The sequence below is a fragment of the Antechinus flavipes genome, chromosome 3 (genome assembly GCF_016432865.1).
Source record: "Antechinus flavipes isolate AdamAnt ecotype Samford, QLD, Australia chromosome 3, AdamAnt_v2, whole genome shotgun sequence".
In the NCBI taxonomy this organism is placed as follows: Eukaryota; Metazoa; Chordata; class Mammalia; order Dasyuromorphia; family Dasyuridae; genus Antechinus; species Antechinus flavipes.
In genome coordinates, this window is record NC_067400.1 from 518,786,600 (window position 1) to 518,930,778 (window position 144,179).

At 38.1% G+C, this 144,179-nt stretch overlaps 3 protein-coding genes across 6 annotated transcripts in view; 1 reads left to right on the plus strand and 2 right to left on the minus strand.

The window, feature by feature from the left end:
* The first annotated feature begins 4,145 nt into the window (after positions 1-4,145).
* MAP6 (microtubule associated protein 6) lies at positions 4,146-90,151 on the plus strand. 3 transcript variants are annotated; one of them, XM_051987081.1, is made up of 4 exons: positions 4,146-5,801; positions 64,072-64,285; positions 71,315-71,480; positions 89,832-90,029. In XM_051987081.1, the coding sequence occupies exons 1-4, from the start codon at positions 4,891-4,893 to the stop codon at positions 89,939-89,941; spliced, it is 1,401 nt and encodes a 466-aa protein (XP_051843041.1). In that variant the 5' UTR covers positions 4,146-4,890; the 3' UTR covers positions 89,942-90,029. The 3 variants fall into 3 exon arrangements, with proteins under 3 accessions (XP_051843041.1, XP_051843040.1, XP_051843042.1); XM_051987080.1 differs by having other exon boundaries at positions 4,147-5,801; positions 71,315-71,517; positions 89,832-90,151; XM_051987082.1 differs by lacking the exon at positions 89,832-90,029 and having other exon boundaries at positions 4,147-5,801; positions 71,315-71,522.
* An 11,457-nt stretch (positions 90,152-101,608) lies between these two features.
* On the minus strand, positions 101,609-108,322 carry LOC127555065 (pyrin-like). The gene is made up of 3 exons (XM_051987085.1): positions 108,195-108,322; positions 104,590-104,877; positions 101,609-101,801 (listed from the first exon to the last, which is right to left on the minus strand). Exons 2-3 carry the CDS (start codon positions 104,852-104,854, stop codon positions 101,674-101,676), a joined length of 393 nt encoding a protein of 130 aa, XP_051843045.1. The 5' UTR covers positions 104,855-104,877; positions 108,195-108,322; the 3' UTR covers positions 101,609-101,673.
* A 22,547-nt stretch (positions 108,323-130,869) lies between these two features.
* Positions 130,870-144,179, minus strand: part of SERPINH1 (serpin family H member 1) — a 14,503-nt gene continuing 1,193 nt past the window's right edge. The window contains exons 2-6 of one of the 2 annotated variants that reach the window (XM_051987087.1): positions 143,044-143,087; positions 138,025-138,680; positions 137,288-137,386; positions 136,936-137,168; positions 130,870-132,515 (exon numbers count right to left, since the gene is read on the minus strand). In XM_051987087.1, the coding sequence (XP_051843047.1) occupies positions 132,213-132,515; positions 136,936-137,168; positions 137,288-137,386; positions 138,025-138,640 (1,251 nt within the window). In that variant the 5' untranslated portion in view covers positions 138,641-138,680; positions 143,044-143,087 and the 3' untranslated portion in view covers positions 130,870-132,212. The remainder of the gene's footprint in view (positions 132,516-136,935; positions 137,169-137,287; positions 137,387-138,024; positions 138,681-143,043; positions 143,088-144,179) is intronic. The other variant, XM_051987086.1, reaches the window with a different exon arrangement.

Below are 144,179 nucleotides of genomic sequence, written 5' to 3' on the forward strand. Positions count from 1 at the left end.
GGACATCCTTTCTCCCCTCCTCAATGACCTATGCTAAGTATTGACAAAATATGGGATAAATATAGAGAATATGCAGCATAGGGAGGGACATTTGCAGACTGTAGTTTTTATTGCAACTAAGTGATCTGGAGGGCCTGATCTTGTCTTCCTTGACATTTCTTTGGGGAGACAAAAAATACTTTATAGTTAATAATAACAATTGTATTTATGTTATCTTATTTAGTTCTGACAACAACCCAATGAGATTATTATTATTATTCCTATTTTATAGATGAGAAAACTGAGACAGAGAGTGGTCAAGTCACTTAGGGTCAAGTAAATTTCTGGGGCAGATGCAAATTCAGGTCTATCCAACTTCAAGTCCAGCATGCTCTCACCATCACACTATCTAGCTACCAGATGAGGAATATGAAATTCGAAGAGGTGATAACCAAGGTCTTGGAACAGAAGCATTTTCTAAAGACTTGGAAGGACTTTATATAGATATAACAGCACCTGAGAAAAAGATAGGGAAGTTTTGCATAGAATGTAAATTCATAATGATCAGACCCATCCAGAATTCTATGTTCAGTTAGACCCATTCAGAGTCCTACCACCTTGGGAAGGACAGAAGAACATTTTGAAATCTGTCTAGGATGGTAAAGAGACTGGAGAACATGCTATATGAGGATATCTTAGAGAAGAGAAAGCTTAGAAGATAATGATGAATATCTTTAAGTACTTAAAAATATTATGGAAGAGAGATTGGATGTATTCTAATTGCCTCCAGATGGAACAATGAATGGAAAATGAAGATAGATCTCTGTTTGGTATAAGGGAATATATTTAAACAATTAGAACTATCTAAAAGTGTCATGACCCACTGGATGTTTACTTGAGGACAAACTATTATAGAGAAGAAGCTTAGATTGGTATTGGTTGATGATTTCCGAGAAACTTCCAATTTGAAGATTCTTTATATGTTATCATCTACACACACAGCATTTCACACTATTTTTTTACTTAAATACCTTTAGTGTCTTATTATTGCCTCCCAAGTAAACTTCAAATTCTCTGACCTGGCATTCAAAGCTTTCTATAATCAGAAAACTATAACCTGCCCTTTCAGCCTTATCTTATAGTCACCTCTTCAATATATGCTCCAGATAAAGTGGAAAAGTGTTGCCCCAAATACATTCTGTGCTTTCTGCCTGTTATCCAGCCTGGAATGTCCTCCCCCCTCATCTTTGCCCACTGACTTCTGTAATAAGATACATGGAACTTATTCTGTTAGCCCACAAAAGGCAGAACAAGAACAATAGGGCTGAGACATTTAACATTAAGAAAGATTTCAGCTTAAGGTGAAGAAATATTTTCTAAAAATTAGAATTTATTCTAATTTGGAATAGGTAACCTCAAAAGTTATTGTGATAGATTCTCCTTGTATAAAAGATGTCTCTGGGAAGTTGCCAAAGTTCTGAGGATTATGCTTAGAACTTCCCCAGAAGCCCTATAAATCAGACACAGGAGGGAAAGTTTCTTTGAAATGCATTTATTCCCATTTCCTTCTGAGCTGAAAGTTGTTTCCCCAGATACTCTCTCCCTTCACTCTCCCTCTTGACTTGAAGGGATCTGTCCCTAAACCTGGTCCTGAATAGTTATTTTTATATTGAAATCACAGAACAACGAAGTAGCAAGGTAATGTTAGAGCTAGTGGAGACGTTAGGAATTAGAATATTAGAGCTCAAAGAGATCTTAAAGACCAGTTAGTTCAACCTCTCCATCTTAGTGGTTGGGAATTGTAATTTAGCAGGAAAAATGACTTGCCCAAAGTCATATATCAAATCACTGACAGTAACAGGAAACAATCTCTCCCCCCACTACCACCTCCCACTCCCAGAATCCATTAATTTGCCTTCTCCATACACTAATATGCAGTCAACTCATTTTACATTCATTGTGTGGATACCTGGATTCTATGCCATTTGCCTTTTTTTAATGATGTTAGTCATTATTTTTCTTCTCTAGGCCTGTTTTTTCCTCTGTAAAAAGAGACCATTAGATTTGTATTATCTCAAAGGAATCTTTTAAGTGTATCATTTAATAATTTTGATTGTTACTTTTAAGTTCATTAAATCATTTTCAGGTGTGTTTAGGTGTGTAATGTGCCTAAAGGCTAAGATAACAGATTTAGAATGGGGAGCAACCCCCTCATTTTATAGATGAGGAAACTGAGGATCACAAAGTCCAAATGACTTCTCATGGTCACACAAGCAATTAGTGGAGAGCTACAGTTCAAGTCAAACTTCAATGACAAAAAAAACTCGGCATTCTTTCAGTTATACCATGCTGCTTCTGATCTTGTGGCTTTCTCCCTTTGTGACCTCCTCTAGGCTGTTGTGGTTAAGGACAACAGGGAAGGGGGAGGGGAGGAAAAAGAGATCAGAAAAATCAGGAAGGGGTCTAACCCACTAATTTGCTAATTTCAGTCTGAAGAAACTCAGAGAATTTTACTTTGAGAGGTAAGATAAAGTGCAGAAGTGCCTAAATTGGGAAAATCTAAATTCAAGTCCCAGCACTGGCACTTACTAGTTGTAGGACTTCTGGGACAAGTCATTTCTGAGCTTCAATCCACTTTATAGGTCTGGGTAGTGATGATTAAAAGAAAAAAATATATAAAGTGATATGAAAGTATGGGTCACTAATGCTTTGCTGGTGGAGTTGTAAACTGATCCAACTATTCTGGAGAACAGTTTGAAACTATAAACTTTTGGGCTATAAACCTGTGTAAATCCTTTGATCCAGCAAAACCATTACTAGTGAAGTATCCTAAAGACATCCAAAAAAAGAAAAAGAACCTATCTGTACAAAAAATACTTATAGTAACTTTTTTTTGTGGTGGCTAAAAATTGGAAATAAAAGGGATGCCCATGAAATGAAGAATGGCTAAACAAACTGTGGTGTACAGACTTGAGTTCAAATGTGACTTCAGACATGTAATACTTTCTGGCTGTGATCTTGGGCAAGTCAATTAACCCCAATTGCCTCAGCCAAAAAGAAAAAAGAAAAAGAAATGACAAGCAAGATGATTTTAGAAAAATCTGAAAAGAACTGGCATATCAGGCATGAACTGATGCAAAGGGAAATGAATAGAACTAGTTCAACGTTATAAATAGTAACAGCAATATTGCTTGATGAAGAACTATGAATGATTTAGCAATATAATGATCCCAGAAAAATCGAAAGAACTGAAGATGAAGCATACTCACTCCAGAGAAAGAACCGATATTGATTGAATACACACTACTTTATTTTTTTGCATTTTTCTTTGTTTATCTTCTTGTACAAATTGTACAAAAACTAATAGGGAAATGTTTTACATAATTGCATATGTATAATCCATATTTGATTGCTTATCCTTCTCAGAAAGGGAGGAAAAAAGGAGGGATAGAATTTGGAACTCAAAACTGTAAATAAAAAGATTAAAAAATTGAAGGGAGGGAGGAAGAATATGTTATTTGTCCAGTCACTGACATTATCCTCTAGTCCTTTGGTTGTAGGGTGTGAGATTCTGGATTCTGAGGCTGTCCTTTCTTTGGTGTTGAATAGCTGGAGTCTGTACACTCCATAGCATTACAATTTGCTGAGGTGGGGGGATTGAAAAGCAGACCCCCGTAAGATCAGAATCAGGGAAAATACTCTCTCCTAGGGCTCCCCTCAAATAAATCAGCCTTGAAGTTGACTAAAATACGTTCCCTACCAAACAGGAGAAATTTCTCTTCTCCCTAGCTCTAATAAAAACAGGCAGTCATCTTCCGCGCCCCACAATTGTGTTCACCTTGTCAGGCCTACTGTGTGTATCTCACCGAACTGGACACACAGATGGTAATAAACATTTATGGTTTGCATCAAATTGAATTCCCAAGAGGGGCTTTAGTGTTTTCAGGGCGCGGCTGAACTGCCTGGGATGGGTTGGGGAGGGGGAAGACCTTTGAAAGGGGTCAGCCGCCTTAACCGTTTCTTTCCCTTCTGCATCCTTTCAGAGAAGAGCAGCTGCTCCAAGGCCTGGTTCCCAGCTGAGAAGGAAGGAGTTACAAAGGGGAGGGAGGGAGGGGAGGGGGAGACGAGCTCACAGACGCTGCGCGCTGACGAAAGCAGGTGATTTCTCCGCAAAGCTCTCTCCCTCAGCATCTTTCGTGGTGTGGACTTTTTTCCTCCTTGCTGATAGTGGGTGGGGTCGCTTCCCCTGCAGCACTAGCAGCGGCGGCGGCGGCAGCGGCAGTGACAGCAGCAGTTTCAGCGATGCTCCGGATTCCCAGCAGATGATCGCCTCTGGGCAGGTCACGCTATCCTCTCTCCTGGCCTTACCAGCCGGGAAGAGCTAAGTAGCCCAAGCGGGGAGCGGGGAGCGGAGAGTGGGGAGCAGGAACTGGGGAACCGCACCGCATAGGGCGGGAAAACCGAGAAGTCCGGAGTCAGTCACCCCTCCCTGAACCCTGCAGGCTGACAGACAGCCCCGCCCGTCTCTGCAGCATGGCTTAAGGCTGCAGTATCCTCTATGGGTTCTACTCAGGGCTGACGGGCGAGGCGAGCCCGGGAGAAGATCTTGCACCTTTGTACTGCAATTGCAGCCTTTTTTGCAAAGCAGAATTTGCACCCTTGCAGGGCAGGTTGCACACTTGCAGACTTTTTCATCCCAAAGAACAGCACTGACCCCGAACTTTGGGTCTGGTTAAATAGGGTGGGTGCTTTTTAATAAAATAAAAACTTAGCGGTCGTGAGGTGAGCAAGGGGCAGCACAGGCAGGAGCAGGAGGCTAGCTCCTTCAAAGGAGCAAGATCGTGCAACCTAGCTCGCTTAGGTGGGAAGAGAAAAGGCAGGCACGAGGAAGGGTCCTTGAATACAAGCATCATGGCTTGGCCGTGCATCACCCGTGCCTGCTGCATCGCCCGTTTCTGGAACCAGCTGGATAAGGCGGACATCGCGGTACCTCTGGTCTTCACCAAGTACTCGGAGGCCACAGACCACCCGGGTGCCCCGCCGCAACCGCAGCAGCCCCCGGCGGCGCAGCCGCAGCATGCTCCCCCCTCGGCGCGCTCTGTTGCCATAGAAACACAGCCGGCCCCGGGCGACCTGGATGCTGTTGCCCGGGCAACAGGGCCCAGCGGGGAGCGGGAGCCTGGGCCTCCCAGTGCCCAGGCCCAGGCCCAGGCCAAGGCAGCCGCCGGCCCGGGTCCGAGCCTTGGCCTGGGCCCGGCGGACTCCGTGATGCGGCAGGACTACCGGGCGTGGAAGGTTCAACGACCCGAGCCTAGCTGCAAGCCACGGAGCGAGTACCAACCCTCCGACACGCCCTTCGAGAAGGAAACCCAGTACCAGAAGGATTTCCGGGCGTGGCCGTTGCCCCGGCGCGGCGATCACCCCTGGATCCCCAAGGCGGCCCCGCCGCCCCCGCCGCAGTCGCTGCCTGCCTCGGCCTCCCAGGGCCAGCCCAAGGCTGAGGAGCGTCGGCGGCGGCGGCAGCAGAGCCAGGAGCGGAAGTCCGCCGAGATTTCTGCCCAGGCTCAAGCTCCAGGAGATGAGGAGGGGGGCGGAGGAGGAGGAAGAGACCCCCCAGCTGGGAAGGCGTCCGGACCAGACTGGTGGGAGGTGCGCAAGAAGGCGGGGCCCGCGTGGATGCTGCGGCGGGCAGAGGGCCAGGGGCTGCAGGGGTCCGAGCAGCAGGCCCCCGAGGCTGGAGGCGGCAAAGGGAGGGCGGCGGCCGACGCCCTCAATCGGCAGATCCGCGAGGAGGTGGCGAGCGCTGTGAGCAGCTCGTACAGGTGAGGCAGAGCTAGGGAAGATGAGGGAAGAGGGAGGGAGAGGCGCCGCTGGTGCCACAGCATCCGGTGCCCTATTTCATCTCCGCCTCTTACTCTTTCCATGACCTTGCACCAATTACTCCAACTCCCGGGACCTTAGTTTCCCCAGATGTAAAATGGAGGGGTGGGACTAGGTAACCTCTAACACCTCTTCCAGTTCTAGATGTGGAGTTAGACTCCGCCCTGTGGCTTTGACTCCTTCTTCTTCGGGGGCTACTTTCAGAGATCGTCCTGGTCTCCACCCCATCCCACCCCCTTCTGTCCGCAGCGCTTAGCACTGTGTTTGAAACTTAGAAGAAGCTTAATAAATGGTACTTGGCTGTCTACTTGCTGCCCATGACCCCACCCAAATCTGTGCTCTGCCCCTCCTCCCCCCCCCCCCCAAAAAAAAAGCCACAATACCCTTCCTCTCTAAGAACCTGCTCTTCTCTCCTTCCATGTTTGGCTTCTTTCGTCCTACCCCGGACACTCATATGTTTCCCCTCCACCTTTACTGCCTTTTCAAGGTCCACTTAGTCTTACCGTTGTCTATTCTCATTAGTCCTTCCTTCTCTATCCTGATGGTCTTTTGCCAACCTACCAGCCTTCTTATCCCCTCTCATCCTTCTTCCTAGGGCCTCATTTCAATAACATTTTCCTATACTTTTGACAACCTTTATGTCCCATACTGTTGTCATCCTCTTGTTCACTATTCACATTCTCCTTTTGTTCCGTCCTTCATCCTTTCATTATAAGGAAAAAAAAAATTTGCCAAGGGCTCCCATTGCATCCAGGGTCATCTCCAGTCATCCTGATCTATATCTTTCCTCTGGAGCCAGATGACTCTGGAGGACAGAGTGAGGTTGATGACTTTGCACAGGCCTCTCATAAATCCAATTCACTTGAATGTTGTGACATCTTCCCAGAGCTTTGAAACCTGCAAGTAGTAGTAGCTGCCCCACTGGGGACACAACTGACCAGTTCCAATTGGCAAAACAGTTCCTTCCTTCCTCCCTTCTTCCTTTCCTTCCTCCTTCCTTCCTCCCTTCTTCCTTTCCTTCCTTCCTTCTTCCTTCCTCCCTCCTTCCTTCCCTTTCTCTGTCTGTCCCATTCCTTCCCTCTCCTTTCCCTTCCCTCCTTTTCTTCCTTCCTCCCCTCTCTCCCTTCATCCTTTTCTCCCCTTCCTCCCTTCCCCCTTCTCCTCCTCCTTCCCTTCATTCCTTTCTTCCTTTCTTTCTTTCCCTTTCCTCCCTCCTTCCCTTCTTTCCTTTCCTTCCTCCCTCTTTCTCTTCTTTCCTTTCCTTCCTCCCTCCTTTTCTCTCTCTTCCTTTCTTCTTTCCTTCCTTCCTCCCTCCCTCCCTTTCTCTCTTCCTACCTTCCTTTCGTCCCTCCTTCCTTCCCTCCCTTCTTCCTTTCCTTCCTTCCTTCCTTCCTTCCTTCCTTCCTTCCTTCCTTCCTTCCTTCCTTCCTTCCTTCCTTCCTTCTTTCCTTCTTTCCTTCCTCCTTCCTTCCTTCCTTCCTTCCCTTGTCCTCCTCTATTTGCCCAGTGAATCATACCTTTATGGGGAGGGAGGTGCTTTGCCCAAATGAATTTAAATTTTAATTATTTAAACTTAGCAAGATATATTAGGGTTTTCAAACTAGATTTCTTTTTTTTAATCGATCATGCCTTAAACCCATTCACTATGCCTCTCATTTATTGACCAATACTTGGTCCTAGCACTTGGTCATTGTTTGGATTCTAATGGATCAGAGTGAGTGTAAATAGCAAGTATTTCTGTTTTGGCCAGAAACCCTAAGGATCTTGCCCTCTCAGATTAATTTTTTTGACTAGGTAAAAGAGACTATTCTTTGCCTCATTTTTATTTAGACTTAATCATTGAATGAGCATTGTCTCTGGGACCTGGGAAAGATCTATGTTCAAAAAGACCCAGGATTCCCACTGCATCTAAAGCCATTTCCAGCTATCCTGATCTATATCTTGTCACTGGACCAAGATGACTCTGAAAGGAGAAAGTGAGGCGGGTGACTTTGCAGAGTTCTCCCTCACTTAAATCCACTTCACTCGAATGTCATGAAATCTTCCTGATGTCATAGTTCTCTTGGAGGATGAAAGACAAACAACAAATAATGTAATTTCTTCTTGTTAAACATCATCACATTTCTTTTCTAAGCGCCTTTGCTTTTTCTCTCCAAGCTGCCTCAACTACTCCTTCCCTCATTTCCACCTCAAACCTATAGCTTTCTTTCTCTATTTCTCGTTTCACCTTCCCTTTCCTTCATGTTCTCTTCCATTTCTTTATCACCCAGACTGGCACCTTTCTGTCCTGGGAGAAAAGGGAGTCATTGAATTCTTCCTAAGTTACCTATTTCTACCAAAAGTTCTCACCCAAGAGTCATCCTTCTTTCACCATTTCACCATTTCATTATTTCCATCCTCTTCTCTGGCCACCACAACTCCTATTAGAACATAAATTCATTGAAGATAGGGATAATCTTAATTTTGCATTTGCATTTTTCTGTACATAGCACAGGATTTGGTACATAGCAAACATTTAATAAATGCTCTTCATTTATCTTCTTATTACTTAACTGCTATTTATTTGAACACATCAGAATAACCCTGTTCTCATTACATTAACATTTTCAACTAAATGCTCTGTTCCCCACATTTTTAACAGCCCCTTTCTCTGGCTATTCCATGCTCTCACCTTCCTTCTGGCCTATTCTGCCATCAGCACATGCTTTTTCCACTCCTACTTTGAAGTTTAATTCCAAACTAATGAGTAAATAGATTGTGCTATAGGTTATTCTGGAGAAACTGAATATGAAATACTAGGCTTAAGGTCTCTGGAGAATCCAAATGTGTATAATGAATAATTAGACAAGGTGTCTAGTATATGGCCCTAACTCCTACATTGAGGGCCATAGCCACCTGCCTCTTTCTTGTGGCAATTCAATGAGGAAGACCACAGGTTTGTTATGTGTTGCCAAAAGTCTACAATCATTTAGAAATTTAACTTCATATATTTGAATGTATTGGATTATCTTGTTATATATGTGTTTATGTACATAGGAAAATGTTTTACAAATATTCTTGCATATAGTAATGAGGTACTATATTAATCACTTATTATATTAATCACTATATTAATCACTATATTAATCACTTCTGATGAGAAGTGATTTTAGAGCTATCAACATCCGTATTATTCATTATTTTAAAATATCTTTTTATATGCAAATTTATTACACAGATGATTGGTTTCTAGCAAGTTAATGAATTGACCATTTAAATAAGGAGGAAGTTTTTAATGACCTTGATGATCCAAGAAGCATATTGGATAGCATTTCATTTCTTTAATGGACAATTAAAGGATATAACAGTTGATATGAAACTTAACATTTTTTTTGATTCAGAGGGAAGGTTGACCAACAATAGAGCTATACACTTTGGAATAAAACAGTTATGAAGAAATTGGATACATTATAGAGGGAAAAAACAACTGGAAATGATCTACCCTGAAACACTGATTTCTCAGTGCCCCGAGCTTGTCTCATATTCTTTGCCCTCTTGTGTTTTCTAGGCATTTTTCTGATTCAAATATATCCCTCATCTGTTTCAAATGGATTTGAGAGGCCATATTGGTCCCACTTCAATGACAATTTGATTTATTATTCCTCATCCCTTTCAGAGTAAATCACAATGTGTTCAGGGCACAATGACTAATTAGTTAATCTCATGGGCTTTAAAGATGGCATCTGCTGCATGATATTAATGTTAATAGTTCACTTACAAGGAAAAGCTCACATAATTTACCATTTTGATACATCTGTATTTTCACATCCAGATTAAAGTCATAAATGACAATAAGGTATCTTTACTAGGGAAATGTAATTATTCTAGAAATAGAAATACATTATTAATAACATGAAGATTTTGAGAGACCCCTATTTAGCAAACTTCTCACATCATCATAGGATCTAGCTATCAAGTGCTATCTGAAGTGTGATTTTGAGTTGACACACAATGTTGAATTAATGCAATGAACTGTGACACTGTCAAGTCTGTCATTGTTTATAATCTTAAAAGTTGCATTTCACTGGGCAGACTTTTGTAACAGATTTAGCAGACACACTTGTTTAGGAGATCAATTTGTCATTGGGTGAAGGAACAATGCTCTGTCAAGGGAGGTAGGGAAGGGAGAAGTAAAATTACCCTTCCAATCAACCTCTCTGCCCTTGCAGTAAGTTAATAGGGATAGATGAGGGTAGCAGGTGCTTCCCATAGGAATGCTAATGGGAGAGACCTTTCATGGCAGAAGGCAGCTGATGCTCTGGGAGACAGACTCTGTCAACCAAGGAGAGAGAATTTCAGGAAGAAAGAAAGTGACATGGATATCCGGAAAAAGGAATGTTGAGTATAATACTCGAGAGCCATTCCAGGAAGGCTGGGGAAAGGGAAAAAGTCCCTTTTTAGTTTTAGTCAGGTAAAAGTTTAGTTTAGTGTCAGGTAAAAGTGGCACAGGACACTTTGAACAACAGTAAAGAAAATAGTTATTTTCCTCTTTTCATAGAATTAGAGAATCATTATTAAGTTGAAACAAATATAATTCAACTTCTACCCAAACAGGAGACCTTTTGATAATACAGGTGCAGTCGAAAGAACATTGGCTTGGGTTCAAAGCCATGTTCTGATTCTAGTTTGGACCTCACGTTAGTTTTCTTCTATTCTATTCTGTAGTTTCTTAATTTGTAAAATAAGGAGTTTTAGACTAGATGTTCTCTAAGGTCCTTTTCAAGCTAACATCTTGTGAAGTGGTTATGTAGGCTCCACTTCAAGACTTCCAGAAATCAGGAACCTATTATTTCTGAGATGACCCAATACACTTGGATCTATTAGGAAGTTTTTTCTTATATTGAATTGGAATCATTCTCTGAAACTTCTATTCATTACTCCTAATTCTGTCCAATGAGAATAAACAAAACAAGTGTAATACCAGCTATAATCACTAGCCCTTTAAATGTTTGAAAAATGCTATTAGAACCTAAGCACTTTTCAGGACGTTATTGTGTATATGTGTATATGTATATACACATACCCACAAGCACATATACCTAGATCCAGCATGGTTAATTGTTGATGGTAGGGAGTTAAATGATGGTTGTATTGAATCATGTGCTCCCCCTAAAATTTCTTTTTCCTAGGCTGAATAATCAAGGTATACTTGAATGGTGTGTTTCAGATTCCCTTCATCATCTAATTCTATCTCATTTTCCTTCTAATACATAGTAGCTATCAATGTCCTTTTAAAATGTGATTCTAGAAGTCAAGACAATGCTCCAGATATGGTCTAAGACAGATGACATTGAAGCTATTATTTCCTTCATTCTGGACATGATGCTTCTATTCATGTCACCTAATGATACATTAGCATTTTTTTAACTGCCATGTCAAACAGTTGATTTATATTGAGTTTGTAGTTGGCACAAAGACAGAGATCCTCAGGGTACCTCATTAGGAACTATTTTAGAAACTCTGCTTCTTTCTGGGTTTTTACCAATCAATCAATGTTCTTTGGTTTCAATCTTTCAGACAGATCTAGATCTATATAATTGTGCTGTGAATTAGATTGCCTCTTTTAATTTGGCCCATAACGCTATCAGAAGACACTTTAGAAAACACCTGCCTGAATTCCAGATGTCGGTAGCATCCCTTCACAATCATTCATTCACACACTATTCCTTTAATGATTTATTTTAGAATTTTGTTAAAAACTGAAGTCATACACCCTGGCCTATTGAAGAACCCATCTTCTTTGAGAACTAAGGACTTTTGGCATCTCCCATTCTCTATGAAGTTTCAAAGATCACTGTCAGTGGCTCAGTAATCATAACTACCTGTTCTTTTTAGAACCTATTTGTCTAGACCTGGTCCCTTGAGAGTGATTAGTTGAACTCTTACCAATTCTTCATCTACTTTAGGTTTTGAATTCCTTTTAAATCATTTTTGTTCTATAATTTTCAAGTCTGTAGGTCATCTTTGATAGAGAAAACATAGAAGTAAGATAAGAAACACAAATTTCCTCCAAGATAAGAAACACAAAGATCTCTTGGATCTCATTTTTTGGTATTTATCACTAATAGCTTATTAAAACTACAAACGTCTTTTCAGGATTTCATTTTCAACTCACTTACAGTTAATCTATCCTTGCTTTCATATTTAGAATATATCTTTGCTCTCCTTTTTCTTTCTCAATAGAAGCATTTGTATTTGGATCATTGGTATTTCCTTCTTGAGAACTCTTGGTACCTCTTTGTCCAATTTTACAGTGGGATTTTTTGTTCATGGCCAATTTTCCCATCTGTCCTTGCTCTGATCTCTTTGAAATACTCCCTTTCAAAATTTAGAAGGTTTAACCTGAGACTATTGGATATGTCAGTAGGAAAGACAATGGAGATGATCTCATCTAATACTTTCCTTTTGTGAATGAGAAAACTGAAGCTTCGAGGTTATATGATTTGCCAAGTCCTACAGGTAGGAGATTAGGATTCAAACCCAACTTGACTCCAAATCTAATCATCCTTCTGCCTAGACTTCCCTTCTTTTTTTGTCTGCAGTCCTGAGATAGTTCTGGTGTTTCTCCCAAATTTCCACTTTTAATTAAGTGTTTGGCTGGGAGGGAAAGCATTGGAGGATCAGCTAGCTAGCTCTGTGGTTTTGCATTGAGTTGTGTGGAAATATTGATAAAACTTAATATTTTTCTCCTTCCCTTGATATCCCTCCTACTAATAATTTTAATGTTAAGTAAAAAGTAGTTATCTTAATAGATTCAATTTTTATAGAAATTCTACTCTTTCACTTTCAAAAGCATTCAGCACTCATGTTTTAAGTGTCCACTTTTATATATAAGACACTGTGCTCAGTACTCAGGTAGATAGGAATATATTTTTATAAAGAACAGAGCCTCTGCTATCGATTTTATAATCAGCTAAAGGGTGATAAACCGTGTAGATCAAGAAATACAATGAAATTTAAACAAAAATAAAGATATAGGAAAAGTAAAGTGTGATGTATTCAGTTGAAAGAAAGATCACAATTAACTTCCAGGATCATTAAAGGCTTTACATAGAAATTAACATTTGAACTTATTTTCAAAAGATAGAAAGGTTGTGACAAGATGATGTAGTGAAATGATTTTAGGTCTTCAGTCAGTAGAAGAAAAAGAAACAGAAGAAGTAAAAGTTCAAGCAGCTCAAGGGAAATGGGGGGGGGAGGGGAAGAAGTGGGAAAGAAGGGAATTAGCAGTACCAAATTTCAAACTAGGTAACAAATCAGTGCTCATCAAAACTACTTGGTATTGGTTAAAAAGCAGTTGGTATTAATTAAAATCAATGAAACAAATTAAGTAAGACTGAAAAGCAATTGAACACAATAATACTATGTTCAGTAAATCTAAGAATACTTACTACTGGGGGCATCTAGGTAGCACCAGCCCTGAATTCAGGAGGACCTGAGAGTTCAAATCTAGTCTCAAATACTTAACACTTCCTAGCTATGTGACCCTGGGCAAGTCACCTAACCCCAATTGCCTCAGGGGAAAAAAAAGAATACCTACTACTGAATTGAATACTTCCAATCTGACAAAAATGGAGAAAAGTAGAAAATAGTTTGGCAGAAAATGAGCTTTAGAGTAAGATACATCCCAATAAACAATAAACAAATTAGCATATGATCTAAATTTAAAAGGTAAATAAAATTAAAATTAGGGAAAGTAGTTACCTTTCACAACTGTGATGGGGGAGAATTCCCTTCTAAACAAGGGATAAGGATGATTATAAAAAATGCATCTGTTCATAAAATTTCAATTATATAAAATCAGGTTTCTGCACAAACAAAACAAATGCAGTTAGAATGATAAGGAAAACAAATAATGGGGTAGGGAATCTTCACAACCAATTTCTATAATAAAGATTTAATATCCTATATAAATATATATATATGTATGCATATATATATGAAGAATTGCTGTAACGATATAAGAGTAAGATTCATTTGTAAAAAGATATGTAATTAAATATAAATAGGGAAGTCTCAAATGAAAAAATATGAACTACCAACAGGAGGCAGCTAGGTATTCAGTGGATAGAGTTCTGGGCCTGGAATAGGAAGATCTGAGTTCAAATGTGATCTCACACACAAATAGATGTGCTACTGTGATAAGTCATTTAATCTTTATTTATCTCAATCTAAGCTTCTAGAGAAGGAAATGCAAACCACTTTGGTATCTTTGCCAAGAAAATCCCATGGACAGTAAGTATAGTACAAGGAGTTGGACATGGCTAAATTGATTGAAAACAATAAGCTATCAACATGTAAACTATATAAAATGCTTCAAGTTACTAAGAATAAAATAAATGCAAATTAAAATAACTCTGAGATTCTACCTCCCATCTATCATATTGGCATAGATGACCAAAGGGGAAAATGAAAAAATTTGGAAGTATAATGGAAAGATGAGCATAGCAACAAACAGTCAATTGAGCTGTGAATGATTCAGCCTTTCTGGAAAATATTTTGGAGCTACACCCCCAAATTTTCCTAAACCGTACATTTATCCAGTGATACTGCTTTTGGGTATATGCCCCAAGAATGAGAAGGATAGATCTAAGGATCCATAACATAAGCATATTTATTACAGAACTTTTTTTCATAAAAAAATCTCCCAAACTGGAAACAAAATAGATGTCCATCAATTAAGGAATAGCTGAATTCATTGTGGTATATAAATGTAATGGAGTTTCATGGTCCGAAATAGAGAATATGACAATTTTACAAAAATGTGGAAAGACTTATATGAACTGGTACAGAATACTTTTGAGAAAAATGAGAATGATTTATATCATGACCACAATAAAAATATTAAGGAAACAACTTTTGAAGGACCTCAGAATTCTGACCAAAGCAATCTTGATTTTAAAAGACTGATGATAATGCATAACCTCCCTACGTCCTGATAGAGAAGTGATCAACTGGAGATAGAGAATGAGATATGTATTCTTAGGCATATCCAATGTGTTAATATGTCTTGATTGTCTGTATAGAAGAATTTTAGCTTTGTGATCATATGTGAATCACTTCAGTTTCGGGGGCTTATTATCTGATGCATAAGACAGAGAGAATGATTTTTTAAAAAGGCTAAAAATAGCCCTTTCGAAAAACTCACATTTTAATTTGGGATGAGAGATGTAGGAGAGGGGTGCAGAGAGAACATGCAAGCAAATATATATAGGAAAAATTAGGGGTAATCTCAGGAAGAAAGGAGAAAAGACTTCTGCAAGAAGTTGGGACTTCAGTTGAGTTTGGGGAAGCCTGGAGATGATAATGAGAATAATAATCACTCTCCTTCTTCCCTATAGGTTTTGTGGGAGTCAGTCAATAAACATTAAGCACCCTCTGAGGCTTGCTATTTTCTCCATGTCTCTGTATTGACTGTGCTCTTTAAATTATTTTAGTGCCATTATTTTTATTTTGTGGATGAGCCTAAAGGATGTAAATGATGTACAATTAGGTGTTGGACCAAATGTTTTATGTGTCTAATGACTTGTTCTTTGTGATCCCAGAGGTTAGATATAGATTTAGTGGGATTGGTGAGAAGATCACTTATTGTCCTCAAATAAGATCTATTGTGTGTTCATTCTCATAAAAGACCATGACATCAGGGAGGTGATGCCATGACATGCAGGTGAATTGGATTTAAGTAAAGGAGGGCTGTGCAAGGTTACCTGCCTCCAGAGCTATCTGGGTCCATATAGAAAATCAGGATGATTGGAGATGGCTCTCAGTGAGAAAGGTAGAGGGAGGCATGGTGGAAAGGGTAATTTAGGTAGATAGCCACAGAAGCAGATTTAAATACAGCAATATTATCATAGAATATACTAAAGACCATCTTAATAGAAAGGGGGAATAGATGAAGAATCTGAGAAAAGTCTTGGATTCCTATCACCCCCAGAATTAAGTCTTTTTTACATCCAAAATCCTTCAGAATCCAACCCTTTCTACCTTTCCAAACTTCTTATATCTCATTCCCTATTACATATACTCTTTGATCCAATGACAATGACCCCCTTACTGGTCTATTAAAAAGACCCTCCATATCTCAGCTCAGCATTTGTCTACTGGCTTCCCTGGTTTTCTTTTAAGTGCCAACTAAAATCCCACCTTCTGCTGCAAGCCTTTCCCAACCCCTCTTAATTCTAATGCTTTCTCTCTGTTATGTATTTCCTACTTATCCCTAATATGGCTTGTTCATGCATATTGGCTTGTTGTCGTCCCCATTAAATTGTGAGCTTTTCAAAGTCAGGGACTGGTTTTTTGCTGCTTTTTTTGTGTGCTTGGCACTTAGCACAGTTCTTGGCACATAGGAGGTACTTAAATGTTGATCAATTGATTGAAATGCTACAATTCAACAAATGTCTATTAAATATATTGGTGTGCCCTGTGTATGCTAGGGCTGAAGGAGATACAAAGGCTAGATAGGACACATTTCCTGCACTCACAGTCTGGAGTGCATTTCCCATTATTTTTGTCTGGGATTTCAAAGTACATGGTCTCTTCCATCTTAAGGTTTTTACTGATAGCATTCAGACCATCTGTAGAACACTCAATCACACAAAAAGAATACAAGAACTTAAGTTTCTGTTCCACCACCTTCTTTGGTTTCCAAGATCTTATTTGGGCTCTAAAAAAGGGAGCCAGCTATACCTGTTAACTGCTCACATATAACACAAAACTCTATCCAGGCCAAGGAGGACTTGTGTCAGAATAGGGATGTTAGGGGCTATTCAATTTAATAGAAAAGTAGATAAAAGGATGATGGGCCTTTTACAAATGCAGAAGTCCAGGGTATCTCTGGTAGCTTGAATATACCAAGTATCAGGAGGTCAATTAAAGTTAGATCTTGGAGTTGATAGAATTCCTTTGGTGTCTGGGATAATATTCGTTGCTATTAGTCCATTTATTTTGGGTATTAGCTATCAATATTTAGTGTTCCTTCCTCTTCCAATGCCCTTAAAAAGAGCTTGGTCTGTTTTTCTTCCCGGGTTATTTTTACTTTCTGAATCCAATTCTTGTGCAACAAGAGAACTTTTCAGTTCTGCACACATATATTGTATCTAGGAAATACTATAACATATTTAACATGTATAAGACGGCCTGCCATCTGGTGGAGGGGGTGGAGGGAGGGAGGGGAAAAGTCAGAACAGAAGTGAGTGCAAGGGATAATGTAAAAAAAAAATAACAGGCATGGGCTCTGTCAATAAAAAGTTATAATTATTTTAAAAAATAGAAAAAAAAAGAACTTTGTCTAACCAGCTTGCATGAGTGAATATGACCCATGTTATATTACATGTTAAGTGTATAAGAACAGTGAAAACAAAGTGGTTTGAGAGACCAGACGGGAGAGATCACCACTGTCCAGGGGGTCAGGGAAGGTTTGTGAAGGAAGAAGGAATTTGAATTGAATTTCAAGGATGAGTAGGAATATAACAGACAGAGGAAGAGAATAGATATTCCAAGCACTGGGTGCATGAAATCAGGCCCAAAGAGGAAGAATACCAAGGGTGTGTTTCAGAGGCAGAGAGAATTGTCCTATTGGGATGAAGTGTAAAATGCATGGATTTACATGAGGCTGATGAGGCTGAAAAAATCAGTTAGTATCAGGTTGTGAAGTATTTTGAACGGCAAGCAAACAGGTTATGAGCACATGGCAACAAGGAATAACCATGTTATAGGTGAAGGAACACTGAACTTGGAATCAGAAAGCTGGAGTTTGAGTTCTGGCTCTGCTACTTAACTAGTACATGACTTTGAATACATTTCTTCACCTTTCTCAGCCTCATCTATAAAATGATTTATAAGGTCTTTTAGATTTCTAACATTCTGCAGTAGGGAGCCACTGGATATTTTAGAGCCATGTAATTAATGATATGCCTACCTCCATCCATAAAGAAAATGAATTTGTCAGGGGTAAAAGGAAGTGACTGAAGGTAGGATGGCCACATGTTATGGATCTTTTTGCAACCCTGAGGTCGCATCCACCTTTTGAGACCTTTAAGATTCTGTGATGCCTTATGAATTTCAGAAAAAGTCCATTAAAATAACATAGCAGGTACACAAATATTATAGAAACATAATAATGAATATGAAGAATACAGAGAAGTATGGGAAGACATATATATATATATATATATATATATATATATATATATATATATATATATATATATACACTTATATGTTTAAGATACAAAGATAGGCAAAAACATGTTCCTGTTCTTGATAACCTCACATTTTTAATAGCTTTTTATTTTCAAAATATGTAAAAATAATTTTCAATATTCACCCTTGCAAAACATTGTGTTCCAAATTTTACTCCCTTCCTTCTCTCCCATCCCCCTCCTAGACAGCAAGTAGTCCAATATACGTTAAACATATGCAATTCTTTTAAACATATTTCCACATTTATCATGCTGCACAAGAAAAATCAAATCAAAAAGGGAAAAAAGAGAAAGGAAAAAAAGCAAGCAAACAACACAAAAAGTGATCCACATCCAATCCCCATAGTCCTCTTTCTGGATGCAGATGGATCTCTCCTCGAGTCTATTGGAACTGACCTGAATTACCTCATTGTTGAAAAGAGCTACATCCATCAGCATTGATCATCATGTAATCTTATCATTGCTGTGTACAATGTTTTCTTGAAGTCAACATTCTAATGGGGAAGACAACATGCAAACAACTATGTAAAATACAAGATATATGAGCAAATGGAAGGTAATATTAGAAGGAAGAGAGAAGCCAGTGGCTCAGATATTGGGGTAAGGGATAGGTGAGTAGGGATCAGACAGGTAGCAAGAGAACCAGAAAAAAAAGAGCAGTATCCCAAAGACTTGAAGAGGGAGAGAATTCTGGAGAAGAGAATAATAGAAGGTGTCAAAAAGATAAGAACAAAGGCAGAAATAGGGGAGAAAGTACTCATATTAACTACAGCAAGGTAAATAGAAAGGATCAAACTGCTGACGAAACTGAATCCTGTATGATTTTAATGACTAAATGTGAGGAAAATGTGAGAAGATAAAAATGTACCTCCTCCCTGCTTTGCAAAGCTCATGTTCTTTGGATGTGGAAAATGGTATCTACTATTAGCATAGTGCCTGGCACAGAGTAGGTACTTGATACATGCTTATTGATTGTCATTTGATTAATTAATTGATTAAACTCATTTGGTTAATTTTGCTGATTCTTTCTCTCATTCTTTGTTATAAAAATTACTCTAGGTAAAAGAAGAGATGGGCTATACATAGGTAGATAGATTTACATATATATATATTTAGGCATGTTGTTATTCAGTCATCCAGTCATGTCCAACTGTTGATGACTCCATTGAGCGTACTGTCTGTAGGGTTTTCTTGGCAAGGATATTGGAAGGTTTTGCCATTTCCTTCTTTGGTGGATACACACACACACACACACACACACACACACACACACACACACATGCATATACATATATGCATACATACTATATATATAATATATATATATAGAGAAGAAAGTGAGCTACCTTTTCACTATGTGTGTGATTGGAAATTAAGGCAATATAAAAAGAAGAGAGAGAAACACACATTTGGATTTTGATGATTTTGGAAGAGAATAAAACAGAGGACTTTGCCCAGTTCTGTCTCACTTAGATGCAATTTATGTGTGAATCAAAAGACATTACCCATACCATTTTGCCACTTTTACCTACCTCATAGTCCTGTGGCAATGGGCAAATGACCAAGCAGCAGGTGAGGATACACTAGGAGCTGTGGCCACAACTTTGCACACAGGTGACTCAGACCGTAGGGTCATCTTCTCACTGGATTAAACAGCAGTGAGATGTAGCAACCCTTGGGTATCCGAGCAATCTTTTAAGGATTATTCTGCTCACCTCCTATTGTGAGGAAGGGGCTAGACAAGATCCCCTAAAAATAGTCTGCTCATCCAACCCTGGCTTTATTACCGTGGGGATCCTACCCTGTGGTCAAAACATAAAAAAATGTGTGAAAACTTCTGCAAAGTTGATTCCACTCACCATCGATACATGCTGCTAAGCAAAAGCTAAGCTTATGTTGCATGCTTATGGACAACATGAAATCCAGTAGATCTGAAAGATGAACAGCTCTTGTTGCAAGAGAACTCAGCAGATATCTCATCCAAATAGCAATGCTGAGTGAAACAAGGCAGGAAAATGAAGTCCAGCTTGCCAAATTTGGAGTTGGATATACATTTTTCTGTAGTGGTTTACAGGAAGGGGAATGCCATGCAGCTGGCATAGGTCTTGCAATCAAAACTAATCTAGTCAATGGGTTTGTATACCTACGAAAAGGAGTGACTGACAGGCTCATGACAAGGTGACTGACATTTGTAGGAAAACACGCCACCATCATCAGTGCCTATGTTCCCACCATAACAAACCCTCGTGAGGTCAAAGAAAAATTTTATGAAAATCTGGAGACCCTCATCATCAGTGTGCCAAAAGGGGACAAGATTATAATTCTGAGTGACTTTAATGCTAGAGTAGGCTCTGATAGCCAAACATGGCAGGGCGTTCTCAGGAGGAATGGAACTGGACAGTGTTCACTTGACCTTCTCATGATCATCACTGTCTTCCACTTACCTAAGCGCAATAAAACTTCATGACTCTACCTTCACAGCAAAAGTTGATATTTTAGGAGGAAGAAAGACACCATAGGAAAGTAAGGAAAGAAATGTATGGCAGAATGCTGAACTGGTCCTAGACTTATCCTCTCCAATCTAAATAGTCAAATTTACAAGAGAGATGGCCCCCCAAGGCAAAATGACTACCTGAGTACTTAACTTCAACAAATTACAGTTGTTTGTGTACAAACAATTCACTATTAATTTAGAGGCAAATATCAGCCTACATAGGGTTGGCAGTAGGGAAGCAGAAAAGGAGTGGGCAGATTTGTTGTAAAGCACTGCATTTGCTTATCTGGGCCAGAACATTCAAATTATCAAGATTGGTTTGATAAAAATGATGAGGAAATTCAGAAGCTGATAAGCAAAAACCAAGACCTCCACAGAATTTGGCAGCAGGATAGTTTATTTGTCTCTAAGAAGGCAGCATTTAAATCTATCAAAAGCAAAGTACAAGCAAATCTTAGACAGGTACAAGATTCTTGGCTCAGTAAGAAGATAGATGAAAGTCAGTTTTACTCTGATAGTAATAATGCAGAGTGCTTTTATTATGCCCTGAAGACATATGGTGCATCTCAAATACTAAGTGCTTTGAAGACACATTGATGTTATGATAAAGGCATGAACCAGAAGAGATGGGCTGAACGTTTTCAAGTGTTCTCAACAGATCATCATCAATCAATACTGAAACCATTGACCATCTACCTCAGATTGAAGTCAGTTTCTCTCTAGTTGAATTTCCAATGAAGTTTCAAATACCATTCAGTTCCTTTCCTGGGGCAAAGTCCCTGGTGCTGATTCTACTCCAGCAGATTTTACAAGGTCCGCTGTTCATACAAAAGCTGACTAAAATTTTAGCAAGAGGAAGTTATCCAGGATGCCTCCATTTCTGTAAAAGTAAAGGAAATAGATTACCCTGAGACAATCACGGGGGTAAGATTGGAGGGGAATTTCTCTCTAGTCAGTGTTGCTAAGATTCTTATCACAGAGTCCTCTATAATAGGCTGAAGACGGTCATTTATCTGAGAACCAGTGTGGCTTTAGAAAGGACCAAAGAATTGTTGATATGGTGTTTGCTGCCTGACAACTCAAAGGAAAATACCAGGAGTAGAAGAGAGGCCTGCAAACAATATTCATCAATCTGACCAAGACCTTTATTTCCATCAGTTGCAAGGATTTATGAAAGATTGTGGCAAAATTTGGTGGCCTGGAAAAGTTCATCAGTATTGTAAGTCAGTTTCATTATGGCATGATTGTATTGGGATCTGGGTAACAAATGATGCTCTCACACTTTCCCAGTCACCAACAGAGTGAAGCAGCACTTTGTGCTTGCACCGGTGTTTTTTTACCATGATGTTTTCATGTCAGACGCCTTTAATGAGGACAAAATGGCATTAAATCAGCTAATGCATTGATGGTAAATTATTAAACTTGAAAAGGCTACGGGCAGAGACTAAAGTGGAGGGGAAATAGGTGTGTGACTGTTTGTAGATGATTATATACTCAATGCAGCCTCTGGGGCAAAGCTGCAACAGAGTATGGATTGGTTCTCTTCTGCTTGTGCTAATTTTGTCCCAACAATCCAGGAAACAGAGGTGGTCCATGAGCTAGCACCTGCCATCCATGGCATTGGTTTTAGAAATGGAGAGATTTTGAATGCTGTTGATAAGTTCACTTACCTTAGTAGTGTACTCTCCAGGGATATACACATAAATGATGAGGTGGATGTATACATTGCCAGAGTTAGCTTGTTGTTGAGAGGATCCAAAGGCAAGTGTGGAAGAGAAGAGGTATTAAACTGCCTACCAGACTGAAGATCCACAGAGCCATTGTGCTGACTCCCTTGTTACGTGCCTGTGAAATCTAGCCAGGAAACTGAATCGCTTCCATCTTGGGAAGATTCTGAAGATCACCTTACAAGATAAAGCACCGGGTATGTTTTGGAACCGAGATGCTAAGTGTTCCAACTTTACTGCAGAGAGCACAATTCTGATGGACTGACCATGCTGTTTGAGTGCCAGAATACATTCACCTTTAAAACTTTTAGAGAAAACTCAGCCAAAGCAAGCATTCCCTTGGAGCTCAGAAGAAGCAACATAAGGACACTCTCAAGGTCTCTCTGAAGAATTTTGGAATGATTGTGTGACATGGAAGATGCTGGCAAAGGACCTTCAAGAATGGTATGCCCACGTTAAAGCAGATGCTTTTTCTGTGAGCAAAGCAGAGTTGCAGTAGCTCAAAGGAAATGCGAGATGTGCATGTTTAGAGACATCTCCACTCCAAATGTTCATGTGGACCATGTGTGCCCGGCCTGTGGCCTTCCAAGCTCTTACTGGTTTCATCAACCACAGTCGGACACACTGTACCTTGACTCCAACATAGTGATACCATTTTGGTCTTAAAGAATGACAACAACCAACCAATTGGTTGAGAAAGTTATGTTTATAATTAGAAATCATGTTTTTTTAATGAAAAAAATTTAATACAGGATTAAACTTTAATATAAATGATGTTCACTAATTGGAACAACTACTACATCATTCATGAAAAGCTCTTTGATTCCTACACTTCTACCCTTCTTTCCCTCCACAAAGCCCAACACTGACCTCTATTTCATTAGTCTCACAGTATTTTGCATACCTCATGTTCTCATATTTTATCAACCAGTATATATGTATTATCTCAAATAAATTGTAAATCCCGAGAGCAAGGGCTGTATTTCTGTATACCTCTTTTGCTCCCAGTTTTTGCATGGTGTTCAGTATATATAATAAATGCTTAAATGCATTTTGTTAAGCAACCATTTCTTTCATTTAGAGTTCTGAGCAAAATGGTTAGCCTGCCTTACTTAGTGCTGTTGCATTCTCATTTAAGAGAGGCAGTATAGTCTAATGAAAAGAGATCTGGATTTGGAAGAAGATCTGAGTTCAAATCCTATTTCAAGCACTTATTCTATGACCCTAGACAAATTACTCATTTACACTAAGAAACAATTTCTTCATTTGTAAAATGAGGAGCAGGACTTGATTACTTTCTTTTAAAAAATTTTTTTTATTAAAGCTTTTTATTTACAAAGCATATGCATGGGTAATTTTTCCAGCACTGACCCTTGTATAACCTTATGCTGCAGATTTTCCCCTCCTTCCCCTATCCCCTCCCCTAGCTGGCAGGTAGTCCAATACATGTTAAATATGTTGAAATACATGTTAGATCCTATATATATATATATAAATTTATATATATATATGTGTATATATATACACATATATATATATACACAGTTATCTTGTTGCACAAGAAAAATCAGATCAAGAAGGAAGAAAAGGAAAAACTGAGAAAGAAAACAAAATGCAAGCAAATAACAACAGAGAGTGAGAATGCTATGTTGTGTTACACACTTTTTCCCATGGTTCTCTCTCTGGGTGTAGATGGCTCTTTTCATCACTGCACAAATGGAACTGGTTTGAATCAGACTTGATTACTTTCTTTTATTTTCTTTGATTATTTTTTAATTGTAGCTTTTTATTGACAGAACATATGCATGGGTAATTTTTACAACATTGTCCCTTGCACTCACTTCTGTCCTGACTTTTCCCTTCCCTCTGTCCACCCCCTCCCCTACATGGCAGGGAGTCTTATACATGTTAAACATGTTATAATATATCCTAGATACAATATATGTGTGCGGATCCGTACAGTTCTCTTGTTGCACAAGAAAAATTGGATTCAGAAGGTAAAACTAACCTGGGGGAAAAAAAATACAAGTAGTCCACATTCATTTCCCAGTGTTCTTTCTCTGGATGTAGCTGATTCCATCCATCATTGATCAATTGGAACTGAATTAAATCTTCTCTTTGTCGAAGAAATCCACTTCCATCAGAATACATCCTTATACAGTATTGTTGTTGAAGTGATTAATGATCTCCTGGTTCTGCTCATTTCACTTAGCATCAGTTCATGTAAGACTTGATGATGTTCCATAAACCCTTTCAGCTCAAAGTCCATGATTCTATGGTTCTAGGAGCATATCTACAGCTTTATGTTTTAGGAAGCACTTTCCTTACACAGGGCTGTGTTAGGCCTCTCAAGTACTGGTCAGTGGAAATTGTTTTCTATTTGGAGTCATGTCCAAATCCCAATTCTGTTTCCTAGTGTCTGTAGTACTTTGGGTGAAGTCATTAAATCTCTCCAGGTTTTGGTTTCTAATCTTTAACTTGAAGGGACTGAACTAAATGACTTCAGAGGTCCTCTATTCTCTTTAATACTCGGCTATTCAGAGATTCTTAGATATTTGAAAGTATTTGGCCAAGACTATTATTCTCCTCAGTAGCCAGGAGCTTTGGCACTAGCAATCAATATGACCAAAGTTTTCCATACTAAATAGCACATATTTGGTTTTGCCAGTAAAGAATGGCCAGGTTTTTGGAAATGTAGAAAGTTGTGTCTGATCATATGTGTCAAAGGTGATTTAATTTTAGTTTGTTTCAATATGGTTATAGAATTGAGAGAAACATAGAAGTTTAAAATATAATTTTTTAAAAAATCAGATAGCTACTAGGATGAAAGCAAACTACAAACTTTCCAACTAAGAATAGAGGGTCATCATCAAAATATCATTATTCTTTTCCTATATATAGAACTAAGATTTGCAGAGTTGATTAGCTTTACACTATTGCTGTTAATGTATAAAATATCCTTCTGTTCTACTTACTTTACTTCATATCTGCATCAACTTCCCAGATTTTCTTAAAACCATTCCCTTCATTCTATTCAGTCCAAAAAACAAAATAAAAAACCACACACACATTTATTAAGCACCTACAATGTACCAGGCACTGTTAAACCTTGAGGAGGCAAAAAACAGTCTTTGCCTTCAGAGACCTGATAACCTAATAAAGGAGGTAATATGCAAACTAATATTTATAAAGCAAGCTATAGACATGATAAATAGGAAATAATTAAAAAAGGAAAACAACTGGAATTTAGAGGAGTTAGAAAAAGCTTTTTGTAGAAGGTGGAATTTTACTTGGGACTTAAAGGAAGTCAGGGAGATCAGTAGTTGTAGCGGAGTAAAGAGAGTGCTCCAGGTATGGGGGATAATTAAAGAAAATCCCCAGAGCCAAGAAATGGAATGTTTTGTTTGTGGAATATCCAGAAGGCCAGGATCACTGAATGGAAGTATGCATACTGGGACTAGGACATAAGAAAACTGGAAAGGTCAGAAAGATCTAGGTTATGAAGAGCTCTGAATACAATCATGCAGCTGTTCCCTCTAAATTAAACAGATATTTATTGGGCACTCATTATATGCCTAGCAACACACCATATTCTGTGAGTAATATTAAAGATATGGACACTGAAGTCAAGAAGCTGATCTTTTAAGATAAGCTAATCTGTAGCTCTAACATTCTGTTCTTCTGCAACTTTACATCAAGGCTTCTGACTCCAGATTTATTTCTTTACCTACTATACGATATATACCAGACTTAGTATTCACAAATCTTAAATTTGTATTTATATATATATGTATAAAATGTATGTATATTTACATGCATATATTTGTGTATATATATTATGTTTAACAAATTCAAGAATTAGAATACCTTGTTACATATACATATATAATACAGTACATAATGGGCATTCTGGTATAAATTTAAGATTTTGAATAACAAGTCTGGTATAGGGGAAAGAACATTGGACTTGGAGACATGTGTGTATACATATATATATATATATATATATGTATGTGTATATATATGTATATGTATATATTTGCATATGTTGATTATTTTTTGTCCTCAAAGAGAACCAAAAAATGACCACTATTTTAGAGGCAAGTTATGGTGTGTCTGACCGTGGCAAATGAGACCAATTTGAACTTGGAATTCTCTACACAGGTCAGGCAAAAATTGTCTATGCGAACATTTGGGGTGGATTTCCCAAATTTGCACATCTCATATTTCTTTTGAACTATTTCAGTTCTGCTTTACTTATAGAGCACATCACCTTCTCTGATGAAAGCACAGTCCTGCTGGGTCAGTATCTCCCATGTCACACAATAAATTCCAAAATTCTTGAGACCTTGAGAGTGTTGTTGTATCATTTTTTCTGTCTACCATATACACACAAATAGATAAAAACCCAAGAATTATTGTTTATATTATACACACACATATACACAAATCATGGTGCCTATGTGTTATATTAACCATGGGATCCAAGTCCCTCAGGAACAAGCATTTTCACCCTGGAGAAAAAACATAAAAATGTACATATAATTTTTGTTTCTGATTTGCATTTTTAGATTAGCAGCCATCTGGGAAGTCTAAGCTCTATTGGCAATATGCCAACTTTTATTGTATATAGAATTTGGATTTTCTGCCTATCAGCTCCTATCTATAAAAGCATAGCATTCCTGCCTGAAGTGACTCTTGAAAGATTAAAATTTTTGTTGAAACTTAGACTTGCTTTTTATTAATAATAATAACTAATATTTACATAGTGTCTTGTGATTGTATCATATTGTATATACATTGTTTTGTTTGAGCTTCACAATAACACTTCGGAGAGTAGCATCATCCTAAATGCCAGGAGATTTAGAGTTGTTGTTCTTGTTGTTGGTCCTTTGTATTTGAAGAGTACCAATGATAGTAGCAGAGTGATGTTTTGATTTGCAAGTTAATGGCATTTAAGATTGTACAAAGTTGAGAACATGAGCAAACCCTGCTTCCCTCTTTGGACCTAGTTTTCTTCTCTAAAAAATCATGAAGTTAGACTAGAATGACTTGTTAGATTTCTTATAGCTCTAAGAATCTATGTGTCTGTGGGATGAGCAATATCAATACCATTTTACAAAAGCAATAAAAAGTCTCGGAGAGCAATGGCAGTTTACACATTCAGCTGATAAACAGCCAAGCTGGCATAAGACCTAGGCTGGAATTAGGAATGACCTTTTAAGTGAATATTAAGTAATTCATCCAAATTCATTGAAACACTGTTGTTGTTGTTTTTTTCATTTTGATGCCACCTGCTAGAGAGTAGATTGGCTATTTGCAAAATATAGATGTTTCTACCCCAGAATCTACAGAACTTGAGCCAGATTTTTGGGCTGAATTGGCAGCAGTTTCGTTACTTTTTTGCTGAAAGATTCCATAGCCTCTAAAGAATTGGTTATGTTTGCTATGACTTTTCTGAGCTTTCATATTGCTGCAGAGAAAAGCATCTCTAGAACTTCATGTTCTATAGCTATATCAATAGAAATAGAAATAGCAAATATAAATCTATTTCTAATAGAAAGAACAATAACAACTTATATTTTTAACTGAACACTTTGTAACCACTGTGCATTTTTGAGTTCCACAGTGGGCTGAGGTACATCACTAAATTCACTATCCAAGCTTTATCATTTCCAATACATTTTTTCATTACAACCCTCTGAAATATGAGAGATACATATTAACTATTCCTGTTTTTTTTTTTTGAAGGAAACCTTAAGAAGCTTAAGGAGCTTCCCCTTAAGTTGTTACAGATGTAGAATAGGGCAGAGACTAGGATTGTAAACTATACAGCTAGAGGGAACCTTTGTCTAAACCCTACATTTAATAGAAAAAGAAACTTCAATCTGGAAACATTAACCCAACAGCAAAGGTCTGAGCATGTTTTTCTTGACTCAGAAATCTTTATTGCCCAAGATTATTATACAAATTCTTCCCGGCATCCAAGGCCTCCTACAGCCTGGCTCCAATCTACTTTTCCAATCATATTATGATCATTCACATTTACTTAATGCTTCAAAATATAAAACACTTTCTTCATAACATTCCTGTGAGATAGAGGGCATAAGTAATTCTCCCCACATTTTCCCAAGGAGACAGCAGGACCGTTTTAGCAGAAGCTAATTTGCCCAGCCACACACAGCTAGTAATTCTTCTGGGAGCTGGCATTGCACAGGGAGTATCATCAAGACAAGATGATGGTCATTTGTTAGGTCAGTTTTTAAGATGCTCTGAAGAATGCTTTGTACTTAGAATTTAATGTCATGGAATAGCTCAGCTGGAAGAGACCATAGAGATCTGCTAATCCAATTCATTGTTTTTTATTGAAGAGAAAATTACAGTCCAGACTGAGGAGACGACTTGCCTGAGAAGTGTTATGGCCAAGGACACAGTAGAAAAATTGTAATTAGAATTTAGATTGGTTACAGAATTCCCATCTTTTCCCATTGAGTGTCCATAGTAAGGAAATGCTGCACTAGGTGGCGCCATTGTGCACAGCGTGCCCCTTTGGAGTTAGGAATTCTCATCTTCTTGAGTTCAAATTTGACCCCAGATATTTAGTAGCTGTGTGATTTGGGGCAAATCTCATAATCTTGTTTGCTTCCGTTCCCTCATCTGTAAAATAAGCTGGAGAAGGAAATGGCAAATAATCTAGTGCCTTTGCCAGGAAAACCCCAAACTCATGAAAAGTTAGACATGACTGAAATGACTAAACAACAAAACAGTAATTAAGGAAATAGGCAAATAGCCTAGAAAGCATAACTCTAAAATAATACTGTTCTGATTCTTCCGAGAGACAAATTAGCTTGTCTGCTTGATCAGCCAGCACCTATTTGACTAAACACCAGAGGACCCCTAGCTTGTCATCTGCCTAATTCTGCACAATATTGATTCTCCCCCTCAGACCACAATAGGACCAAAGAATTTAGAACTGAAAGGGATCTCAGAGACCATCTAGTAGGCCACTTGTTTCTTTACATCTGAAATGGGGGGATGGAAGCTAATTCCAGTGTGAGAACCTTCTTTGTATTCACAGATAATGGGTTATAAACTGGTGTCTGATGGCAAGGAAGATTATGCCGGCACTGGAAGCCCCATTGTGTAGTATTAGTTGTTAACAGATCCTGACAATCAATGAAGGAAAATTGTTATAAGTAGCAATAATAACAATAACTCATATTTCTATATTATTTTAAGGTTTGCAAATTACAATTGATGCAAATATTTGTAGAAGGAAGAGAAGGAGCAAGATTAAATGGAGATAAAAATTCTTTCTCTGGGCTCAGTGATGGACAGTGGGTCTGTTTTCCAAGAGCCAGTAGAGTGAAGTTTGGAAAGGCTCAGATTGGTTCTAAGTGTTGATTTTTCAGTCATAATCAGTTTTTTAAATAGCACTTTATTTTTTCTAAATATATGTAGATAGTTTTCAACATTCAGTTTATAAAACTTTGTGTTCTAATTTTTTCTCCCTTTTCCCCTTACCTTCCTTGTCTCCAAGACAGTAAGCAATCTGATATATGTTAAATATGTGCAATCCTTTTAACATATTTCCATATTTGACATGTTGTGCAAGAAAAATCAGACCAAAAGGGACAAAAAAGCATGAGAAAGAAAAAACAAACAAACAAAAAGGTGAAAATATTAAGCTTTGACCCATATTCAACAGTTGCCCTAGTTCTCTCTCTGGATATGATTGGCATCTTCCATCCCAAGTCTGTTGGAATTGTCTTAACTCACCGCATTGTTGAGAAGAGCCAAATCCATCACAATTGATCATTTAATCTTGTTGTAACTATGTACATGTTCTTCTGAGATCATTTAATCTTGTTGTAACTATGTACATGTTCTTCTGATTCTGTTCACTTAGTCATAACCAATCTTGAAGACTGCTTAGCAATTTCATGAGTCCATGGCAGAGAGCAGTCATGCTGATGAAACCCCAGATTATTGAATTACAGTATTATGAAGTGATAGTACTTACACATCTTATCTCACAAATGTGTGATGAAGAAAGTGCTCTTATCATCTTTCAAATGCTAAAGTAATACAAGTATTATGAATAATAGAGAAGATTTATGTAATGCTTCTCTCACAACAACTCTGGGAGATTAGCTAATATAAATATTATAATTGACATTTTACAGAAGAAACAGGTTGCCGGATAGAGAAATTTGTCAGATGTCAACATTCAGATTCTAACTTATGTCTCCTGGTCTTCAGTTGATTATCTTCACCACACTAGCATTAGGAACTACACAGGAGGTAACCTCAAAAGTAATTGTAATCCTGAAGGATTTTCTTAAAGCAAAATTAAAGACCTCAGTGATCCTCACTCATCCAAAAAAAGAATCTCCACTATAAATAACATATGTGGTCACAAGTAGTTTTCCAGGAACAACTACTTGTGATTTCATCCTCTCCAGTACTATCCAGGGACAAGCATTTCTATAAAAGAAAACAAACTTAAAGGAGGCAATGCACTAGTATGGCAAAAAACACAGGTTTGCAATCAGTCACAGTTCTACCTCTTGCTAACTGTGAGACTTTTCCCTTTCTGTGTCTCAGTTTCTTGTTCTGTACAATTAAGGAATAATTAATTATTTCTAATATAATTTCTAAGTAAATTATTTCTAAGGTCTCTTCAAACCCTAATATGCTATGACTAGGGTTCATCCCCATGCCTCCTACCATCCATTCTGCCACTAAGTGAACTTGAATTAACATCATTTATTTATTTACTTATTTCTCTTTTTAATATTGGACCACCTAATCAGAAAGTCTCTGTGTGTGTTGGAGCCATGTGGGTTGTTTACAGTTAAAATTAAAATTTTTTGATCTATGACCTCGTGGACATCATTTACACAATTATAGCAGAGGGTTAGTCATGTTCATGTGTACTAATAAGGCAAAAAAAAAATACTAAATATTTCATTTAGTAGAGACCCTTTGGACCTCTGGTTGGACATTTGAGGACCAAATCATCTCTGACCTTTTGTGTCCCTTTTAGTTGTGACTTTTTATGTCTTAGAACACTCCTGTAAGAGGAAAACAAGAAGGCGACCATCAAAAAGAAAAAAAGCTAGATCTGAATTTGGTCAGGAAATGTTATCTTGGAGTTGAAACGAGGCTTGGGAAGTCCTTCTGTCCCCTGTTTTTAGGCAAACATATAGGTAGAAGCACAGATTTCCCTGTAGTCTGAGGAAAAGCAAGAAAAGATCCGGGCTGAGAATCTGACTGCAAATATGATCAGGGCACGACCACAGCAGCCGATTCTGTTCAATGCCCAGTGAATAAACGTGACAGTCTTTGACCATCTGCACTGAGTGATGGAGACTGTCTGGGAGAGAGGCAAGTATCCATGGGAATACTGCAGTTGGAGAGCTCTTTGGCTGCCTGCCAGAGCGGAGAATTGAAAGAAAGTAAAAGTGAAACCGTGCTCTGTGACTGCTGGGGAGTGCATAAAGCAGACCCAGCACCTGGTGCTCCAGATTGGAGCAGCCGGCAAACTGGTGCTGAGGTCAGGCAGAGGAGGGCAGCCATGCTTGTTTGCCAGGGCGCTCACTGGCACTGGGAATTTGCACTGCAGAAGAGATATATTTTGGGGTTTGGAATGAAAACTAATCCCCAGGCGGGGGCATTGCAGTAAACAAGAGTACTGGATTTGGAATCAGAATCTGGATTCAAATCCTAGTTTTGCCCCTTTAAAATTGATTCAGCCTTTCCTTTCATGTTGTCTCCCCCAGTCCCAAGAAACTCTCAATAAAGTGTTTTGGGTCTAAAAGTGATAGACAAAAAAAGTTAATAACTTATTGGCCTTGTTAATAAAATAATTAAATTGTGTCCATCTCCAAAATAGATGCAACTTCCATTTAAGAAATACCTTTTTTGTACAAAGCGCAAATTTAAATGAGGAGCTTTGTTCTGAGGAGAGATCTGATACAGGAGATGTTATTAATCTCAACTGAGCCTTTCTAACAGCCAGGCAGTCCTCGTCCTTCACATTAATTTGAATGCCAAATGTACACTTCCAAAAAAAAATATTTATGGAGAATCCACATAGGGCAAGTGCCTACAAGGTGGTCAGAAAAAGCGATACAAGGACACTCTCAAGGAATCTCTCAAGAACTTAAGAATCGATTGTATGACATGAGAGACATTGGCACAGGATCATCCAAGCACAGGGTGCTCTAATCAGAGAAACAGAATTGAATCAACCCAAAAGAAAAATGAAATGCGCATAATTAAGGAAGCTACCCTAAATGTTCATAGGGACTATTTGTGCCCGATCTATGGCAGAGCACTCCGAGCTCGTATTGATCTGATCAGCCATAGCTGGATACACTGTAATTTGACTCTGAGTTAGTGTTGTCATTTTAGTCCTCTTCGAGAACGAAAGACAACAGCCAAACATTACCTCTTCCTCCCCCAAATGATTCTCAACTCCACTCAATAGGGCAGCTGCTCCAAATGCTCCCTTCTCCCCTTAAGCCTTCCAGAGCATGCCTTGCACAACCCGCAACCTGCCGAGGACTGTACTTTATATTTTACTGAGAGATTCAAGCTTATGAACGCTTCTTCCTTCTCGTCCCAACATCTTCATCCTCACTATCTTTTTTTTAAATTCAAATTCAGATTCTAACTTATCTCCTGACCTCGAGTTAATTGTTTTCTCTACTACATTAGTAATAAGAGCTACATAGGAGGTAAGCCAATAACCTCAAAACAATCAAATAATTGTAATCCTGAAGGATTTTCTTAAAGCAAAATTAAAGACCTCAGTGGTCCTCACTCATCCAAAAAAAAAAAAAAAAAAAAAAAAAAAAAAAAATCATCTCCACAGTCTCTTGAGGAAGAGGAGAGAGACTCTTTTCTCTGACAAAGTCAACCAGTCTGCTTATACTCGATCTGCGTCCTCTCCAGAAAATTACTTCAGTTGATATCTCCACTCTAATTTTCTTTCTCTGTCTACTAGTTCCTCCTCTACTTCCCACAAATAAACCAAGTCTCCCTCATCCTTAAAAAAAAAAAAAACCCTCACTAGATCCTACCATTCCTGCTACTATTATTCTACATCTCTCTACCTCTTTTTGGTTAAAATCCTTGAAAAAAAAAAATGCTACCTACATTCAGTGTCTCCATTTTTCTCCTTTTTGTCTCTGCATTCTGATTTCTTAGCTCATCCCTCAATTTCAACTGCTCTCTAAAAAATTACTAATGATCTTTCAGTGTCTATACCTAATGTTTTTTTTAAAGCCCCATCTTTATTGACTTCTCTGCAGCATTTGACATTATATTCCACACTCCATGGCACGGCACAGCTCTCTCCTGTCTGATCATTTCAGTCTTTTCTGGATCTTTATGTCATTCCCTCTAACTGTGGGTATCCCCTAAGGCCCTGTTATAGACACACTTTTCTCTCTATACCCTCTCGTTCAGTGACCTCATTAGCTCCCAAAGTGCATAATAAATACCAACTTACTGTCTCAATGTAGTCCATATCTCATTCAGCCACTAAAATAATCCTCAAGATCTGTTCCTGTCTCCCTTCTACTCAATGAGCTTCAATAGCTCCCTATTACTTTTAAGAGAAAATAGAAAGTCCTTTATTTGTCATTTGAAGTTCTTCACAGTATAGTCCCTTCCTTCTTTTCCAATCTCTCTATGCATTCCTCCTTCTCCTAGATTCTACACACCAATCATGCTGACCCATTGCTGTTCCTTACATCTCCTTGCCCTTTTAGCTGGGCCCAGAATGTTCTTTCTTTTCAGCCCTATGTCTTAGAACTCCTGATTTCTTTCTTTCAAGACTCAGCTCAAGAACAACCTTCTGCAAGAGGTGTTTGCTAGTCCTCCTTCTGCCAGCTGCTAATGTTTTCCTCCCCAAAGTAGATAATAAAAATAACTATAATAGAAGCTAATATTTATAGCTCACTTACTATATATGAAGACTTTCCAAATAATATCTCACAACAATCCTGGCAGGCAGGTATCCCCATTTTATAGACAAGTAACCTGAGAGAAGTTAAGTAATTTACCTGGGTCACACAGCTTTGTATCTGAGGTGACATTTGAACTTAGATCTTCCTAACTCCAAACCCAGTGCTCTATCCTCAGCACCACCTAGCAATTCTTCATAGGTACCTCATCTCTACTTTGTAGATATCTATATGTTGTCTCCCATATTAGAATGTAATGTGTTTAAAAAAAGAAAAAGAAAAAGAATGTAAGGTGCTTGAGAGCAAGGACTGCCTTGCTTTGAAATACCTGTATATTAATACAAATAGCTTTAATTAATATTTGCTGATTAATTGATCTTGAGAAAATAAGTCAAGACTATCCTAAAAGTCTTTATTCAACTTTAAGCTATTAAATCTTCAGGCTCTCCAAGGTTTAGTTTGCTTATCTGTAAAAATAAAGGGAAATGGGTGGACTAGATTCAGATTTTTTCACTAGCGGACTACATGATCAGAAATTAAGCTAGATTTAAGCTATAACATTATGTTTAATTTATTTATATTAAATTAAGTTTACAGTTATAAATTGATCCTTGCTTGTTAGCATATCATCCCCCAATTGACAGTTAGTCAAGAGTAGAGGCAGACAGGGAGGAGTAGATTATTATCTTCTTTCTGATCACATTTACATAGCACTTTTAAGGTTTGCAAAATGTTATCTCATTTGAGGCTCAAGACAACCCTGTGAGATAACCACTACAAATATTTTTATCTCCATTTTAAAAATTAAAAGAGAAAAAAGAATCATAGCTCTTTAAAGAATTGCCTACTAATTCTTCACAATACCTTATTCAATTGATAACTAAATCATCTTTTAATCCGAGGCTAGGCACTGTGCAAGATCCAAGTGAAATTATAATAGGCAATCAGTATGGGTGACAGAAATACAAAAGATAAGACATAACCACCCTTCAGGAATTTATATTCTCCTGGGTAGAATGTGATCCAGTTATAGATGAGAAAAGGTAAGAGATATGCAAAAATAAATACTCAATGACTAGAATGGGGAAGTGGGAGATAGAGAGCATTGCAGACAATCACAAAAGACCTGAAAAAGTTCCCATCTTATTGCTTGAATTTTCGTTGTTGCTCAGTCATTTTTCAGTGGTGTCCAACTCTTCATGATCTCATTTGGGGTTTTCTTGACAAAGATACTAGAATAATTATCCTTCTCCCAGGTCCCATTTCTACCTATCCAATTACTACCACATCCTTCAAAGCCTAGTTCTATTGCTCCATTCATTCCCCCCCCCCCTTTTCATCCCACATCTCTCTACACTGCTCTCTGCCTCTTATGAGCTACCCTAGTGCTTTACCTATATTTTTTTTATTGCTACTATCCAATCCTACTTGGTATAAAACCATTGTTATTCTTCATTTTACAGTTGGGGAAACTAAGGAAGATTTTGTATAGGAGACCTTTACCAGAGAAATTTGTTTCAAGGATTTTTTTTCCTCATTTACCTGTATCTCTCCTAATTTAAAATGGACTTAAAAGTCCATTAAACTTGTTTGTGTCAGAATCACACAACAAATTAGTGTTTGAGATCAAATTTGAAATTAGATCTACCATCCACTGCACTCACCACCTGGCTAGCTGCAAAATTCTGAGCAATACCTAGTGCTTAATTCCTGAATTCTGAGCTGCTTGTTCTCAGCGCACACTCCCATTCTGCTAGTAATTTACTATACTGTAATTAGTATGCTGGTAATTACACCATTAGTAACTTGGCATGGAAAGCCCAATAGGAGATAGATAAAAAGGAATGTTTATGACTGTGAGTTTATAAATGAAAAGTTTTCAAAGCTCTAACCATTCATTAAAAATGTTTTTGGTACTCTGAAAAAAAAGCCAGCATATATTAATTATTTTGCTTTTCTTTAAGAGGTCAAGCATTTTCTAACTTAAAAAAACCTTGAGTATAAGTCAAGGAGGCTATTCAGAGTGTCTCAGAATATTAGAATTTCCTTTTAGAATTAGTTAGGGACACTATCTAGCTTTCAGCTCTGTGGAGGCAGCAGTTTCCTTAACTATCATTTGAGATGGTAGAGTTATTTCTAAGGGCAGTCAGGTGGCACGGTAGATAGAGCACTGGGCTTGGACTCAGAAAGACTCATTTGTATGAATTTAAATCTGGCCTTGCTAGCTGTGTGATCCTGGACAAGTCACTTAATTCTGTTTGCTTCAGTTTCCTCTTCTGTAAAATGAGCTGGAGAAAGAAATAACAAACCACTTTGGTATCTTTGCCAAGAAAATCCTGAATGGGGTCAGGAAGATTCAGTTATGATGGAAACAATTGAACAACAATAACACAAATAAAATCTTTATATACTAGTAGTTTTTAAATTCTAGATACAAAATGAGAAGTGACCCTTTTGTGAGATTACTACTCACTTTATTATTGATTTAAAAAAAAAAATCTGTCCCTAAGAGAAGATCCAATTCGGTTCCAATTGATCAATGATGGACAGAATCAACTACATACAGAGAAGGACACAGGGAAATGAATGTGGACTACTTGCATTTTTGTTTTTCTTCCAAGGTTATTTTTACCATCTGAATCCAATTTTTCTTGTGCAACAAGAGAACTGTACGGATCTGTACACATGTATCTAGGATATATTTTAACATATTTAACATGTATAAGACTGCCTGCCATCTAGGGGAGAGGGTGGAGGGAGGGAAGGGAAAAGTTGGAACAGAAGTGAGTGCAAGGGACAATGTTGAAAAATTACCATGCATATGTTCTATCAATAAAAAACTATAATAAAAAATAAATTATGGTATGTGAGCATAATAAAATATTTTATGCTACAAGATATGATGAAAAGGATAGATTTAGAGAAGATGCAGTGATAAACTGATTCCAGACTACAAAAATGAAACTGTCACTCCCTTCCTGCCAGAGAAATGATGAACTTAAAAATGCAGTGGCATGCTAGTCTACATATGCTTATGATAAGGATTTTGTTTTGCATTTTGTTGTTGTTATTGTTGTTGTTCAATGGAAAGGGCAGTGTGAGGGACAGATTTTTTTAATAATAGCCTTTTATTGACAGAACATATGCATGGGTAATTTTTACAATATTGTCCCTTGCAAACACTTCTGTTCCAACTTTTCCCTTCCTTCCCTCCACTCCCTCCCCTAGATGGCAGGCAGTCTTATACATGTTAAACATGTTGAAGTATATCTTAAATACAGTATATGTGTACATATTTGTAAAGTTGTTGTTGCACGAGAAAAATTAGATTCTGAAGGTAAAAATAACCTGGGAAGAAAAACAAAAATGCAAGTAGTCCACATTCATTTTTCCAGTGTTCCTTCTCTGGATGTAGCTGGTTCTGTTTATCACCAATTAATTGGAACTGAATTGGATCTTCTCATTGACAAAGATATACACTTCCATCAGAATATATCCTCATACAGTATTGTTGTTGAAGTATATAATGGTCTCCTAGTTCTGTTCATTTCACTCACCATCAATTCATGTAAGTCTCTCCAAGCGTCTCTGAAATCATCCTGCTGGTCATTTCTTACGGAACAATAATATTCCATAACGTTCATATACCACAATTTACTCAGCCATTCTCCAATTGATGGGCATCCATTCATTTTCCAGTTTCTAGCCATTACAAAAAGGGCTGCCACAAACATTTTTGTGCATACAAGTCTCTTTCCCTTCTTTAATATCTCTGGGATATAAGTCCAGTAGTAACCCTGTTAGATCAAAGGGACATACCATAATTTGTTTAGTCATTACCCATTCATCCCCTTCAATTTCCAATTTTTGGCTACCATGAAAAGAACTGCTGCAAGCATTTTTGTAAGTAAAATTTTGTAAAAATTATTTCTTTTATCTCTTTGAATATAGGCCTAGTAGTAATATAGCTGGATCAAAGAGAATAAATAGTTTAGTAACTTTTGGAGTATAGTTCTAGATTGCTTTCCAGAATGGCTGGAGCAATTCATAATTTCATTGCTGCTGAGCCATTCAATCACATCCAACTCTTCATGATCCCATTTAGAATTTTCTTGCCAAGGGTACTGAAATAGATCCTTCGCCAACCTGTTTTACAGATGAAGAACTATGACAGATAAAGTTTAGTGACTTGCCTAGGGTCACACAACCAGGAAATTTCTGAAGCTTGATTTGAACTCAGGAAAAAGAATCTCCTTGATTCCAAGATCAGTGTTCTATCCACTGAGCCACCCAGCTGCCATTAATTCATAGCTCACCAACAATTTATTAATGTGTCCTTTTTCTTGCAGCCTTGTCAATATCCATCATCATCATCTTTTGTTTTCTTTACCTTTTTTTTATGAGTGTGAGATGGAATGCTTTAATTTATACTCCTCTGGTTAATAGTGATTTAAATTATTTCCCCATATTATTGTTGGTGGTTTATGTCTTTTATGGCTAATTATCTGTGAGGAAATGGTTCTTGCAGCTAAATAGCACTGGAAAATCTTAATATAAATTTTAACTTATTCCTTGGATAGGAGACTTTTATCAGACAAATTTGCTTAAAGAAATTTTTTTCTCATTTATTTTATCCCTCCTAATTTAAACTATTGTCCATTAGCTTTGTTTGTGCAAAATCTTTTTAATTTTATATAATCAGAGTTGTCCATTTTATCCCCTTTATTAAATGTTTGTTATGATCTCTTACCCTATCCATTTATCTGAAAGTTATTTTCTTCTAATTTCCTACTCCTTTAATTTGTTGATGATTTGATCTTTTATATCTATGTCAGGTATCCTTTGGAACATAGCTTGATATATGATGCGAGGTATTAATCTAAACTTAATTTCTTTAGCCAGACTGCTTTCTAGCTTTCAGAACAATTTTTGTCAAACAATGGGTCTTTCTGGGATATATTTGGGTTTAACAAACACTATGCTATTTTGTTCACTTCTGTATGTTGTGTACACAATTTGTTCCACTGTTAAACTCACTATATTTTAACCAGCCTTAATGACTAATGTTTTGTAGTACAGTTTGTGATCTGGCATTGATAGAACTGTCTCCTTCCCACATTTTTCATTGTTCTTAACATTTGTCACCTTTTTGTATCTTCATATGAATTTCATTATGATTTTTACTCTCTCTATAAAATATTGCCTTGCTAATTTGATTATGATACTGAACATAATAAATTAATGTAGGTAGTATTCTAATTTTTATTATATTGGGATTGACCTATTCTTGAGCGCTTAATGTTTCTCTAATTATTAAATGTGTCTTTATTTCTGCAAAGAGTTTTTCATAGTTAGAGTCATATAACTCCTAAAGAAATCTTGATAGATAAACTTCCAAACTTTTATATAGTTATTGTAATTATTTTGATTGGAATTGCTCGGTCTAGCTCTTCCTCCTGGGTTTTTGGATAACATATAGGAATGCTGGTGATTTACTTAATTTTGTATCTTGCAATTTTGCTCAATATCTTAATTTGTTTAATAAATTTTATTTAACTCTTGGGTTTTTTGAAATAAGCTATTATATTATCTGAAAAAAGTGATCATTTTATTCTTCTTGGCCTTTATTTTTCTTTTTTCTCTTATCACTACAGCTAGTATCAGTAGCACTAATTTAACTGTGTTAAATAATAATGATATTAATGGACATCCTTGCTATGCTCTTATTGGAAAGGACTCTTTAATTTTCTCCAGTACACATAAAGCTTGCTCTTGGATTTAGATAGATATTATTGTATTAGAAAAAGGTTCCTTTATTCTATGCCTTCAAGAGAAAGAAATAGCTTTATCAGAATAACAGTACACAAAATAAAATCACAAAAATTGGTAGCTTATCTACAGAGCACAATAAAATCCCAGAGAAAATAACAGGGATTTCTTTCAAAATATCTAAAAAATGCATAAAATTTGTGGGAGTAACTCTACCATGGCATAACTTGATGCCTACACAGATAAAATAAAAACAACGTCCCCTAAAGAAATAAAGAAATGAAGGGTCATTTAGTGCTCATGATTGGGCTACACCAACATAATAAGAACGACAACTCTACTAAAATTCATTTGATACTGTGTCAATGAAACTACATAGGGGATACTTTATAGAGTTAAGCAAAATAATAGCAAGATTCTTTTTAAGAAACAAATTTTGAAGAAAATATTAAGGGAAAAAGTTATCATGAAAGGGGAATGAGACTTCTAGATATCAAATGATATAATAAAGCAGTAATTTTCAAAACTATTTGCTATCAGCTAAAAAGCATTAAAAAGTAGATCAGTAGAAAGACTAGATTAAGAAGAAACAACTGAAGTCAGTAACCCAGTATCCATTAAAATTTTAGTCAATACAGTTTAATCACACACCACAGTAGTCCCAATCCATGATCTTAACATCTCTCCCACATGTATTCCATTACTATGATCAAAAGTTCTTGAAATTCCTTAACCATTATCTGTCATAATTTCTTATCTTTCTATGCTGTAGGTTTCTTAAACATTATTTTTCATCCTTTCTGTTACCTCAAATCTCACCAGTCCACAAAACTATCCTAGGCCATCTTCCCTGTTTGAGCTTCATTTTTTTCTGCTTCGCAATGTTAGGATCCATGGTTAAACCAATTCAACTGAACACTATTCTTTACTCTTTTTTTTGCCTACTAGTCTTATCCATTAATCCCAACATTCTTCTCTTGCACTCCTAACCATGTACTGCAAAGCAAAAGAGAAAAATCACAAAACTATGCTGATTGGTTCACTACTAATGTATATTATTTAGTCTTAATTGCGTCTACACTGTCCCTAACTATTCCTTTTATCTCACTCAAGACTGGTTCTTTATTCTACTTCCCATGGCAGATATCTTCAGTTATCTTTTATATGGTCAGACTTCTCATTGCCTTTCCATTTCCCCAACTTTTAACAGAGGAAGTAATCTCATACTTTATTGGAAAAAAAAAAGAGGCTATTCCCCGTGAACTCCCCTTTTCTCTCCTACTTACACCTCAAAACTCCTTTGTATCATCATCATTCTCTCCTCCTTTCCTCCAGTCTTTGGGGAAGAAGTGGTCCTTTTTCTGGCCAAGGTTGTGTCCTACATGTAGCTAGATCCAATCACTTTTCTAGTTTATGGCCTTCATAATCATCTCATCTTTCTCTCTTACTTCAATTTTCCTCTATGTATTAGTGCCTTGTCTCCAACCTACATACATGTACAAGTCTTTCCTGTCCTTAAAATCCCCTCACTTGATCCTACCATCTCCTCGAGATTTTGTCCTATATATTTCCCCATCTCTCTCTACTCATTTAACCACTTACTCTAGATCTCACCCTGCTCACCTTCCATAGAGACGATTGCAGCAGTATTTCTATATCCAATACCTAGTATAATGCCAGTCACCTTAATAGGCACTTAAAAAATGTTTGTTTGTTGATTAAACTCAAGACTTAAGTAGCACTTTAAATTTTCTCCCCCCAATTAGTCAACAAGCATTTTTTTAAGGGCTGTGCCCCATATTGTGCCAAATTTGGGGAATACAAATACAAGGAAGAAAAAAATAACCCCTCCCCTCAGGGAACTTACATTCTAATGGGGAAGACAATGACAAAAAAATGAAACTGAAAAGCAGTAAAGAGGAATAGGGTGGGAGCAACTAAAGTGTCTAGAACTGGGATATAGTAAGAAAACTCAGAGTTAAATTTGCAAAATGCTTTATTATCCCCAGGGTCATAGAGCTAGTTTACAAAGCAAGGAAGGCTGGCCCTGTTTTCACTACATAATGCTATAATGAATTCTTTGATGGAAGGTTAGCGATAGCAACTAAGAAATAAGCTCTTTTCATTTCAATCCCTTTGGTGTCAGAATAAATGGTACATTTTGCACGGCTCAGTATTTATAGTAAAGCCTGTTATCCTTTGTCAGTAAATCGCTATTGAAAAGCTGAGAGCAAAATTAATTCAAAGCTCACCATCCTTTGAAGCAAGGTTTCAACAGTGCCAGCAACTGGAGGCTTTTCATTCTAAGATAGGATTTTTTTCCTTAAGTTTTATTGAGGGTTTTTGATTTAATACTATAGTAAGGATTTCTAGATACAACTCCTCTGCTCTCCCCATTCCACATACACCTAGTTAAGCAAAACCAGTTGACACATGAAGCCCATCTCACTTTGTATGAAGCATTCATCACCCATAGTGTCTCACTTTTCTCAACAAAAGAATTTCTTCATCTCTGGAGCTAAGCCTGGCCATTATAATTGCATAATATTCAACTTCAGTTTATTGTCATTTTTTGTTTACATCGTTGTAGTCATTGTATAAATTGTTTTCCTGGTGCTACTTATTTCACTTTGCATCATTTCATACAGTTTTCTCAGGTTTCTTTAACTTCCTCATATTTGTTTTTTTTCTCTTGTAGTTTAATAGTGTTCCCTTATATTTGTGTACCACAGTTGTTTAGCTATTTCTCAAATATAAGATCATAGTCAGGAACTATACTAAGTCATGGGATACAACAAAAGGCAAAAAAAAAAAAATGCAAACATGTTGAGCCATTTCAGTTGTATCTAACTCTTTGTGACCCCATTTGGGATTTTCTTAGAAAAGATACTGGGGTCCTTTGCCATTTCCTTCTCCAGCTCATTTTACAAATGAGAAAACTGAGACAAGTGGGATCAAGTGATTTGTCACACAGCTAATAAGGAGTAGAGATGGAATTTGAATTCAGGTCTTCCTGACCACAGATCCAGTATTCTCTTTACTGTGCCATCTAGCGTCCAACCTTACTCTCAAAGAGAATCCATTCAAATGAGGGAGACACGTAGAAAAAGGTATTTGTCAGGAAAAGACACAAACAGTTATGGAGGGAAGAGAAAGGGGAGAAGAAATGGACCAAGAAAGGCTCCTTGCTTGATGTAGTATTTCAGCTGTATCTTGAAGGAAACCAAGGTGAAGAAACAGAGTATTTCAAGCTAAGAAACCACAAAGAAGAAAGATGGATTGTAGAACCATACAATTCAATCAATCAACAAGCATTTATTAAATGTTTACTATGTTCAAGCCTTGGGGATATAAACAAAAAGCAAAAACAGCTTACCTTCAAGAAATTTTCATTCTAACAGTGGAAACAACATATAGAAACCAGAACATACAGGATAAACACCAAATAGGTGGACTGTAACTTTGAAGTATGTCACTAACAGGAGGAATAAGAAAATGCTCCTGGGGAACTTGAAGAAGGAAGAAGAAAACAGGCATTTATTAAGTACTACTATGTGCTAGATACTATGATAAGCACTTTGAAAATATTATCTTTTTTGATCCACATAACAATCTTGAGAAGCAGAGTCTATTTTTATCATTGCTCTATTCCCCCTTCCTTTTGCAGATGAAGGAACTGAGGTGAAGGGAGATTAAGTGACTTGCATACAGCAAGTAAATGATCATATCTGAACTCTGTTCTACTTGACTCAAGCTGAGTTTTAATGGAAACTAGGGATTCTAAGAGCTAGAGTTTAGAAGGGAGAACATTCCAGTCATGGGAAACAATTCGTACAAGGTAATTCGAGGGAACAGAGACAGGAAACGAAGCGTCTTGTTTGAAGAACAATAAATTGGTCAAGGTGCTTGGGTTATAAAGTATGTGGAAAGAAGCAGAATATAAGGAAGAAGGGACCAAATTATCAAGAATTTTAATTGGCAAACAAGAGATTGCATATTTGATCCTGAAATTAATAGGAAAACAGGAGTTCATTGAATTGGGAAGAGAAAATGGAGAATATGATCAGATACATTTACAGATAGAAATCCATTTGGTGCAAGGCTCTTATTTTACAGATAGAAAAACTGAAATTGAGAGAGATTAAATAACTACCCTCAACTGACACAGAGGTATAATTGTCACCTAGGTCCTGTTGATTCCAAAGCCAGTGCTCTTTTTACTGTACCTCCTATGTCTCACATTTTATTTATAAAACTTAAAATTCTTTATGTTAGATATATTATTATGCTATAATAAAACTATAATATAAACAATAAAATAGAACAATAATAAAATATAACAAATTGTTTTCTAGAATGATTAGACCAATTTACAGTTCTACCAACAATGTATTAGTATACTTATCTTCCTACTTGCTACAGTTCTTCTGACATGGACCATTTCTATATTTTTTTCATCTTTGTCCATTTGCTGAGTATGAGGTAAGAGCTTAGAATTATTTTGATTTGCATTTCTCATATTATTTATGATTTGGTGCAGTCCTTCACTTGGTTACTCATAGTTTGCAACTCTTTTGAGAACTGTTTCCAAGCAAGACTTTTTGTAGTCCCTTTCCTTGGCATAGACCCCTGTAATAAAATCTTTGAATAAGCTCCTCTGTTTGCCTATTCCTCCTATCCTCTCATCATCCTGGAGAAGAAAATACTTGGGGAGGGGTGGTGAAAGTTGTGCTCACACATGTAAGAGAATGTCATGTGAAAGAGGGATTATACTTGTTCTACTTGGCCCCAAAAGACAGAACTAACTGCAATGCATGGGAGCTACAGAGAAAAAATCTAAAACATGGTGGAAAGATTTCCAGCCATTAGAGTGGTCCAGAAATGGAATGAGCTGCCCTCTCAGATCCTGATATCTTTTCATTGATGTTGTCATATGGAATCTGGAATTCCTGATAGTGGAAGATGTTAAAAAGATATTTTTTTCAGATATAGGTGGGATTAAATAGTGTCTGAGGTTTCTCTCAGCTTTGAGTTTCTTTTTCCCAACCTTACCTAGCTTTTAAAAGAAAATATGCCTAAAACAAACCCAAAACTTCATCAAATTTTTCAAATGCAAAGAGAGGGATTTTTCCATTCCTCATAAAGATAATTGCTTATGATTGGATTGCTTGATTTTGTGTCCAAGGACCCTAGAGAGCCAGGAAAATTAGAAGAAAAATTTAAGACGGTAGGAATGAAAAAGAGAAGAAAATTCTTACATAAGCATCAAATCTCAGAATTTTAGAGGTGGAAGAAACTCTCAATAGCTAATTGGAATAATTGGCACCTGATCTTCAGTTACATATATACATTCCTTGTTGAGGTTGTTGAATAGTTGATTCCTGTTTAGAACCAAGTTGAACTAAATAACTTCAGAGATTCTTTTTAACTGAAATTCTATATCTGGGGTGACTTGCTCCAAATACCACCAATAATTTGTCAATATAGTTATATTGTTCTTTGTTGCTACCTGATTAGGAAGTGGTTGTATACAATGCCCATCTGCAGATGGATTTTCAACTGTCTTTTTTCAAGGTTCCCCAAGAGATTTTGCTGATATCTCCAATGTTCAGTGATGCAGAATGACGGTGCTAATTCTGTTGTTTAGAAAGCAATTACAAGGAGGGTCTTTATGAAATAATTATGAGCAAGCAAATTATTTTTCAGCCTCATACTGTTCTATAATTATTGCTTCTGCTGTCACTCTTTCCCGGTTAATTAGTGCTGAGATATAGCTTTGTATATTTATTTATAATAATGTATATAAAGATATACATATCTTTTAATATTTTTATTAAGGAACCATTTTTTAAAACATCTATGTCTTTTAACTTAGTTGTTGGTCTTTTACTGACATAATTGTTTTGTATTGAATTGGATTAAAAGGTAACTAGAGTCATGAAGTCAAAAGATGAGTGATACAAATAAAAAAGTGAGAAATGCTTACTATACAGAGCTGGCAAAAATATATATCTTTCATTAATAAAGATCCATTTTAAGCTTGTATTTCTCTAAATCATGATAATCCTCCATCAGCCTACCTGAGAGAGTCAGGGTAGGAGTTGGTAGTGGTAAAGATGGAGGTAGGAGGGGTAGCATCCTGATTCAGTGGCAGTAGCAAGAGTCTAGTAGTCAAGATCAGAGTGAAAAGGATGCAGGAACATTCAATGAGAGATAATAGGACTTTTCTCTAGAGTTACTGCCTATTGTACTCACTCCACTCACTGATGGGTTAGTATCAAGTCACAGGTAGCTAAAACTGAAAATGAGTCAACACTATGGAGTTCCAACTTGCACCAGATCTCATGTTCTACTCTTCTAAGCCAATTGTACCATTGCTCTCCATCTATGCTCACTCCATTGTTGATATTTATTTAAAATACTGAATAACAGTAAGAGCTAGATACAGAATCATGAAACATGCCATCAAAGATCTCCCTTCCTCCTGACACTGATCCATTTATTGTTTTTTATTTGTAAGGAGTTATTAAACAGCCACGAATCCACTTGATTCTCCTGTCCTTAAACTTATGTTTCTCCATTTTGTCTAAAAAACAATGTGTTATTTTGTCTTGTAGTCTATAAGAATTAGTGTGTTTTTAGTATAATCCAGCTTAATCAATCTACTAGCCATGAAAAATCGGAACAGAAATGAATGCAAGGGATAATGCTGTAAAAAATTACCCTGGCATGCGTTCTATCAATAAAAGGATAATAAAATTTTAAAAAATCTACTAGCCATGTAAAAAAAGGAAATAAAATTAATTTGACATGACCTGATCCTAACAAACATTTGTTAACTTTTAGTGAGCATTGCTTTTTCCTTTCTGCTCATAAACTGTTTAATACCCCTTTCTAGAATTTTGCCTGATTGACTTCACATTTAACAATTTGTAGTTTCTAATATCTAACTTTTTTCAGTTTTGAAAATCAAGACATGTGCTTGTATCCTGTCTTCTGACATTTATGTTTACTATAATTTTTCATTAATTAATTAAAGTTATTTTAAATGTTTCTGTTGTTATATTTCACATGAGTTAGTTAGATGGGATAAAATTCATCTGAAATCTGAACTCCTTTCAGATGGTTTAATGTTCTCTTGCTATCACCATACTTAACCGTGATCTTCAGTTCTCTTACAATCATGTTGGGTTATCTTCCCATCTTTAGCTTTGATGGAGAAGGAAAAAGTGGGATTGTGCCTTTCTATTATTTTTTTTATTCTAGGCATTAGCTCCTTTTTTGCCTCTAGTCTTAACTCCTTCTTGGCTTAATCTTACTGACATACTTAAAAATCTGTGCTCTTCTGCATTTGCCCTTTTTTGATCTTCCTTCCATCCTTTTTTTTTTTTTTCCTCACCACAGTTTTAGTATTTTTAATGAGCTTTCCATTGCAATTCTTGATCATATGCAGTACTCAGAATCCCAGGCACAGGCCCAGACAAAGTGAATTCTGGACCTCCAATTTTTTCCTCCCGTCCTTTATTCATTCCCTTTTAAAATCAGAACTTATTAGAAATTTCCTTGTGCAATTTCACTGATTTCTTTAAATGCCTAATATTTTCTTTCTTACTAGAATCATTTGTGATTATATAGTTAGAATTTTGTTTCTAAATACAACTCACCCTTCTTGAGCCGTATTCCCTTTCAAAATTTCTGGCTCTGTTTTTCAAAATAAAAAGTTTTTCATAAAATCAAGTGTACACTTCTGGCTATGCTTATTTTGTCTTTTCTTTGGTATAATGAATTCTAATAAAACATATTCACTTTCACAAAGGTTCCGGTATTTCAGAACACGAATTGATTCCTCCTTGTTATTTGGAATTAAGAAGAAATATAGAAGTATACACAAACTAATAAAACAATTTTGTTATTATCTTGGTATAGTTAGCGTATATTTTATATATATATATATACACATACATATATGTATATATATATATATTTCTTTAAAAAAAACAAACTGCCCATAAAAAGTTCATATTTCTCTTTTTTGGTTCTTTGTCTATTGAAGTGTATATTGTTAATTATTAACTTTAAAAACTCAAAATTTTAAAAACAAAATTAATGGGGATAATTTCTGAGGCCTTTTCTAGCTGATATTCTATAGTTATATCAAATAAAATTATTACTGTTTATACAATCGCTTAAGCAAATTTCAAAAGTCTAAAATTCATTGGAAAGATCAATAAATCCTTGAATCATCAAAGGAAATATGTGTTAGGCTCCAATACTTGGAAAATAATTTTATTTTTATTTCTATAGAGCATTATATAGTTAATGACCCCACAATAAGGACCTTTCATTTATTTAATGCTCTTCAGTGACACCGGAGGCTTGACCTTCCCTCCACTCTCATAATCATAATCATCCATCATAATCAGAATGAAGAGTCTCCATGGAAAACACAACTTGTATAAAACCAGATCCAGAGTGGTTGAAGAACTTGGAATGTTTATCTTAAAGAAGACAATTCTTACGACACAAAAAGTTTTCTTTGATTATTTTAAAGACTGTTGCTAAAAGGATAAGCTAACTGGTTTTGCTGGACTCTAGAGAGTAGTTCTTCCTTAGGTTGCAGAATTTGATTTGAAATGAGAAAAAAAATGTGTGTATAATTGTTATCTGAAAATAAAATGAATTTGAAGTTGCTTGACCTTTTATCAGGGTTGTTGTAGAGAGGACTGATATTTATCAGAGATTAGGCTTAATGATTTCTGAAGTTCTAGCTAATTCTGAGATGTCACGATTTTATCAATTGAAGTCTTGCCTCTGCCTTTTGTTAGTATTGTCTGTCTGTCATTGGACTTGAACTTTCCATCTCTATGGGAAATGCCAGAGCTTTTGTTTCACTGGGATAGTCTTCAACAGCTTAGAGTCACCTCCGTATCATGGTGGTTATGGTTGATAGTTGTTCTTTGTTCTAAAAGAGGACCAAAATGACATCACTATATAGAGTCAAGCTAGTGTGATCAGTCGGGTGATTAGACCAATTCGAGCTCAGAATGCTCTGCCACAGGTCATACACAATGGTCCCTATGAACATATGTCACATGAGTGCCAGTGGAGAGAGGAAATGAGAAGAAAGGAAAATAAATTCCCTCCCCAACATTTTTTCCATATGAAACATAAAGAAATATTAAAACAAATAATGGTTTTAGCTCTGTTCCCCCTGAAATATAATCTCCTTAATCAATTATCTTCAGCTTTTTTTTTGCTATAGTGGCTAATATAGGGACATGTATCTGGACATAATTATAATAATTATAGCTCTTCCTCCAAGACATGGATTTTATCTACAAAGGATCCCCATAAGAGCTTAAATTTGAGTTACAAGTAATTTCTAACCATAAGTGAAATAATTGTTTAGGGCAGTGTACAGTGAACTAGTACCACATACAATCAGTCTCCAAAAAAAGGAGTTAACCTTGATTTGCCATAATTGGATTTTTCCCCTTATTGAGGTGTGGTGTTTCACAGATCCACTATGAACAGAATCAGCTATCAGCCCTTAGGAGAGAAATGTGACCTAGTAATTGCAACTGCAGATATGGGCAGTTAGATGGCCTTAGATGACCCTAAACTGCAGGAGTCCTCAAACTTTTTAATAGGGGGCCAGTTCACTGTCCCTCAGACTGTTGGAGGGCTGGACTATAGTAAAAACAAAAACTTTGTTTTGTGGGCCTTTAAATAAAGAAATTTCATAGCCCTGGGTGAGGGGGATAAACGTCCTCAGCTGCTGCATCTGACCCGCGGGCTGCAGTTTGAGGACCCCTGTGCCTAAAGAGATGAAATCCAGAATCTGATAATAAAGAAAAGCTAGACAACATAAACAGAAAAGAGTGGGATTATAATATAGAGCAGAGACAGGTTCCCAAGATCAGAGACTTGAAGCCTAGTGTTTCCTAGTATGACATCACCAAAAGACATCACATGTCTGTAGCATTACAGGTGTGAGTCACCTTGATCAGTGCATATGTGTCCCTTAGTTGTGTGTCCTCTCCATTGGTGACCCCATTACATGACTTCCAGGTATGTGTTCTTTCATGTGTGTTAACAAGTCATATGTCTTCTCAGCATGTGTGGTCGATTGTGGAAGAGGATATCCTATTGGTACACAGATTGAACTGTTTGAATAATTTTTTTTGTTGTTTGAAGTAATATGACTTACAAAAATATTCCCTATAATATCTTTGTCAAATAGGGGAGCTTTGAAACAGACCCTTATTAATGGGCACATACTTTTTTAATAATAGCTTTTTATTTTCAAAATATATGCAAAGATAGTTTTCAACATTCACCCTTTCAAAATTTTGTGTTCCAAATTTTTCTCCCTCTCTCCTCCCACTCTCTCCCCATACAAGTACTCTAATGTATGTTAAACATGTGCAGTTCTTCTGTACATATTTCCACATTTATTATGCTGCACAAGAAAAATCAGATCAAAAAGGAAAAAAAATGAGAAAGAAAACAAAAAGCAAGCAAACAACAACAAAAAGAGTGAGAATGCTATGTTGTGATCCACACTCAGTCCCCACAGTCCTCTCTCTAGATGCAGATGATGACTCTGTCCATCACAAGGCCATTGGAACTGTCCTGAAAGCATCTTTTTGTTGAAAAAAGCCATGTCCATCAGAATTGATCATTGCATAATATTGCTGTTGCTATGTACATTGTCCTCTTGATTCTGTTCACCTCACTTAGTTTCAGTTCATGTTCTCTCCAGGCCTTTCAGAAATCATCCTGCTGATTGTTTCTTATAGCATCCTCTAATTGATGGGCAGCCACTCAGTTTCGAGTTCCTTGCCACAGCAAAAAGTGCTGCTACAAATATTTTTACACACGTGCACATACTTTTGCCAACTCTAGCATAGTAAGCATTTCTATGAGGCATCACTTGCCTGACCTCATGATTCTAGTTATCTCTTAATCCTATTCAATATAAATCAGTTATTTCATAGCAAGAGTACCAAAACCTAAGTTAATAGACACATGATTTAAAAATGGATTTCTTAATAAAATTATAAAAAGGCAGATATGTTTACATACATTATTATAAAATAACATAAATAAATATGAAAAGATAGGTCTTAACAGCTTAACAACAAAGATTGACAGCATTATAGTAATTATAGGACAATATAATAAGAGGTTGAAAAATAATTTGCTAATAATTATTTCATAAAGAAGACCCTTGTAATTGCTTTCTAATCAACAGAATTATCACTGTCATTCTGCATCACTGACCATTGGAGATATCAGCAAAATCCTTAGGGAACCTTGAAAAGAGACAGATTGAGAAACTGAGGCAATCAGGGTTACTTGCCCAGGGACACACAGCTAATAAATGTGGAAGGCTAGATTTGAACTCAGCTCTTCCAAATTCCAAGCCAGGCTGTCTTTCCACTATACCTCCCAGTTGCCTGTGTTGGAAGAAGAAGAAGAAGAGGAACAAAAGAACCAAGTGAGATTTTCTCATGACAATACATTGTAGCTTTGGGATCTAGCATTCTTGGAAATCTATTCTAGTGATTAGTTCTAGTGAACTAGAAAGTTTCTAGTGAAGAACAAGTCCTTCTCTTGAATGCGACTTTGAGGAAGGATCATGAGCTGTTCTTTGCCATGTCTATCTCATCTCAGGACAAATTTGTCTTGAAAATAGACTTAAAGTGCTAGAAAACAATAACTTTGGGGAAGATTGTTGTATACAATTACTTAATCAGGAAGCAATAAAGAACAATATAACTATATTGACAAGTTACTGGTGGTGTTTGGAGCAAGTCACCCCAGGTATTATAGAATTCATTGAAAAAGGATCTATGAGGTTATCTAATTCAACTTGGTTCTAAACAGAACAAACCATTCAAAAACCTCAATGAGGGATGTCATATATCTAATTGAAGTTTGGGTGCCAATTATGCTAGTTAGCTATTGAGAGTTTCTTCTTCCTCTAAAATTCTGGGATTTGATGCTTACCCAAGAGTTTTTTCTTCTTTTCCACTTCTCCTTCTTAAATCTTTGCTTCCAATTTTCCTGGCTCTTTAAGTTCTTGGGCACAAAAGCAAGCAATCACTAAATAATATTATCTTTATAAAGGATGGAATAATCCCTCTCTTAGCATTTGAAAAAATTGGTGAGTTACTTGTTTTAAGATAGATTTTCTTATAAAAGCCAGGTAAGATTGGTAAACAGAAACTCAAGAGCTGAGAAAGACCTCAGCCACTATTTATCCAACCTATATCTGAAAAGAAATCCCTCTGTAACATCTCCCATGAGTGGGAATTCCAAATTCCCTATGAAAAGGTACGAGGAACTGACAATGCAGCACATTCCACTTCTGGATCACTTTTACAATTGGAAATCTTTTCACCAAGTCCCAGATTTCCTGTCTACAACTTCCATCCCGTTACATTTAGTTCTATGTTTTGGAACAAATAGAACAAGTGTAATCCTCTCACATGACATTTTTTATATGTGTGCACATAGCTCTCACCCAACTTCTCAAAATATTTTTTTCTCCAAGATGATGAAAGAATAGGAGATGATGCTATAAGCAAATAGAGGAGCCCATTAAGAGGTCTTACCAAAAGAGCCTATCTCAAGGAAAGGAGACCACAAAAGATTTTGCAAATTATTCTCAAAAGAATTACAAACTATGAGTAACCAAGTGAAGGATTGTTCTAAATCACAAATAATAAGAGAAATGCAAATAAAAACATCTTAATAGCATTAAGGTATAATTTAGCATAAATTACTAGATATAAATGTTATTCACTCCAGGGCCAGCTATCTGTGGTTTCTGGGACCATTCTTCTGCCTTCAGTTACAATATGTGTCTAATAATCATTTCCCATCCATAATTGTGATGATATTCTGCAGCCTGTCCACATTTACCATTCATCTTCTTATTAATCTATATATATAGTTTCTCTTCATTTTCAGTTAAATATCTTTGGAAATATATTGGTGATAAAGTAATAGATTATTTTGAAATTTTAGCAGCTAGGGCTTATTGAAGGTCTTGAAATGTCACAATTCCCAGCCTTCTCCTCCTTCCTTGTCTCCTTATTGTTCTACTTTTTCCTTTTCCTCCTCCCCTTTTTTTACTCTTCATCTTCTTCATCTTTTTCCTTCTCTTCCTCCTTTTCTTCCTCCTCTTCCTCCTGCTCCTCCTCCTCCTCTCTTCCTCCTCTTCCTTTTTTTTTTCTCTTTCTCCTTCCTCTATGTCAATATGTCAATAACTCAGTGGGTTCCATACACAACTGTGTGTCATAAGCTGGACAACATGCAGGTGTCTTCCTTCTACATGGTTTTATTCATACACATCTCTCCTGTGTTCCCACTGCAATTACTCTGTAATCCCACTGCAATCCAGCCCTCATCTCCCATTCTCTTCCCAACTATTATAATGGCTCTTAAGTCATCTTTACTTCAACTGTGCACTTAATTAATTTCAACAAACATTAAATGCCTTCTTGATGCAGAACATTAGTGTAGGAACTATTTCGACGTTTATTTAAGATAGTCTTTGCTCTTATGTAATTTATAGTCTTGTAGAAGGAAAAGGCACACAGAGATAAGTAAAAATGCACTATAATATAAAATAGCCCATCAATACACATTTATTAAGGACATACAGTTTGCCAAATGGAGGCAGCATGGTGACACAGTGGCTAGAGCATAATGTCTGGAATCAGGAAGATCTGAGTTCAAAACCAACCTCAGATACTCAAAAGCTTTGTGACCCAGGACATTTAACCCTGTTTGCCTCAGTTCCTCATCTGTAAAATGAACTGGAGAAGGAAATAGAAAACCACTCCAGTATCCCTGTCAAGAAAACCCCATACAGGGTCACAAAGAGTTGTACATGACTTATTGACTGAACAGTAACAAATGTTCCAGAAACTGTGCTAAGTGCTGGACATACATAAAGAGGCAAAAGATAGCCCTTTCAAGGAATTTACAATCTGATAGTGGTAATAGTACCTACCACACTTGGTTATTGTGAGGAATGTTTTGTAAAAAATCATAATTATGAACATGAAAGAAAGATATGGAGGCAACTGGGGAAAAACTAGTCATAGGTTATGAATATTTTTACTTGTTTAAGGATGGCACTGGGGAAGGCTGCCATGGCAATGTGAGTGTTGCCTCCCACTTGGTGCTCTGCCAAGATTCAGCAGCAGACTATTTCCTGGAGAGTTCAGTTTCCATAGTGATAGCCTCTCACTTGAGGTTACTGAGTGAAATGGGCATGAAAAATCTTAAAGCAACATAGAAAAAGTCATCTTGCGCTGAGGTTGAAAATAATAAATTTGCTGGCAGCTATGGAAGCTTTTTCTCATTGTCCAGCTTCAAAGAACTAGCTTCTATGAGTGTCAAGGTCTGGTGCAGTTGACTCAAAGTGAGCTGTAGAATGAATAGGAGTGATTGTCCCAAAGCCATATGAATTTTTAGTTTTAGTGGGGAGCAGCAGCAGAATTGGAACCCAAATCCTCTGATTCAAAATATATTCCTTTTTTACATTCATAATGACTCAGAAGTGAGAAATCCACTTTTCTGTCCTCAGTTTACTTACAGCGTGCCTGAGGGCAAAATCCTTGAAAATTAAATGAGTAACTATTTATTGAATACATCCTTGTGCTGTTCTCACATCCTCACTGTGGAAATAACCCAACTCTTAGCTGCTTTGAAGCATTGCTGAATGAGAAAGTCTTAAGTAAATCACTAATGGTGTAGTCCATACTTCAATCTGCTTCAGAGAAAACTGCAGCTCACCATTGGGAGGTAGAGGGATCTTCTAGGGTGAGAAGGCAGCTGAGACATGATGTTTGTTGAAATAAAGTAAGCTTAATTTGGGGAAGCCTTAGTTTCATTTATAAAATGAGATTGAAGTCCCTTCTAGCTGTGTTTGAAGACAAACCAGAATGAGTTGTAAATCTCCCCTCTCCCATAGCCAAACCCACATAAAGCAGGTTTCAATTGATGTAGTTTTGTGCATGGTTAAAAAAAAAATCTCCTCTCCCTTACCCCCTCTCTGTTTCTGTCTGTCTCTCTGTCTCTCTCTGTGTGTCTGTCTCTTCCTCTGTGTGTCTTTTTCTCCCTCTCCCTCTTTCTTGCACTTGCTCTCTCTATCCCTTGCTCTCTGTCTTCCTCCCTCCTCCCTCCTCTCTCCTCTCTTTTCTACCTCTCTGTCTCTCTTTCTCTGTCTCTGTTTCTATCTGTCTTTCTCTTTCACTCTCTTTCTCTTTCCTACCTCTCTTCTTCTCTTCTCTCTATCTATCTGTCTTTGTCTCTGTATTCCTCATACACAAGACATGCATTTTTCACTATATAAAATATATTAGAAGGCAATTTGTTGTTGCCCTTTTCTGAGCTGTGGGAGACATGTCATGTGTGAGTAGATGGTGCTACTCTTATAGGACCATCCGTGCATTTGGTAATGTCTAAAAACGTCGAGTCTAAAGACAGTCTGCACATCCTTTCTGTATCTGCAGCTAATGGTTTCTGTTGCTGTTCAGTCAAGTCTGCTTTTTCAGAAAACATTTGTTACTCATGCACAAGTGAAAAATCTCAAATCTTTCTCATCCTTTTCTATAGTTAGCCTAAAGACCTTGGCACCTTAGTAGCACTGTATTGAAAAGCACACTGGACTGACAGTGACTGACCTAGGAACTGGAAAGGAGACTCAGAGAAATCACCTCATATAATTTGGGCCAATTGGGTCTGCATAGCATTCAGTACTGAGGTGTAATGACAAATGGGGGGATAGGACTCAGGACACTTTCTCCCACTTGTTGAGTCGATTCAGTCATGTCTAACTCTTCTTGTCCCCATTTGGGGTTTTCTTGACAAAATACTGGAGGGATTTGCCATTTCCTCATCTTACAGATGAGGAAACTGAAGCAAACAGGATTAAGTGACTTGTCCAAGGTCACACAGTTTGTAGGAAGTTTGAAGCTAGATTTGAACTCAAATTCTCCTGACTCCAGGGTCAGAGCTCTAGCCACTGCACCACCTAGCTGCTCATGTGTGAGTAGGTGCTCCAGTACTATTAAAAACAACTCAAATATCTATTGCCATTGAAAGTTTACAAAATACTAAGGGGCCCCAGCTCCAAGCTCACACTCAGATTGGGCACCTGACCTGTCATAGAGAAATTGGGTTTTATCATTGTCTCTGGGGTTGTCATTATGTACCAATCCCAGAACTCTGGCAGAAATATGGCTCATGTCTAGGGTTTCTGGGTTACAATGTGAAATAGATGTAAGGCTGCTATTTATTTTGTCCACACAAAATAAATGCTTAATGCATAAAAGATTCATAAACACACACTGACAAAGATTTAAAACATGAAACATTAGCCTAGAACTAACTGCATTATTTATTGCAAATCACCAAATCCTTCATTGTTGAGCCAAAAGACATGTGGCTCACCAGAAGTGACCAGGAGAGTTCAGCTCAGTTTCTTGCAGGTTATGTGCCAGGCATTATGCTAGCACTTTTTACAAATATTATTTCATTTAACTCTGAGAGGCAGGTTCTATTATTGTTCACATTTTACAGATAGGGAACCTGAGGCATAAAAAGGTTATGTGACTTACTAAAGATCAGACAACTAACAAGTAAATGTCTGAGGCTGGATTTGAACTCTGATTCCTTTATCCAGTACTCTATCCACTTATGGTACCACCTGGAATTTCCTTCCCATTTCTTTCTGTTTGTTTTGTGTGTTGAGTTAGCCAACTTCTTGGGGGAGTAAATCATGAATTCCTGTTTCCCAAACTTAATATATTCAAAATAGAATACACTGGTTCTTCCCCCATACCCACTCATTCTCCAGTGTTCACTTCCTATTTCTGTTGAAGGGAACCACCATCCATTTCAGTCACCCTGACTCACAACCTCAAATATTTGATTCTTTTTTCTCTTATCCCCGTAACCAATCAGCTGTCAAATCTTGCCATTTTGCCCTCACAATGTTTTTAACTTCCATATCTTTTTTCCCACTCATGCAACCACTTCTCTAATTCAAGCCCTTATCATCTCTTGCCCATACTATTGCAATACTAAATGATTGCCATATTTCCATTATCTCTCTTCTCCAATCTATCCTCCACACATCTGCCAAATTAATATCTTTAAAATGTAACTTTGACCACGTCACTGTCCTATTCAAGTACTGAGCATAAGATTAGCTTTTTGAGCATCCAATCAAATCAGTCTTTCCTCCAGTTTGCCAACAAAACTCAAACAATAAAATTAAGACTTGTGAAAGTTACAGCTGCAATGTCTTAGAAGACTGAGCCTTGAAATCAAGGCCAGTAGAAGTCCTATAGTTTACAGACTTGATTTTCTCTTCTTTTTTGAAAATCAAGACTGACTTCCTTCAGGCCCTGTTAATTGATTTAATTAATTAAAGTCCCACCTTATTCAGGAAGTCCTTCCCAATCTCCCTCAATATTAGTGCTATCATTCTTTGGATTATTTAAAATTTATCCTGTATAAAGCCTATTGTACATAGTGTCTCCTCCATTTGATTATGAACTATTTGAGGATTGTTTACTTATTTCAATCATGTCCAACTCTTTATGTCCTCATTCAAGACTTTCTTGGCAGAGATACTGGAGCAATTTGCCATTTTCTTCTCCAGCTCATTTCACAGATGAGGAAACTAAGGCAAACAGGATCAAGTGACTTGTTAAGGGACACACAGCTAGGAAGTATCTTTCTGCCTCTAGGTCCAATGCTTTATCCACTGTGTCATCTAGTTGCCCGTACTTGAGAACAAGGGACTCTCTTTTTGCATTTCTTTGTATCCTCAGTGCTTAACACTGTTCCAGGAACACAGTAGGGGCTTAAAGTGCTCACTGAGTGAGCACAATAACTTTTCTCCAGTCCTGTGTAATTCTCTAGTTTCATGGTCTCTCAAACATCACTGTCAGTTACTTGACAGTCACATCTGCCAGTTCTCTCAGTAGCTAAGGATGAAATTATTTAGATCTTGAGACTCCTATTCATCAAGAATAACTAGTTGCTTTCTTATTATCTCCTGAATTATCCTGAGGAGCAGCTCCTCTTTTAGCCACTTTTCTTCTAATTTTTTCAATCCAAAGATCATTTTTCTTAATATTTTAATAATATTAAAAACAAGAATAGAAGAAAGAAGAAAATTACAAAGTGGGCTACAATGTCTTATCTCAGTCATACTGTGTTCCCATACTGACTGTGTTCCCATTCACCTCCAGCAGAGGTAACATCCCTTCATTAATCTAAATTTAATTCCTTTCTTCTTCTTTTCCCTAATATGGCTTTAAAAAAACTACCTATCCTTTTTATTGTCCCTGGCTTTCCTTACCAATCTCAGTTCATTCTGAACTGTCACTATTTTTTTTAACATTATGTCATGTTTTCTAGTTATCACCAACTCCCCTCCCTTCTTCTACATGCGTTTCAAATTTAAGGCAAAATAAATCTGAGCTGGTCAATGAATTCCACACCCATTTCTTTTGACAACTCGCATTTTTCATGGTCATTGATATCCTTCCTCTTTGATTCTTCAAAATTTTGCATTCGAGAGTCATAGAATATTATCTATCCTTTCTCTAAGCCAGAAATTCTTAACCTGAGGTCTGTGACTATGTATTTTATAGATTTTTATAATTGTATTTCAACGTAAATCCCATGCATTTTGTGCATAATATTTTATGCATTTAAAAATATTATTCAAACAAGGGGTTCGTAGGGGTCTATGACACAAAAGAGGTTAAAAAAACTCTGCTCAAAACCTTTGAAATCTGCTTTCCCGAAGCCTAGGATGCTTGTCAACCAATAACAAGCATTTATATGTATCAGGCACCATACTAAGCACTGGGGATACACAATATAAAAAATGAAAAAAACCCTATTTAGCTCTAAATCTGTGTTTCTGTGAGTCTCCTCAGAAGGATCTTATATTTTATTGGGGAAGACAACATGTGCATATGTATTATAGAACATAGAAATCTATAATACAGTAATATTAGGAAGCTATAATGCTATGATTTATATTGATAGACATATATATATTTAAATGAGTAATACAATGGATTATGTACAAATTGTGGCAGAGGATGTTGACAGTTGAGATCCAGAAAGAGCTCCTAAAGAAAGTCATCCTTCAGCTAAATCAGGAAGGACTGAGTGATTTTGTGAGACAAAGGTGAGGAAGGAATACATGCTGGGCACTGAGAAAAGAGATGGGATATGTAAGGAAAAGAAAGAAGGCCAACTTGGCTAGACCACAGTGAGAGAATGGCAAGTGGGGATGGAACTATATTGGCTTAGGCCAGGCTGTGAAAGATTTTTAAATGTCAAAGAAGGCAGAGTCCAAACAGCAGAATAACAAAAAGAAGTATAGTGAGCTCAGATTTCAAAAATGTGCCAGACCAAATCCTGAAGAGTGTTTTTGTCAGCACCAAAAACAAAAATCCTAATTAGCAAATCCAAGAAAAAAAATCATGACTTAATTTTTCTAGTCCAGGGAGATAGGGTTTAAAAGCAATAGAAGTGGGTCTAACCTGGAGTACATCACATAAAAACTTTTAGATCAGGAAGAGTTTACACAAAGCAAGATGAGATCTCTGATCCTATATAGAGGGGCTTAAATATGCATAGGGTATGGGAGCAGGAGCTGACTGGCAACTCTGTGGCTCACCTCCAAGTTCCAGGTCACAGATTCAAGATGCAACAATGAGGGGTCCTGCATCTAAGGTGGTATTCTGGGGTGATTCTACGGCTGTTCTTTTTAAAAGTTTGGTGGTGTAGTACTGTGCCTGAAGTTAGAGGATCTGAGTTTAATTCAGCCTCAGACACTTTCTAGCTATGTGACTATGGGCAAGTCCCTTAACTCTGTTTACCTCAGTTTTCTCATCTGTAAAATGAGCTGGAGGAGAAAATGACAATCCACTCCAGCATCTCTGCTGAGAAAACTCTAGATGAGGTCATAAAGAGTTGGACACAACTGAAATGATTCCACAATAACAACAAAGGTCTGAAATTTAGGAGTTATACTTCACGTGACCTTTCTGTATATTGTATAGGGTACAAAGTTGAGAGTGGCCCATTCTGAGCTTTCAAAAGGAAGTAGAATAGAGTCCTTTAAGGCAACCCTTTCAGGATATATGAACAATTTCTCATTCAAACTTGACAGAATTATATGGGGCTATCCATTGGATAATAATAGCTAGTATTTATATATAGTTATAAAGTTTGCAAAGCACTTAAAATCTGCCATCTTATTTGATCCTTACAGCTCTGTGACGTAGGTTCTGTTTTATCCTTGTTTTATTGATGAGGAAACAGGTTTAGAGAGAAAAAAAGTGATTTGCCAACATCACACAGCTGGCCAATGTCTGAGACAAAGTTCAAACTTAGGTCCTTTTTTTCACCAAGCTCAGTGCTCTGTCTTCCATGACATCATAATCACTTTAGTTGACTAAAGAATTATACATACCCCTGATAGCCTTTAAATAGTAAGCTAAGCCAGCCCTGAGTCAATCTCTCTCCCTCTCTCCCTCCCTCCCTTCCTCATCTTTCTTCCTTGTATCTGTTTATCTGTCTGTCTCTCTAGCTTTAAAAAAAAATTCAATAGTATTTTCTTTTCCCAATTACATGTAAAGATAGTTCTCAACATTTACTTTTTTTTTTTTTTAAAGATTTTAAGTTCCAAAATGTTTATCTTACTCCCTCCCTTACCTCTCTCCTCCCTAAGACAGCAAGCAATCTGATATAGGTTATATGTATACAAGTGTATTTTCATATTAATCATATTGTGAAAGAAAAATTAGAACAAAAGAAATAAAACATAAGAAAGAAAAGCAAAAAAAAAATAAAGGTGAAAATAGTATGCTTTGATCTACATTCAGTCTTCGTAGTTTTCTTTCTGGATGTGGATGGCATTAACCTCCCAAGTCTATTGGAATTGTATTGCTAGAAGAGCTAAGTCTATTATAGTTGATCATCACACAGTCTTGCTATTACTGTGTATAATGTTCTCCTGGTTCTGCTCCCTGTATTCCACATTAATTCATGCAAGTCTTTCCAGGCTTTTCTGAAATCAGCCTGCTCATCATTTCTTTTAAAACAATAAAATGCCATTACATTTATATATTCATATATCGTAATTTATTCAACCATTCTCCAACTGATGGGCATCCACTCAATTTCTGGTTCATTGCCATTACAAAAATAACTGCAAAAATAATTACAAAAATAAAATTTTTTGCACATGTGGGTTCTTTCCTTTTTTAATAGTCTCTTTGAGATATAGACCCAGTAGTGACACTGCTGAATCAAAAGATATGCATAATTTTAAAGCCCTTTGACCATAGTTCTAAATTGTTCTCTTAAATGGTTGGATCAGTTCACAACTCCACCAACAATGTATTAGTGTTCCGGTTTTCCCCTCCAACATTTATCATTATCTTTTCCTGTCATCTTAGCCAATCTGATAGGTGTGAGGTGGTACCTCAGAGTTGTTTCAATTTGCATTTCTCTAATCAATGGTGATTTTGAGCATTTTTTCATGTAACTATAGATGGCTTTAATTTCATCTAAAATTGTTCATATTCTTTGAGTATTTATCAATTGGGGAATGACTTGTATTTTACAGCTTTGCCTCGGTTCTCTATAATTTTAGAAATGAGGCTTTTATTAGAAACATTGGCTGTAAATTTTTTTTTCCCTCAGCATTCCAGTTCATTTCTAAACTTGACCAATCTTGAGTCTTAAAAGAGGGAGCTGTTCTCTGGAAGAGCGACAAGGGAAGAGTCAAAAAATAATTCCCTCTTAAGAGCAGGATTCTTTCCTCCTTAGCTAACTCTGCTATTCTGCCAGAGAGGATCCCCTCCTTCAACTTTTGCCCTCCTTGTGATCTAATGACTTCTTTGGGATTTATTGGCATAGCTGGTGCCATTTCCAGATGATCTAAATTGTAATACCACTGAATGGACTACAATAATCAATAATGGTTCAGGGCAAAGCATTAGTGGAAGAGGTACAAATTTGAGGTGAGGCATTTCTCTATCTTTATAGAGCTCATATTTTAGTAATTATACACAGATTATCTATTATACTCATTAACACATGAGTACATAAGAAAGAGGTAAGTAAAGTACCAGGTGAGATCTGAGGAGGAAAATCCTTATCAACCAGAGGTAGTGTGGTGAATAAGATGCTGATCTTGTCCAAAAAATTTAGATTCCCAATTCTGTTGCTCCTCACTATATGCCCCAGGGCAAGTGGCTTAACCTCAGCTTCAGTTTCCTGCATCTCTAAAATGGGAGGGGTGAATAAGATGGGTCCTGTAATCCATCTATAAATTTTTTAACCTTGGAGTTCAAGGAGGTCTAAAGGGGTACTTAGCACCTGGAAGAGAGTCTTAAACATAGAAATTATCTTTTAAAACATCAAATTGAGTTGAATTCAATTGAATTGAGGGAAGATTTTGGTAAGCAAATAAGAAGGAAGACATTTTAGGCACAGGAAAGAATGTGAATGTAAGACAACACTTGGAGACAAGATGGCCTGAAGTATGTCCCATGGGGTCATAGAGCTGTGGGGTTTGGAGGAAGCATTAGAATTGTTGTTGTTTGTACTTTGTGCTTGAGAGGACCAAAATAACATCATGGTGTCAGGTCAATGTACACTGTCTGGCTATGGCTGATCAGACCAGTACAAGCTTGGAAGACTGAACAGAGAAGAGATAGTGGGAAAGGTTGTCAAGGGAGAAGATTCTTAGTGGTTCCTTTGCCTTGGTCATTTAGGATTGCAATTTACTTAATGATTGTCTTCAATTTGTCAGCAGGAAAATATGATATGATTATAGTTTTAAACAGAAGCAATGTCACTCATCTGTTGTTAGCAGAACATGCAAATGTCACTTCCTGGGCCTCAATTTACTCCTCTATGAAATGAAGCTTGCATTTCTAAAATTGTTCTCAGCTCTAGCATCCTGTGTTCTTTGTTCCAAGATTCCTCCTGTGGCCAGACATTTTGTGATTTTTGTGATTTGGCTTAATACATTATTAGACATACAATGCTCAATAGACATTTGTGGACTTACCTATGTATTCCAGACTTTCTCCAATTGAAGTAATGTTTATCGTGTATTCTAAACATAGTACAGTGAGAAAAGGCATGGACTTGGAGTCCTAAGGTTTGAGTTAAAATCCTGGCTCCACAATTGATAGTCGTACGTGACTTGACTCGAGTCATTTAACCTCTTGAACCTAAAATGAAATGTTTTGGAAAGATGGGAAGGCAGGGAAGAAGGCAGAAAGGCAAGCAGGAGGAAAGGCAGGCAGGAAGTCAGGCAAGGAGAAAGGAAAAAAGGAAGGAAGGAAAGAAGGAAGGAAGGAAGGAAGGAAGGAAGGAAGGAAGGAAGGAAGGAGGGAGGGAAGGAGAGAAGGAAGGGAAGGATGAAGGAAGATGCTACATCAAACTAGAACACAAAGGGCTTGGGGAGGATTAATAGAAGGAACTGGGATAATTAATCTGAAAGAGAGAAAGACTTAATGGGAAGCACCATCACTCCCTTCAATCATGTGAAGATCTATAATGAGAAAGAACCATTAAAAAGCAATCTAATGTGACCCTAGTGGAAAGAACTAGAGACCAATAGTGACAAGTGATAGAAAGGTACATTTTGACCCAATATAAGGAAGAACACTTTAACACTAGAACTGTTCAATAGTAGCAAATACTACCTCATGAAAAGTAACAAAGCAGAGAATGAATGGCTACCCCACAACAATATTGAAGAAAAGGTTCATGCATGAAATAGGGGGTTGGCCAACATGTCTTATAAGGTCCATCCTCGTCCAAGATTCAGTGATTCTAAGTACTCTTTGCTGTACCTTACTCTCCAGATGACTAGCCACAAATATATTTTATATTTTTGTGCATATTTTTTTTTTGAATTGCAGAAATGAATTCAGAGCGTGGACGGATATTAAGCCTGTGAAACCTATCCGAGCCAAGTCCCAGTATAAGCCCCCGGAGGACAAGATGGTTCACGAAACCAGCTATAGTGCCCAGTTCAAGGGTGAGCCAAACAAGCCCACACCAGCAGAGAATAAAGTCATTGATCGCAGAAGAATCCGCAGCCTTTATAGTGAACCTTTCAAGGAGTCATCCAAGGTGAGCTGTGTAGCAAAGCCAACATGGGGGAACACATTGGCATTTTCCTGTATTCTCAGGGCACAAGAACCCAGGCCCACCCTAAAGGAAAGCCTCAACAGATGTTGCCAAAGATGCAGCTGTAACAGTAACAATAATTGTAATAGCTCATCCTGATGTAGCACTTCTAAGATTTGCACAGTGCTTTCTAAACAACCTTGTGCTGCAAAAAGTTCAAGTGTTGTTACACCAGTGTCCATTAAAAGAATGAGGACAGGGTGGTCAGGAGAAAGTGAAGAACTGCCTGTGATACACAGCTAGGAAATGTCTGTGATACAAAGTAACCCCTTCCTAGCCCTTTCCTTTACCCTGACTGGTTAAGAACCCAGGCAGCTAGCAGCAGAGCCTGGTGCACAATTTTCTCTGTCCCCAAAGAAATACAGATTTAGATACCATGGACCTCCCAGGACTCCCAAGAGCTGATAGTGCGTTGCTACAATCAGGGCTCACCTGCCATTCTAGCTCTTTCCCTTAGTCATTATAGTCCCAGTATAGGACCCAGTAAAGTATAGATCCAACATAAAACTTTCTGGCCTGGGGGAAGAACAGGTGACACTTTCATTGGAGCTCTTGGCCACAGTTGTAGCATTCTCTTTCCCATAATTCTACTCCATCAAAACTGAACAACTTATCTGTTAAATTCTGTTACAAAGATCCACAAGGAACTTTTGGATTTTTGTAGCTATTCTAGAGATGTCTTGAATATTACTTAAAGGAAATTATTTCTTTATACAGAAATTTTCATTGTAATGGAATCTCTAGTCTTGACCTTTCTATTTCTTCATAGATCTTGTATTTACATTTGCGTTCTTGCATTGCATTCCATACCTCACTGTTAATAGTATAATGCTCTAGGTATTATTATTCTTTTCATATTGCAAAATGACACATCTTGGTAGGAACAGTAACAAACTGAGCCCAGCCAGAAGACAACCAGAATGAAGAGGAGAAGGCTGGAGACTATGCCATACAAGAATCCTTTTAAAAGAATCCATATTGCAAAATGGTGGAGTAGTTGTTTTCCCATAAATCCGAAGTCCTCAAAAAAGGAATTTTGTGACAGATACACTGTATATTAATAGAGCTGAATCTACAAGGTAAGAAAATATATTATACAAGGTAAAAAAAACCTCATGAAATATAACACTGGAAACTGAAATACTTAAGGTCTCATTCAATATCCTTATTCCATAATGCCCACCCATGTGTATACAACTTGTTCAGTCTTGTAGGCATGTACTTCAGGGGTTATTCCCAAAGATCCCAGCCCAGGCATCCCACATCAGTGACTTGGACTGAATTATTCCCACAATATTCTACAAGAAAAGGTGAACACACATGCTACTTACTTATTCAAAGGAACATGGGAATACCTGGTTGGGGGTGAGAGGAGAGGGAAGTTTCATAGTAAAGATGTGGAAAGCAAGAGGGAGAAAGAATTGTAACTGTGGAAAGGGGAATGGCTATCCAGCTGAAGCCAGACGTCTATCTTCTAAATTTCATAATTCCAGTACTAGGGAGCCTAGGACATCCAACCTATGAAGAAATAGAAAGGATAAAGGCCAAAGAATGAGGAAAGAGAACAGAAAGAAGCAACTAGTATATAAAAGAAAGGCTGAAAGACCACAATTGCATAGGAGGAAGCCTAAATACAAATTTAACTCACAAGCAAATAAACCAACAGAATAATTCATAAAGACAAAGTAAATGAGACAGAATTCAAAGAGAAGCCAGAACATAAGCGGAGAAAAACATTACATTTCAAAGGAAAATTAATCAAAAATTCTCAAGAAAAAAGAGAATTATATGACTTCTCCGGAGGTCACAAAATGACAAGAAACTCCAGAATGGTTCAAAATCTACTAAAACTTTTAAAAGAGGCCTTAGTAATTAAATAAGGTAAAAAATCAGAGCTCCCAAAGGAAAACATTTTTTACAAACAAGGAACAAGGTAGAAGACATAGTGGAGAGTCTCCACAGAATTAGGGATTCGGACACATTTGAAACAGGAAGACCTGAGTCTAAACCCAGTCTTTGAAACCTAACACTTTCTAGTTATGGAACCCTGGACAAATCACTGAATCCCAATTGCCTTGCAAAAAAAAAAAAAAAGAAGGAAGAAAAGCAAGGAAGGAAGGAAGGAAGGAAGAAAGAAAGGAAGAAAGGAAGGAAGGAACTGAGAGGGAGGGCAGGAGGAAGAAAAAAAGGAAGGAAGGAAGGAGGGAGGGAGGGAGGAAAGAAACAAAGAAAAGAAAGGAAAAGAGAGAGAAAGAAAGAAAGGACAAAAGGGAGGGAGGGAGGGAGGAAGGAAGGGAGGAAGGAAGAGAAAGAAAGGTAGCAAAAGCAACAATTTTAGAGAATACAAGAATTCTGTACAAGCCAAAGGAACTGACAATAGGCACAAAGAGAACATATGGATTGTAGTTTTCCCAGAGTGGGTGGGGAGAATGACAAATTACAAAACTCATATTGTAAGAAAAAAAATAGAAAACTTGGGCAGAATTATGTAATAGAAATGACAGAATACTACTAGAGCAAATCTCTATGTTGGTATTAGAGGAAAAATTTTATTCCCTGTTCAAAACTCCAAGGCATGTAAGGGCTAAATGAGCAAAATATTTTGTAAGCAGTCAGAAGAAATACTTTAGATGTGAAGGTGAATTCAAATAACCAGAATTGCTCTGTGGTTGTGAGAAATAAAAGGAAAGAATGAAATAGTATTTCTAAAAAGGAAAAAAGGTCAAGAGTCACACAGTCTACAACAATATATCCCACAAAGCTGAAACCAACTATCCAGAAGAAAAAAAAAGTGGTGGGCTTTCACTGAAACATATATGAGACATTCCCAGAAGTAAAAATACATAATAACTATGCCATAAAGGAAGATAGAATATGAAACTTACAAACATAACAATGAGAAACACAGGAGAGATAAATATGATTATTAAGAAAAGTTATTTCATTTGAAATAAAATCAATTTCCTTATGTTTAATGGATGTTAAAGAAAAAGAAAACTCAAGGGGCAATATATAAAGAACATATATTATCAAGGACAAAAAGCTCTTAAGAGACACTTAAAGAAACACAGAAGAAAAGGAGAGCTAAATTAACACTCTCTGAACTAAATCCTAGGATCCTTCATAAGTGAATCAATATCTTTTGAGGGCAAAATAACAAGGTGAAAAGTTGTAAAGGTAAGAAATAGATGGGAGCAGGAGACATATCCACACCCATCCTCTAAATGAACAGAGAAATAAAAAGAATTAGTCTCTCAATAAGGGAGAGGGTTGTGGAAGAATAAGATAAAAACAACTGAGGGAAGAGACTGAGATAAGAGTAGAAAGGGATGTTTCCTTGAAGAGAAAAGGAATAATTACTACTAAGGAACACTCCTACAGGGGCCTTATAATGGGTTTTCTCTTAGGGAAATTGCTTATTAGGATACTATCTCACATTGGAACTAGTGGCGTCTTCCAGCACTACATCCAATGTAAGAACACATCCGAGTGCCCAGGGTTGGACAGCACCCAGGGTGATAGCAAACACTTAAAACCAAGGTCCAGGTAATTTGTTTTTAGGAGAGGTGAATGAAATGAGGAAGAGACAGTACAGAACCAAGCCTTGTGACTCCAAATACAATGCTATCCTTACCACACAACATCAGCTGCCTTTTGATACTGCTTTCCTCATGAAAATGAGGTACTATAGGGGAAAAAAAGGGAGGATTGGATAAGACCTAGAAATGCAATAGCATAAAGGAAATAAAGATGGGTGTTCAAATTTGTAACTCTAAAAGATATGCCCTCATGGAAGAGGCAGAATAAGGAAGAAACAAATAACAGGGTAGAGCCTTTTTTTCCCCCTCATAGACTCAGGAGATGGAGGGTCTTGTTTGAGGAAGAGCAAAGATGCCAATGATATTGGATCATAGAATCCACGGAGGAGAGCAGGGGATAAGAAGACAGAATGTAGTATTCATAGCATTGTATAGCAATACTCTGGAGTATCCTCTTTCAAACAGGACCTATGTGAATGCAATTACAAAACACTCTAAAAATAAAGGACTTTAATAATTAGAGAAATGTTCATTGTTCATGAATAGACTGAGCCAATATAATTTTTGGAAATGACAGTATTATCTAAATTAACTTTCTTAGGGCCATATCAATAAAACTACCACAGATTATTACTTTGTAGAGCTAGAAAAAAATGCAATTCATATGGAAGAATCAAAGGTCAAAAATATGGACTGGATATAATGGAGGGTGAGGGAGGCCTAGCAATAGCAGATTTCAAACTATATGCTACAAAGCAGTAATCATCAAAAGAGTTTTGTATTGATCAAAAAATAGAGAGGTCAACCAGAGAAATAGATTAGTTTTACAACCTAACAGAAGCAAACAGAATAGTTTGATAAACAGGGTAATTTGATAAACCCAAAGACCTAAGCTAACTGGAAGTAGCCCTGCAGAAACTAGGGATAAAACAGCTTTTCATACTGCATACCAAAATAAGCTCCAAATGGATATATGATTTAAACGTAATGGATTACATCATAAATAAATTAAAGAATAAAGAAATTAACTTTAGGATCTATAGATAGAGGAAGAGTTTGTGACCAATCAAAAGATAGTGAAGAGCACAGAAGATAAAATGGATACTTATTATCACAGAAAAAAAGTTTTTATACAAATTAAGCAAAAACAGTTAAGAAGGCAAAACAGTTAACAGGAGGAAAAAGTCTTTTGCATCAAATTTCTCTGGTAAAGATATAATTTCTAAGATATATAGATATATATATATAGAACTGATTCAGATTTATAAAAATAATACTCATTCCCCCAATCAATAAATGGCCAAAAAATTTGAAAAGGTAGTTTTCAAGGAAAGAAATTCAAGCTGTCAATAACTACATGAAAATATATTCCAAATTACAACTTTAAAAATGCCTCTACAAGCTTTTGTTTACAATCCATAGTTATTTGTCAGATCCTCAGAACCAAAATGTACAGTCCTGGAATTGTATATTATACTAAAGGTTCTACTTTAGAGATAGGGGACCTTAAAGAGGCTAATCTCTGCAGTGAACAGAGCACTTATCTCAGTCAGGAGACCTTGCCTTGAATCTTCCATTACTTCGCTAAATGACCGTAGGTGTCCCCTGAAGTTCATGCCTAGGACTCAACAGACACAGAAACTAACAGACTTCTGTGTAGTCTACTTTGGAGGGAGAGCAGAAGTCTATGGACAACATGGGACCAGAGGCCAGGATGTACACTTAATTTTCAAAAACAATGTTCTGAGGTAAGAGAAAGAGAGAGGAGGTATTATCTCACAGGGTGGTTGGAGGAAAGCGCTAAATTGATAAGACCTTCTAGAAATTAGCTCTATGGAGAGAATTCTGGGAAGATGGTGAATTAGGTCAGAAAATTCCAAGTTCTCTAGATTTCCTCCATAAAGAAGACAAAATCAAGCCTTAGGGTGAATATAGAGCTGTTAAAAATAAGTAAGAATTGGGGCAGAACAAGTGGTTCTCCAAATATAAACAGCTCCAGGCTAGCTCCACTGAAACAGCAAGCAGTGAGCCCTGGAGCTAGCTAGGCTGAGAGGTAGCCTCTGCTCCAGCCACAGGAATTTTCATCTCTCAGAGACTGTGGGGGCTAAAGGGTAAGTAGGGAAGATGGAAGGGACACTTGGCCCAGCTGTGTTGTTGAGAGACAGCCCTGGGTGAGAAGGAACCAGAACAGATCCGGTGAATGCAGAGCCAGTGGGGCAGGAACTGCTGACTGCTTTACAAGAGGGGTTCCAGGCAGGAGACAAGACCTGAAGAAAGACCTGAGGCATCTTCTCCCACACTCCAATTATAGAGGTCATTATGTCCACAGTCTGCTACAAAATGAGCAGGCAAAGAAGAACCTAATCTTACAAAATTACTATGGGAATAGGGAATACTGGGGTTCATCTTCATAGAAGGATATTGAAGTAAAAAAAAAAGGCCCCTCCTACCCTAAAGAGTAACCACAAATGGTTACCTTCCCCAAAAGACTTCACAGAAAAACTCAAAAAAGAATTTAAAAATTAAAGAGATTAAGGAAAAACTTATGTAAAGTTTATGTAAAGAAAGTCAACTGACTTCTAGGAAATTTAGAATCTTAAGAAAGAAAATGACTCCTTGAAAACTAGAATCGGGCAAGGGAAAGCCAGCAAAATTATGAGAGCAAGAAATAATGAAGCAAAATATAAAGAATGAAAAAATAGAAAAGAATGTGAGACATCTCTTTAAAAAAAACAGATCTAGAAACTATATCAAGAAGAAAAAACATAATTTGACTACCTAAAACCCACAACAAAAAGAAGAATCTTGATATTATAATACAGGAAATAAAAAAGATTGTCTTGAACCATCATAACAGTGGGGTAGTGCTGCTGATGGTAGTATTGATTGTTATATGTGACACAACCCTATCCGAAAATAGCAATCTCAGAGTAGGGCTTCAGCTGAATCAGGTCAATATGTGGTCCAAAGTCACAAGTCAACAAGAAGAAAAATGCAGAATATAGTATATCAAAGGCAGGACTCACTAAGATAGGAATTCTCAGGCCACTTTTCACTTAGTGCTTCTGTCTTTTTGGATTGAAAGATGTGGTCCTAGCTGCTTTTATGGGCGATGACAATGGACCCATTCAGTCCCAGTTACCTCATGAGCCAAAAAATCTGCACTACCTATTTCACCCTGTTATTCTTAAACAAAGTACATTATTAATTATAAGATGCTATGTAAATGTGAAATATTGTTACTGTTTTTCCAGATTCTTCTTGAAAAATTAGTCAAGATACTTGATATAATTAATGGGTATGGGAAGGCAAGAGGTAGAAAGGAAATTACAAGTTTAATATCTTTCCTCTCAATCCATTTTCCTGCCTTTCTCTTCCATGTTTCTGTGTTTCCATGTCTTTGTGTATGTGATTTGTCCATTAACCCATTCAGGTGGAAAAGCCCAGCGCTCCGACCCCCAAACCAAAAAAGACCCCGACAAGCCATAAACCGCTGAAAAAGGCCAAAGAGAAGCAGCTGACATCTGGCCGGAGCACCAAGAAAAAGGGCCCAACAGCGAGCGGAGCCAGCGGGGCTGGGCCACAGGACAAGGAGCAAAGTAAAGAGATGAACAATAAACTGGCTGAGGCAAAAGAGTAAATTTCCTTGCACCTTCCTTCCTTCCCCCTCTTCTCTCCTTTGGGTTTGTTTTTTTTTTTTTCTTTTTTTTTGGCTGTTGTAGTTGATTTATTTTATTTTTTTAATAAAGGCCACAAAATTAATTAGAGCTTCTAATCTGCTTTGGTTGCAAACCTGTTAGAAGCTTTGGGGGGAGGGAGAGGCGGGGAAGGGTTATTGGTTTCTTTTTTCATGGCTGGCTAGAAAGCCTCATTGCTAAGATCACAGATTTCATCATGCTTCCAGCATTCCAACCCACTCTAAACATACAGGACCAGAAAAGGCTCGGGGCTCCAATTACCTGTGCAAGCCTATTAGTACCCATCACTTTCCATCCCTGTTAGGAATGGGATTAGAAAGGAAGGCTGAAAAAGATGTTCGAGACAAAACACGGAGGCAGGGCACCACTGACAGAACACTGACCTGGATTTGAGTCCTGATTCCACCATGAGGTTGGACATGTCATTTATTCTTTCAGAGCCTTATCTGTTAAATAAGGGAGCTAGAGTAGATGATTTCTATGAGCCCTTAAGAGTATGACTTTCTATGATTCCTTAATAGTTACTGATTTCAAAGGGGTTTTTTTGGCCCTTGTAGAAATCTCCTGGTGCTGCTTCAAAGTATCCACAGAAACTCCTCCTCATGTTCATTTTCAGGATCTTTCATAGAAAACATGTTCATTTCTCAAATTCAGATGATTATCATGTGTTGCAAAAAGTGTCAGTAATTGTGAAAATATAATGAATGATCTCGGCCTTGATATAGATCAAACTAAATTAGTTACAGATGTCAAGATGCATTATGTTTTTATAGAAGGCTCCTCTAGAAAAAGTTATGTCTGCTTCCTGTAACTACCCTTGAAATTCTGTCAATATACAATGTGCTAAATGATTGATTACAAGGAGCCAACATAGGAATGTCTAAAGAATATCCTGGAAGTCAGTTTAAGTTCACCAGGGAACAGAGATGGAAGCAGATGTTTTCCCTAGTGACAGAATATTATTTTGGCTCAGTGCCTCAGACTTTGCAAACAAAACAAACTTAAAAAGTGATGAAACTAAAAGAAGAATCCAAAAGTCATTGCTTTAGAACCTTTAGAAAGTGATCATCATACCTCTTAGAAAAAAGGTAGAATATAATGTAAGGATAGTAATCAGATTTGTGGTGAGATTTTTTTTTTTTAATTTTCCTCCTTTCCAAACTTTTCTCCCTTCCTCAGGGAAGGACGGACATTGCTGAAATATCACTTTGTCGGAAAGTTTCTAGGACTTAGTTGGAGATTGACAGTTGTATGATAAAAGTGGTTAGCAAGGGTTTGGGACCAAAATAATGACCCAGTGAAGAGCTTGGTGTATTGTGTAATGTTTCTGTATGGCTTGTGCCCCAAGCCTAAGGGTCACATTTTTGATGTCACAATGGGAATCATTCCCAAGCTTAGCTTTAGAGTATGAACTAGTTAGGGTGTCAGTGTGAAAATACCTTCAGTACTTAGGAAGACACCATGGAAATCACCCAGGGAAACAAGGCCTTGGAACTACTTGAGCACATAACCTATTGGAACATGCATGCTTTCATGGACCCCCATCTCACTGATCTCACTCATAGTAATCTTCAAGTACCCAGACCAAGGAAAGTACCTTAATACTACTTGACAACCAGCATCTGCTATTGGTTATTTTGTGTTTTTTTTCCTCTCTCATACAAATGAGGGAAACTTAGATATATCTTAATGGAAGTAGAATAAAGTCCTCACAGTTCCAAATAAATCCTTGGGTCCTTCCTGCTTCAAGGAAGTAGACCTTCACAAAACTCTCTGGGATTCTTAACCTTAAAGTTAGAGCCTCTGTTTACACTTGTCTGTTTATGGGTCATGATGAGTTTGATTGTCCAACTCCTCAAAAATTAACTAAGCATTTAAAATACCTAGTGACACTTACTAATGCCCTGTCAGGACCACCAGATCCACCTTTTTTCTCAGGATATAGGATTGTGAGGTTGGTAAAGAGCTACAGAAAATAGACAATGTTGGTCAAAATCAGACCATAAATTCTGGTCTTCCTACTTTAAAAAATTTATTTCAAAATACTTTATGGATGAAGTCCAAATCTCATCTGTTAGCTGGCCAAACTTAATGTTAACCAGACATTAATGTTGAGAGAACCTGATGATCTTAACATTAGACAAATTTCTATTACTCTTTCCAAAACAGCATTTATCAGCAGGTTGACCCAAGCTACAGTTTGGATTTTAGCTATAGCATAACAATCATATAAATTACTTTTAGGTCATCTCAAATTCCTTTAAAACTTTAGAACATTTCAAGTTGATATTTCAATGTATGTATAACATAGAAGATATTTTAACAATGGGTCCCATTTTTGCCACAGTGTGGTAGTTCTATGTACCTGGTAACAAAACCATTTTGAGAACTTTTTCAACTAAATGATTTTGGGGCCAGGTAATTAATATCTATTATCTACAATGGTGTCTATCATATAATAAGAGCTCTAGCCTTGAAATAAAGAAACCTGGCTCCATATACCAACTTTTAATATTTACTAAACAATATGCAAATCATATTCCCTTTTAGGACCAGTTTCGTCATCTGCAAAATATGGGTAATAACACACCTCACAGGAAAACTGCTTTGCAAGTTAGTGCTGTACAAATCTTAAATAATAGCCAATGTTGCCATAACACCCTAATGGTTTACAAATCATAAGGCTTACAAATAATTTACAAGCTGTCATCCCATCTCACCAATGAAGAAGTTGAGACTCAGCAAGGTTAAGCAATTTATCTGAGAGCACATGGTACTATATCAATGGAATTAACAATTAGTAACATTATTACACAAGTGCACAAAATGATTTTATTTGTGGAAGTCACTATACACAGTGGCATGGTTTAAAATGTATTGTAGTTAATGTTTTCCTATATAAAAGATGAACTCTTCAGTTTGACATGAAGCTACAGATGGTTTCTGTAGCTCTGTGCAAAGGATAGAACTTGACCTCTTGTCATTGAATTTAGCAAAGGATATTGCACATAATCTCATATGCATTCAGACCCTGAGCCTTCCAGAACAGAACCCCAACTGATTCAATCTAGGAAGTCCAGGTGATGATAGCTCAGAAGTATTTACTGTGTACTGTGATCGGCCAGGGAGGAGTGAGCCAACCGACCAGTTACATGGGGTAGGCATCCATCCCTAAAAAGCTACATAACTAAGGAGTGTCATCAAGAAAGCTCATTCATTTATTCATTTATTCAATATTCAGCAAGCATTAAGTACCTACTGCATGCCATTTAGAGTTTCCTTTGAATCGTGGACTTCTTTGGAAAACAGTTTCCTCTTTCTCCCATTTCCAAATATAACTCACCAGGGGTTTGATCACCAGATGATGAATTTCATTGGCCACAAAGTGTGGAGCGGTTGCAGTCTGTCTTATTGAAGGGAACATTCACACCAATGAAATCACATATGCTCCAAGTGTTACAGTACGACTCAGAGCAGGTTCCATTCCAGCTTAACTCCCATGCTAATCTGTAATAAATGTGAGTTTCATGTAAAATGTACTATCTCCTCCATGTGAAAATGGAGGTGCTTTGGCCATCTGCTTTTTACCATTTGGGATTTTGTCTTTGTACCTGGCTACCTCCCTTTGCAATATCATGCTCAAGCTGTTCTTTTGTTTGTCCTGAGAGTTTGCTGAATAAAAATCCATGCTCTTGCTTACCTGCGGTTTTCTGTTTGCTACATTCTTTTCATCAGACCCATGGACTTTTGCCTTGTTGCGCCAGATCGGAAGCATCTAATTACTATTTTGTGGCCTGGGTTTTGTCACCTCTCATGGATTATCTATGTACTGTGCTGAGCCTTCTGTCCTTGCTGTTAGTAGGAGAATGACACAAAGTACCCATGTATAGCCAATTGATTGTGACGTGCTTGTGGTCTTTGCTTGCTCAAAAAAAAAAATACACACACCATTTTTTTTTCAATGATAAATAAATGCTAAAGACAAATACCATTTTCTTGATCTCGTTTCGTTGATGAGATGCAGTGGGTAAGTGAAGGAGCTTCCAACCTTCTCTGTTTGAGCCCCGTCCCACAGCATGAGCTGTGCTGTGCCATATTGCCCGGGTTCATCATGATGCAGTTTGCCTCTTGTAGATTGACACCCAAATCCTAAACATATGCTGTACGAATTAACTCTATGTTGGGAAAGATGAAGATGGACCCTGAGGCTCACTGACCAGACCAGGTAGTGTGATTTTTTTTTAATTTCAAATACTGGTAAAGGAATGACTGCTTTCATCATCACCATGCTGCATGCCAAGGTGTATAAACCTTAAAAGTTTTCTCTACAACAGGTCTATGAGGTAGGTAGCACATGGAGAATTATACCAATTTTACAGATAAAAAGTTGAAACTCAGAAAGGGAAAATCATTTGCCCATGATCATAAATTAAACCTAGAATTTCTATATCCAGTAGTTCTCTGTTATACCACATTGCCTTCTGTATGACTTGATTCCTTACATACTTCCTTTAGGATATCCAAAATGTCAAGTATTAATTGAGAGTCAACTTAGTGGAGTAAAATGAACACTGCACTTGGATGAAAGAAGATTTGGACTTAGATCTCAATCCAGTCACTGACTAGTCATGTGACCATTCACAAGCTCACAAGTCAACAAACATTTATTAAGCACCTACTGTGTGCCAGGCATTGTGCTAAGTACTAGGGATACAAAGAGAGGGAAAACAAAAACAAGTAAAGTCTTAAGAAGCTCACAACCTATATCTGCATACAACAAGAGATACATAGGCTACACTGGAAATACTATTAGAGGGAAGGTACTAATATTATGGAAGTTTGGGAAAAGAACATGCTACTTTCCTCTTCAAACTTCAGTTTCATTATCTGTAAAACAGGAAAAACAATATCCAAGTAACCTACCTAATGGAGTTAAGGGGAAACTTCTTTGTCAAGTATGATATATATGTTTGTATGTATGTGTGTATATATATATACATGCATATACATGCACACATATATCCTAGAGGAATCGTACTTGTTTTTTATGGGCAGCTTTTATTCCATGAGATGGCAAAAATCACTGGGAAAAGCTACATATCAAAACTTATTTGGACTGTAATTCTCACTTTTAGTACCTGTATGTCTGGTATATGTGTGTATACACATATATACATGTATATATCTATACATATACATATGTGCATATGTATATGCACTATGTATATATATGTATGCAGTTACAAGTATCTATATACATATCTTAAATATACATACGTTATATGCATACATAATATATGCAGTTACAAGTATCTATATAGTATCTTAAATATATATATTGTATGCATATATAATGTATACAGTCACAAGTATCTATATACATATCTTAAATATACATACATTATATGCATACATAATGTATACAGTCACAAGTAGCTATATCATAAATATACATTATATGCATACATAATATATGCAGCCACAAATATCTATATACATATCATAAATGTATATACTTATATGCAACATATACATATTCCAGTTGTCAGAGGCAATTGAAGAGCCCAAAACAGGGCATAAAACAGTTGAAAACTAGATTAGGAATCAGAACACTTGTGACTTGGTTCTGGCCACTGATTTACTTTTTGGCCTCGGACCAAGTCTCCATCTCCAAAGCTCAGTTTCCTCTACTATAATTTGGGTGCTATACCTGAGGTACCTCTCAACTTTTAACAGTCTGTGAATCTGTATCACATACTTTAAGTGTGTGTTAGGGGGGAGGTAAGAGTATAGGGAAGACTGAAAGAGACAACTAGACAGAAAAAAAAAAAGATAAAGAGTTAGAAAAATACAGAGACTAGGAGTGTCTTAGAGAAAGATACAAAATCAGCAGATGAAATAAAGTTGAAAGTTCTATTAACAAATATAACATGCTATGCAGGAGGCTGGTTATACATAATTTAGCATGCCTCTTGTTGTGAAAATGCCTCTTTGATGTACACCAAATTACTAGGAATCTAGTAAAATTATCCCTTTAATAATAGACTTTTAAATGTAAAAGAAAATAATTGTGGGCCAAAGAATTTGATTTCTTACCTAAATTCAGGGAATAGAGATGATATATTGAATTTTTTAAATTTCCAATTGGAAGTAATCTAACTCTATGAAATTTGGGAGGGTTACATGTCATTTGATAATGGAAAAGGTTAAGCCAATCTTAAATGCCATTGATTTTGAGAACACAGCTTCTGAGATTTTAAAGACATTTGTGTCTTCAAAATTATAGCAAAAATATTATCTAATGGAATTTTAGACATGGGCCATGTCAAGGGCCAAACATTCCCCATCCCTGCTTTTAGGGCAAAAGATTATGCCAGCCAGGATGATGGTTAGTGTAAAATGGCTTAGCTTATGACAATCTCTCAATCCCCAACACAGAGCTTTCTTTGCACATGTTACAGCTTATTGAATTATGAATTAAAAGGAAGTTTTTAGATCTCACAGATCTTACATTTTTATAATGCTTTAAATATTTCAAATCTCTTTACAACACCTAAGTGTTGACCTCCATTTTACTGATGGAAGAACTGAAGTTCTAAAAGGCTCAGCTCAAAAATGGTTCGCCCAAAGTCATAGACATAGGTAGTAACACAATTGGGATTTGAACCCCAGTCTTAAGTACAGAACCTCAGAATTGGAAGGATCCCTCAGAAGCTACCTAGTTTAAGCCAAATTTGGACAAGAATCACCCCTATAAAATAATAGCTTTTCTATAGTTAAAGTTTGCCAAGTGCTATATAATTACTTTTTTTCCCCCTCACAACAATAGTAGGGAGGTAGTGGCCATTATTATTATTACCATTTTACAGATGAGGAAACTAAAACAGAGTTTGGATAATTTTCCCAGGGTCACAAAGCCACTAAATGTCTAAGACTGTAACTTGGATCTTCTAGATTCCATGTTTGGCATTCCACTGTGGCCCCTAACTGCCTCTAACTTTGAGCCCAAATCAATTTAATGAGGGTAGCATATAATGTAATTTATCTCCTCTGTTCTGGACATTATGTCTCATGAATGCAAACTAAAATAGCATTAACCTTTTTGGCTAACATGTTCATGTTGATGGATATTGAGCTTGAAGTCAACTCTAGTCATCATTCCCTATTCCTGTACCTCAAGCTGTGGTTCAGAAATCCAAACCCTATTCTCAGACATCATCTTTTTACATGATCCCTTCCCATTCCATATTTGTGAAATTAATTTTTTGAACTCTAGTATAGATCTTTACATTTGTTCTTAATGAATTTCATCTATTAGATTCAAGCCACCATCACAATCCATTGAGATGTTTTTGGATTTGAATCTTATCTAAGATGTCAATTATTCCTCCTGTCATCTACAAATTTGGTAAATGTGTCTTCTCTCGTTATCCACATGATTGATAGCTATATTACACACAGCATTCTGGTGACCTAACAGCCTGACTACCCCATCAAGACTGGGAAGGAGTCTCATATGGCACAATGAACTCCTAATGAGGCCATATTGGCCCTTAATTATTGATTCCCTTTCTAAGTATCCACAAGTCATCTCTTTTTAATCATGTGTTCTAGAAGCCAATCAGGAATTAAAAGTCCAACTCATTTTCTTATAGTTTGTAGACTGTTTCTCTCCCTTTTCGAAACTTGGAACAGTTATCCTTCTCCAATACTACAGTACCTCTCCCTTTCTCTAAGACCTTTCCAAATTTCTCAAAGACCTTTCTAAGTTCACTGTTCTTCCTGTACCTTGAGATGTAGCTCATATGGGATTAATGACTGCTACCTAACCATCTCCTCACCTATTTTGAGTTGCCAGTTCTTGCTCATTTTTGTTCCAATCTTTCTAGTCCAAAGATAATTGTCTGTGTAAGACAACACAGTGGGGGTGGGTTGGAAAGAGTCCAGTTAATTCATCTTTTTCACCATCCTCCATTATCTTAGTCCAGCACTTCTACTAGGAGTCACTTGTTCTTGGTATCCCTATTCCTTCTCCTAAAGCAACTAGTTTTTAGAATCTCATCCCAAGCATTAGTTGTAGAATAACAGTTCCATTTGTTTCTTCTTTCACATTAAAAATAATATTAAAGCAAGTCACAAATTATCTGTTCTGTATATAACAGTGAGAGACAGAGGAAGACACACTGAGAGACAGAAACAGAGATAGAGACAGACAGACATTCAGAGAGAGAAAAGGAGAGATTTGAAGTGGTGATAGGCTGTCATTTTTTCAATTGTATTTGACTCTTTGTGCGCCAGATGGGATTTTCTTGACAAAGGTAATACAATGGTTTGTCCTTCCTTCAGCTAATTTTACAGATGAAAAAATTGAGGCAGAGTTAAATGACTCACTCAAGGTCACATAGCTAATACGTGTCTCAGGCCAGAGCTAAACTCAGGAAGATAAGTCTTCCTGATCTCATTCTCTGCATTAACTAGCTGCCCAAATATCACAATTATATCAAGCTTCCATTCCAGTTTGTGATATGTTCCCCATGATGCTCAAATTCCTCCTTTTGCACAGATGTCTTATAGTATACTCTAATGACAGTAGTTTCTTTCTACCTCTATTGATGTAAAATGCTCTCCATCTTGGTCCCCTCCCCAATGACATTTTTTAAAATAAATATAAAATATTTATATTTGTTAGTCCTATCTCACCAAATCTCAAAGAAACCTATGAAATAAAAAGTATGTCCATGTATTATTATCTCAAATTCATCTTATTTTTAATATCCATCCTTGATACATTTGTTTTTAGATATTGATGGCCATAAGTTTTATTGCTGATACTCTTAATTCTTGTTTACTAAGAATTACTGATCTTCTCTTTTATTATTTTTCCTTTGTATACTCATAAGTCTTTAAGATTCCAAGGTTGTCCGGTTTATTTAAAAAGAGTTCAAGTTTAATTTAAACTTTTTTTGGTTGGATTTACATGATTCTAGACAAATGTATTTTTTGTTGGGTATATAGTTATCTTTCCTCCTCCTGCATTCCTGAAGTTTAAACAGTGTACCAGACATGAGCCACTCTTCCAATACCTTGCTTCTAAGACTTGTACCACAATCATTAATGATGTGACCCAAATTCTGAAAACTTGTCATGCAGTGGAAAATTAATAGATCATGTTCTTTTGTGGTACAATGGATAGATGGAGGTCAATTCTAAAGTGGAAATAATAACACCTACCTCACTACATATAGTGTAAGGATCAGATGGAATATTTGTAAAACATGCTTACAATAGTGCCTGCCACATAATAGGTTCTATATGAAGCTTTATTCCTTTCCCTTCTCTTTTCTTTTTAAAGCTCAACCCCAAAAAATTTTGAAAAATGACTTTTTGGGGGGTAGCTAGTTAGTATAGTGGATACAGCACCAGCCTTGAAGTCAGGAAGACCCGAGTTCAAATCTGACTTCAGAATTTAACGTTTCCTGGCTGTGGGTCGGTGGGCAAGTCACTTAATCCCAATTGCCTCAGCAAAAAAAAAAAAAAAAAAAAAAAAAAAAAAAAAAAAAAAAAAAAAAAAAAAGAATTGTTAGAATAATAAGTAATAAAATAATAAGTTTAAAAAGATGAATAATAACTTCAATTCAACAAGCATTTATTTTAAGTGACTGATATTTTCAAGAGTTTCTGCTGAACACTAAGAGATACAAATATTGTCATCAAAGATTGTCATCATCACAAGCATCATCATTATTGTCATCACCAAATGGCACCATCGCTAGCACTTATATAGCACATCAAAATTTGCAAAGCATTTTACATATGGATTAACTCAATTACCTCCATTTCCATCACACTTCAAGTTTTTCCACACACAGTTCACAATGGCTCCATGTGGGTCATAGTGAAAGGACTAATCATCCTCTTTTTCATTGGAGGAGTTAGCACAGAAAAGTGAGATGACCCACCCAGTTGGAGCTAAAATGATTGCAGGTGTCAGGGACTGCTGTAAAAACATAAGGTCTAGTTCATTTAGATTAGAAATCATTTAGGTTCTCATTTTAAAAATAAACTGAGGTGATTCATCCCAGCTGCAAGGCTGAGGTTCCAATCCAGACCCTCTGACCCCAAATTCAGTTTTCCCCTCACCTGTCCATGCCCTCGAGGAACTTATAACCCTAAGAGGAAGAGAAGACAAGAATAAAAAGGCAATAAAGTCATGTGCATAAGAATAAGCATAAGAGTAAGGGATAAAATGCTTAGGAGACATCTAAAGAGTTTGTTGAAGGAGACAAGGAACCATAATCTTTTACCCCAACCAATGGTCCATAATTGTAAGCAGTGACATAGAATGATTTTTTTAAATTTTGTTTCTGTGGAGAGATAACAATCAGATAATGGAGAGGACACCCACCTGTGAAAGTTGGATTCCTTGTTCTGCTACTTACTAGATGAAGGATTTAAGACCAACCTTCTACTCCATCCTCCCTCATGCATCTCTGCTGTTTTAACAATGGGGAGCTCAATTCCTTTCCCACATTTTTACATGTAAAATGGGGAGATTAAATTCAACCATTTCTAAGACATTTTCAAACTCTAATATTCTATGATCTAACATCCCATTCAGCTCTAACATTCTGTATCCTAAGAGTGATACTTGCTTTAACATTATTTGTTCTGTCTTCTAAGCTCCTTTCCAACTCTCACATTCTGTGTTCTAAGATTTCTACTAATTCTAATTTTTTTGTTCTGTATTTTAAACCTATATCTTTAACATTCTGTGTTGTAATATATCTATGCACTCCAACATTTTTTGTTCTGTATTCTAAATTACCTTCCATGAGTGACATACTATGTTCTAAGGTTCCTTCCAGCTCTAACATTCTTTGCTCTGTTTTTTTTTTTTTTTTTTTGATGACCAATGCTTTATTTATTTATTTATTTATTTATTTATTTATTTATTTATTTATTTATTTATTTATTTAAAATGACTTTTTATTGATAGGACCCATGCCAGGGTAATTTTTTACAACATTATCCCTTGCACTCTCTTCTGTTCTAATTTTTCCCCTCCCTCCTTCCACCCCCTCCCCTAGATGGCTAGCAGGCCTTTACATGTTAAATAGGTTACAGTATATCCTAGATACAATATATGTTTGCAGAACCGAACAGTTTTCTTGTTGCACAGGGAGAATTGGATTCAGAAGGCATAAATAACCCGGGAAGAAAAACAAAAATGCAAGCAGTTTATATTCATTTCCCAGTGTCCTTTCTTTGGGTGTAGCTGCTTCTGTCCATCCTTGATCAATTGAAACTGAATTAGATTTCTTTGTCAAAGAAATCCACTTCCATCAGAATACATCCTCATACAGTATCGTTGTTAAGGTATATAATGATCTCCTGGTTCTGCTCATTTCACTTAGCATCAGTTCATGTAAGTCTCGCCAGTCCTCTCTGTATCCATCCTGCTGGTCATTTCTTACAGAACAATAATATTCCATAACATTCATATACCACAATTTACCCAGCCATTCTCCAATTGATGGGCATCCGTTCATTTTCCAGTTTCTAGCCACTACAAATAGGGCTGCCACAAACATTTTGTTTGCTCTGTGTTCTAAACTCCCATTTTTAATAGTCAATGTTCTAAGATTTCTAACCACTCTAACATTCTTTGTTCTATATTCTAAATTCCCTTCCACCTCTGATATATTCTTAGGTTCCTTCCCGCTCTAACATTTCTTGTTCTGTATTCTAAACTCCCTTTAAGCTCCTACATTGTCTATAATATTTTTTTAAATGACAATGAAAATTGGAGAAATCAAGCTTCTGCGATCCCTTAAGCTCTTTCTCAAAAGATAGCAACTTTTTGCTTTCCTGGATATTGCTTGGTTTCTTTTTTTTTTTTGACATGGTAATAATAGTTTAGTCTTTTGGGAAATCTTTTGGAGCTTCACCTGAAAGAACTATTTGCCAGTTCCAACAGTGTGGTTGGCAAGCATAACAGCAGAGACGTGTTAATGTTGAGATACATGCAGTCCTGAGGTGTGTATATTTTAAAGAACATTCTGTTACTGAACAAGAATAAGGGAGAACTGTTTGGGGTTTTTTGTGTGCTACAAAATATTTTCTGTGCCACACAGGAATATTTTAGAAAATGATTTATCATATATTATACTGGCTGGGATTGGCAAGTGAATGGTAGTAGTAGACATTACTGGAACAGAATAGAGAGACAAGTGCATTAGCAACAAATAATAAATGGTCTAACTTTAGATTCAAAGACCAGGTTTAGAAACAAAGCACTGAACTGGATTCTACTACCAACTCAGACCAAGCAAGTCAGTTGGCTTGCTAACAACTTTAAATAGGTCCATTTTCCCTTTCTAGGCTTTACCTTCATCCTCTGTAAAGTGATCCAGTTGGACTAGGCAATTCTTAATATCCCTTCTAAATCCAAGAATGATTTTTTTAAAATGAGAGTGATAGAGGAAAATATGGGAAAAAATGAGAGATATAGAAGAAAGATTTGGAAAGAGAGCTAACGGCTTGTAACAGCAAATATAAAAACCTTTCTCCAAATGAGTCTGAAAAGATAGATTAGGGCCAGATTGTAAAGAGCTTTAAAAGGTAAAGAGACAGGGACAGGAAAGAGTAGGGGTAGGATGAGAACATGTAGGGGTGCAATAGAGAGCCACTGAAGTAAATTGGAATTAATGTGAGTCTTCTCAAAAAGGATGATTAAACCCATAGGAGCTAATGAGGTTACTAAGACAGTGTAGAGAGAGAAGAGAACCCAGAATAGAACCTTGGGGAACAACCATAGTTGTAGTCATAGTATGATGAACCATCAAAAGAAATAAGCCAAGTATCAAGTAGGAAGAAAATGAAGAAAGGAGAGAGTACATAGGAGGAGAAAGTGATTAAGAGAGTGAAAAGCAGCACATAAATTGAGGATTAAAACTGAGAAAAGGTCATGAGATTTGATAGAAGAGTAGTTTCAATTTAGTAATGAAGTCAGAAACCAGATTGCAAGATTGAGGAGAAGCAATAAGGGAAAGCTGTTTTTTTTCCCCAGGCTTCTGGCTGGAAAAAAACATAAAAGATATAGGATGACAAGCAGAGGAGAAGCAGTGACACTGACCTTCTTTCTCAAAAAAAGTCAATTCAAATCTCAACTCTGACCATTTTATTCTGTTCTCTCTCTCTCTCTCTCTCTCTCTCTCTCTCTCTCTCTCTCTCTCCCTCTCTCTCTCTCTTTCTCTTTTTCCCTCTCCCTCCCTCTCTCCCTCCTTTTCTTCTTTCTTTCTTTCTTTCTTTCTTTCTTTCTTTCTTTCTTTCTTTCTTTCTTTCTTTCTTTCTTTCTTTCTTTCTTTTTCTTTCTTCCTTCCTTCTTTTCTTTCTTCTTCCTTCCTTCCTTCCTCCTTCCTTCCTTCCTTCCTTCCTTCCTTTCTTTCTTTCTTTCTTCCTTCCTTCCTTCTTCCTTCCTTCCTTCCTTCCTTCCTTCCTTCCTTCCTTCCTTCATTCCTTCCTTCTTTTCTTTCTTTCTTTTCTGAGTTTGGGAAACATTAAAAGTCTGGTACAGAGGCATGGTATGAGAGTAGTGATTGGGGATCTTAAATATTCATTTATCTGCTTGTGTTCTTTCTGGAAAAAGCAGAATTTCAAATAAGTTATTTATCTTTCATAATGTAGAGGAATTGGATATCTGAGAATTAAATTCTGAAGAGACAAAGTAATTCCAATGAGAAGAAAAACAATTGGATCAAGAGACTCCCATGGACTCCCATTCTTCTTATTTTCTTTGGCCTTTTCCTTTGAAAATTATAGGACAGTGTGACCTTAGACAAGTCATTTAACCTCAATTGCCTCAACAACAAAAAATGATTAGAGAAAAATGGGAGTTGGAATCCCCAAAATGAGGAGATTTAAAAAGGAAGGGAGATATTAAAAAGGAAGGAAGGAAGAGAAAAGAAAGAAAGAAAGGAAAGAAAGAAAGAGAAAAGAAAGAAAGAAAAAGGAAGGAAAGAAGGAAGGAAGGAAGAAAAAGGAAAGAAGGAAGGAAAGAAAAAGAAAGGGAAGGAATGAAGAAAAGAAAGGAGGGATAGGAAGGAAGGAAAGAAAGGAGGGTGGGGTGGAAGGAAGGAAGAGATGACAGAATAAATGATCAGAATTGAAAAATGGATTTATTTTTTTGAAGAACAAGAAGGTCAGTATCATTGGATCATAGAATACATGGAGGTTGTAAATTATAAGAAACCTGGAAAGATGGGGAACAAGAGGATGTTATAAAGGCTTTAAAAGCCAAACATCAGAATTTATATTTGATCCTAGAGGTAATAAGAAGCCACTGAAGTGTACTGAATAAAGATGTGATATAATCAGACTTGCATTTAAAAAGATGACTTTGACAGCTGAAGGGTGGACTGGAGTAGGGCGACTTGTGTCAGGGAGACCAACCAGTGTTCAGCGTGAGGTGATGAGAGTCGACATGAGTTGGTGGGAAGCGGGGAGTTGTAGTGTCAAAAAAAGAAGGGAGAATATAAGAGAGATATTAAAAAGGTAGAAATGCTGGGACTAAACAAATGGTTGGTTATGGAAGAGTGAGAAGCATTACAGACTCAAAGATGACACATAGATTGTGAGTCTGTATGACAGGGAGGATGGTGGTACCCTCAACAATAATAAGGAAGATGAAGAGGGCTTGTTGGAAAAAATAAGTTCAGTTTTGGACGTGATGAGTTTGAGATGCCCTCATGAATGCAGTTTGAAATGTCAAAAAGCATAAGAAACTGGGGATCAAGAGAAAGGATGAGGCTGCTAAGGAGACCTCTGTTATTCTGGATGTCTCAACTATACTTACAAGGAGGCAGTTATGAGGTCAATATAAAGAAAGCCTTCCTAACGTTTAGAGCATACAGAAATAAAATTGATTGTCTCCTCATTAATGGAAGTCTTCGAGAGGGAAAGGACTGGATGAAAAATTATCATGGAAATTGTGAAGGGATTCCTACTCAAGTATGAATTGTGTTATATGACTCTCAAGTTCCCTTCCAGTTCTGAGACTGTGATTCTATGGCTGTCCTAAATTTATGGGAACCAGGTGGTACATTAGATAGAGTACCAGGTATGGAGTCAGAAAGAAGAGTTCAATTTAGCTTCAGACTCTCACTAGCTGTATGATCCTAGGCAAGTAACTTAATCCTATTTGCCTCAGTTTTCTCATGTGTAAAATGAGCTGGAGAAGGAAATGGCAAATCACTCTAGTATCTTGGCCAAGAAAACCTAAAATGGGATCACAAAGAGTCAGACATGACTAAAATAATAACCAAACAATAGTGACTATCCTTTACAACTGCCATGAGGCTTGATGGTTCAACTGAACCTCTAGTGAGGAAGCTCACTGCCTCATAAGGAAGTCTACTCCAAGACACAACAATTGAATACACAAATCTATAGGATTCAGAGAGTCACAAACATGTTTGAAGAAATGAAAGATTTTCCGACATGAAAATGAGAATTTAGAGTTCAACACTAAATTTCCATATGATGCTTGAAAACATCAAAATTCAAATAGAAGATACTTCACTTACATTATAGTTTAGTACTTATTTAGTTTTCTTGGATACAGTGGCTCTCAGTGGGAAATGCTCTCTCCCAATGATTCAAATCATGTCATCTGTCTCATCCAAACCTTTCTGGAAAAATCTTCTGTAAAATACCCATCCAAAATGCTGGATGCCTTCCTCCAGCTTTATTCTACATGTATATTTTTTGCCAAAAGCTAGAAAGAAAAATTCTCTTTGATCATCTTTACTGAATTACATTCTGATAGGGAGGAGGGAATAGCTAATAAGTTGTTTTCCCTGTGCCAAAGTATAAGTAAAATAATGCATTGACTAGCTTGGATACCTGGCTCAGATGATCCCTTCACCCATGCTTCTGGTTTGAGATTTCAGTTCTCTATCAATGATCTTTTTGTACGGGATCCTATCAACTAAAAAGCACTCTTACTTATTCCTGGCTATATTCCAGTCTAAAGAAAAGAAATATCTAATAATTAGTGCTCATTGATCAAAAAATGAGATAGAATGAGCTCTGGACTAGGAGGTGGGAGATCAAGATTCTAATCTAAGTTTTAATACTAACTCAGTATGTGACTTCAGATTTGGCACTTCTTATTTTTGTGACTCCGTTTTCCACTCTGTAAAATGGGGTGATTGGATCATTTGGACCATATTGGACCATAAATTCCATTATGACTTTAATATCCTATGTTCTATAAAATATTCTGAATATTTTATATTCAAATATATTTGAATATATTCTACATTATATATTCATATAAGAATATGCCTTATTCCTTTTCTGTCTTAGAACCCTCATCTCATTCTGTTCTGTTTTGTCATTGTTCACATCTGTATCTTATACTTCCTATGAAACTGGGAGTTCTTTGTGGTCAAGGACTGCATCTCATTCATCCATTTTTTTCTCCTTTAATGCTGAATAAAGAATCACACACGTCAATTGTTCAGGAATGAATGAATGTATAGATGGATGGATGGATGAATTGGGGTTTGTTGAAAGGTAGTTTGTATGTAATACAATGTGACACTGGGGTCAGAATAGGTAGGTTTAAATCCTAGCTCTGCCATTTACTGAGAGACCCTGAGCAGATCATTTAGTATCTCCAGCCCTCAATTTCTTCATTTGTGAAATGGGAATAATACTTGTACTACTCATACCACATAATCATTGTGAGAAAAACCTTAAAACTATAAAAAAATAGATACTATTGTTATGTTCTAACATCCTTCCCAGTTATGACATTTTGTATTTTGTGGTCCATTCTGATTTCAATATTTTATATTCTAAGGCCCCTTTCCAACTTTAACAGTCCATTTTACATGAGAAAATACATGGGGAAAGTGTGCTTTGAAAAAACAAAAGATCAAACCATAGATCACTGCTAAGGGAGCTAAGAATTCCCATTCTCATTTGAGTTATACTATGAGTCTTGATTTCCCTATCTGTATAATATGGGAGCCTGACTTGATGCCCTATATTATAACAATAGTAATGACTCATATTTATATAGCATTTTACAGTTTTGGCTCAGATCTGTTTCAGCTTCAAGTCTTTATATCCCTGGGTTGAATGTGTGCTTTTTAATCACATGATGCCAAAGCAGACCTCAACTCAGCCTGTGCTAAAACATTATGAAATTCTGCATTCACAGGGGAAATGGCTAAGGTTCCACTCTAGTGACATGTGGCACCATCTTTGGGCATTGTGACTTCTATAATGGGGAATACTCATGAGGGCAAGGGGAGAAGTGACAAAAACCAAAGAACTGTGCAGAAATGGGGCAGTGGGAGTCAGTGAAAACAGGGGTGAAGGATTCCTCATGTCCGCCATCATTTCAGAGTCCTCACTCCATCCAAAATCAAAGCCATCAAATGTACAGAAGTTGCTATGTGAATTTGGGCATTTCCTTCCTTCTTTGGGGGAATTACTCTGCTCTACCCAGATATTATGTAGATCAGATGACATAAACGTGAATTCCCAACTCTGAATCTCTGTTCCCTTATCTGTTATATAGGGATGATTAGACCTCTTCTATTTACTCCCTGGGAGTTATTGTGAAAATCAGGTCACTTTGAAAAAGCCATTTGTCTGCTTTGGGCCTCAGTTTTCCCAACTGTAAAATGAAAGGGTTGGACCCTGCCATGTTCACCACTTTGCAAGGGAAAGGAATAAAGCATCAGAAGATGGGAGAAGACCACTTCAGAAAACATGTTCCTGGTGGCCTTGGAAAGTGGGACAAAGTGAGGAAACAGCAGTAGTATTAGGCTTGCTTGGAGTTTTGTGATCCAGCATGAAAGGTTAGCTTAAAGGAAGAGCAGGAGGGAGTAACCTAAGCCAAGAGGTAAGACCAGATGTTCTCTGCATAGGATGCTGAGTCTCGGTACAGTATCATCACCATGTCATTGGGAATCTGTTCTTGTGGGCCACGGGCAGGTTATAATCAATTGGCAAGTGCATTAAACAGCTAAATCCTGGCCCCGATCCCAGTTCTAGCCCTGAGAACATGCTGATCTTAAAAGCTTTCTAATTGGATCTCCAGTTAGAGGCCACTTTCCTGAATATCCCTGGGGTGTCTCCTGTTAGACCACAACCCATCAGACAGTATGTGCTTGGTTCCTGGTCATGGCTGTCCCTCTGTGACCTCCATAGTGACCACTTCTCTCTCCTTTCTAGGACGCCAGCCCAACCCAGCAGCCCAGCCCAACCCAGCAGTCCAGCCCAACCCACCAACTCAACTCAACCCACCGCCACTGGGGATTCAGATAAGGATCAAGGTCCCATAGGCCAGGAGCCGCCTGCTGTGGCTGAGATCCCAGAAGCACCCAGGACAGAACATAATGAGGGGTCACTCAACCCCTCAGTCCCTGAGCTGCCGCCTAAAGAGCTGCCAGCAAAAACGCTCCCTTCTGAGGGCCTGTGAAGACACACTCATAGTCTGCATGAAACATGTGCTGTATTGTCTTGCTGGAGTCCAATAAAACTGGTGACATTGATGGAATTGGCTCAAATGTGTCTGGTCAGGATGGGATATTCCTATGGGAAAGGGGAACAATCTTTGATTCAGGACCGCCTGGAAAAGAAAGAAGGACCAAAAAGGATTTTGTCAAGAATGTCATATTTAATGTATGAGAGTTAACAGTACCCAAATATGTTGTGCCTTAAGACCTTGAGCAACATGAGACTCCCTGGAGGTACACTAACATAGGGAAGGACAATCAGAAAGATGGAGAAAGCTACCAAGGAGTCTCAGCAGGGAGTGTTGTGGTCAATAACAAGTACTGATGCTATCAATCAATTAAACAAAATTATTCTTACTTGCAAAATACATCACTTAGCATAGCCAGGACGCTAAAGTAATAAGAGCTTTCTCTGATGCTCAGGGACCTAATTGCCTCTTTCTCCTTAGCTCTACCCCATTGTGGGGTAGATCTGTCTTCTAGTCTGAGTAATTCACACATAAAAAACCTTGAGCAAGCTCTTGGCTCAGCCCCCATCCCAGCCCCAACTACCTCCTTTCATTAAATTCAATCAAGTATTTCTTAAGCACCTACTACAAATGCTAGAAACATAGATACAGAAGGAATTAGTATGTGCTTCATTGATTCACTTGCCAAAAATTTTATTGAAATTTTTATCATAATATTAGAAATTAATAAAGTAACATCAGTGAATCCAGCACAATAGCACCCCCTCCTCTTCTTGTCTGTGGGCGTTTCCCTTCTAGCTGTCCTCACAAGAATCTGCAAGGTAATTATCCCAGAGCTTTTCCACTCAGACTTCTCAGGTGGTCAATGTTCAGTCTCTTGGTATGATACAGGAACTCAGAGAATGCATCTAACACAAAAATGTAGACACTGAAAACTGACTGCAGCTGGATTTGAGATTTTTGTCTGTCTCTGTCTATCCCTCCATCTCTCTGTTTCTGTTTCTCCGCCCGCCCCTTCTTTCTCTCTTTTTCCCTCCATTTCTCAAATTTCTACCTATTCTTTAAGTGCATTCATTTAATTCTTTATATTCCCTTTCCCATCAGCAAGCATGAAGAACTCCTAGGGCACAAAAAGCCTGAATCTTGTAGCACTACAAAACTGGTAGGCAAGAAAAAAAAGCACATGTTTATTTGGGTACCATTCCCAGAAGATTTTATTCATCCTCAACTCCAATACATACCAATATCCCATCCCTACCAGATACAGGTAAAAAGATTTTAGCTATACTAGCTCAGAGGCAGTCTGCTAGTCATCCATAATATCCATAGCATCAAGGAAAATGCCTGTCACTTAGTTGTCATAATCTCATTTTCTCTTTCACCTTGAAAATTCTACACTACTACCAACAACCCAACAGCCAATCTTAACCAATATAATTTATCTTTAAATCTCCCCAGGTGAATATATCCTACAGATTATGACCCATGCCCAGGTGATTTTGTCTCTACTGGCCAGGGTCCACATTTTACAAAGAGTCTCATCTCTTAGAGTTTTCTGTTTCCTCTCATTTGCCTTCCTAAGGGCTCAGTGAACACTGGTCTATTAGAGCTGATTGAAAAACACTAGGCTAGAAGTCTATACTAGCCTGCTTTTCACAGGCAAGCTACAAGAAGCCTCAAACAGGGAGGCATACTGGTGTCCTCATAAAGGCTAACAGTTGTTACCTTCCTGTCCTACAGCTCAATTTCCCTACCCTCCTCTTTAAAGGAGGAGAAGAAGAAAGAAAAAAGAAAGAAGAATAAGAAAAGAAGAAGAATAAGTAAAAGAAGAAGAAAAGAATCTCCCACTTATTGAGGCACCTGGATGGTGCAGTGAATAAAGCAGTGGTCCTAGAGTCAAGAAGATCTGTATTCAAATCCAACCATAGACACTTTTCTAGCTCTGTGACCCTTAGCAAGTCATGTTACAACCTCTGTCTTCCTTAGTTTCCCCAGCTGTACAATGGAATTGGAAATAATACCTTCCTCCCAGTGGCACTTTAAGGGTGAAATGAGATAATATTTGTAAAGTGCTTATGGTGCCTGGCACATAGTAGTCACTTAATAAATGTTTATTTCCGTCATTCCATTGGACCAGCCAAGTTCTTAATGAATTCATGGACAGAAGACCCAAGGGAATTTCTGGTCATTATTGATGGCCTGCATGAGTTCCATGAGGAATAGGACCAAGGAGGGAGGGGCTCAGCAGCTGCTGATTTCTGTCTGATATTCCTGGAAACCATATTTAAAAAATAATTCACATTTCTTTTTAGCTCTTTAAGTTTTACAGAATGCTTTCTCTTTGGCATCCCAGTGATATATAAGTAGGATAAGTTATTCCCATTTTACAGAAGAAGGAAAAAAATAAAGCTTGATGAGAGAACGGGGTCAGAAGGAGGAAATGGAGTGAAATCCAGGGTTGTGGGACAATCTGACAGAAAGAGAAGAACACTAAGCAGAGTAAGAATACTAACTCTGATACTTCAAAAATCAAGTCTTCCTCTCCCAGCCTATTCTGTAAAATGGAAATAAAACCACTCACCATAGTTGTAAGAAAGTATTTGTAAACCTTAAAACATTATTAAAATTATGAGCCTCTCTTATCACAGGAAGAAAAAAATAAAGCACTTATTAAGCACCTACTATTTGCCAGGCATGGTGATAAGCACTTTAAAAATAATTATCTCATTTGATCCTCACAAGTACCCTGAGAGGGAGGGGCTATTATGACCTCCATTTTACAATTAAAGAAACTGAGCTGGACAGAGCTTAAGTGGTTTGCTTACACCATAGTACTAGTAAGTGGATTTGAACTCAGGTCTTCCTGACTTTATACACATTACACTACGCTCTGTATTGCCTTACTGCCCCCAAAGAAGAGCTAAAAGGTAGGATAGGTGACTAGCCAGGAACAATGGAGTAGGAGCAGAACAAGACTATGGATATGGAAGCTACAGAACAAAATCATCTCAGAGCTAGAAAGACCCTTAGAGGTCATCTAGTACAGACCTGAACAGGACTATTTTCTATACCTTCTCTGGGTGGTATCCCCTCTAGGCTGACTCTCCAAACCACCATCCACACTACTGTTGACAATTTTTCCCCTCAGCATTCTAAGGATAACCCTCATGAGTTCACATTTGGTGTGCTCTTCTATAATATCAATTAACTAGTTGATATTTCCCTGTCCTTAACCCTGTCTGCCTCAGCTTCTCCATCTATAAAATGAGTTGGAGAAGGAAATAGTATACTCCAGTATCTTTCCTAAGAAAACCACAATGGGATCACAAGAAACAGGACTGAAATTACTGAACTATTTTCAATTAGTCTGATCTCAATGAGTCTTTACTAGGAATTTTCCAAGAAAATTACTTCCCCAAAACCAGAAGCACACCCTACCTTTGCATATACTCAATTCTTCTGGGAACTTGAGCTCAACCTAGAATGCATTGTCTGAAGTGGGGAGGGAGTACCTCAAGACTCCTGGCCCACTGAGCTGAGACTGGCATCTCATCACTTCCTTGTTCAACTGGGTTAGTTTCTTGTCAGATCACCATCTCAGGTCAATCTTCTGATAGGCTGAACTGAATTAAGGAGGTTGTCCAATGTCTAATTAGATCCTCACCAAATCACCAGAATCCCAAGCCTAAGTGCCGCCTCAGATGGTCTTGATGGATCTACCTGTCTTACCAGTTGCCAGGATACTCCCTGGCAACGGTCAAGATGTACCTTCAGCTATGATCAGCAAAGAACAAACAGAGAAGAAGTAGGCACCCTGAAATAAGGGACAGGTAGTAAGAAGGAAATGAGGCAGTGGAAGCCAGTGCTCTTTTCCACCCCACCCAATCCGAAGACTCAAGCAGTTTCTATAGAACAAGAAAGGAAATTATAAAAATGAGCTGAGGGAGAGTGTATATTAATCCTTTTGTATGCAGACAAGCTCTAGGTCCATCATTAGTCTTTCTGGCACCAAAGCCAACCAAAAAACTGCTTAGCATGTCTCATAACTAGAAGAATTGAAGACAGAGAATTTGCACTTGTTCCTGGACATATCCCTGCATGGCTGTAAGGGCTGGACTCTTTCTGCCATATCTGTGATCAGCCAATCTTCCATTCTATCTAAGAAACAGTCACCCAGTTTTCATTAAAATTCTCCATTAAGGAAACTCACTGTCAAAATGGAGCAGTGGATCATTCTCCCATCAAGCCATCAACAAAGAGACTAGGGGATTCCAAAAAGCCCTAGATCTAGGCAGATTGGGCCAAGCACTCCAACGAACAGAAGCAGAGAAGGAGTATTTGAAAGTGCTTACCTCTGCCAGGAAGCCTTTCATTCTCCTCGGAGTCCTTAGAAATCAGTGACTGGCTTCCCAAAATGGAGCCAACCTAGAGCCTGGAGCTCACAGCCTGTTGTAATTCAGCAACTGGCAGAATTAGCCATTAAGGGATCTGCTCCTCCTGTATGACTTTATCCAAGTCACTTAGCCTTTACTGGCCTCAGCTCCCTCATCTAGAAAATGAAGGGGTTCATTTAGTTAACCTCTGAGGTCGCTTTCTGGCTCTAAATCTGTGACACTATGATTCTGAAATCCTGAATTGACAGAAATTCCCAACACTTGTCCTAATCTCCCAAGCCATGACCCCCTGCAATGTTCAACCATGCTGGCTTCTCCACAACTCAGTGGCTCCACACAACAATCACCAGTATCTGGCCCGACTTTCCAGATACCATTTTAAACAGCCCTATTCCCAATTAATCAACGCTAAGGAATAATTGGGAGAAAGCTGCCCTCTAGTGGCTGATAGGTCTGAAGTACCTCCTCCTTGATATCCATGGTTCAGTCCAACTGAATTCAACAAGCATTTATTGAACACCAGCCTTGGATCTGGCTGTTCCATAGGCAATCTACCTGACCCTATTTTCTCAGTCCCTTCACACACCCATTTTAAGGCTGAGAAAACTAAGGCAAGAAAGGTATTAGCCCAAGTTCTGATGTGGAACAGAAAGTAAAACTTTCCTATTATGGTAACTGCTGCCCTGCGCTATCCTGTATAATCAAGCAGAAATCAATTCAGGGCTTCATTTATCCTGTACATGCTATCACACACGTGTGTATGTGTAGTATGTATGTGTGTAGGTACATGCTATTTACTAACAAGATGCATAATAAACATAGCAGCATCTATAAACCTCTCCAAGGTTTGCAGAGCACTCTACAAAAGGCATTTCATTCAATCATCCCAGCAGCCCTGATAGGTAGGTGCTATCATTATCCCCATTTACAGATGAGGAAACTGAGGCTGACATCAAGGAACTTGTCCAGGTGCACAAAGCTGAGTGTCAAAAGGGAGAGTTGGACTTCTGGTTTTCCTAACTCCAACTCCAAAACTATCCATTGTACCAACTATTCACTTTAAAATGCAGAAAGACGTTCATGTTGACCATAAGATCCCATATTTGGAACGTAAAGGAATCCTAAATACCATCAAGTCCAACCCTTTATTTTATAGATGTGGCTGTTACAGGTGTGACTATTGTGCTGTGTATCCCACTTCTTGGAACCACAGATAAGAATTGGGGGAAAAGTGGGCACCAAAGATGGATGATCATCCTTGAGGTGCTAGTCCTCCATGAATATTCATACACCCCAAAGAGGCAAAGAAACTATTTGTGTCCTACTTGTGGCAGACCACTCCCAGCTCATATTGTTCTGATCAGCTACAGTCGAACACATTGTAACTCGGCTGTAACATAGTGATGTCATTTTGATCCTCTTCAAGAACAAAGGACAACAACAGACCAACCAACCCCAAAGAGAATATAAGAGCTATTATAGAAATAGAAACAAGATTTGGCAACCAATTATGCATGGTGAGGGAAACTGAAGAGCCAAGAAGAGTTCTGAGATTGTGATTGGATGACTGGGTGACTATCATGTAATTACTTGGCATCAAATTAAATGAAGATTTCAAGATCTTACGATTTTAACATGATATGTCTCAAATCTCAAGAGAATGAGTCATTTTAATCATTTCATCAGTAGCAGCAGGGCTACTCCTGGACAACATTGTAAAATATCTGAAGCTCTTATTTGAGACTAAATTCTCATTTCTTTGGTCCTCCCCTACTCTGCTCCTCAGGCAATTAGAAGGGACTTAAATACTATCTAGTCCAACAGATAAGGTAACTGAGCCTCAGGGTGATGAAGGGACTGACCACAAAGTCCCATATGTAATACATTATATTTCTTCTGAAAAGTTAAAAGTGTCACATAAATGTCAGGTAGTACTGTTATTATAACTTCTAGACTTCGAATTCCCTAAATATAGGGACAAAATCTTTTCAATCTTTTTATTTCCTCAGCTCCAGGGCAGAGATAATAGATGTGGGAATAAGAAAGTATGAGAGGGAGGGGAAGGATGGAAGAAGGAAAGAAGAGAGAAAGTAAGGAAGTAGGGAAGGAAAGAAGGAAGGGAAGGGAGGGAGGGGAGGGAAGAAGAGAGGAAGGAAGGAAGGAAGGAAAGAAGGAAGGAAGGAAGGAAGGAAGGAGGGAGGGAGGAGAGTGAAAAGAGTAAGCAAATATTAACTGTAGATTCAGCTAGAGGGAGAAACAAGGAGAGACAAAGTAGATAGGCATAAGCAACAAGATAGAAACAGACAGAGATGCATGATGAGACAGCAGGAGGAGACAAAGAAAGGCAGATGGTGTGATGCCTCCCTGATAGAGGAATGTGCTGGTGGAATCCTAGAGTTCCACCCTAATCTTCAATCTCCTCTCACCTCTGCAGCCTTCTCTCCCCCTCCCCGCCCCCTCTCCCACCAGTCTATGCTCTTTTATTTCTTTCACGCTACAAATACAACACCCTAAGGATCCTTTACAATTTACCAGGCTCTGATCCTACCATTGTTCCTCTTCTAATTCTCAATTGACCTGTTTGCAGATGGCTCTAGAGAGTGTGAAGGTTTTTTTTTGTTGTTGTTTTTTTTTTTTTTTTGCATATACTTTTGTCTTTCACCTTGAACAGAAGTGTTCAGGTAAATGTTTAACCACTGTCTTTCCGGGGTGGGGTGGGGGGGATATACCTGGGACACACCCTCAAATTTAAATTGTATTAATATATTTTGAAGTCTAGAAATCAACAAAACAGTAAATTAAGCCCTGATTTCTAATGTTTGCAGATTTTCAAAGTAAATAGTCACAATGAAAATTTAGAAATGGTCTAAATACACCTCTGCCCTGAGACTGGAGCTCCCTCAAAGCAGAGGCTGTGTCACTTTGAATTTCAGAACTAACTCCTAGAAGGTGAGAGTTATGTTTTCCCCCAGTGATAGGAAACCCTAAAGGCAGAGAGTGTCTCTTCTTTCTCAGATATGGGATTTTTTTAAAGTGGTGCCTTATCTTCTGACCTCAGAGCAGGAACTCCTTCTCTCTCTTCTCTCTTCTGTTTCTCTACTCTCTTCTCTCTGTCTCTCTGTCTCTCTGTCTGTCTCTGTCTCTGTCTCTGTCTCTCTCTCTCTCTGTCTCTCTGTCTCTCTCTCTCTCTCTCTCTCTCTCTCTCTCTCACACACACACACACACACACACACACTTTGGACTTCTTGAAGTCCCCCTCAGACTTCCTCTCAGACTAGAAGCTTTTATCTGATTATATATTTAGAGCTAGAAGGGAAATTAAAAGTCATCATTTTATACATTTGGAAACTAAGGTTTAGAGAAGTCATTTAAAGAATGACTGAGGCAGGATTTGAACCCTACACCTTTGGCTATAAATCCAGCATCATCCTTCCACCATACTGGGCCAGCCAAACCCCCTTCACTCCACTGGTTGGTCACATGTTGCATAGAGCAGGATTGAGCTGTTCTTTGGATCTTGCTCAGAGTCCATCATTAGCTGGCAAAGAGTTAGGAGAGGATATGTTCACTTGGTCCTTCCTCCTGACCCAGACTGTTGTCCTCTCCCTCCAGCTCTCTACTCAAGGATTAGCTACAAGAGCATTAAATTGGAAAAGTAATTCCAACTCTGATTATGAACCTTTTTTTCTTCCTCCTGTCCCTAATCCCATATTTCTAATGTTCCTTCTCCCTCTTCCACCTCATCCAAAAGTTCTCTTCTCTCTCAATGTGATTAAGTGACTGGGGGAGGGAGAGCTAAAGATCACTCCACTGAAGATGGATGACCTAGTGTCTCTAGTTGAATGAGGTCACTAACCCTGAGGAAAGGAAAAGCTGGTACCCTCTTCTAAGAATAGAGCATGAGCCATTTGGTGTAATGATCGCGTATTTAAAATCAGCCGGAGTCAGGAACTCAGGTTAAGGGAAAAATCTTCAGTCTTTATTCAAGTGAAGAGGTGAATAAAGATTGCAATAGCAAATATAGGCAAGAAAAAAAAAAATATAGGCAAGAAAGATTGCCATAGCAATATGGGCAGCTGCGACAGGAAATCAGCTAACAGAGATGTGAGCTGAGCCAACTGTGGCAATGGCAATCCCAAAAGTCTCTCCTTCCACTTCCTTTTTCACTCCCTTGCCTCCACCCACCAAAATCGTCATTTCCTATACAACACATCAGGACTTGCACAAAGAGTGGGCGGGGCCATTCTTTCTCTAAGATTGTATATAATAGAGTATGGTCCAATTACTATTTAGCCTCATGTGCTTGGGACCTCAGTGCATCAACTCAAGCCTCAGCCCCTTACACTTTGGAAAGAATAAAAAGACTCAGACACAGAAAAAAAAGTCAGCCACCAAGCATTTATTAAGCATGCTTACGTGCTAAGTACTCAAAGGAAAGAATTGGATTCTTGCATGCAAGAACTCATATTCAAATGGGAGAAAGAACATATGAGCAACTGTATATATTATATATATAATATATATATATATACACACATATCTATACACACACACACATACATACACATATGCAATTCTAAATCTCCAGGGGGAATGAGTGCAATTCTAACATCTCTAGGGATCCTGCAGGTTGTGGAAATCCTACCTTCATTCCTCTTGCCTCCCAGGAACCTCCACTGTCTTTACCAGCCCCTTCTAGTCTCTGTAGTTTGTGACAACCTTTATCAGATTTCAGAGCAATACCAAAGGATGGGAAGGGCCTCTAGTTTCTGCTAAATGCTCTATCCTTCCCTAACCCAAATAAATATTCCCCACATCCTTTTCAAATCACCATAAAAAATCTTTTTCCCTGTCTTCATCTCTTTGAATCAGATTCTCAGTTAACAGGAGCTTCAGAGGCATATAGTCCCAACTGTTCATGAAAAATAAATTTGTATAACACTGAATGGACATCCAATTTGAAAGAATGATGGATTAGGAGGGCATATAGCAGGAATGAGGGACCCCCTAACTTAAGTCTTCCCACCCTCAGTAACTTACAGGATGAGGGAAAGTATAAGACTAGAGAGAAAAAATAAGACAAGACAAAAGACACAGATGAGAGAAATCTAATAAGAGAGAAGAGGTGGTATTTAGCTTGAATAGATTTAGAGGGGACAAAGAACTGATTTTTATTCTGAAGGATCCCAGAAAATGCTAGAACTATACCTTTCTCTGTCCCAGGCACCCAGAATTCCAATGACAGAATTATGTAGAAAAAAGTGTCCTGAAGACCTGGATCCTTGTCATAGGTTAATTCAAAGCAATCCTTATCGTTGTTTCATCATTTGTTTATATTATATATATTAATATACTTATATATTAACATATATATATTCATATACTTGTCAACACTCTCCCTGAATCTTTCCACAAGTTCGTGAGGATCACTTAATAGATTATTCTAATAGACTGGTCCCAAGATTATTCTAATTATAGCTCCAAAATTCTTTGTTTCTCCTTCCCCTCTCCCCAATACCAATGCTATTTACACCTACTTCTCATATCCCCATCCTTAATTCAAGCTAAGGTAGGAATAACATCTGAAAGTGAGAATTTTACCAAAAAGTACATTTTAACAAAAATCCAAACCTTCAGCTTGTCTATGATTCTTGCCCTTCTTACATCCTTCCAGATTCAAATTTCTAATGCTCAGCTTTTATCACATTTCCTAGGCTCAGAAACTTTCCATGGCTTATAGGGTAAAGTCTAAATTCCTGATCCCAGCATGACCCTCTCCACAATCTGCCCCCAAACTTGCTCTCCCATCCTATGATCTTATGCTAAATCCCAGCCCTGAAACCCATTTCTTCCTGGATCTCACACATGCTTATTAGAAACCTGAGGTATAAACAAGCATTATATTGTAAACGCTTGTCTCTATTGAATACTATTATATTATCCTTGGTGGAGGCACACAAAAATTCTTACCAAATTTGTTTTGTCTCTTCATCCAAGTGATGACTATAGCAGAGTATATTTGGGCCCACATAGAAGCCCTCAATAGAAACAGGGAAATTTAGAAAAGGAATTTGGGAAGGAAAAAGTAGTAAGTTCTGTTTTGGACATGTTGATTTTGTTTTTCCTCATAAAATAATGAAGGGGATGCAAAAAGTCAAATCATCTTATAGACTCCAAAACACTAACTCAGCTGGTCTTCTCCCTCTATTCCCAATGTACCCTTTTCCCATTGGTGAGTTCTTTCCAGAACTTCCATTTTGAGAAGGTCTTCCATTCCCTGGATTTCACTATGCCCCATTTGAGTACTTTCCTACTTCTTCCCTCTCCATTTTTCTTCTTCCTTTTATGATTGCCTTCCTCACTAGAATATAAGCTTCTTGAGATCAGGAAAGGAATTTCATGTTGTTTGTATTTTTATTAGCATAGTGCTTGGCACATAGTACTAATGCTTGTTGGTTTGACGTGACAGAATCATCAAGATAATATGTAAGGCTTCGAGGACAAGATATACGAGAATTAGTTGAAGGAATTGGGTGTTTAGCTTGGAGAAGAGTTGGGGAGAACACTTTAAGCGGCTTCCATAATATCTGAAGTGCAATCCTTTGGAAAACAAATTAGATTCCCTTAGATTGTCCCCAGAAGAAAAAATGGGAAATATTGGAGGGAAAGTTCTGATAATTAGAACTATTTCATGAATGCAATTGACAACTTTGGAAGGTAGCAAGTTCTCCCACTAAGCCAAAAAGTTGGATAATCTCTTGTCAGATATGACGTAGAAGGGATTCTCAGGTGTGAATTGAGCTAGACCAGGGCTTTTCCCACTTGCAACCCTTTTTCGTGACCCTGTATATATAGGTATATAAAATAGGTGTTCAAATCAAACATTTACTGATAATAAATCATAATTTCATGACCCCCCCACATTCAACTATGTGACTCCAATTGAGATCACAAACCACAGTTTAAGAAGCTTTGGGCTAGATGACCTGAGTAGTCTTCCAGTTCTGTGATCCCAACATACCTTTGTGACATAGTCTTTAGATACTATGATCCCAAGATTCTAATGTTATGTTTCTATGATTTTCAAATTCTATATTTTGATGATTCTTGAATCACTCCCAGTGACTTGAGTGTAAGATTTTATTATTCTATATCATCTTCATCATCTCTTTTCCCATTGTTTTCCTTTGTCATCTTACTCCTCTTCATCATCATCTGTTTCATCATCTTCATCACTTTCATCCTCTTCATCATCATCTGTTTCATCTTCATCACTATCACCCTCATCACTTTCATCTTTGTCATCATTCTCATCACTTCCTTCTGAAAAGTAAATGAAATTTTTCTTTTTGATATGAAAATAAAAATGTCCCTACCTACTTTTAGGCCCTGGGTGGGGGATTGACCCTATCATAGAAGGGATACTCAGGAATCCGTTTTCAGATTCTAACTGAATTATCACGAGCGAAGAGGACTTGTCCAACCTCACATAGACAACAAAGATGGATTAGAAACAAAATTTGACTGCTAAGCTCCAAGTCCAGAAGCTCTTTCCATCAGACCACACTGCCTTGAAAGCAATCTGCTCTGCAACTATATCAATCAAGGGTCTTGACTCCAGACTTCCAGCATTCTCTGACCCAGCATTGGATCACTGACTATGGATGACAATTTAATTTAATAAGAATGCTTAGAAAATACCCTAGCCTTGAAGTGCAGAAACCTAGATGAGAGACCCAAGCTCCCCAGATTGGTAGTTTCAAAAAAGTAAAATTTGAATCCAGGACCTTTCCAGTTTAGAACTGCATCAGCTACATCATACTATCTCTTCTGATTTGTAATCTATAAACACATGAGGAATGGATTTTGTTTTGTTTTGTTTTTTAATTTGAGCAGCAGCATAAAGAAGTAAGGGACACCAGGTGGCACTATAGTGCATAGATATGTTATGAGTAAAAACAAGCTAGTTGGTACAGGACATACAGCTCCATGTCTCTATGGAGCTCAGGAGGACCTGATTTCAATTCTGGCCTCAGATACTAGCTGTGTGATCCTGGGCAAGTCACTTAACCCTGTTTGCCTTGATTTCCTCATGTGTAAAATGTAAAATGAACTGGAGAAGAAAATGGCAAAACCATTCCAGTGTCTTTGCCAAGAAAACCCCAAATAGGTTTATGTTAAACAACAAATAATAAAGGAGCAAACAGAGAATTAAACTTGGAAACAATAGATATGGGTTCAAGCCCCAGCTATGATCATTTCTACTATTACTCTTCCAAGCCTCTATATGTCCCCATCAGTAAAATGAACCTAATAATCCACTAGCTATAGTGAAATTCAGTCTCAGAGCTGGAGAGGATCTCCCTAACCTACACCTAAATAGAAGGATACTACCATAATATCCCCTAACAAATGATCATTGAGTCTCTACTGAGTTAGGTGGTACAGTGGATAAAACATTGAACCTGGAGTCAGAAAAAGCTGAATTCAGACTGGCCTTAGATACTTACTAGTGTGTGATTCTGCCTCAGTTTCCTCATCTATAAGATGGTACCTTTCTCCCATGGTGGTTGTGAACAAACCTTAAAATGCTATATAAATGGGGGTGCTAGGTGGCACAGCCTTGAAGTCAGAAAAACTTGAGTACAAATTTGACCACAGATACTTAACACTTAACACTTCCTAGCTGTGTGACCCTGGGCAAGTCACTTAGTCCCAATTGCCTCAGGAAAAAAAATATATATATATAAATGTTGGTTATTATTATTACTTTAACCACTTCAATTCCTCCCTGGGTTCTTAGAAGAAAAATGCTTTGTAAACTATAAAACTACTAAGTTATTCACTACCACAATAACTCAATGTCATTGTTCAGTTGTTTCAGTCATGTTCAACTCTTCATGAGCCTATTTGGGATTTTTTTGGCAAACTGGTTGGTCATTTCCTTCTACAGCTCATTTTACAAATGAGGAAACTGAGGTACACATGGTTAAGTGATTTTCCCAGGATCACACAGCTAGTAAGATTTGAACTCAAAAAAACAAGTCTTCTTGACTTCAGGCGCATTGCCCTACTTATTGCACCATCTAGCCACCCTGTAATATTAGTCAGTTATTATCTCCTCTGAATCCCAAGGCCCCTTGAGATCTGAGTAGCAAACTTTTACTGAAGTATATCTAGCAAAATAAGGATAAAAGACAGATATACAAAGAGTTTCCCACAGAGGTAGGTTAGGTCAAAGATGAACTCCCCCTTTTATGCAATGGGATATCCTGAGGTTATAGGATTTAAACTTTGAAGCACATCCAATCAGTCATCTAAAATCTCTAGTGTTGATTTGACACAGCATGCCCAATTCAGTGAACCATAAGGCATTAGAGAGCTGTGCAGACTGAAAGAAATCTCCCAATTACATTCACATTCACATTTTTCATGTTAGCCCACTCCTTACGTTTTTCATATTAACCCCCCCAGAAAATAGTCAGCATGGGCTAGCTGTTGTCAGCTTTGGAGAGATTTCCAACACTGGCGATCTGATGCTACTGCCTTCCCTGCTCTCTGGGAAAATTTGTAGTACAGCAAAATCCTGTGAAATCCAACAGCTAAATGATGAACATGGAAATATGTTTAGAAGAATTACATATGTTCAACCTATATTGGATTGCTTGCTATCTAGGGGAGGAAGAGGAGAGGAAAGAGGGAGGAAAATATGACACAAGATTCCTCTAATCTTATCCCATCCCTGGTGTGTGCCTGTATCATCCTTTTATCAACTGGACCTTTAAAAGAGTCTGTCTCTATCTTGATCAGAACCTTATCCGGGAAGAACTAGGATTTGTTCTTGTGTTCCCAGAAGAGTACCGACCCCTGGAAGAAATTTTTTTTTGGACTGTGTCTAAGCCTAAGAAGAGATGAGAATTAGCTGAAGTGCTTGGGTGGCAAAAGGGCACTGCCAGCTTATGGGAACTGGCTTTTCAGGATAGGATCTTGTCTGAAGGTTCCTATTTCCATCATCAAAAGATGGCACCCATGGAAGAAGACAGGTGGTCCCTTTCCTTGGAACCAAAATGGTGAAAGACAGCAAGAGAGTTCAGTCCCAGCCCTAACTCACCCTGTTGGATTTTCTTAAGGAGCATGTCGGCCACATCTTGCTGGTGAATGGCTTTTAGAACCTTCAGAGTAACTTCCAGGGCATACTTTTCTCCATAATACTTAACCAACATTTGAGCAAGATCATCACAGTGGGCAGGTTCCAATTTCCCCCAAGGAATGGGTTTATAACATTTCTTTAGTGCAATGTGGTATAGTTTCCTCTTAAACTTCCTCAGCTCGTGTTCTACAAGTTCATCGAGAGAACTGGTTAGATGCTGGTCCATAGCCACTGGTACACACAAAAGACCTGGAAAAGGAAGAAAGAGGTGACCTAGCAAATATAAGAGAGGGGGACATAAAGTATCGATGGAACAACAACTAATAATGATCATAACAATAATAATAACAATGATGATAATGATGATGATGATGATGATAACACTTATACCTTTCATAGTGTTTTAGGATTTGGGACAACACCGTGAGGTAGATAGGGCAAAAACAACCTCTTGGCTCCCTTTTACATCATGGGGAACTGAAATTTAAAAGGGAGTGTTTCATTCAATATCATACAATAAGTTAATGCCAAAACAAGGATTAGAACTCAGTTCTGAAGACCCTATAGTATGTAAGTGAGGTAGGATGTTGTAATGAAAAGGACCCTAGATTTGGAGTCAAAAAGTCAAGAAGGAAATCCTGACAGTGACCTTGAACAAATGAGTCAACCTCTTCCTGAAACTTCTGTCACTTTCTACTCTGTAAATTATATTTGAGCTTGATGATATCTAAAACTTCTTTATACAATAAAGCCTTTAGACTCTATGGTTTCGAGGTCACAATTCTTTACTACATGAGGTTGGTTTGCTGGTTTGTTCCTGTTTCTTCCTGTACTAAAGGACAAATCTGCTGACAAAGACTATCTTCCTAATGTACAGCTAATAGCTAGTTAGCATTTGTACATAGTGCTTTAAGATTTCCAAAGCACTTTACATAAGTTTGATCATAAAGTAGTTGCTGTTATTTCCATTTTACAGCTAAGAAAACTAAGGCAGGAAGTGGATCAGGTGATTTTTTGTGTCATATAGCAAAGTAAGCATCTCAGCGGGGCTCTCTTCCTGACCCCAGACTTAAGTACTCCATCTATGGTACTAACTAGTTTGCTTGGAAAAAACACTCAGTTTGGAGTCAGGAGACCTGGGATATAAATGTCCTCAGAGCACCTGTTTCTTCATTTGTAAAATTTATAAAATACTTCCTCAGATCCCTTCTAGTTCTAAATGCTTCTATCATCCTTCTGAGTATCTAGAATACAGCTAGGTCCTGATAAGTGCAAACGATGAATCCCTTGAAATGTCTGTTGGCATGTATACAAATTTCACACTATTTGAAGTTATAATGATGTGAAATATGGTCATTGTTTCAATAAGTACAAGATAAAGAAGAAAAGGAAAGGGAAAAGGGAATTAGAATTTATTAAGCACCGACTATGTGCCAGAAACTGTACTAATGCTTTATAAATATCATTGCATTTTATCCATAAAACAACATTGCAAAGTAAGTAAATGTTTTCTCCATTTTGGAATTAAGGAAACTGAAGCAGATAAGCAATTAGGTGACTTGTGCAAGGTGACACAGCTTAATAAGTGTTTAAAACAAACTGTACTAATGCTTTACAAATATCAATGCATTTTATCCATACACTGCAAAGTAAGTATTATCTCCTTTTTGGAATTAAGGAAAGTGAAGCAGATAAGCAGTTAAATAACTTGTGCAAAGTCCCACAGCTTAATCAGTGAAACTAAATTTGAACTCAGAGCTCTATCCATGGTGCTCCCTAGCTGTCCCAGATGAAAAAAAATAATAAAACAGATTTTGTATAGGGAAAAATGGGAGACAAAGTGAGGACATCTGAGTAGAAGAAAGATAGATGTAGACCAGAGATCAGAAATTCTACTTGACAACAAGGAAACAGGAAAAGTGTGTCATGCCTATGCAGTCTGTGAATTTGAATTATAGGGTCTCTAAGAGGTCATTTTCTCACCCTTTATTCTAGGAACAACAATTAAATCTCCAAACTTTTTGTAGCCCCCATAGAACTTTCCTTGGGGACTTCCTGAGGACAAGGATTGTTTCAATTTTGTCTTTGTACCCTCAACCTCCAGCAATCTTTCTAGAATATACTAGGAGGATTGTTAAATGCTTGTAATTGAATCAATTTTTATAGTTTAGATTGGTCAGGGCAATCTGAGTGCCTTTGTGCTTATTGTCTCTGCTACCCCAGTCTGGTCCCAAATGATAAGGGAGGAGTCATTTAGACCAATTTCCTCATTTTACCTGGGAAGGAACTGAAGCCCAGAGGGGAGTGGTTTGCCCAAGGTTACCTAGGTAATGGAGAGGAAAGCTATCCTTTGAATTATATTAGGATTCTTGATCTAGTAATCTGTTATTATCAACATCTAGAAAATTGTTAGAAATAGCCATTGTCCAATCAGTCAGTGAACAAGGACTCATTAAGCACCTACTATATGCTAGGTATCATACTAAGCATTGAGTGTACAAAAAAAGACAAAAGCATGATTCTTCCCTTCAATGGGGGAATAGGGGTATAAATTATGTATTCTCATATGTAATCTCAGAGAGAGGATACTAACAGTGTTGGGAGTAGGGGGCAAGAAAAGCTTTCTGCAGAAAGATAGCTTTGAGTTAAGCCTCGAAAGAAGCTAGAAGGAAGAAGTGAGAAGAGCATTCCAGATGTGAAGGGAAACCAGTACAAAGGGATGGAGTCGTAAGATGGGAGTACCTTGTACAACGAACAAGGCCAATGTCACTAAAGCTACTGGGAAAGCCTTTATCAATTGCTCTGAGCAAGAGAAGTAGTTGGAAGGTGGGGCCTTATGGCAAAAGAACTGGAGTGGGAAGGACTGATGATAAAAGCCTATACTGAGGTCCTGGTCTTGATCCAAGTCTGATGGTGGGTCGTGAGGATGGAGGAGGAAAAGTTGAGTGTTCCAGCCCTGAAGAACTAAAGAAGATTGATTTACTCACCCTCCAATCATCAGCAAGGACAGCTCCACTCCAGTGTTGATTGGGGGAGTATCAAAGAGGATAGTGGGGAGAGAGGAGCTTGACTCAGAGATAATAATTGAACCCAGGGGACATGATGAGGTCACTAAGAGGGAGAGTAAACAAAGAAGGGGGACTGGGCAGATTTGAGGTCATAGAGGCAGTTGCTTCCAGTCTTCATGGGTTGCTGGTCAGTAAAGGCTGGGCTAATTGGAGCATCCACGATATCAGAGGGCTTAGCCAGGCTCAGTGCTACCTTGGCTTAAAAATCATGGCTACTTCCAGAAACATCAACTCCTAGAATGTGGTCATGATAAAAAGATGCTCTCATCTCCTCTTTCTGGAATATGATATAATCATCCTTAAGGACTTACTTAAGTGCAGGACTGATCTTGTCACTCTCCCACTCAATAAACTTCATTGAGTCCCTCTTACCTCCAGGATCAAATATAATTTTTTTTTTGGTTTTTAAAAATCCTTTATAACCTGACCTCATTCTTCTTTCAAGTCTTCACATATTTTATATTCCTCTTTAGACTTTGTGTTCCAGTGACAACTGACCTCTTTGCTGTCTCTCCCATGGGGCAATCAATCTTGTGACTTTGGACCTCTTCACTGAGTCTCTCTTGTGCCTTGACTTCTTGCCTCCACCTCCTGCTTCCTTCAAATCTACAGCTGAAATCTTACCTTCTACAAGAGGATTTTCTTGGTCTTCTCAATTCTCCACTCATTCCTTTTAAGACTACTTTCTATTAGTTTAAATGAAAATTTAACTCAAAAATTTAGTTTAAAATTTACAGTTTAATAATTTTTACATTTGCACTCATAAGTAGATAGCTATTTTCAGCCCAGAGCTTAGCATAGTGGCTGACACATAGCACTTAATAGTTATTGAATGACTGAAAACACAATTTTGGTGCTCAGTGCCACCATCATTATCACATCTGTTTGTCTCTACTCCATCACTATCATGTAACCCACAACAAGGAGGTCAATAGAGGCCACAAAATGAGCTGTCAAACCTATGGATTTTGATAAAGAAATCCTGGCTCTTCCAGGAGCCTCTTAAATCCAAATAGAAATGGGGAACCCAGGGAAATGACAATTTCATCAGCTTCTCACAAGCTCAATTATCATCTCTGTGCAGATAATTCTCCCACTTATTTATCCATTTCTAACCTCTCTCCTGACCTCCAATCTCACACCTGCAATTGTCTTTTAGATATCTTAAACTAAAGTCCCATAAATATCTCAGCCTCCTCATATCCAAAGCTGAGCTCATAATCTTTCCCCAAAAACCTCTTCGCATCAATCAGAACATAACTACCACCATCAAAGGCAGCATCATCCTCCCAAAAACCCAGTATCCCAGGTCCCCAACCTTAGTGCAATCAACTCCTCTCTCACATTCATCCTACATATCTAATCTTATCTTTTCTACTTTCTCACATGAGCTCTCTTCTCTCCATTCATATAATCTGCACCTTGGCACAGGGCCTCATCACCCCCCTGGACTATTAAAACAGCCTTCTCATTCTATCTTCCATTCCAATTACCAAATTGATTCTTAGGTATGACCATGTCACATCCCTACTCAAACTCCATATGGTTCCCCAAGTTTCTAGGACCAAATTTAAAATCTTATAATTTTTAAAACCTTTAACAACTTGGTTACCTTTCCTACATTTCCAGTCTTCTTGACTCTCCTCTAAGGACTCTATAATAGAGTAACAATGGCCTCTGTAATGTTCTTCACACACCTTACTTCATCTCCTTACTCTGCTGGACTTTTAACTGACTGTTTCCTGTATCTGGAATGCTCTTCTCTCCCCTCTATCTCCCAGTTTCCTGGCTACCTTCAAGCCTCAGTTCAAATCCCTCTTTCCTCAAGAAGCCTTTCCTGATACCTCAACATTAATGACTTCCTCTGATAGACTCTCTCCAATTTATCTTGTATATAACTTGTTTACATAGTTGTTTCTATTTGTCTTCTTCAGACCGTAAGCTCCCTGAGGGCAGGAAGTATCTTGTGCTTCTCTTTATCCCCAACATTCAGCACAGTGGATGGACATTTATCTCTGTTAACCATTTTGTCATATCAACAACAAATCCTTGACAATTCTAAGGTCCCTTGTGGATCCAACATTCTAAGTTCTAAGTTCTATGTTATGACACAAAGCAGTATAGTCCCTGATACAAATTCCTCATCTTTCTCTGTGGACATTGTTCCAAAGGTTGCTAAGTCATGAAGGCTAGACCTAAAAGACTCTGGGTTCAAACAGCTGCTTCACTACTTAGAGTCATTGGACAAATTGTTACCTCTCTCTGGACCTCAGTTCACTCTCTTGTAAAAAAAAAAAAAAAAAAAAAGGAATTGGATTATACTATTTTCTAGTCTTAAGGGCAAGAGTGGGAAAGAGGCGCAGAGTGCCAGCAGTGTAGATGAGCATAATGAAGTTCTGGCCCATCCAAGTTGCTCTAAATTAAATTCAATCTAACAGGCATTTATTAAGCCCTTAGTAATTTAACAAAAAAAATTTAAATTACTATATACTAGGCACAATGTGCCAGAAATACAAGGCAAAAAAAAAAAAAATTCAGTTTCTGCCCTCAAGGAGTTCACATTCTACTTAGAGATACAACAGACAAAGAAGTAAATATCAAGTGTATACAAAGTAACACAAACTAATTTCAAAGGTTTAACTGAGATCAGAAAAGTTTCTGTGTATTAGTGGGTAGCTAAGCATTGAATGAAAACAAGTGACTCTGTAACAGAGGTGAAAAAGGGGCATATTTCACTACATGGGGGACCACTTGTTCAAAGACAAGATAGAAAGCAAAATTTTGTGTATGGTGAGGACCTAGAAGTTCAATTTGAATGGAATAGAAATAGCATAAAAGGAAATGATAATGAAATAAGACTGGAAAGATAGATGGGAACCACACTGTGGATAGCTTTAAATGGGATGAAAAATTTAACTTGTCCTAGGGGCAAGAAAGAACCACAGAATACTTTTTAGTAAGAGTGACACTGTTAGATCCATTTTGTGGATATCAATATGCCAGCTGTGATGAGGAAAATATCCTGAGATAATTCCACAGGTTTCTATGATCTGGCTGCTGCGGGGACCAAGGCTGATAGCAGATGAGGACAAAGTATCGTGGTATTCAGCCAGCCCTCTGTGATGCAAGAGTCAGGAAGACCTCCTTCTATTTTCACAATGAAACCTATCAGACATATTTGCAAACTGAAAAAAAAAGAAAAGAAAAGAAAAGAAAATAGGAGGCTGTCTCAGCAAATGAACAAAAATTCATGGCTACATTTGGCAGGGCCTAGCGAGAAGCAAGGGCTAAGCTTCAGGACACAAGAGTTCAGTGCCAGGAGATAGATGAGTTGTCACATTAATCAAAATAAGGCATTCAGTTTGGGGACCAATCATGTTATATCTGAGCATCAATTGCAGCCAGATGACAGAGTGGATAAAATATTGGACTTGAAATCAAGAATCATTCCTTGGTCTCACATGTGACCCTGAGAAGAAACTTTCAGGCTCAACTTCCTTATCTGTAAAATGGAGGTCATAATACTATCTACCTCACAAAGGATGGTGTAAGGATAATATAAAGTGCTAGACAAATCTTAAAGTTCTATATAAATGCTAGCCATCATATCATTATTACTATTATTACTCATCTGAGAATTAACCTCAGCCCTGATCTGATGGATCCCTTTCTTCCTGTTCATCAGGTGGAGAATTCCTTGCATCACTTCTGCTTTCATTAAATCTTTAGAATTCATCAGGTCAGAAACTGGATAGGATGTATTTAGAGAATGATTTTTCAAATATTTGCATTAATTACTACTTACAGCCCTGAGTGTCTGAGGCCAGATTTGACCTCAGGTATCCTTGCCTCCAGGTATCCATTGCTCCACTTAGCTACTCCTCCTCCCATATAATTCCGTATATCTCTAAAATGCATAGAATCCATATCCCTGGAATGCATAGAATTTCATGCCTGAAATCTTTCTCTCTTTCAAATGGAGATTCTTTCTTCCTTTAATGCATCTCAAGCATCATTTTCTCCATGAAACTTTTTCTGCTCTCCCCCAATTGCTAGTGCCTTCTCTCCCAAACTATTGTATTTTTTAAAAAATAATAATAGCTCTTTGTTTTTCAAAATACATGCAAAGATAATTTTCAACATTCACCCCTGCAAAACCTTGTGTTCCAAATTTTATCTCTCCCTTCCCACCATCACCCTCCCCTAAATAGCAAGTAATCCAATATAGGTTACACATTGCAATTCTTCTAAACATATTTCCAAACTATGTTATATTTATATAATTTGTACACATTTGTTCGCTTGCTTTCTATATATTTTTTTTCGGTATGTATTTAGGTACTTCCTGTCTCTATATTAGAATGAGTTCATTCTGAGTAGTTGTCTCATTCTTTGTTCTTATATTCTTAGCATCAAATCCAGTGCTTAGTACATAGGAGATGCTTGACAAATATTTGTTAATTGACTGACTATCTATTTCAATTCTGACATTCTATATTCTAGGAACCCTCTATATTCTAGGGTTTCTTCTAGTTTTGACATTCTGGGTTTGAGTTCCTTTCAGAATTTACAGGGGGTGCATCTATAAACAATTGCCACCTGGTGGTGGAAGAAGGTAGTATTGCAATTGACACCAAAAGCACTATAGATGTGCTGAGACAAAATTTCTGAACACATTTGCCCCTCTCAAGAGATGGAACTAAGTTACCATTATAATTTGCCCTAGGTGCACTTTCAACTAGTTAAGACTCCATTCAAGTGACAAAAACAGGATGTTTCAAAGGACATTTAGTGGAAAGATCAGAAACTTTACACCAAGTCATCTCGGCTTTCCTATGAAAAAAAGTTTTGAGGTACTAGTTGTCAAATTATGGAAGCTGGAGAGAGGAGATTCCAGGGAAGAAAGTGGGCTGTCAGGACAATGGGATTGTAGTCATAATAGAGAGATAAATGCAGGATTGCTTCTGACCAGATACCCTCTTTTCTAATTGACAAGTCTCTGGTCTAAATCTTTATTATTTCATGGGATGCCTTATTATTTCATGTTCACTTCCCTCCCAGCTCTACTCTCCTACGCTCTCTAGATTTTTCTATCTATACCACCAGCCTTAGTCCATCTTTTCCAGTTTCCTTTTATGAAGCCTTCCCTCACTAGAAGATGAAGACCATCTAGTTTGCTTGTGTTTATATCCCTAGAACTTAACATAATGTTTGTAAGAGAAAGGAGGAAAAAGTGTCTCAATATGGGGGGGGGGGGAAGTCTCTTTGGGTAATCAACCCAGAATGGTTTCTTACTCATTCTTCATCAGAATATGATTATATCACTTCTAAGTTTCTATCTCTAAGATCTCATGATCAAGAGCAATAATTAGAAATTCTGGCACCTGGAACAAATTCAGGTGGGGGTGGGGGTGGTAGAGTTAAGTAGGAAGCTATCTGCGGAGAAGGGGGCACTGTAGCCATAGGATCTTGGAGAATGGACCCTAAGACTAAGGTAGGGAGAGATTTGAGATCTGGGGGGATAGGGAACACCTGTTTGTGGGAAGAAATCACATAACTCTGAGGTGTTCAAACATCTGGAATATAGCCATGATGATCCTGGATAGTTCCCTCTTCTTCTATCATCTTAAGAATTAATTCTTTCTATGAAATCGTATCATGACAAAAAGGAAACTCTGGGACCTTTCATGTTTTGCCAGTAGACCAATAGTACTGTGGATCCTACCAGAAATAACAAGGCTTCACATATGAGTCCAATGTCTTTACCTGTTTCTTGCCTGAGCATCATCCCAAACTAAATCCAAACTGGCATATCATTGAATGAAAGATGATGAATTTCTTGACTGGAGCAGATGCCAAGATCATCTAATAAGTTAAAGAAGGAATAACATCTATGTAGTTAGAAGGGGTACCCTCACCAAAGAAATTACACATCCTTGAAGCATGTACAGAATTACAATATTTTATGATCCTAAGGTCCTATAAATGAGATTTATGCTTCTGGATACAAGTATGTACCTCTCTTTTCTTTGCAAAGTTGGGGAACTATACATGTGAAAAATTGTTGATATATTGATTGCTTTTTTTCAAATGTCTGGAAACAGAGAAGGTAAAGAGTGGCCCATGAGAAGGAATCATTTGGGAAAAAGATAAGAGGCTTTGGCCTTGATCTTGTTTTCATCACTCTTTTGCTTAGCCAGAGAAGGACTTTATATACCCTCAAGGTGTTTACATTCTAGTAGGAAAAGACTTCATAAAAGAGAGCTGGAAAAGAATGTGGTAAGGCTGGTAGTAGAGGTAGAAAAGACAAGAGAAGGAAGAAGAGTGCAGCTGGGAGGAAAACAGACATGGGCACCTCATGAAATAATGGTCCAGGCCAGGGACTTGTCAATTAGAAGAGAGGTCCTCCAGACAAAAGCAACCCTGCATTTATATCTCTGTCCTGGCCACAAGTTTTTTTTTTCTTCTTTCTTTTTTTGTTCTTTTTAATAGGTAATTAATAATACCTCTCTAGATAGATGAGGGAAGAAAGACATATTAAGAAACAGAATTGATAAAAAAGCAAAAAACTATAAAGAAATTTCCAAGAAAAAGATTTATGTCTCTATAATTCTAAAAGCCCGTGATCCTATGATTGCAATCAATCAACAAGCACATACTATTTACCAGGCACTGGGCCAATCTCTGAAAGTACAAAGATAGTAGCACAACAATCTCTGCCCACAAAGAGATTATATTTTAATTGGGAGAGACACATATTATATACATAATATATACAAAATGAATATAAAATCCTATGGGGAGGAAATACATATGAGCAGTTGGGGAAATCAGGAAAAAGTATAACATAGAAGGTCAGGCTTGAGCTGAATCTTAAAGAAAATCCAGGGTTCCAAGAGGAAGGGGGAGAATGAAGTGCATTCTGGGCATATATTCAAGTATTCTAACTCTAAGAGCCTATGATTCTATTAACTTATGACCCTAAGATTCTATGAGCTAATATTGAATTATTTCAACATAAAGGTAGATTAGAATAAGTCCATCAAAAAAATCATCCCACCACTTGAAGATGTCATACCCACATACCACTGTCAGATGAGAACACACTTCTATTGAATTGATCATGGGTCTCAGGCTAAGTATAGAAAGTACTTGATCAATTTAGATGCCCTTCAAAACCATTGGATGAACTAGAATGATGTTGCATTGGAAGTGTGTTCAGAGAAATTGAGAAATTAAGTCATAAACTTAGTCTAAAATAGTAGACCAATTCAAAACCCAGAGACTGAAGTGCCTGAAAGCAGAGAAGAAAAAGAATGACCCCTGAGAAGGAATCATTTGAGGAAGAAGAAAGGGGCTTTAAACTCAGTCTTATTTTCCTTATTCCTTTCCTTGACCAGAGAAGGATCTTATATATTGCAGAAAACTTGGAGTTTATCATAGATATCCTAATAAATCCTAGCGGTGTCTGCTTTGAGAGCAGAGGACAGACTGGATATAATAAGGAAAGAAAGCCTCAAGGAGCTCAGCAGAAAATATACAATAGGTCTAATAGGAAAATCTTGAAGACTTCAGCCAAATGACTTTTGGGAGCCATGAATGATCCTTTGCTACATACACTCTGTAGGCTTGAGACACTTTCTTCAAGATTCTATATGTATTGACTCACTCCTCTCCTCTCCTCCCCTCCTGTCCCAACATGGATTAAGTATTACAATAGAATTATTTTCTACTTGTCCATACTGGAGATGCCAAATTCAACAGGGCAATAGAGAAAGTCTATTTGGAGGCAGATTCAAGAAGCACAAACTCCATCACAGGTCATTGGCTATAGGTTAAAGAGAGCTAATCCTGATCATTAAGAGTGAAGCTGCAGAGGAGCAGGGAGAACATGACCATTCATTCCCTTCCCAACTCTATTTCTGACTTTTTAGACTTTGCCACTTTATCTCAACTGCTATCTCATCCTGGAATTTCCCTTGGTACTTGGGGATCTCCTCAACCTGAAGCATCCATCTGCCCCCTAGTACTTTATTACCCCAAATGAACCCTCCATTTGGCCCCCTTTTCTCATTGGCATATTTTTCCTAGGGAATTAAGCATAATCCAAGCTAATAATAATAAGCTAATCTCTGCTTCTCACTCTGATACTATGCTTCCATGTAGGTATTTTATCCCATCATGATTTTTAGTTCCCTTTTGTGTGTTTTTCCCCATTGGAATGTTAGTTTCTTGAGAACAAGGATTGCCTTTTTCATATATTTCTTATTTTGGTCAACCCGATGTTTAACACATTCTCTGGCTTATAAGTGAGCATTTAATTAGTGCTTGTTGCCTTGTCTTTCCACCAAAAAGGGAATCTTTTGAGGATACTGATGGGTCAGAGCCAAGGGTCTACTCAAAACTTCATACCTAGATAAGAAATATGGAGCAATAAAACCTCTTATCTATTGCTTCTTATTTGTCTACTATAAAAAAAATCCATCTTGTCTGACTGACAGTACCTTGCTAAAAGACATCCTGTCTCCCTAACTGGGGAAAAGACATCCTGGCTCCTTCTTATCTCTCTTCTACAATTTACAATCTTGTAAACTGTTAGCCTTCTAGCTGAGTTCCAAAATTTCATTATATAAAATTCTCCCTGAACTGTTCTAATTTGTTAGAAATTTGTTCCTTTAGAGACTAGCTTATGAACTATCCCATAAACTCTTGTGACTTTAAGAGAATATCTTAGAAGCCTTTCAAACTACAATCCATTATTCCTACACACTTCAATACTATAAGAAAAGAAAGAACATTTGGCCCCTGAAATGCTAGAGATGACTTTACTAAAAATGTACTCTAAGTTTGTGCCCACTCTTCCTAAAATGTTGCATATATGTATTTATAAAAGGGAGTGTGCCCCAGGTTTATGGAAGGAATTTTTCTAGCTACTGTACTTAGTTTGACATATTAGAAAATGCCTTTAGGCCAATTGTATCTGTTCTAGGTGAGATCACCAATGGGGACTCATGAGTAATTTGGATCCCCAGAATACCTTTAATCTGGGAGAGGTCACATATTGCCCCCACTCCCATAGCTGCCAGACACTTCACCTGAAATCTGTAAGTGACAAGTTAGGAAGGCAGAGGAGGTACTATATTTAGTTCCAATGGAAAGAATTTAAGTTACTTAGACTAAACAGGCTATAAGAAATGGTATCTGGGACCACTGGGTCACTGTTAATGATATTTGAAAGATTATGAGGAAAAGGAGAGATACCACAGAACTAGAGAAGGGCAAATGGTGACCTTATTTTTTTTTTTAGGAACTAGAACAAGAGTCTGCAAAATGTAGGTCAATGAATTTTAATTCAATTCCTGAGGAATTCTAGTACCAGTCATTAAAGGGATGGTTAAAAAGCATCTAGAAAAGAAAGTATTTGGTAAAATATCTCATTAGTCTTGAAAAAAAAGAGGGAAAGATGTGGATCCACAGAATGACTTGAACCTGAAAGATCATATATCCCCGCCTACATGGGTCCCAAGGATGCAAAACATAAATTTTCAAATGTCAGGTTGGGGATTTAGACTAGAGGGGCGGGTGCTATATGTAGCTATAATGATAATATAATTCTCTTTTTTTGATCATATAATTGTTCACATTCAGAACCATTTGAATGGCAGAATTCAAATAGTCATTAATGGTCCTATGTCATCTTGGCAGGAGCCCTCCAAATAATTCATTAACTATTTCTTTAATGATCAGTTCTAGAATATTCTCAAGAATATAAATCAAGCTCATTAACTTATAGTTTGTAAATGGTTTTCTTTCTTAATAAAAAAAATTCCATTTATCCTTTTCTGGGGTCTAATTCTGTGCTGTTTCATTTTCATTATCTTTATAAAGTCATGTCAAGAAGCATTTTTTTCAATTTATAAACAGAATTTATTTTTTCCAATTACATGTAAAGATAGTTTTCAACATTAATTTTAATAATATTTTGAATTTCAAATTTTAACAAGAATTTATTAAATGCTTACTTATATGCCATACACTGTTCTAAGTGTCAGGAATTCAAATTCTACAAAGAGAAAGACAATCCCTGTCTGTTGCCCATCTTTTAAGAGCTCATAGCATATGAGCCCTTTGATCTCAGAGGTGAGATGAATAAGGAAGGGGACTCATAGAGTATGAAAAGAGCTCCAGTTTATGGAAAATGAATGGATGCCCATCAATTGGAGAATGGCTGGGTAAATTGTGGTATATGAATGTTATGGAATATTATTGTTCTGTAAGAAATGACCAGCAGGATGAATACAGAGAGGACTGGCGAGACTTACATGAACTGATGCTAAGTGAAATGAGCAGAACCAGGAGATCATTATACACTTCGACAACGATATTGTATGAGGACATATTTTGATGGAAGTGGATTTCTTTGACAAAGAGACCTAACTGAGTTTCAATTGATAAATGACGGACAAAAGCAGCTACACCCAAAGAAAGAACACTGGGAAACGAATGTGAACTATCTGCATTTTTGTTTTTCTTCCCGGGTTATTTATACCTTCTGAATCCAATGCTCCCTATGCAACAAGAGAACTGTTCGGTTCTGCAAACATATATTGTATCTAGGATACACTGCAACATATCCAACATATAAAGGACTGCTTGCCATCTAGGGGAGGGGGGGGAGGGAGGGAGGGGGAAAAAAATCGGAACAGAAACTAGTGCAAGAGATAATGTTGTAAAAAAAAAAAATTACCCGGCATGGATTCTGTCAATATAAAATAATTATTAAATAAAAAAATTTTTTAAAAAGAGCTCCAGTTTATTATGCTGTATAGCCTTGTTTTTTTTTTTTTTTTTTTTTTTTCTTTTTTTTTTTTTTTATAATAAATTTTATTTTATTTAATAATAACTTCGCATTGACAGAATCCATGCCAGGATAATTTCTACACGACATTATCTCTTGCAATCACTTATGTTTCGTTTTTTCCCCTCCCTCCCTCCTCCCCCCCCCCCCCAGGATGGCAAGCAGTCCTTGTATAGCCTTGTTAATATACATTTTTGTATCATCAGCGCAGGGACAGTAGGCAATCCCAATCACCATTCAGAGAAGCATCTCAGGAGCTTTGTTTATGCATGGTATCTGCCAATGGAAGAGAGCCATTCCAGCAATTCAACAGCTCGCTCACAGGCCAGAGGCCCTGTCAAGGCATCCCTGCTCATGAGCAAGTAGCTGTGACCCTCAGATACACATTACTATGGTCACAAGTCATTGCTCCTTGCTCAACGAGGGCATTTCTACAACTTAGCAGAAACCTTATTGTGCATCAAAGGTCAAGGTGGCCTTGGTACTCCCTCTCAGCAGGGACCCATAACTCAGCACCTGTCCTCATGGAGCTTACATGGGGGTAGGAGGGAGAGGAAGATGAACACCTAAAAAGAAGATGAAGAAGAGGGGAAGTGTATTATGAAGGTATTGAAGGCTTAATAGAGAAAATACTGAGAAAAGTCAGGAGCGCAGCCACAGGAAGAATCTTTACAACAGCTTATGGATAAAGCATAAATTGAAGGCTTCTGCAGATGACACAATGGAGTCAGAGTCAAGATTCCCAAAAGATTATAATAGGACAAGTTACTGAGATGAATCTAATTAAATGAAATGCAAATATGAAATATAAAATCTTAAAATCAGGGAATCAATTTCCCAAGCGCAGGATGGTAGAATGGAGGGTGGGGAGTAGGGAGAGGATCAAGAGATTCATGATTAATCAATAGTTTGCCTAGAGCAAAGCTTCTTAAACTGTAGGTTGTGATCTCATATAGAGTCTCATAATTGAATATGGGAGTTGCAAAATTATGATTTATTATCAGTAAATCTTTGATTTGTATACCTATATGCCCAAGGTCACATAAAAATTTCTCAGGGTCCCAAATAGAAAAAGTTTAAGAAATTGGAGTCTACTCTATGTGCAAGAATGTTTGTGGCAGTCCTCTTTGTAGTGGCTAGAAACTGGAAACTGAGTGGATACCATCGATTGGAGAATGGCTGAATAAATTGTGATATATGAATATTATGGAATATTATTGTTTGGTAAGAAATGACCAACAGGATGATTTCAGAAAGGCCTGGAGAGACTTACAAACTCATGCTGAGTGAAATGAGCAGGACCAGGAGATCATTATATACTTCAACAACAATACTATATGATAATCAATTCTGATGGATATGGCTCTCTTCAGCAATGAGATGAACCAATGAAATGAACCAGCTACACCCAGCGAAAGAACTCTGGGAGATGACTAAGAACCATTACATTGAATTCCCAATCCCTATATTTTTGCCTGCCTGCATTTTTTTTATTTCCTTAACAAACTAATTGTACAATATTTTGGAGTCCGATCCTTTTTGTACACCAAATAATGGCTTGGACATGTATACTTATTTTGTATTTAATTTATACTTTAATATATTTAACATGTATTGATCATCCTGCCATCTAGGGGAGGGGGTTGGGGGAAGGAGAGGAAAAATTGGAACAAAAGGTTTGGCGATTGTCAATGCTATACAATTACTGATACATATAAATCGTAAATAAAAAGTTATTAAAAAAAAAGAAAGAAATTGGGGTCTAGAGAAAACCTAGAGGTTTCAAAGGACAATAAACTCAATGAATCAGCAAGGCACCAGGGCAGCCAACAAAATCACCATGATCTTGAGTCTTAAGAGAGACCTATTTTCCAGAAATAAGGAGTTGATTGTTTTACTGTCCTCAGCCCTGGTCAGACCTCATCTCGTTTTAAATTCTGGGTCTCATCATTTTAGAAGGACACTGATAGGTTGGAGAGTGTTCCATTAAGGGACACTTGGGATGGTAAAAAGTCTAGAATCCATACCATAAAAGGTATGGTTAGAAGAACTATCCATGTTTAGACTGGAGAGGAGAAAGCACATATGATCATTATATCTGTATTAAAGTATGTGAAGGGCTGTCCAGGAGGAGAGGGATTAGTCTTGTTCTATTTGCTCCTAGAGGGAAGCTAGGTGGCACAGTGGGTAAAGTATGAGTCCTCAAGTCAGAAAGATTCATCTTTCTGAGTTCAAATCCAGTCTTAACAACTTAGTAGCTATGTGACCCTGGACAAGTCATATAACCCTATTTGTCTATTTCCTCATCTATAAAATGACCTGGAGAAGGAAATGGCAAACAACTCTGGTATCTTTGCCAAGAAAATCCCAAATAGGGTCACAAAGTAGAACATGACTGAAATGACTGAACAACAACAAATATGGCAAGCACTAAGCTAAGTGCTAAGGATATAAAGAAAAGTAAAAAAAATAATCCCTGACCTCAAGGAGCCAAAAAAAAACTTCACATGGGGTCACAAAGAATCAGACACGATTTAAAAGACTGAACAACAAAACCAGAGGAAGGAGGGACACTTCTTCTCCTCTTCTACTCCTATATCTCAGTCCCAGCTTTAAAGGCCATATTCCTTTGAAGATCTGGTCTACTTCTAACTTCCACTGGGTGACCCTCAGGTTTAAGCTGAACATTAGTGAGCACCTTTAAGACTATAAGCTTATGCTGAAAAGAAAAAACCTGGAATCTAGAATTTAAAAAAAGAATGTTAAAAATAAATGATTTTTTAAAAAGCCAAAAGGATTGAAAATTAAGTAAGTGATCATTAGTTGGGGAATGATTGAATAAATTATGGCATGTGAATATGATGGAATATTATTGTTCTATAAGAAATGATCAGCAGGATGATTTCAGAAAGTCTGGAAAAACTTGCATGAACAGATGCTGAGTGAAATGAGTAGACCAAGAGAACCCTGTACCCAGCAACAAGAAGATTGTGTGATGATCCACTGTGATGAACGTGGCTCTTTCCAACAATAAGGTGATTCAGAGCAATTCCAATAGGCTTGGGATGGAAAGTGCCATCTGTATCCAGAGAGAGAATTATGGAGACTGAATATAGATCAAAGCAGAGTATTTTCACTTTTTGTTGTTGGTTTTTTGCTTGTTTTTTTCTTTCACCTTTTGATCTGATTTTTCTTATGCAGCATGATGAAAATGTTAACATATTTAGAAAAATTGCACATGTTTAATCTATATTGGATTGTTTGTTGTCTAAGAGAGGGAGTAGGAGAAAGGGAGGGAGAAAAATTTTGGAGCACAAGGTTTTACAAAGGTGATTGTTGAAAACTATATTTGCATGTATTTGGAAAATTAGAAAGCTGTTTAAAAGAAGAATTAAAGAAAAAGCCAACAAGTTTACACTGCTTATTTATCTATTGCATTTATTCCATAAGCTTTTTCTTATACCTGCCCTATGCCCACAGAAGCTTGAGATCTGAAGGCAGCTTGGTATAGTGGAAAAAGCACAGGCTCTACAGTAAGAAGAGCTAAATTCAAATCCTGCCTCTAATGCCTCCTAATTTAGTGACTTTAGGTAAGCTCCTTGATCTCCCTGGACCTCAGTTTCTTCATCTGTAAGATGAATTTGAACCGATGGCACCTGGGATTGATTTTAGTCCTATTTCTATAATCTTCCTATTCATCCATTTAACAAACATTTCCTAAAAATAGAAGTATTTCAGGATAATAATAGTTAAACTTACATAGCACCTACTATATGCTAGGCACTATGCCACGTGCTTTATAGTTATATCATTTGATCCTCAAACAACCCTGGGAGGTAGGTGCTATTATTAGCCCTAAATTACAGATGAGGAAACTGAGGCCAACAGATTGGAGTAACCTATCTGTGACACATAGCTGCATAAAAGAAACTTTAGAGATATCTTTATTTTACAGAGAAGAAAACCAAGTCCAAGATTGGGAAACTGGCTTACTCAGTCAGTACCTCAGTATAATTTTCTACCCAGTTATTCTATAGAACCAGGAGTTGATAAATAGCAAAGACTGAATGGAAATTCAATTCCTTTGACTTCGAAACCACTGCTCTTTTCTCTTACAACATGTTGCTTCTGTTGATTTTAAGTAATTTATAGATTAATAGGGAAGATACAATATTGATACAAATAATTGTTACCATTTATGTAACACTTCAAGGTTTGCAAAACACTTTCCAAATATTGTCACATTTTATCCTTATAACAACAATCCTGGAAAGTAGATTAGGGGCTTACTCAGGGTCACTCAGTGAGTGTCTGAGACTGCATTGGAACTCAGATCTTCTTAGTTACAAGTTCAGAACTCTACCCACTTTGTCATCTAGCTTCCTGCAAATAAGTTTGATATTAGGTAGAATGAGGGAGGCCAAAATGCTTTAGGAAAGTTTAAACAGGAAGATGGTACTTTCAGGTAGAGGGATCATGGGAAGCTTTCTAGGTTGTTCAATTTCTTTTTTCTAAAATGGGACTATTTAAGTAATCTATTTCCTCCTCTGTTAATCTGAGCAGTCTATATTTTTGTAAGTATTCAACCATTTCACTTAGATTGTCAGATTTATTGGCATACAGTTAGACAAAATAGTTCCTAGTTATTGCTCGAATTTCCTCTTCATTGATGGAAAGTTCACTCTTTTCATTTTTGATACTAGCAATTTGATATTCTTCTTTCCTTTTTCTAATCAAATTAATTAAAGATTTATCTATTTTGCTGGGGTTTTTTCCATAAAATCAACTCTTAGTTTTGTTTATTAGTCCAATAGTTTTTTCACTTTCAATTTTATCAATCTCCCCTTTTATTTTCAGAATTTCAAATTTGGTATTTAATTGAGGAGGGTTAATTTGTTCTTTTTCTACTTTTTAAAAGTTGCATGCCCAATTCATTGATCTTTTCTTTTTCTATTTTATGCAAATAAGCATCTAGAGATATAAAACTTCCCCTAAGAACTACTTTGGTTGCAGCCCATGAATTTTGGTATGTTGCCATACTATTGTTGTCATTCTCTTGGATGAAATTATCAATTGTGTCTATGATTTGTTGTTTCACCCATTCATTTTTTAGGATCAGATTATTTAGTTTCCAGTTAATTTTTGGTTTATTTTTCCCTAGCCCTTTATTACATGTAATTTTTATTGCATCATGATCTGAAAAAGATGCATTTACTATTTCTGCCTTTCTGAATTTGATTTTGAGGGTTTTATGTCCTAATACATGGTCAATTTTTGTGTAGGTTCCATGTACTGCTGAGAAAAAAAGTATATTCCTTTCTGTCCCCATTCAATTTTCTCTAACTTTTCAAAGATTCTATTTATTTCCTTAACTTCTTTCTTGGTTTATTTTGTAGTTTGATTTATCTGGTTCTAATAGAGCAAGGTTGATATCCCCTACTAGTATACTTTTGCTGTCTATTTCTTCTTGTAGCTCTCTTAACTTCTTTAGGAATTTGGATTCTGTGCCACTTGGTACAATTTATCCCATGGGAAGCTTTATAAAGGAAAGTCGTGCCTAATTTAGACTTAACTATCCATGACTAACTCTCAGGATACTGGTCATAAAGTCATTGTCTTAAAATGTAATTTATTGCAATAGGAAGAGAATTGGATCCAGTGTCAAAAGACTAGTTCCTATTTAAGGAAAGCCGTCATTTGTTAAGCACCTACTTACTGATGAGGTCCGGGAAGGTTGAGTGCAGTTGGCAAAGAAAGACTGAAGTATTGTCCTGAGGCAAACAGGGAAGGGCACTGATGGGGATCAGTTATAACCACACCTTGCTGTGTCCACAAAAGAAATCAAAGTTATGTCCCAACCCTCTGCAGAGCTCCCTCTTACCCACCATGTAGGTAGCTCCATCTTGTGGTATCCAGCCAAAAAGTCCCAGGCATGTCCCTGAGGCTAAATTTCTCCTACAAATCTGCCTATGGTTTATGCCATCTTTGTTGAACCCCTTGGGTCAGTTTGCCATGATATTCTGCCACATTATATCTCTCCTCTCAAACCCCACTATGCCTTATGGTATCTTTCTCCTTCTTTTAGCTAACTCTTTTAGGGTGCTAAATGCCTTTTAGGATTTAGCCTGCCAGCTAAGGGCCTTCCCCAACCTCTTTTCCTGGGTAATTGTGAGTTTCTATTAGTAATAATTAAAAACCCCTTCTTGCTAACTAATGCTCTCCCACTCTATTTCATATTTACCATTCCTGGTGTTTATGATGTCCTTTCTTTTTGTCTGCAACCTCTTCTCCTAATAAATTTACTTTTTTGCCAAAGAGAATGGCCATTGTGAATTCTTCACATGACCAACCCCCAACATTTGGTGTTCTTTTAAAATAACATCATATAGTGCCCACAACAACCATATCATTTGCTACACCAATCACATCTCCAACTATGTGCCAGACACTGTGTCATATACTTAATACAAATTAGCTCACATGATCTTCACAATTCCAGATGATAAATGCTATTATTATCCCCATTTTGCAGTTGAGGAAATGAAGCCAGGAAGGTGCCCTGCCAAGGGTAATGCAGTTAGTAAGTTGTGAGGTCATATTGGAATTCAGGCCTGTCTTCCTGACTTGAAGCCCAGCACTCTATTCACTGCACTATTTGGCTGCCCAAGGAAACAACATGCAATAGATATGTACCACAAAGATATAGAGAGGATAAACTAGAAATAATCAATAGAGGAAATGTGTTAGCATTAAGGGACAGCTAGGTAGCACAGTCGATAGCATACCTTCCTTACAAGGTTTTCAAAAGAAAACAATAGATTTTTTAAATGTTTAAAATGATAGTTGACATGTATATGGAGATTTAAGATCTTCAAAAGGCATTACAAATATTCTCATTTGATGGTAAAACACTATGTGGATTCATCTATTGTTACCACTAACACATTGTGTGCCCTTTAGTAATTTTGCTTCCCTGATGTAGCTTTAAAATGAGGGTGTTATTTAAAATTTTTATCATAAAGAGGATAAAAGGGCAGATGTCATACAATAAATTATCTAATGACACAAAGCAAGGGAGGGATAGCTAATAAAATCAGAATGCAAAAATATCATGGTATGATATGTGGCGCAAAATTTAGAAGATTAGGTTAACTATGGATTAATGTAAAGAAAGGACTCCACACCTTTTAAAAAAATCAGTTTTCTAAATACAAGATAAAAAATTATTGCTAGAAAATAAAATGTGCAAAGAAATTCTTAGGATCTTAGTGGTTCACAAACTCAAGGAATTAACAAGATTATATGGACACACACAAAAAAGTGCTGACTGTGTACCTCCTATGTACCAAAAATGATAGTGCTAGCCTCAGTTGCATTAAGAAAAACATTGTGGGGCAGCTAGATGGCACAGTGGATAGAGCACCAGCCCTGAAGTCAGGAGGACCTGAGTTCAAATCTGACCTCAGATATTTAATACTTCCCTGCTGTGTAACCCTGGGCAAGTCACTTAACCCCAATTGCCTCAGCAAAAAAAAGGCATCATGTCTAAATAAGGAAGGTGGATCATATCCAGAATCAGAACATATCTGGAGTCTTACGTTCAGTTCTGGCCTCTGCATTTTAGGAAAAAAGAGTGGCAAGATTGGACAATTCAGAGGAAGGAAGGATCTCAAGTTCATGTCATGAGAAGATCCATTGATAAAATGGATTGCTGAATCTAGAGAATAGAAAACATTGAATATGATCAATATCCTTGATTACTTCAAAGGCTGCTATAGAAAAGAGGGATTAGCTATGCACTTGGCCCCAAAAGGTGGAAGTTAAGAGTAATGGGCAGAATTTCCAGAATCCTAAAATTTCAGGACTGATGTAAGGGAAACTTTCTGAAGAAGATAGAGGGGTGCTCTCTCATTGAAGATCTTCAAGCACAGGCTGGATGACCATTTGTTGGACATGTTATAGAGGAATTTTTAATTCACATATGGGTCAGAAAAGATGGCTTCTGGGCATCCCTTACACTTCTGGGACTGTCATCTTGTAACTAAATGATTTCTAAGGCCCTTCCATCAGCTCTGCCCTGATCCTTTTAGTACCTCTAAAGGAAAATTCTCACAAAGGCCCAAAGGTGGCAGCGAAGATCTATTTGTTAATCAAGATCTGAGGTTTTACCCAAACCTCCAACTTTACATAAAGGCACAGATTCCCCAGACCAAGAGGAGCGCCAGAAGTCATCCCAGTCTAATCCTGTCAGCTCATGAAGACCAACACAAAATCCATGAGAAGTTATTACTCACTTTCCTATTTCACACTGCCAGTGACAAAGAAAATACTCCTGAAAGAGACAGTTCATTAAGGTCAGATGAGATCCTAGAGACATCCTATCCAACCATCTCATTTTACACATGGGAAAACAGGCCCAGAGCAGGGATATTATTTGTCTAACTATAAGAGAATCAAACTATCATACACATCATCCATTTCTGTTGCAGAGATATGGAAGTCAATTCAACAAATATTTTTAAGTACCTCCTGAATGGAAAGATATAAAGTTGAAATAAGATATATTACTTGCAGAACCCACAGTCGAGAACAAGACTTAAACAATACAGAACAATAGAGGGCAAATATGTTAGAAAAATTAAAAGACATGAATCAAGTGCTATGTGAGATCTGAGGTGGAAAAGCTTTCTAATGATTAAGAAATTTGTGTCCGAAAATGTGTTTTGGAGGTACTATCTGCGTATAGCAGAAGAGTGAGAAAACTGGTAACCCATAATCTCCTTATACCAAAATTGCTCATTTGGAAGAAAGTCAATCCAAAAGCTCAGGATATACCTTGCATAGCCACAAGCCTTCAAGGAGTAAAAACTAGTCATTTACTAAGATCCAATGAGCTCTCTCCAAGGTCTAAAGCAAGTGTCATTAAATGTCACCATTAACTTGGAAGTCTTTAGTGAAAGCCCCAATGATCTGTCCTGATCCCTGAACCATGTTGAACATGTTTATCATTGACTTGGATGCAGATTTACATAGTGTTGTATTATATTTTCAGATCTGAGGAAGATGAGAAGTTCAATTATTGAATGACAAAGTAAGGCTCCCAAAACATATTTACAGATTAGAATGCTGTACCAATTTGAATAACAAAATTTTTTTTAAATTTTATTTTATTTAGTAATAACTTTGTATTGACAGAATCCATGCCAGGATAATTTTTACACGACATTATCCCTTGCAATCACTTATGTTTCGTTTTTTCCCCTCCCTCCCTCCTCCCCCCCCCCCAAGATGGCAAGCAATCCTATATATGTTAAATATGTTGCAGTATATCCTAGATACAATACATATTTGCAGAACCGAACAGTTCTCCCGCTGCACAGGGAGAATTGGATTCAGAAGGTAAAAATAACTTGGGAAGAAAATCAAAAATGCAAATAGTTCACATTCATTTCCCAGTTGAATAACAAAATTTAACAAGGATGAATTTACTTTGTTTTTTTCATTTCCATTCTCCCCCTCATAAAAATGCTCAGTGGACCCTGTTGCCTCTAGAAAAAAAATGTAACTCCCCTTCTCTTTCCTGTTGCCTATAAATATGCCCAAATCTCCCCTCTGCCATTAAAAAAGCCCTTGTTTGATTCTATAATGTCCCCATAATATCATCCTATATTGTTCAGTAATTTTCAGTCATGTCTAACTCTATCACCCCATTTGGGGTTTTCTTGACAAAGACACTGGAGTAGTTTGCCATTTTCTTCTCCAGCTCCTTTTAGAGATGAGAAAATAGGCAAATAGGGTTAAGTGATTTGCCCAGGATCACTCACAAGTGTATCTGAGGTCAAATTTGAACTCAGATCCTACCCACTCCAAGCCTAGCACTCTATCCACTGTGCCCCTTACCTATGTGTTAAGTACTAGAAACAAAGTAAAATAATTAAATCTATTATCAATTCTCAAACTACAAACCTTATAACTTTTTTGCATCTTTTTAAAAAATCTCTAAAATGTACAATATATCTTCCTCTTGGAGTAGTCATTTATTTTACAAATAAGTTTAGAGAGATCCTTTCCAGATCTGAGACTGAGACTCATATAGTGGATTATTTAGCTCATTTTATAAGTGGAAACTTATAGGCTTAGAAGAGTAATAGTAGTAATAAGTGTCAGAGCTGGGTAATAAACCTATATCTTCTATCTCTAAGTCTAGTGCTCTGTTTAATACTTTATTTATTGTTGTTGTACAGTCATGTCTGACTCCTTATGACCCCAAGGGTTTTCTTGGCAAAGATACTGGAATGGTTTGTCATTTCCTTCTTCAGCTCATTTTACAAATGAAGAAACTGAGACAGAATTAAATTACTTGCCCAGAATCACACAGCTTGTGTCCTAGGCTGGATTTGAACTAAGGTCTTTTTGACTCCAGATTTGGCATTTTACTCACTGTGCCACTTGGGTGCCACAGAAAATTAATACTCAATTAGGTCCCAGCATCAGCTTTGTACCCTCTTAGGGAAAACTAATTCCCATTGCAAGGAGAAGGAGGCGATGGATCTGGTAGATAATGACCTTATTGTTCTTAAATGAAAAATTACCTTTTTAAAATCTTCAGGACTCCATTTCTGCATTGTCTTGCCTATGACAAGCATATTTTCTTCAAAGTAAGCTTTAGAAGTTATTTTTACAGGCGTTCTCACTGTTCTTCCATCTTCAAGAAGTAGTACAACCAATAAAAGACATTCCAGCTTGCAGATCCCTCCAAATGCCTTGGCTTGTTTTCTGAGGATTAATTAGGCCATAATACCTTGTCAGCCCTTCGTGTTAAAAACATTCTGGATAAGGAAAGGATGTCTAAACAATAGTTTGGGGGGCAGGAAGAGAGCAGCAGTCAGAGAACTGCATGGTCCTCAGTGAGTGCAAAGTGAAGCAAAAATCAATTATAATTTTAAGCTCCATTAGGAAAGATACAGTTCTCGGCAATATAGAAGTCATAGCTCCATTGATTGGCCTGTGCCCTGATCAGAACCTTTCTAAAGTATTTTATTCAATTTTAATCACAGTTGAGAAAGATATAATCCAGGAAGGTTTTTGCTTCATTTTCACTGTTTCTTTAATCTTCCTATGGGCCCAAGATAAATAGATGAAAGGTTAGCACTCTGTTGTCAAGGGAGAATTCTCAAGTGTGCCCACTAAATACCTTACAGCTTGATGGCTATTTCTGATGACTTCTTTTCTAAGTTATTGCTGTCAGGTACACACCAAAGTAGTGATGGGCACCGACCAGGAATTGTGTGGGAAGAAGTCCTACCAGGAGCATCCAGAATACATTGTTCCAGAGGGAAGTATGAAAATTCCCCTTCCTCTCCCCATGTTCAGAGAGCCTTGGGGACCAAAGGACATCCCTCTGGAGATAGGAGATAAGAGAAGCAATGGACAAGATAGGTAATGAGGATTCTTTCAGCTCAGGTATAAAAGCTGATTTTCCTAATTACTCTTATTCAATGTTTATTAAAAGTACAGTGATTCATGTTTGACATATATTGTATCTCTTGCTGTCTAGGGGAGGGATAAGGGAAGGAGAAAAATATGAAGCATAAGGTTTTACAAGGGTGAATGTTGAAAATTATCTTTGCATATATTTTGAAAATGAAAAGCTATTACTTGGAAAAACAAAAAAATAAAAATTTAAATAAAAAATAGTGATTTATATGTTATGTTTCTGAATTAATGAAAAGATCTTTTTTTCAAGAGATGGAAGGCAGATCAAATTACTATATTTTAAAATATTAGCAGTAATTATATTACCTAGAACAAGAGTCTAGAAGTGACAGTTTATCCAAGAGGAAAAAGCCATTTTTAAGCAAAAATAGAAAAATGAATTTAATGTGGTAAACTGGGCAGAAAGGAGGGCCTAGAATTGGGAAAAAAAATCTGACCTCAGGAACTTACTAGCTGTGACTCTAAACACTTAAGCCATTTGTCTGTGCTCTCATCTGTAAAATGGGGACAATAATAGTACCTCCCTTCCAGGGTTGTTGTGAGGATCACAAGAGATAAGAATTTTTTAAAGTGATTAATTGTACCTAGTGCCTGGCATATAATAAGTACTTCATAAATGTCACTTCCTTCTTGCACTGCTGTTCCCTGGTTCTGTCATTGTTTACAATGCCCAGGATAGACTCAGGGGGATTTGTTTGGATTTTAACTTGGCTTCAAACCCACTCTTCTATACAGGTAAAGCTAACAAGCTACCCTCAACCTATCAATCAAAATCTTCACCAAACCCCCTTTGAATAGAGACCACATGAAACTACTCAATGAAAAAAAAAAACAAACACATTTTATTGCAAAACACATTTGATCGCAAAAATCTTACAACAAAACCCTTGCTTTGGCAGATACAAGGGCTAATTTCCTCCCCATCCCTCCCTCCCCCCCTTTTTGAAAAAAAGACTCCTTTTGAGAAAATAAAGCTGTGCGGACCACGTGGGCACATGCCGCACAAAAATTCCTTCCCCTCCCGTCTCCTTGCTCTCCGGCCTGTCCTTCCACGGTCCGGAGGGTCACAGTGCAACATTGGGGCCCCAGCCCCAGGGGGCAATGGGAGGAGGGGCCAAAAGCAGGTGTAGGCTTGGATGTGACATGGTGGAAAATAGTGTATTTGGAGTCAGAGGCCCTGAGCCAGAATCTCAGCTCTTCTGCTCCTGCCTCTCAAAAACAGCTTCTTTTGTAAAAATGAGAGGGTTTTAACCAGATGACTTGTAGGGTCCTTTCCAACTCCAATGGTCTGTTACCCTATATATGCATTTGGGAGGGGTGCTGTTCTTTGGCACTCTCTATTCTTGACTCGAGTTACTCAGTAGCTGGGTCATAGAATATGGCTTTGGAAATGTGACAACTCTTTGGTTCTGGTCCCTGCTCATGGCTGTGTAGAATTTGGGGGTCATCTCTAATATAGAGGAACCAAGGCAGCCCAGTGGAGATTTAATTTGGGTTCCAATCCTGATTTTGTCACTAACTCACTGTGTAACAGTGGGCAAGCCTCTCTCTGGGCTTCAGTTTCCCCATCTGTATAATGGGGGAGGGAGTGTAGACTAGCTGGTCTCTAAGGCCACTTCCAGCTCAGATAGATATGAAAATGACTACTGGTAAGAATACCCTGCCAGGTAGGGATGGAATGGGCTCTAGATGAGACAGTTAGGGGACCTGGGGAGGGGGAGAAGTCTGTGGGGGGATGTTTCTCAGCCCACTTTCAGAGAACCCAGAAGCACTCTGAGAAGAGGGGAGAACCAGAATGCTCTCCCCAGGGGCATGTGAGGGGGTTGCAAAAACCCACCTCTCTCAGACTTCCAGCCCAAACCCCAGAGGACCTATCATCCACCCACCCCCCCTCAGCAGCACGCCCCTAATATCCGGAGGGACGGTCCAGGGCACTGGAAAAACCAGCCCCCTTTCCTGAAACTCCAGGGAACAGTGGAGAGGTGAGGTCCACCACCTGAATCTAGAGACCCCCGCCTTGATACTGCCACCACTACTGAGCCTTGGTTGTAGCCTTGGCCCTGACCCAGCCCCAGCTGGCCAAAATAGCACCCATTGAGTTCTTCCCACACCCACCACCCACCCACCCATCCACCCCCCCTTCCCTACCCCTGTCCAAGGGCCTAAAGCTCATCACGCATCTTGTCGCCCTTGGGCCGGACCAGGCGGCCAATGAAAAGCAAGGACCCACTCTGGGCATCCTTGACCAGGAAGATGAAGGGATGGTCAGCATAGAAGAGCTTGGGGCTCCGCAGCTCCTCCCGCCCGTAGATGTCCTGGTCAAAGGGATTGCCATCCGTGTCCCACTCAAAGGCTGTGGCATGGAAGACACTGGCCAGGTATAGATCTTTCTTGCCGGACATTCGAGACAGGTCTGCCTTGTTCTTGTCAATGGCTTCCGTCAGGCCGAGGCCAGCCAGATGTTTCTGTCACAAGGAGGATGGCCAGTTAGAATAACAGTTCTTAATGAACTTATTCTTTTACTATTTTATTAACTATATGACAATAATTGATTTCTTTTCTAATTCCAATATATATTATTTTATGTATTTAAAAATATGGTTCTTATGCCCAAAGGGCTATTAAACTGTCCATATCCTTTGGTCTAGCAGTGCTACTACTGGGCTTATATCCCAAAGAGATCTTAAAGGAGGGAAAGGGACCCACATGTACAAAAATGTTTGTGGCAGGTGTCTTTGTAGCGGCTAGAAACTGGAAAATGAATGGATACCCATCAATTGGAGAATGGCTGAATTTGTGGTATATGAATATTATGGAATATTATTGTTCTATAAGAAATGACCAGCAGGATGAATGCAAAGAGGCCTGGAGAGACTTACATGAAATGATGCTGAGTGAATTGAATAAAACCAAGAGATCATTGCACATAGCAACAAGATTATGTGATGATCAACTGTAATAGACTTAGCTCTTTTCAAGAATGAGGTGATTCAAGCCAATTTCAATAGCTGGAGAGAGCCATTCACCTCCAGAGAGAGGACTATGGGGACTGAATGGGGATCACAACACCTTTGTTGTTGTTTGTTTGCTTAATGTTTTTCTTTCTCATTTTTTCCCCTTTTAATCTGATTTTTGTGTGTGTGTATAGCATGATAAATGTGGAAATATTTAGAAGAATTACAAAAAATAAAAATATGGTTCTGAGAAATCTAAGAAAACTTCACCAGACTATTACAAAAAGGTCCAGCACAAAAAATGTTAAGAACCTCCAAGTTAGAGGCCAAGGGGTAGAGTACAAAGAGTTTCAGACACCTTGTTGGAAGGGATCAGGGTTCAGATCCTGAATCTGACATTTAACCACCTGTATGAATCCAGGACACTTTTCTAAGGTTCAGTCTCCTTCTCTATGAAGTGAGGATCTTCCTACTCAGACCATTTGTCTTCAAGGACTATAAGAAAGAAAGTACTTGGAAAGCCTTGGATCACTATAGAAAATGGAGTTTTCCAGGAGAAGGAGCTGTGATGTGATTTATTTTTAAAATTGTTTTATTTTTTCTGGTTATACATGTATATTAACTTTAAAATACATATTTGTTTATGAATCATGTTGGGAAAGAAAAATCAGAACAAAAGGGAGAAACTAAGAGAGGAAAAAAATAGGAAAAAAATGAACTGTGATATAATTTAGAGAAAAAAAGCAATGCCCGCTTAGAAACTGATTCCACTTCTATGCCACAACCTAGATCAAAGGGCTCAAATACACGGCCCACACATACACTTGCCAGGGCAACACAGCCCAGATTTAAACCTAACTGGGAAATATTTAACAAAATAAATTAATAAAAATTATAAATATATAATAATACAATATATGAATATGTAATAAATATAAATCTATTTTTAAGTTAATATTTAGGGATATATATATATATATATCATTTTGTTAGCTCCTATTTCTATTCATTTGTCATCATTGAACAAGGTAACTTCTGAGGCTCCTTGAGTGGGAGCTAGCAGAGGGGAAAGATGAGCAGTTTTAAAGCACCTACCATAACCTACCATGTGTCAAGCACCATGTAAGCACTTTACAAATAGTATCTCACTTCATCCTCACAACAACCCAGAGAGGTAGGGATTATTATTACTCCCATGGAAAAACTAAGGCAACAGAAGTTAGATTTGCTCAGGGACACACAAGTAATGTGTGTCTGAGACTGGATTTAAACTCCTTTACTCTAGTCCCAGTGCTCTATCCACTACACCATTTAAAGCTATGATTCGCTAAAGTCACTTCTGACCCCCAAGTCTCAATTTCCCCATCTGTAATAATTTTGCGTTAATAATTATGTCACTTAATCTGATGAGAGCTAAGTATCTTGCAAGATGTATAATTTCAATGGGAACAATTATTATAGTTGGTGGGGGATGGCAATAGATAAGACCCATCCTTAGACAAGGTTTCCACTAGGACCATCTGCAATCTATTCTGGAGTTTCCCATCACAACATAGGCTCCATGTTGGCAAGAATTGTCATTCTCTGGTGTTTAGCATAATGCTTAGCACTTTCTGATTTCTTAATAAATATTTATTGACCAGCCATTTATGCTTGTATTTCTAGCATTTGGTAAAATGCCTGACACATTGTAAGTATTTAATAAATGCTTGTTGGCTTATTAACTTGTAAGGAGAATGATGTCAACAATTTAATTCAAACCAAACATCATTGCTGTTCAGCTGTTTCAGTCACATCCCAGGAAGGATTTTTCTTGGCTAAGATAGTGCAGTGGTTTTCCTTCTCCAAGCTCATTTTGCAGGTGGGGAAACTGAGGCAAAATGGCTTAAATGACTTGTCCAGGTCACATAGCAATTAAATATTTAAGGCTGGATTTGAACCCAGCAAAGTCTTCCTGATTCCAAACCTGGTGCTCTTTATACCAAATGTTTAGGCATTTACATTAAGCACTTACATTTAGAGAATCATTTGTCTTTGTATCCCCAGAGACAAAAACTACAATAGTCCCTGACTTCAAGTCCCTATTGAAAGACAGGGGAAAAGAGCTTCATGCTTGGGGTAAAGAATTTGACTAAATGGTCTGAGAACCATTCCAGCTCTGACATTCTGAAAATCATTGAGAAGGTTAAATTCACTTTCCTCTGAGACAAAAAACTAAGGTCTCCTATCTCTCAAATAAGTCTTAAAGGCATTGTGAGGTAAGAAAGAACTAAAAATAAAATGGAAACCCATCAACTGAGGTCTGATGGGAAAAGCTTTGGTAGAGAAATGTCACAAAATATTATTATATGGCCAAAAAATACTAAACTTGATAAATAGAACTGGAGAAATATGGAAAGAGTGAGGCCTGATGGGAAAAACTTTAGTGAATGAAAGTCATAAAATATTATTTATGGCGAAAAAAAAATACCAAACCTGATAACTAGAATTGGAGAAATAAGGAAAGAATCATATGAAATGATATTGAATAATATAAGTAGAACTCAGAAAACAATGTAAAAAATGCATACAATGACTTCAATGAGATCTTAGAAGGAACTCTGAGTCATGGAAAAAACAATGAAGATGGCAGAAAGGAGATACTGAAACATACCTTAGGCATGTTTCCTAGTAGGGGAATGATTGTGATGTACACATATAAAGCACTATTAATATGTATTTTAATAAGCTCACTTCCATGTGCATCCATGACATTCAATTTTTACCTGGCAAAAATTCTACCTGGAGCCCAAATCCAGATCAAAACTCAACCTCCTTCATGGAAGTTTTTATAGCTACTCAATAACCAGCAAAAGACTTGTTCAGCAGTCCTACAGCAAAACTGCCTCTTTCAGGGGAAAGACAGTATAAAGAGTGGAATAGGCTACAGGCATGTTTTTGTTTGTGCTGGGTCCACATGTGCCTGGGATACATTTTCTGGAGACAGAATTTATTACTTCATTATGTCCCTAAATGGACTAAGAGCTTTCCAGAGGCCCCACTGGTTTCTCTCCACCAGGATGCAGCCAAGCAGTTGTTTCCCCCACTAAAATGTGAATTCCTTGAAGGCAAGGGCTTTTTCTATCTTTTGTATCACCAGGTTTTAGCATACAGTAAGTATTTAATAAATGGATGATGATGATGATGATGACGGAGTACCATAAAAGATTGCACATGGCAGATCTCTAATGCTGACCAAAGGATTAACAAAGGCCACAAAATTCTAGAGATAGGACCAGAAGCAACCCTGATCATAGTGCATATTCCTAGAGCACTCTGAAAGTTTCTTTTACAGAGCCAAGCAGGGAAATAATACTACCCTTCACTTACAGAAGGAGAAAATGTGGCCCAGAGAAAGAAAATGACTTGTGCCCAAAGTCACATAACTATTAAGTGAGGCAGAATTTGAACTCATTTACTAGCTCATGGTCTGGTACACTACACCTTCCTACCTACAAAGGAAATTTGAAATACAAGCTGTCAAAACTGGAAAAAAAAAAACAATTACAACAATAATCAAACCAATATGAGGCCACATTTGTCAAATCCCTTCCCTTTGTTGAGGGGGAAAGACAGATGCCAACAAAAGGTAAAGTCTGACACCAAAAATACCTAAGACTACACAGTGGAACCAGGACTGGAAGTCATCTGACTTCCTGCTCTAAGATGCTCTTTGCCAAGCAGAAGAGACAAAAGTTGTCAGAGATTTCCTTGAATTAGTTCCAAAGAGAAAAGACCTCTTACTTCAGGAAGCTTAGAGGATTCAGGGAGACTCGGACCCAGGGCTGGCTGCCTTAGGACTGAAAAAATTCCCTGACCCACCTTCCCCATTTTCTGACCCTATTCCCACCCCTTAGTTCAGGGGTACCCTTCAGCTGAATCTGCTTCTTACCTGGAGGTCATGCGTCACCTCCACAACGCCTTTGGGAAGGGAAATGGCCACAGCCCTCTTCTTCATCTTGCCCAACCAGGTCTTGAGCTGTTCCTTGGTCAGGAGCTTTTCCAACCTCTCCAGAGGCTCCACGTGGTGGGGCATAATGATGATGAGGCTTGAGAGCTTATGGGCCAAAGGCATCTCAACCATCTGGAGTTTTTCTGTCTCATCATCGTAGTAGTTGTAGAGACCTGGATGGCACAGGACATGGGCTAAGGAGACTGGCCAGACTAGGAGTTGAAGACCAAGTCCCTCCCTTCCTAGATGGCCTGGTCCCCTCCCCACACTCCCCAGCCGACCACCAGCCTACCTGTGCGGTGCATCATGGGCACGCCTACTGTGTAGGAGCGGGTCACCATGAATCCTCGGTTGTCAACCATCTTATGGTGGAATTTTTCATCCCAGTGGGCTGCAGAAAGGAGAGAGGGAAGTCAGTCATGCTTTAGACCTCAAACACTGCCTTTCCTGCCACATCTCAACACCACAAGCTTTGCTCCAGAATTAGCTATCTTGGAGATGGCCTAGTCCAAGCCACAGTTAGTTAGGTCCAGCTCAGGAAAGGGACTAACCTGAGGTCACACTTTAAGTTTACCCCTTATTCCCCTACAAAGGGAGAACATCTCAGTAAGCAAAATTCATGCTCTCCCCAGTAGCCAGAGCAATGCTCCGTATACAGCAGGAACAAAATAATTGCCTAGGAAGCAGCTAGGTAAGCGTGGTGGTGGAGCAGGAGTTAGGAAGACTGGAATTCTGCCTCAGATGCTCCATAAATGTGTGACCTTGGGCAAGTGCCTTGACCACTTTCTGGCTCAGGGTCCTCCTCTGTAAAATACAGATAAGAGCACTTACTCCCCACAGATTGTTTTGAAGATCAAATTAAATAAACAATGCTTTTCAAGCCTTAAGGTATGAATACATATTCTATCTACCAATGCCAGATGAACGATTAAGCTTTTGCTGAATGAGTCGGCGAGCCGGGGCAGACGGCAGTCTGTTTCCCAGGAGATAACCCTGGGGACCCACGTTCCCGCAGCCTGTCCCACTCACGTTTGAAGAACATGGCGTTGACGATGAGGGCTCCGTCGGTCTTCTCCACGTCCTTGGTGACCTCCGGCAGCTTGCCGTCCGTCGTCTGGGAGGCCCACTCGTTGATGGACTGCAGGGCGCTGCGCTTGTCCCTGAAGTTGATCTTGGAGTGCTCGTAGTTGTAGTGCTTCTTGCTGCTCTGGACGAAGTCGTCGGCAAAGCTGACCGAGCTGGGCCCGTAGAGGCGGCTGCCCAGCTTCCACGTCACGTTGCGGGCCGTGGAGTTGCTGACGGAGGCGAGCAGCTCGGCCAGGCCGGCGTGCACGTCGTCGTCGCGGAGCTTGTCGGCACTCAGCACGGCCTTGGCCTGCGAAGCCGTGGCGGCCTTCCCGCCCAGAGACACCAGGCCCAGGGAGGAAGCCACAACCACCGGGGACAGCAGGATGTTCTCCACCCCTTTGTCCTGGGCCATGGCGTGGTAGAGGTTGAAGGCCAAGCTGGCGCTCCGCTCGGCCAAGGTGGCCGCCTTCTCGCTCAGCTTCGCCTCCCCCGCCTTCCCCGAGGCTGGCTTCCGGACCTCAGCTGCCCCGGCCACTGCCAGGAGGCAGAGGGCACTAACGAGCTGTGCTGCCCACATGGCTGCGGGGGCTAAAGCCCTGCTTCTGACGGCTGGGAACCTGTGGGAACGAGGCAGAGGGGACGGGTGACACAAGGGCTTCGCTTCCTTCGACACATTCAGCTTCACTGAGCGAGCGCCTGGGCGCTGAGAACACCAAGATGAAACCTTACTGACGGCCCCAACAACTGCCCCCTCCCTCTCTGCGGCTTTTACCATCCACCCATCCTACAAATGGTCATAATCACCAAGTCATAGGCTCCTCAGGAAAGGAGGGCACACAGGAGGTACTTAATAAATGCTTACTGACAAACGAGGAACTGAGGTCACTCAGACCTTCTGATGCCAAATCCCACTCTCTTCCCACTGCCCCAAGATCTTGGTAAATATTCCTGACAATCCTTTGGGGGCAGGGTGAGGGGAGGAAGCAATAAGCATTTATATAGTGCCGCCATTTCTCTACATTACATTTGATCCTGTTATTATCCCCACATGGAAACTTAGGCAAAGGTTAAGTGACCTGCCCACACTCACACAGCCAGTGAGGTCTGAGGCCACATTAGAATAGAATTCTGATCTCCCTGACTCAGCGCTCAATCATAGTGTGATGTGTCTGTGGATTAGGACCAATGGCAGATGATTTTATACAGAGAATCTCTTGATAACCATTATCTCATAATGGGACAGGCTAAGTGGCAAAAAAAAAAAAAAAAAAAAGTGTCTGGCATCCAATCACAGCTTAATAATGAAACGAATTGGAAAAACCTGGACGAGTGAAATTTGAAACAAATTGTGTTGTTATGCTTTCATGCCACAATGATGTTCCATGTCACTCAATTACCTGGTGGGTTCAATACAAATGAAAAGCGATGGAGTAGAATATGAATAAGAATATCAACCTATCTAGCACCAGGCAGTGGCTCAGCCATTTACAATGTGATAGTCATCCCATTCTGTCACAGGAGAATACAAACAGTAGGTGCCAAAGGGCAGGTATTGGAATTCCCATACATGACTGGGCAAATCACTTTCCTTTTCATTTCTGAGTAAAAGAAAGGTGCTGAAATAACAGACCCTAAAGGTCTTTCCCAGATCTAAAACCTGTGAGCTGTCACAGGACAAATCCTTGCTCCAATACTCTGCTGGCTCTTACGGGTCAGAGATTAGATGGATTTCAGGTCTTATCTTTAGGATTTTAACCCTAACTAACACAAGGCTCAGTTGGCCCACCCACAGAATGGAAACACATGGTACCAATCAACCGCCTGTTCCCTGGGGGGAGACAAAAAGTCTCCTTGGCTTTCATAAGTAGAGTGCTTTAATCAGGGGCCTTTCTCTCGAATGGAATGCAGCCAGTCCGGTATACAGAGCCGCATAATGCGTGGCTTGCATTTCACTGGTGCGGGCTGAGAGGTGGGTAAGAGCCCTCCAAATTTGGCCGGAAGCATGAATGCCGCCTATTCCACCACAGATCCATGGCACTCACTCCTACTCCCAGCCTGGGGCCCAGGGAGCATTCTTCACATACCACTGTGGGTCAGACGGAGGGAGGTTAATGAGTCACTCATTGGTTCACTGATTAAATAAGACAAACTGGCCTGAGAGGCAGAAGAGCTGTGTTTTATCCCTGCTCAGCTATGAACTCATTAGATGAGCCTGAGCAAAATCCTTCTCTTCCCCCCTCACCCCAGTCTTCTTTTTCTACGTGACTTGGAACTAGATCATTTCTAAGGAGCCTCCTAGTCCCTGTTTTTCTCATCCTTTTCCAGCCTGAGAACTAACACTTTCCTCTCATACAAAGGCCCCACAAGTAAATAGTTCAATCCCTGTTGGTGGAAGGGAAAGGAAGGGCTTCCTGTGAGGTCATGGGCAGGATACAGGAGACCCTGGGGCTTCCCTAAGAGCCTTCCCCCTTTATCCTCTCTTCTCAGGGAAGATTAGCTGAGCTCAGATGCCATCCTCCTCTTTCCTCCCTGCCTGTCTCCAATCATGAGCCTGCTCCCTGCCCCACACCTCAGACCTTGAGAACCTTCCTGATAGAATGGGACCAGAGGCAGGAGCTGTCATTTTATTTCCAAGCTACTCCCCCTTCTCCAGGAAGCTTTATTCTTCCTTGATTCTTTGCTGCATGAGTTGGTCCAGAGCCACAACAATTTTGGGCACAAATTCCTCAACTGGAAAAAAAGTTATTTTGAAATCCATCCAGAATTGACATTCTGATTAAGGAATTCAGATCTTAAGGGGTAGAAAATGGAGAAAGGGGGTGGAAAGTCAGTTTAAAACCATGAATATCATGTTAAGGATCATCTCAGGAGGCAAAGAAATTTAGGACTTTGGAAGGGTGAAAGCATCCAACTGATTCCCCAGATCATTTTGCAGAATGACACAAGTTACACTTGCATGGGGAGAAAAAAGGTATCTATAAGAACTGGGAAGATAGGGTACTCTGGGGAGAAAGGGGGGTAGATTAAGAGTAAGAGGTCCTGGGTTCAAGTGCTAGCTCTGACACTTGCTGCCTTGGCAGAGTAACAAATCATTTAATCTATGTCAAATAAAGGAGTTGACCTAACGGATCTCTAAGACCCTTTCCAGTTCTAAATTGACAATCTGTCAACAAGAAAATAGAACTTTGGGTACTTGGTATTGCCAGGATGGGAGAACTGAGAAGGAACAAAACTGAATTACTTATGAGAAGACAAGCTCCCAGCCTTACCTCATTCACAGTGGACTGAGAACTGGGCCTGGAGTCAGCAAAACCCAAACACAAAACTGGCCTCAGATACAAGCAAATGACCCTGGGGCAAGTCCCTAAACTCAGTTTCCTCAAGAGTAAAACGGGAATAATAATAATAGAACCTGTCTCTCAGAGATTTCAAGAATTAAATGAAACAATAACTGTAAAATGCTTAGTACAATGCTTGGCACAGAGCAGACACTTAATAGATGTTTATTTCCTTCCTTCATAGACTGCTCTAAGATTAATATGAATTCACAACTATCATCAAGTCTGAAGAGTTAGGAGCTACAGAAATTTAAAATCTCATGACTAATTTAACAGGATTAAACATCCACTGAAGATATGGTTGTGTCCCTTCTGTTTCATCACCAGAACAGAGCGCAAACAAGGATGGATTCCAATCAGCCAAAGTCACCTCTCTGCTTTATGGCAATAAAGTTGGTAACCTGAATGTTTGAAATGGAGCAAAAAGTCCTTGGTGTACTTAGGAGAAAAGAAAGAGGGAAACCTTCATCGAATTAGAGTTCCAAGGATCAAAGGATTTCATTTTTAGCTAACAGGCCTAGGAACTACCAACCTCCACCCCCCATTTCCCAACCCTGCCACGTAGGCAGCTCAAGTCACTGCGCCTTTGCATCTCGTAACCTCAAATAACAGGGGCTTGATTTCTCATGTGTGAGTTTCAAATGATAGGCCTAAAACCTCTCCCCGCTTCCAGCCAGCTGCCTTCCCTCAGCGATGGAGGGGAGGAGGAAGGGTATGGAGAGAGATGACGTGGCAAGGAAAAAGAGGAATTCCTGAGGTTCTCCGCCAGGGGCTGCCGTGGCAGAGCTGGGGGGAGGGTCTTATGGTTGGGCTCAGGGAAGGAAGAAACAGACTTGGAGGCATCAAGGGAGAGAGTCACAGTCCCAAGCCACAGATTTGTAGGGGCCCCAGATTTAACCCTCAAATCATTTCTCTTCTCTAGGATTCGTTTTTTTTTTTTCATCAAAGCATATCAGTTCTTGATCTGAGGTCCATAAACTTGTTACAATATTCTAACAATCATATTTCATTGTAGTTGTTCACCTTTATTACCTTTCTGTATTTTATCTTATGCATTTAAAAATGTGACTCTGAGAAGGTATTCATAAGCCTCCCCAAAATACCCTGGCATTAGATGAAATCTATGGCCCTTCAAGCATCCACATTCTAGGATTCTGTAAAACAAACTCAAAGGCAGTAGCTTCAGAAGAGAGGGGGCTTGAGTGGATGAGGGAGAGAGGGGAAGAAAAGCAAGTGGAGAGAGAGCAGTCCCATCCTCCCTGCTGCTGCCTGAGACAGAACAAGCAGCTGCCTCTACACATGTCCCCACAAGCAGACTAAGGCTTCCAGGGCCATTCAGAGAGACAACAATTACCCAGCTGCAGAACGAGGTAATTTATAGCTCACAGCCTCCTTTCCCTATAGGGAAGAAAAAACAAGCCCATGCTTTGCAGACAGGCCTGGGTTTCATCCTGACCTGTATCAGAGACTTGGGAAGCAAAAGAGATGGGGGTTGGGGAGAGAAGAGGAGAGGGGCCCTGCCAGGGAGATATTCCACTTTCACCTATCAGCGGGCCAGGAAAACAGGAGGAAAGGAAGAGACAGAAGCAGAAGGGAATTCAGACATTTGGGAAAAGTCACTTTTAATCAGAGGCCAAGATACCTTGAAACTCTCTCAGAGGGAGGTCAGTGCTTGCTTTTTTCATTCTGAAAGAAAACAGACATATAAGGTAGAGCAGTTCGGGCCCTTGGAAATCACAGAGCCCAACCCCTTTGTCTGGCAGATGAGGAAACTGGTTACCTAACCAGGTAATAAGAAAGACAGGATTTGAACCCAGTCCTCTGCCTTAAGATTTTTGTCAGGCAGCAAGAAAACACATATATCTTTATCATCTAACACTGATCCACAACCCTTATTTGTTTGTTCAAGTTGTTTACCATGTTTTTGTTTTGTTTTTTGGTTTGGTTTAGTTTTTAGGAAGTGGCTATTAGGGGGAAAAATAAGTTCTGCTGCTATTCCCTCTTCAGACAAACAGGGACAGACAGAATGAAAGCATAGACAAAAGGAGTGTAGACCAGAGGTAAACCTTTTTGGCCAAATCAGCTGAACAAAGACCTAGCCAGAATCTCCCAGGGACCCAGGAGGGACCTTGGAAAGAGAGAGATGGGAGGGATGACTCCAGGCTGGGCGGGGCTAGAGGTGCAGAGGGACAGCTGAGCGGTCTGCAGCTCCCCTCCCCCACCTCCCCATTTCCTCTCTGGCCCAATCTAACCTGAATCAGGACCACAGAAGTGATAAAGGGGGAGGGACTCAGAAATCTAATCTCCAGCCCTTCCCTATTATCTTGGATGTTCCTCAGATAATACAATGGCAGGGAGTCAAGATCTAGTTTCTAAACCCCATTTCTTCCACTCTGAGCACCGTGTGTGTGATATCAGATAGATTCTAACGGCCTGTTTCCCCCTTCATCAAACAGGGATAATAACATTTGCCCTGCCTACTCCACAGGGTTGTTACAAGAATGGGAAAAAACAGTGCCTTATTTCAATGACACTTTTAAGATTTGCAAAAAGTTTTGCTACAGCACCCCTGTGAGATAAGCAAGGCTATGAGTCATCCCCTAGACTGATGAAAAAATTGAGACTCAAAAAAGTTTGGTTTTCCCAGAAGCAGAAACTGACTTCAAGCCAGGCTTTCCTGCCCCTGAGTCCTGAGGGTTCCACTAAATTATGCCAATAATCAATGTAAAAACACGATTTTTATTTAAAATGGGGGAAGGGGCAATAAATGTAAAGGGA

Bases quoted from the DNA above. Each gene is read 5' to 3' on its own strand.
- MAP6 (XM_051987080.1), top strand. From the start codon at position 4,891: ATGGCTTGGCCGTGCATCACCCGTGCCTGCTGCATCGCCCGTTTCTGG. The intron at 5,802-64,071 runs GTGAGGCAGAGC...TTTGAATTGCAG, and splicing joins GCTGTGAGCAGCTCGTACAG to AAATGAATTCAGAGCGTGGA. The intron at 64,286-71,314 runs GTGAGCTGTGTA...TAACCCATTCAG, and splicing joins CTTTCAAGGAGTCATCCAAG to GTGGAAAAGCCCAGCGCTCC.
- LOC127555065 (XM_051987085.1), bottom strand. From the start codon at position 104,854: ATGGACCAGCATCTAACCAGTTCTCTCGATGAACTTGTAGAACACGAG. The intron at 101,802-104,589 runs GTGAGTTAGGGC...TTTACTTTTCAG, and splicing joins CCTTAAGAAAATCCAACAGG to AAGGAAGTGATGAGAATGAT.